General features: G+C 42.6%; 1 protein-coding gene and 3 pseudogenes across 5 annotated transcripts; 3 read left to right on the top strand and 1 right to left on the bottom strand.

Annotated features, from left to right (window-relative positions):
• Positions 1 to 19,036: 19,036 nt before the first annotated feature.
• Pes1-ps5 (pescadillo ribosomal biogenesis factor 1, pseudogene 5) lies at positions 19,037 to 20,513 on the top strand (annotated as a pseudogene).
• A 3,940-nt stretch (positions 20,514 to 24,453) lies between these two features.
• Positions 24,454 to 86,237, bottom strand: Bin2a (beta-galactosidase-like protein). 5 transcript variants are annotated; one of them, NM_001440092.1, is made up of 21 exons: positions 62,953 to 63,063; positions 61,323 to 61,415; positions 60,595 to 60,792; positions 56,060 to 56,128; positions 55,070 to 55,165; positions 54,148 to 54,256; positions 51,276 to 51,368; positions 48,187 to 48,268; positions 47,140 to 47,204; positions 46,351 to 46,435; positions 45,423 to 45,560; positions 42,627 to 42,707; positions 41,922 to 42,028; positions 30,914 to 31,060; positions 28,588 to 28,656; positions 28,044 to 28,131; positions 27,190 to 27,277; positions 26,582 to 26,693; positions 25,789 to 25,905; positions 25,614 to 25,677; positions 24,454 to 24,900 (listed from the first exon to the last, which is right to left on the bottom strand). In NM_001440092.1, exons 2-21 carry the CDS (start codon positions 61,412 to 61,414, stop codon positions 24,893 to 24,895), a joined length of 1,908 nt encoding a protein of 635 aa, NP_001427021.1. In that variant the 5' UTR covers position 61,415; positions 62,953 to 63,063; the 3' UTR covers positions 24,454 to 24,892. The 5 variants fall into 5 exon arrangements, 4 of the variants coding, with proteins under 4 accessions (NP_001427021.1, NP_001009524.2, XP_087419386.1 ...); NM_001009524.2 differs by having other exon boundaries at positions 62,807 to 63,063; XM_087563260.1 differs by lacking the exon at positions 62,953 to 63,063 and adding an exon at positions 86,217 to 86,237 and having other exon boundaries at positions 24,509 to 24,900.
• Positions 83,030 to 83,619, top strand: LOC148004001 (small ribosomal subunit protein eS6 pseudogene; annotated as a pseudogene).
• Positions 86,238 to 99,614: 13,377 nt separating the features above from the next.
• On the top strand, positions 99,615 to 100,204 carry LOC148004002 (small ribosomal subunit protein eS6 pseudogene; annotated as a pseudogene).
• Positions 100,205 to 104,790: the final 4,586 nt, after the last annotated feature.

Here is a 104,790-nt window from a genome sequence, read left to right on the forward strand (position 1 = left end):
GAGAGAGAGGTGTGCCTGCCAGGCAGAATCAGAAGCCATTCCACTGTGTGACTATGGGTGGCATTGGTGGTGCTTGAAGAGGGATCCTCTGAGAGTTTGGGGATCAAGTGGTGGACACCATGGAAAAGGTGGGCACTCACAAAAGGTAAGAAGTGTGGTATCTCCTGGGGGTAACAGACGTAGGAAAACATAGATAAGACAGTTCAGAAAAAATGTGGAAGCTTGGAAAAGCTGAAAGTCAAAAAGAAAGAGAAAAGGGAGAAAAAGAAAAGAGAAAAAATGGAAATAGTATCATGCTTTTTGTACGGATGCTTAAGAGAGTTTTTTTATCTCAGGAGGCTAAAAAAAAAGAGCAAGCAGGTTCGCCTTGCTGCCCGGCTTCATATTCAATGACTGCTCTGAATAACCAACGACTCACACCGTCCAATAAATTATTGGATAGAAAAATAGAAAATTTGAACTTTAAGGTGTAAGAAAAAACTTTTATGGAGAATGTTTGAGATTGATAAATGCAAGTGATGAAGGTTAGATGATGCAAAAGAACTTGGATGATGATAATTTAGAAATAAATGCTTCAAGGGAAAGATGTCTAAAGCTTGGAAATGCACATATTTTAAGTTGGTAAATGCAAGTTATATGTACTGGAGTGTCTAAGAAGATGTTTTATGGTAGGTAAATGCAAGTTATGGGGATGTAAGAAATGATTTAAGGTATAAAAATGGTAAATGTTTCATATGCCCCCCACGTGCTATTGTTATTTCAAAGTTCAGAATTTTAACATTACTGAATGGAGTTCTGATAAGTTAATGGATCATGGGCAGCTTACAATTCAGTCATAAGCTCAAGATTTTAATTTCCCTTTAGTTGGTTCCTAAATATAAACTTAAAGATGCTTCTCATCATGCCAAAACCATCTCTGTTCAATCTGGATCTCTAGCCCTCTGGATTGAGAAAATAATGTTCTGTGCCTTTTAACCCAAACCCAAAAGTATATAGCTTTTACTAGGTCTCAAAGGCATGAGTCTCTCCCTGTTGTCTAATAGACACCTATTAACTATATTTCTAAAATACAAATTTCAATACAATGGTAGATACTAATGCACATTCTCTTGTAAACTAAAGTTCGCATGACATCCAGGGAATCAAGAATACTAAAACTTGGATTTGCCTACCACAGATCAAATGGACTCCAGATAAGTACACCGGCCTGCTTTTGTTGTTGTTTTGTTTTGTTTTTAACACTCCAGATTTTATTCCCCACCCAGCCCACCCTCCAACTGTTCCACATATTCCCTGTCTCCATGAGGATGTCTCCACCCCACCCTCCCTCCAGACCTCTAATCTCCTTGGGGCCTCCAGTCTCTTTAGGGTTAGGTGCGTCTTCTCTGACAGAACCCAGACCTGGGAGTCCTTTGCTGTATATGTGTTGGGGGCCTCATATCAGCTGTTGTATGCTGCCTGGTTGGTGATCCAGTGACTGAGAGATTTCAAGGGTCCAGGTTAACTGAGACTGCTGGTCCTCTTATAGGGTCACCCTCCTCCTCAGCTTCCTCCAGCGTTTCCCTAATTCAACCACAGGGGTCAGCAGCTTCTGTTCATTGGTAGGGTGCAAATATCTGCATCTGACTCAGCTGCTTATTGGGTCTTTTGGAGGGCGGTCATGATAGGTCCCTTTTTGTGAGCACCCCATAGCCTACTGAGGCTATGGTGTCAGGCCTTGGGACCTCCCCTTGAGCTGAATCCCCTTTTGCTGCCTGTTCTTGAAAATGGGATTTTCCTTTGGTCTTGGGACTTCTTTTTGTTGTTGTTATTGTTGTTGTTGTTGTTTGTTTATTTATTCACGTTACATTCTGATTGCTGCCCCCCTCCACCTGTACCCTCTTCACAAATTCCCTCCCCCATCTCCCTTGCCTTCTCATTTGGAAAGCTGTAGGTCCCCTGGGTTTCCGCCTAACCTGGCACATTGTTTCTCTGCAGACCTAGGCATATCCCCTTCTACTGAGGCCAGACAAGAAAGTACACATAGGGGAATGAATTCTACAGACATGCTATAGCTTTAGGGACAGCCTCTGCTCCAGTGTTTGGGAGACCCACATGGATACTGGGCTACACATCTGCAGCATAAGTGGGGGTATCAGGTCCAGCACATATATGCTCTTTGGTTGGTAGTTCAGTCTCTGGGAACCCCCAAGTGTTCAGGTTAGTTGACTCTGTTGTTCTTCCTGTGACCCCTCAATCCTTCCCCAACTCATCCATAAGAGTCTCTAAGGTCTGACAATGTTTAGCTGTGGGTCTCTGCATCTTTTTTCAGTCAGCTGCTGGGTGGAGCTTCTCAGTTAAGAGTGATTCTAGGCTTTTGTCTACCACCATAGCAGAGTATCATTTATAATGTTAAGAATTGGCCTTTGTCCATTTGATAGATCTCAAGTTCTATGAGTTGTTGGCTGAGTGGAGTGATAGAGACACCAACCCTCTCAGAAAACTTTCAACTTAAAATTTTTTCCTGTCTACAAGAAATGCAGGTATTGGGACTTCAAACCTGCCTCAATTGCTAGATAATTTTAATTTCTGTTCTTAGTCTATACTTTTCTCAGCAGATTTTCACCTGGCTGACAGACTCATCCAAGGATCACTTGTGGAGCTGCTGAACTCTGAACTTGATGAAAGTTGATGTTAATCAGTCCAGTCAAGGTGATTGCCCCCTGTCTTTCATCTGGATCAGCTAATCAGATGCCTGTGATAAATGTCCCATTGCCCAGCCTTCCTGGACATCTTTGCAATGCCCTAATGTTAGCAGGAGGCAGACACAAAAGAAAGATATGACATCCATTGTCCCACTCTACAGGCTAAAATTCTGGGTCAAAAAAGAACCCTCCTGGGTACACTCTGAAAACAACCTATGTCTCTTATCAGGTTTTATAATGGCTTGTTTATCCTTGACTCAAGTGTTGATGGTTGGTCAAATGAACGTTTCGATGTCTGGAGAATTGTTTAATATAAACTGTGACAATTGTATTGTTGGTAATTGTATGAGTCCAGATTCAATGTAATATGCTATGGCTATAATTTGACTAATTGTGCATTTGACATTGTACAAGTAATTTCTGTAATGGTATTTTATCAACCTTTATCTGACATGCTTCCAGGTAATGTTTCAGAAGCTTAGTGTGCAGATAGAGGTTTGCAAGTGGTGGACGAAATTCAAAAGGCTCTGATTGGACCTAAAAGAATGATCAGATTGATCGCTGCTGTAATTCTTGCTATAGAATCTATTATAGCCACAGTAGCATTGTCTCAACTTGTTTAAATTGCTAAATTTGTTAATGTTTTGTCTAAAAGATGCCAAACCCTGCAATTCAATGCTGCAAATGCTACCTCTGAATGGTTAGAGCAGTTAGGAAAGAGCTTGCCTTCCTGGTCTGTTTACTCGTTTGGCCTTTTCAGTACTTGCCCTGGGTACTCTAATGGCCATAGGGCTATGCCTGTTACCACTTGTGGTTAAGTGTGCCCTCCATTCCTTTTAGAAAATCCCCAAAGATCTCCACCATCTATGGCTCAAAACCATAACCTAATGGGTTACATCCCCTAATGCAGAGGCTGGTAATCAAAGACTAGGTAAGATTCTCTCATAGGTGGATCAACCTAAGAAAGGGGGTGAATACTAGGATTCATGTACAGATGATGCGTAAGGTTCACACTTTTTGAGGGGGACACCTAAGATGGGCACAATTTTTCTGTGCCAATAGCTGAAACAGCTTTGGCTTGCTTAAAATAAAAAAATGGAGGGGGGGGGGTGTGTCAGGAGGCATTCACCTGTTTCTCTGAAGCAGAGAGAAGAAAATAAAGAAAAGTCTGCTTGCCAAGCAGAGTCAAGGTGACTCAGGTTCTGTTGGTAGATTCTTGCTTTGCAGAGGCATGGAACAATAAAGGAGATGCACTTGAGGCTCAAGGCAAGGGGCTGAAGAGTCTATTGACTTTGGTGGAAGGAACAGGGAGGCCTCTGGGTAAGAACAGAAGTCTTACGTGTATATTTCAGCAAGTGTTTCTGTTAGATTGTGGCTTTGCTTCTCACCAGACTGTGAAGTATAAAAAGGCTAAGAAAAATAAACTCAAGGCTGATGTAGTACTGACCTGTAATCCTCTCTATTCTAAATCTTGACTTTGCATTTCTTTCTGCCCTTCTTTCACTCTTCCCTCAGAAGACTGTCCAGCTCTTTCTGCTGGGCTCCAGTATCTGTTATGGTTAGAGAAAAAGAGGAAACAGGAGGAAAATCAAGTGAGGTACAGAGACATCTGATTGGTTTTAGTTCCAGTGTACTATTTTGAACTTGATATAAACAGTTGTCTCCTTGATTGGTCGAGACTCAGACACTTATTACAAGTGTAGATTATTCTGTCTTTCTATACCTTGGTACATCTTGTTACATACAGAAAAATATATAGGCCACACTTAAAATATGTACAGAAACTGAGATCAGTGTAACAAGATCAGTGTACAAGAAAACTGAAATGATACCCTGCCTCTACTTGGCCACAGTATGAGAAAGCTACATAACAACATCAAAATAAAGCACAGAAAGTAAATGAACTTGCAGAAACCAAGCAGCACACTAGTGAAGGTAGCTGGGTCAAAGAGAAAAAGAAAGGAAATTTAAATTTTCCTAGAAGTAAATGAAACTAAAACATGGCATGTCAAGGCCTATGTCTGTGATACAACGAAGGCAGCCCTAAAAGGAAGGTTTATAACACTAATTGTCTACATAAAAAGTTTTAGAGATCTCATATTAATAAGTTAATTACATACCAGGAAGCTTTGGGAAAGTAAGAATAAATAACACCCAAAAAGAAGTAGATGGGAAAGATAATAATCAAGACTGAAATAGACATTTTTTTAAATTTTTCTCTCATATAATACATCCAAACCACAGTTTTCCCTCCATCTACTCCCCTAGTTCCCCCTTCTCCTATCCCCCAGATCCACTCCTCTGTTTCTCTTCAGAAAAGAGAGGGCCTTCCAGAAATGTCAACCAAACACAACATAATACAATAAGATTAGGAACAAACCCTCATATCAAGGTTGGATGAGGCAACACAGTTAGAGGAATTACAGTTCCAAGAGAAAACAAAAGAGTCAGAGACACCCCAACTTGCACTATTAGGAGTCCCACAAAAACAGCAGGCTAAGGCTGGAGAGATGACTCAGTGGTTAAGAGCACTGGCTGCTCTTCTAGAGGTCCTGAGTCCAATTCCCAGCAACCACATGGTGGCTTGCAACCATCTGTAATGGGATCTGGTGCCCTCTTCTGGTGTGTCTGAAGACAGTAACAGTGTATTCACATACATAAAATAAATAAAATTGTTTTAAAAACAAACAAACAAAAAGCCCACCAAGCTAAAAATCATAGCATATATGCAGAGGACCTAGCCCAGACCAATGCAAGGTCCATGGTTACCATTTCAGCCCCTATGAGCCCTGTTTAGTTGATTCTTGGTGTCCTTGACCCCTCTGTCTCCTACACTCTTCCTCCCCTCTTCTGCAGGGTTTCCTGAGTTCTGAGGAGAGGAATATGACAGAGTTCTCCACTTTGGGTTTTCACTTTTAAAATGCAAATAATCAATGAAATGAAGATTCTATTCTTTGGAAATATTAATAGAGTTAGCAAATCATTAGCCACATTAACCAAAAGAGTGAAGATTCAAATCAACACACACACACACACACACACACACACACACACACACACACACACACACAGTAGTTTCCAGTGTCCCTACAACCAATGAATTTGCAATGGAGGAGTATGCTGTGGAGAGAGGGTGAACCATATTAATGTCTGAGGCCTGAGCTACTGCCAAAAGCCAAGTTGATGTGCATGGCCTGTAGTGCCACCTGAGACCATGTTGATGTCTGTGGCCTGTACTTTCATCAGGGACCGTGTCTGGCTCTTTGGTCCTGCTGCAGTGTCCATGGCTCATATGGCCATGCAGATGTTCCAGCATGTTTGGGTTCTATGGTTCTGCTGCAGATGAAGGCTGAATTCATGTCCATGACTCATGTTATCACCAAAAGCCATGCAGATGTCTGTGGTCTGTACTGTTGCCTGAAGTCATGTTGATGTCCATAAACCATGATGCCATCAGGGGCAACCTGAGGCCAAGTGTTTGTCTTTGGGCTATACTCTTACTAGACACCATGAACCATGCCACTGCTAACTCTAAAGGACAAGGAAACTTCTTCCTCAATCATATTAATTGAAGTCTCATGGTTAGGAAAGAGAAACAGAGAAGAAATCTGTCACAACCCCTACCTACACTCCCAACCCATCTAAACAGTAATACATCAAAGAGAACCCTTTAAAAATGTGATAAGGATGTTGACGTATAGCCCTCAATATAGATGGCACTGGATGGGGTGGGAATGGAAGAATTCAAATTTCTTTAAGGAACTGCACACTGGGTTTGACCAAGCTCGAGAGGACATCACAAACTGGACTTTGGGAAGGAGGCTACAGGATGGGACAGAAGATATGGGAAAAGTGGGAAGTAAGGGTGATTGGGATGCACTGTGTGAAATTCCCAAATAATCAATTGCAATATTATTTTTAAAAAGTATGTATTTCACAAAACTTGAAGATCTAAAAGAAGTGGATGAATTTCTTAGACATATTCAGACTACCAAAGCTAAATCAAGAAAATCCCTCAACCAGAAGCTGGAGAGGTTGCTCAATGGTTAAGATCATATGCTGCTCTTCCAGAGAACCTCTGTTCAGTTACAACACCCACATCAGGTTTATCACAACCACCTCTAACTTCAGCTCCAGAGGCACATGACACCTCTGGCAATCTTGGCACTGGTACTCACAAGCACATACCCACACAGAGACCCACAAATATATAGTTAAAAATAATAAAATAAACTGATTTTTTAAAACGTTCCAACTATCAACAGTCCACGGCCAGATATATTCAATACAGAATTCTAACAGGTCTTCAGAGAAGAACTAAGAGCAATACTCCTCAAACTATTCTATAAAACACAAAATGAAAGAACACCTCAAATTTCTTTTTACAAACGTAGTATTACCTAATACCAAAACCAGAGAAAGACAACAAAAAAAGAATATTGACTAATAGGTCTGATGAATATGAATACAAAAGTTCTCAATAAATGCTTACAAACTGAATTCTAGAACACAGCAAAAACATTAACCACCATGATCAAATCAGCTTCACCCAGAGATGCAGGGATGGTTCAACATGTGTAAATGAATAAACTGTTCTGCCCAGATTTCAAGGTCCCCACAGACTACCAGAAGCTACCGACTCCAATTCACACCCTCCAAACCCTGCAGCACAATGGATGGTATGGAAGGACCTGAGCTGGTACAAGTCTTGACTATTTATCATGGTGGTTGTAGCAGGGTAAGGGACTTTCCAACTTAACAGTTACATCATTGGTTGACATTTGTTTGGCACACTTCTATTAGCTAGTAATGATTTCAGCTTGGTAGGAATAATGGTTGCTAGCTTAATTAATCTACTTTAGGTATTAGATACTTTCCCCTTAAGAACTAATTGGTTGTTGCTAGGGGTAGAGTGGCTATTTGCTTAAGGGAATTGTGATTGTTACCAGGGTGACATGGTTCCTGGAATAAGTTGGAAATTTTTCCAGTAGCTGAGTTCATTCAGAAGGCAAGTTAATCATAAAATGGAGTCTGAAAGCAAAATTGAGTTTGTAATGTTAAGCTGGGCCCTTCAAAATATAATCCAGTACACAACTTACTCAAAGACAGAAGAGATATTAGAGGTAGGAAAGGCCTTTGACAAAATCCTAAATAGTTCATGATAAAAAGTTCTACTAGACCTAGAAATCTCAACATAAGGACAATATGCAGCAAGCCTATTGGCAATATTTGCTAAACTGAGAAAAATTCAAAGCATTTCACTAAAATCAGGAACAAAATAAAGTTATTCACCCACTCACACACTACAGACAGTTCAATAGTGTTGAACACTTAGTTAGAACAAGTGAAAGTAATAAAGGGAGCGTAAATTGGAAAGGAAGAAATTAAAGTATACTCATTTGTTTATTTTATACTTAAAAAAAACTGAAAATTTCACCAGGAAATTCCCACAACAGATGAACACATTCACCAAAGTGGAAGTTACACACATTGACAGACAAAAAGCCAGGAGCCTTTTTATACAGAAATGAAAAACACAAGAAAAAAGGGGATTGACAATATGATCCACTATAGCCTCAAAATGACTTCGAATGAGTCTAATCAAGAAAGTGAAAGATTTATACAATAAAAAATTTAAGACTGAAGAGGGCAATTAACAGGGCACAAGAAGATGGAAAGATCTCCCATGCTCATGAGTTAGTAGGAAATTGCAAAAAGGGCTGAAAGTACTCTACAGATTCAATGCAATCACCATCAAAATTTTAACATAACTCTTCATGGAAATTGAAAATATAATCTTTTAAAAAGCACACAAAAAACCCATGATAGTGCTGGACATGGTAACTCACACCTTTAATCCCAGCACTCAGGAGACAGAGGCAGGAAATCTCTGTGAATTCTTAAACAGACTAGCCTACAAAATGAGAGAGAGAGAGAGAGAGAGAGAGAGAGAGAGAGAGAGAGAGAGAGAGAGAGAACGCAAGTTAACTAAAACTGTCTTGAACAATAAAAATGTTGCTATCTCACTATCTATATTCCAGAACTATATTAATAAAATCATGATACTGACATAAAAGCAGATCCATAGATCAATAGACCTGAATGGAGGATGACTCATAAGCACAGCCCACAATAAGCTGGGACCTACATACTAATCATTCATCAAAAAAGTGTCCCCAACTTTACTGTGCTACCCAAGTAAGGTGAGGATCCTTCTCTTCTGAGTGCTACAGCCAGTGAGGGACACGAAATGCTCACCCACCTGCCACACATGAAGCGGGAGGAGGGGGAGGCCTTCTCTTCCTTAGCAAGTGTGTTTACTGACCTTAAGGGTGTAGAGATGGAACCTGGGAGAACAGAGCTTAAACTGAGATGGACTAAAGTCTCATGCAATAGCCAACTTGATTCACAGAATCAGACAAGTTCTGAAGAATCACATGAGTAAAATATACAATCATGAGGACAAGCCACACATAGCAGAAACTTGTTCTTCCATGGATACATATAAATAACAATAACATGGTGTGATGAATGCTCTATATTAAACTCGCTCCTATCACTACACCCAGAAGGAGTACAATAGCACATTCCAAGAAAAAGGTTGTGTTTGGGAAGAAACTGAAGTCACAGAACTCTGGACTGTTTTCCTGGGAGTTTCCTCACAAGCACTCAGAATTTATCTCCTGCAAATCCATTCTTTAGCCATATCCCTACATCTCATTTACCAGCCAATCACCTTCTTCCTTCCTTCCTTCCTTCCTTCCTTCCTTCCTTCCTTCCTTCCTTCATCCCCTTTGGACTTTCCCTGGAACACTTAGAACTGGTGGTCAACCTCCATTGTAAGATCAACCATCCATTCCAGCATCCTTCAAGGCTTACCATCCCACATACTCAAGAGGGTGGGGATGGGGCTTAGGATGTACTCAGATCCTTGTATGAGAAGGACTTCTTATACAGTTATGGTGGGAAACAGGCGATTGCAGTTGTATGTACGATTCTAAAGGCCTCAGTGATCTCCCTGACCAGCAGCACTCCTGGCACCAGGACTTTTGTTTAATAATCTATGGCTCCTAAGAAATGCTGTCTCTTTAACCTACACTGTGTGTTTAGACCTTGCAAAGTCCGGTCCATTTCCAATTCTGTCTTAGCCTTCTCCTCTTGTCTTTAAATCTGGTTTTACAGAAGGATAGAATCACCAACATCCTTCAGCTGTAGGAGACTTACCTGTGCACTACAGGGAACTCAAGACTCAAAGATTCAGACAGAGACCTCACTGACATTTCATCACAGTTGTGATTCAATTCACACACACACACACACACACACACACACACACACACACACACACACTAATCCAAATGACCACATTGGTTATGAGGATTCCATTTTGGTCCTCCTACTCTTTCTCTTTCTCTGGTTCCTGGAAATGTCCTTTACTCTTACTCTAGCTTGCTCGATCTTTTGCTTTTCCTTCACTTATCTGTTTCTGCTTAAATATTCAGTATCTGTTCTTGATTTCTTTCAATGATGAGACCAAGAACCATCAGGTCGAGGAACAGCCAGATGCAAGAAACCATGTTGCATACTGTGTCCCATTTATTGACATGGCTTCTCCCTTGTAGCGTCTGAAATTCCTTTTGATGGTTCACCTTTAGCAATCTTCCCTAGCACCACTGGAAACCAAATGTCTGGGTTTTTTTCCTTCAGTCATGGAAATAGGTCCCTATGTTTTCTTACTGCTTTTATTATTTCAGTGTTCTCTCTGTCCCTCTTGCAGCAGCTGGAGTCCTTTTAAAAATCGATCTCTTTAATGGCCTAATATACTTGAGGTCCTGGGTTAGATCCTGGCATCAGAAGAATCGGGAAACAGATGTGATCAGACAACACACCTTCCCTTTGAAGCCTGAATGGCGCTTGTCCTAATTTCTTTCACCGTGATAAACACCATGATCGAAAGCAATGAGGAGGAAAGGATTCATTTGGCTTACACTTCCCTGTTGTAATCCAACACTGAGGTACTACAAACTAAAGAAGAACTAAAGAAGAAAACCTGGAGGAAAGCATTGAATCAGACACCATGAAGGAACTCTCTTTACTGACTTGCCCTTGAGACTCACATTTGACTACTTTTCTTATACTTCCCAGAACCGCCTGCCCAAGCATGGTACCAACCACTGTAGAATGGACCTTTCCAAATCAATCATCATTCAAATTGTGCTTGTCTAGAAAAAAAGAGAATCATTCTGTTGGTAATCAGGCATCTCCATCATCTGCCCTAGGGACCCAGCTACAGCAGGATATGTCATCCTCAGCTGGTAAGATGTGACACCTTCCCACTGTCACCATGAGTTGCACATCCTCCCCCCTCCCCCCAATGCATGTGCTACAATCCCTTACAAAAGGCCAGTCTCTCCTCTCCAGCTCCTCTTCCTCCCTCCACCCTCACCTAGAAGCAGCCCCTATATAGCCCCTCCCTAATAAACTTTCCATGTGAGAACTGTCATATGGTGTGACCTTAGAGCACCATTGCATAGATCATACCACATTCCCCTTTAACACCGAAGGCACAGAGATAAGAGACAAGTTACTGTAGCTAAAGTCATTTTCCTGTACCTGGTATCACCTTGAGTCTAGAAACAAGAACCACTTAAAGAATAGGCCATCCCCCAGGTGAGGGCAATTATCTATGATATGTATGCTGTATCCTGGGAAATACCAGTTTGTTTTTCCAAGCAATAGGACTTCTTTGTCAGGATAGAATTGAGAGACAGCAGTTAAAGAGGCCTCACTTATATCAGGACTGCTTGACGTTGCAGCCTTTGCCCTTCTTCCTAATTCTTCCTTTATCTAACAGTAAAACTCATGTCAGTAGCCCTAAAACAGACTTGGGGGTCACTGGATTCCTTTATCTGTTCCTGTTCTTGATGTGAATCTCTTTTCCTGCCATTACTGTCTCTCTGCTAACACTGGAACAGGCAGCTAAGTCTAGCTTTCTGGAGCTTCTAGACCTCAGGCTTTTACCTTTAAACTCTTCTTACAACTTGGTCAAATCAAACAAGAAGAAAACACCTTTTGTGTGTTGGCCTCTTGCAGCTAGTTAACCCTGGACAAGAAAAAGAAAAGAAAAGAGAAAAGAAGGAAGAAAAGAAGGAAGGAAGGAAAGGAGGGAGGGAGGGAGGGAGGGAGGGAGGGAGAAAGGAAGGAAGGAAGGAAGGAAGGAAGGAAGGAAGGAAGGAAGGAAGGAAGGAAGGAAGGGAAGGAAGGAAGGAAGGGAAGGAAGGAAGGAAGAAACCATGTGTTAGGTCCAAAGAAAACTCCAATTCCCCAAACTCCAAAAGACAATCTAAATATCCAGAAATGAGTTCGGCCTGGACCGCAGAAGGACTGCTGGAGGTTAGATAAAAGCCAGCATTCCTCAGGAACTTATGACACCTGTTCCCCTCTACCAAAAAAGGTCTGTCCCTTACCTATGGCAGAAGGGACAAATGGCTACCTATGACTCCTATCGGGAACTCTCTCACTTTCTCTTGCTCTCTCTCACACTCCCTGTCTCTTGCTCTCTTTCCCTCTTCTCTCGCTCTCACTTTCTTGCTCTCTATTGCCCTCTAGCTCTCCTGCTCTTTCTCTCTCTCCTCTCTCACTCACTCTCTTGTTTTCTATTGCTCTCTCTAGCTCTCCTGCTCTTTTACTTTCTCCTCTCTCTTGTTCTCACTCTCTTGTTCCCTATTGCTTTCTCTAGATCTGCTCTCTCCTGCTCTCTCTCTCTCTCTCTCTCTCTCTCTCTCTCTCTCTCTCTCTCTCCTTCCTCTTGCAAACTCTCTTGTTCCCTATTGCTCTCTCTAGATCTGGTCTCTCCTGCTCTCTCTCTCTCTCTCTCTCTCTCTCTCTCTCTCTCTCTCTCTCTCTCTCTCTCTCCTTCCTCTTGCAAACTCTCTTGTTCCCTATTGCTCTCTCTAGATCTGGTCTCTCCTGCTCTCTCTCTCTCTCTCTCTCTCTCTCTCTCTCTCTCTCTCTCTCTCTCTCCTTCCTCTTTCAAACTCTCTTGTTCTCTATTGCTCTCTCAAGCTTTCACACACACTCTCTCTCACTCACCTGCTGCTCTGTTCTGCTCAACTTCTCTCACTATCTTTTCTCTATGTCCAGCTGTTCTTCCCTGTCTAGCAGATAGCCCTGGCTATATTATTCAGTCTACTTTTTTTCTTTGCTCTAGACAGTTCCAGATGCCTCTCACTGTCTCCACCTCCCCCCCTTTATAACTACAATTAAAAAAAACCTTCCCCTTAGTCATACTATGGACAGGACATGTCATCAGCCTGTACACCACACAACCTGGAATCAGCCTTGTTCCAGGATCTATTTTCTTCTCTTTCCACTTTGACCATCACTGGCTTCTTTCTGTCACTCTGGTGAGGCAAAGCAGTGCATACTTTGACATTATAAGCCCTGAAGCTCATGGTGAGGTCTTCCAGACAGTGAAGCTCTTCTTTTCCCTTCTCAATTTGGAAGGCCATTTTCACTTTTAGGTTTCGTTGTGTCTTAGTTAGGGTTTTACTGCTATGAACAGACACCATGACCAAGGCAAGTCAGAACAACATTTAATTGAGGCTGGCTTATAGGTTCAGAGGTTCAGTGCATCATCATCAAGGCAGGAGCATGGCAGCATCCCAGGCAAGCATGGTACAGGCAAAGCTGAGAGTTCTACATCTTCATCTGAAGGCCTCTAGGAGAAGACTGATTTCCAGGCAGCTAGGGTGAGGGTCCTAAGCCCACACCCACAGTAACACACCTACTCCAACAAGGCCACAACACCTCAGAGTGCCACTCCCTGGGCCAAGCATATACAAACTATCACATGTTGTTTGTTTATTTCTTTGTTTTTAATTTTATTTTTCTTGGATATTTTATGTATCAACATTTAAAATGTTATCCCCTCTTCCTTCCCCTCCCCTGTTTCTATGAGGATGCTCCTACTTCCCTGACATTCCCCTACACTGGGGAAATGAACCTTGACAGGACCAAGGGCCTTTCCTCCTGTTAATGCTAAACAATGCCATCCTCTACTACATATGGGGCTGGAGCCATGGGTCCCTCCATGTGTACTCATTGGTTGGTGGTTTAGTCCCTGGGGGTTCTGAGTATGGTCTGGTTGGTTGATATTGTTGTTCTTCCTATGGGGTTGCAAACCCCTTCATCTCTGTCAGTCCGTTCTCTAACTCCTCCATTGGGGTCCTCATGATTAGTCCAATGGTTAGCTGCAAACATCTTCATCTGTATCAGTAAGGCTCTGGTAGAACCTCTCAAGAGACATCCATATTGGGCTCCTGTCAGCAAGCACTTCTTGGCATCAGCAATACTGACTGGGTTTAGTGGCTATATATGGGATGGATCCCCAGGTGGGTCAGTCTCTGGTTGACACTTTCTTCAGTCGACTCTTCGTCCCTGTATTTCCTCCTGTATTTTGATCTCCCTTCTAAGAAGGAATGAAGCATCCACATTTTGGTCTTCTTTCTTCTTGAACTTCGTATGATCTGTGAATTTTTTCTTACGTATTCCAAGCTTTGGGGCTAATAATCCCTTATCAGTGAGTGCATACCATGAATATTCTTTTGTGACTAGTTTATCTCATTCAGGATATTTTCTAGTTCCATCTATTTGCCTAAGAATTTCATGAAGTCATTGTTTTTAATAGCTGAGTAGTACTCCATTGTGAAAATGTAACACATTTTCTGTATCCATCCCTCTGTTGAAGGGCATCTGGGTTCTTTCCAGCTTCTGGCTATTATAAATAATGCTGCTATGAACATAGTGGAGCATGTGTCCTTATTATATGTTGGAGCATCTTTTGGGTATATTCCCAGGAATTGTACAGCTAAGTCCTCAAGTAGTGCTTATGTCCAATTTCTGAACCGCCAGACTGATTTCTAGAGTGGTTTTACCAGCTTGCAAGCCCACCAACAATGGAGGAGTGTTCCTATTTCTCCACATCCTCACCAGCATCTACTGTCACCTAAGTTTTTGATCTTAGCCATTCTGACTGGTATGAGGTGTTATCTCAGAGTTGTTTTGATTTACATTTCCCAGATGACTAAGGGTGTTGAACATTTCTTTAGGTGCTTCTCAGTCATTCAGTATTTCTGTTGAGAAATGAATCCACACACCTACAGTCACTTGATCTTTGACAAAGGAGCTGAAACTATCCAATGGAAAAAAGACAGCATTTTCAACAAATAGTGCTGATTCAACTGGAGGTCAGCATGTAGAAGAATGCAAATTGATCCATTCTTATCTCCTTGTATACCTCAAGTTCAAGTGGATCAAAGACCTCCACATAAAACCAGATACACTCAAACTAATAGAAGAGAAAGTGGGGAAGAGACTCGAACACATAAGCACAAGAGAAATTTTCCTGAACAGAACATGATCAAGAATTGACAAATGGGGGGCTGGAGAGATGGCTCAGTGGTTAAGAGCTCCGACTGCTCTTCCAGAGGTCCTGAGTTCAATTCCCAACAACCACATGGTGGCTCACAACCATCTGTAAAGGAATCCGATGCCCTCTTCTGGTGTATCTGAAGACAGCTACAGTGTACTTATATATAATAAGTGAATAAACCTTTAAAAAAAAAGAATTGACAAGTGGGACCTCATAAAATTGCAAAGTTTCTGTAAGGCAAAGGACATTGTCAATAGGATAAAACAGCAACCAACAGATTGGGAAAAGATCTTTACCAATCATACATCTGATAGAGGGCTGATATCTAAGATATAGAAAGAAGTCAAGAAGTTAGACTCCAGAGAATCAAATAATCCTATTTAAAAATGGGGTACAGAGCTAAACAAAGAATTCTCCTTTGTACTTTTTGAATTAACATAAATCCCTGACATTTTTCTGACAGGAAATTGGGTTCCTTTTCTTTGTGGTTATTTTGAGCTATTTAGTTTTTTTTTTCTCTCCCCAAAAATGTGGGTGCCTGCTGGTTTGATGGGAAAACTTTAACCTTATAACTTCTCTGTTGGTAACTATGTGGGAAGTGATATAAGACAACAATAAAACAAGGGTAGCTGGGAGGTCACCACAGTAGTGTACATCAACCATTGTGAAGTACTAGGTCTGTACTATTTTTGGTATCCCCTTAAGAAAATTTTGTCTGACTCATTTTTTAATAAACATGAAATGATTTATCTAATAATTATCATGTCCAAAGGAAACTCCAGTTTCCCAATTCTGAAATTTAGAAGGAATATATCACTACCTGTGGTGCCCATTAGCATACCAAGGTGCATGCTGGCCTTCCAGACTCCTTCAGTACCTCAAGTACCTGTTACAGATTTCAAAGTCCTTGCCAGTAGCATCCTAGCTCTTCTCATCTCCTCTCCTACCCTAAACTTCAACTCACAGGCTCATTATCCTTATAGCCCTGCTATATTGCATATTCTCTCTCTCTCTCTCTCTCTCTCTCTCTCTCTCTCTCTCTCTCTCTCTCTCTCTCTCTCCCTCTCCCTCCCTCCCTCCCCCCCTCATCTACAATAAAAACCTTCCCCTTAACCATACCATAGAGCCGTCATATCAATCTATACAAGAATACATTCTGACTCAATGTTGCTTTCTGGGTCGTTTTACATATTTGTTGATTAATCTTTGTGTCTGTGTCTAGGCTGAAAAACCTGCTGCCTATAGCCAAAGTTCTATTAGACATTTATCTACCATGAGGTTCACTGGGACAGCAAAGAAAGGAGGCAAATGCTTCCTCTGGCTCATCTTGCATGAGTTTAGGTATCTACTGTAATTGGAGATGTTGGCAGATATCAGTTACTTTTCTCATTGCTAAGGTACCTGGTAAAAACAACTTAAGGGATAAAGTTGATTCTGTTCATGTTTGAGGGTACAGTACATCATTCCAGGGGATTGCAACCATGAGAATTGACTTTCACATCATCAGGAACGTGAGACAATTGCTTACATGTGCAGCATCAGGAAGCAGACAGAGGGGTGAACTCTGGCTCCATTTGCTTTTTTCTCTATTTGCTAATTGTTAAGTTAACAGAATCTAAAATCATCTGGGAGATAGGCCTCTGTACATGCCTGAGGGCAGTTATCTTGTTTATGTTAATTAATATATGAAGAGTTATCTTGAAAATTGGAGAAATCACTCCCTGGGCAAAGAATCCTAAACTTATAAAGCACAGAATGGAAACTGAGTACCATCATGATTACATTCATTTCTCTCTGTTTCTTTTTGCTGTCTTGCTCATTACTTGGGTCTGTTTCTTGGTTTTAGTTTGTTTGGTTGGTTGGGTTTTTTTTCTTTGTTTTGTATATTTTTATTTGTTGTTTAGTCTTTGAGACAGGCTATCTCTAAATTACCCTGACTGGCCTGGAACTCACTATGTAAACCAGGCTAACCTCAAACTCATGGAAATTCACCTTCCTCTGCTTCCTGGGTGTTGGGATTAAGTTTGTGCTATGCCAGCTATGCTCTCGGCATCTTACATACAGATGAGCTGTGGACAGCTGTTTCAAGCTCCTGGTACTTGGACTTCCCTAGCAGGATGGACTGAACCTGTGAGCTGTTCTCCCTAAAGTTGCTTTTGTCAGGCATTTTGTAACAGCATCAGGAAAAGAAACAGACACAGATGTTACTTTGCTGTGAGTGACTCTCCTCCAAGCTAAGTAATTGCCATCTTGGGGAATTGTCAGACCCTCCTGGGTTCCCTCAGTGTTTGCCCCCTGCTGAGCCTTGCTAATGCATGTGGAAACTATTGTTTTTAAGAAAAAAATCTGCTGTCTGGGATCTGGTGTTATGGATGGGCCATAACACCATTGGGTCAGTTCCTGTTTTTATCCCGAGAACAAGAACGTAAAATTGTTTTTGTCATTTCCATGTTTCTGCTTTTTATCTTGAGAATATAAACTTGTTTTTTTCATTGTGCTTCCAGGAGTTTTTCCCACACAGTGGACTTGGTGTATATATACTGTGAACCTCAGTAAAGCTTTGGCATTCTCATAACATGAATGACCCAAGTCTCTGTCTTCTGTTAGATTCTCCAGGCTTATGCCTGGTTCTTGGTACCATGGTGGCGTGGGCACCATCAGGGAGTTAGACTGTACCCTATTGTAAAAGAATGGTCCCATTTGGGCTTGTTGACTTTGATACCTTTCATGGAAGGGTATCAGCAGCTCTCTACCACCTGTTACATGCAATTCTGTAAAACTGCTCATGACCTTGGGGAAAAGCTAGAGTATATAGACTAAGGAAGACCAGGGGAGGGGTGTTCTATCTATGAGTTATAGAAGAGCCTTCATTCTACTTAGCAAAAGCTTTCCAGGAACATCCTACAGGGAGGATATCCATACCCCAAAATAACTCCTCACCAGTGCTCTAGAAGGAAGCCCAATAAACTCTTCCCTTTGGCAGAATCATGCCTCAGTTTGTCACTGGGAACTTAGGAGAAGGGGTAAACATGTCTTTGACTTCTGTCTCCCCCTGGGAAGGAATTTTAGCAGCACATTTACAGTTAGAATGAGTCTTCCTTCTTCCACTAAAGCTTTCTAGAAGTGCCCTCATTAGTGTGCCAAGTGATGTGTCGCCTAGGTCATCCTAAATTCTATCACGTTGATTAGGTTAACCACTATTTGGGTATATGACCATGGTGCATGGTAGTCTCATAGGGAGCAAAATTAAAATACACCAATTTCTGGCTTAAAAGAAACGCAGAGAGTCCATCTAGTTCATGCACATAAGAGTTATTCATCCAGCACACTAAAATACTCTGTGCCAATTGATGTTGGGGTTTTCTAACATATCCAAGAGAAACTAGTCAATCCAAGATGCTTTGGAAAAGGATTCCTACTAAGCAGTATTTGTTACTAACTCAAAACACTCTCATAGCATTGACTCTTGCTTCTGACACACATGAGCCTTTAACCAAAGCAGTCTTAAGACAACATAGAATATAACTTAATCTGCCCAAGAACTCCTGAAAAAAAGTACTGTGGTTACTTCAATTTTGAAAATTTCTAAAAACTTAGTGTAAGCTAAATATTACTATTCTTGGTATTCATAATATAAAGCATATATCTAGGAGAATGTGTGTAAATGTGAATTTGGAGGAGAAACTTCTTCAAGATTCTTTCCATAGCCAAGCCAAGCTAATACATAGGTTCAAGAGCTCACTCTAGAATTTGGGAGTTAGAGAAAGAAATGGGGAAATTGTAAAAACAAGCTGCCATCCACTTAAGAGGCTTCTGATATTCTACTATGTAGACATGTTAATTTAATCAGTTTCCGTCTGTCATAAATGGAACTTAGGACCTTTCCACACTGCCTTCAAGAGTTTCTCAATGTGGAGTTATGGGAGGTCTGGAGAGGAAGTATGAAAGAAGTTCTGCCACCAGTTATATGACCTGAAACAAAGCCCAGAAGAAGCTGCAGCTGAGCCTGCCTGATTTCAGTTGGATGTGTATCCTGAAAGGTATTTATCCTCATGAACCCAAGTGTACAAAGAAAGTTACCAAGGGTTCCACAGCAGCTTGAACATTTTACCTTATCAAAGATATTAAATTCCTCCTCCATGAACCCATCGTGAACAAGTTCTAAGAGTACGAGGTGTTTGTCCAGAAGCTCCACAAAGCCTATGGGAAGAGCAAATGGAATGCTATAGAGTGCCTGAAGGATAATAAACCCAGCTACAAACTTAACCACATTGTCAAGGAGCAGTACCTCACATTTATCAATGCATTGCAGGACCTAGATGATGCTCTGTCAATACGCTTCCTCTTCTCCACCTTCCCTTGGATGGGCAAGTGCCATGTGCAGACCATTCAGCTGTGCCACCACCTCACTGTTCTTGCACTATGTCATTGTTGCCTGAGAGCTATGCAAGGTCTTCATGTCCATTAAAGGTATTTGCTATTAGGCTGAGGTGCTGAATCAGCCCACTGTATGGATTGCCCCCTATGCTGTCCTCCCTTGATCATTCAACAGATGTGGACTACAGGGTCATGGCCACCTTCACTGAGTTTTATACCTTTCTCCTGGACTTCATCAACGTCTGCCTCTACCCGTTACTCAACCTTCACTACCCACCCAGGTTTGAAGGCCAAGGCCAAGCAAAGGTCAGCGAGGACACATATGCATTGGACTGAGAGCTCTTTGGAAAAACTGGCTGCCCTCAGTGCCAGCCCAGCCCAAGTAGTGGTGCCTGCTGTAGAGGAGGCTGGGGCTAATGAGTTTCTGACTGATGGGGAGGTGACAGCACAGGAGGGAGGTCGAAGGAAAGAGCTGGAGGCACAGGAAAAGCACAAGCAGAGTACTTCCCTGGGGTTGACCTTTTGCTTTTCATATCTGAGAAGGAAGGAGATTACGTTCCCCCTGAGAAATTAACGCTCCTGGCTATACAGCGGGGAGAAGATTCAGGAAACTTGGAAGAGGAAATTGATGACAACAAAGGTGATGGTGATGTTGCAGGGAAAAGGAGGAGGAAGATGTGGAAGCTGAATGGGAGGAGGAGGAGGAGGCGCATCTGTCAGCCTTGGAGCAGCAAAGGCTGGAAGAAAAGAAGCCCCAGGTTATGGCCCGCACTGTGAAGCTGGAAGACAAGGAGTGGCTGACCCAGGAGGAAGAAAGTGAGGCCAAGCATCTGGCCATGATGATGATGAAAAGGCAAGAGAAGTCCCTTTACCAAGAGATCATGTTTGGCAAGCAGCACAAAATCCAAGAAGCCAACAAGCTCGCCGAGAAGAAGAAAGCCCATGATAATAATGCTGTGAGGTCTTTATAAAAGGCCAAGAGGACAAGGCCTGTGTGGGCTCCAGTCGTACCTCACTGAGATTTGGACTTGGCAGAGGCAGCTAGTAAAACATACATACACACTAGCCAGCACTCTCATACGTGACTCTCATGACTCTCACACTGGTCATGTGTGGCCAGCCCCAGCCTCCTGTGTGGTTAATACCAGTATCTGGGCAAAGAGGCCTGTACCCAACCCAGTTCTTAATTCAGGAGTCCTTCTGACACCCTCGTTTTTCTTGGCTTTCCACAGCCTCTTACATAGCTGTGCCCATCCTGTGCTCAGGACATTGTCATGGCGTAAGGGTGGGAAACTTTTGTTATTAAATGGTTGGATCTTTGCCAAGAAAAAAAAAAGGAATATGGATCAGAACAAGCTTGTTTTCATTAATTAACAATGCGTATAGAAACAATTTAAGATTTCTTTGTCCTGGTTGTTAATTAGGAATAAATTTACTTAGCATTAAAATTCTAGCCAGCACTTGAAATCTATGTGCAGAAAATACAACGGGACTTAAGAGAAATTTATGAGAAAACAAAGGGCATAAGATTCTATTTTATCAACACTTTTGCAAAGTTAAAGGGCATTTTTGTAAAAGGTATTTTTAAATCTAAATTCATCTAGAGGATTTAACACAACAGTATAAAACTGGAACTGAATTGTCTGTATCAAGGCGACAACTACTGATTAAAACATTGCTCTATTCCTAGTGATATCAGTGAAAAGGATGGATTTAAATGATAAGATTTTATATTTTGTTGAGATAATTTCTTGTATTTCCTGGTAATGTTTTCAGGCTCTTGACTACCAGGGAGCAGAGTCTTAATAAAGCCAAGGTTCTCAAAAATCTCTTTCTGTGTAAATCATTTCAAATAGCCACTCTATAAATGACTAATATTTTAAGGTGATTTTAGTGCATTTCATTTCTAATGTGTCTGTGACTAAAAATGGAGAGAGATGAGTGTCTCAGCTTTACCGAAATATTCTGAAAAATTTGAAGAATACATATTTTTTTTTAATTTGCTATATGGGCAATCCTCCTATATAAAACCTTGTCTATATTTATTATAGCATAGCATTTTGTTGTTTTTAAATTTTGGTTTTGGTCACAAGAAGTGTTCCATAAATTTGCAAAAGGTTTGAAATTTTGATATAGTTTTGAGGTTTATACATATGAGTGTGTGTGTGTGTGTGTGATTTAGTGTGTGTGTGCGTGCGTGTGTATGTGTGTGTGTGTATCCATTCTTTCAGTATCATTAAGAGTCGAACTATATTAGAACAATATTTTAACTATATATAGTTATATCATTATATAGTGCTCTCTAGTCTTATATTAACTTGGCACACAGACTAGAGTTATCTAAAAGAAGGGAACCTCAATTGAGAAAATGCCAGGTTAGCCAACACCCTAACTTAAGAGGGGAGTGGAAGGGTATTGAACCAGACACATAGAAGTTGCTCACGATTAAAACAGTGGAATAAAAAGTCTAAAATTACTTCTGGGTTTTAAAAACCCTCCAATTCCCCAGCTCAAAAACCCACCAATTCCTGAGCTCAAAAATCACACCAATCCCTGAGTTTGCCCTAAGACCAAACCAAAAAATCCCACCAATCCCAGGCCACCCTGGAAATCTCACACCTCCCCCACTCCCCAGAAGCCCTATGTAAAGCCTGCTTCCTTCTTTGCTGCTCCTCTCCAGAGCAGAGGCGGGCACCCTGCTGTATCTTTCTCAATAAAGCTCTTGTGTGAGGTTTGTTGTGCACTGTGACTTTCTGGTGTTCCTTGGCTCCTAACTGCAAGGACACCTTTCCCTTCAGAGCTGTAACACTTACATTCCTCACTTGCTCACACAAGGTAACTATTTAAAAGAATAACAGAAACTTGACATCTCTTTTTCTTTTGAGTCTGTTTTCTTTGCTTTTAGCTAAAGGTACAGAGTCAGTCAGGATATTGCCCTGAAATTGAAGTCACCTTGGATTCCATGAAGACTTAAACATCAGAGGACAAACTACCACCCTAGGTAAGTACAGTTATCCACCACAGCAAGGATGGACAAATGTAATCATTTTGTCAGGAACCAGTTTGGTCTCCTAAAGTGATGGTGTAGATTAACAAATTTAACAGATTAATAATCTGGCCAATTTTTTTTAAGCCTACAGCACTTGGTATTCCCAGGTGGTCTCCCATCACCAGGCCCAACCCTGCTTAGCTTCCAAGATCAGGCACGTTCAGGGTGGTATGGCCATAAACTCTGGCCAATTTTTAAGACTGTAGTTGAGACCTTATTGAGCCAATGGTAGACGAGGCTATAACTTCCTTAGGGCTGTTCAATTGTGGCTTGTTGCCCAAGCACTTAGGAAGCTGAATCACGTGGGCTGCTACAAATTTGATGCAAACCTAAACTAAATAATGGATTGCAAGCCAGCCTGGGCTACAGAATAAGATCTAAAATAAACCAAAGAATAAGAGGGGGAGGAAGAGGAACAATAAAGATAAAGGAAGGAAGAGTGGGGGATTAAAGAAGGCTATAAGTATGTGAGTGATGTCACTTTAAAAAGCAATTTTTGCCATCCTGACAGTATAAGGGTAGAGTTGGTACATAAGCCAAGGCCAAATAGAAGAGCTGTATACAAACGGGGTGATCCAGAAAGAGTAATAAACGCTTTATAATGATATATTAATATTAATATATTAACTTAGAGGTTTGATCATAGATTATCTGGTCCATGAACACATCCAGGTGGACAACGCACCCAGGATGAGCCGCAGTGTTTGCTCCCTCTGCCACATTCCATGATCAACACTGACAGGATGCAGGGTTCCTAGTTCAGAGGAGCTTGAATGGAAACAGAAAGCTGGGGCAAATGGAAGAAACAAGCTTATGATATAAAATAAATAAGGGGGTGGAGAGAAACAGGAAAGATGTCTGGGTAGAGAATGGTGAGGCATCTTAGTAGATAAGAGCACTTGCCTCCTAGCCTGAAGACCTTAGTTTCATCCCTGGAAACCATATGTGCTGCGGCATGTACACGCATGTACAAGCACAAACAATGAAGGGAGGAAGAAAGGAAAGAAGGAAGGAAGGAAAGAAAGAAGGAAAGAAGGAAGGAAGGAAGGAAGGAAGGAAGGAAGGAAGGAAGGAAGGAAGGAAGGAAAAATGTAGATGAGAAATTATTCTAATTTTCAGGTAAAGTATGGGTTTTTTAAAATAAGGATATGACAGTGTAAATTATCATTTGAGAGATCCACCATTGTAGGATGTCATACAGGTGAAAGCAGGTACAAGATAGAATGAGGCCTGTCATTGGACGAGAAGGAAGGATGGGCAGGAGGGAAAAGTTTGAGGGAAGAGGAGACTGGAAGGGAAGGAGTCTAGAGATGAAGCGGCTGGGAGAACATGGAGGCAGACGTTAAGATTCCACTCTGAACCTTTACAGGTTGTTATGAATGTGCTTATGGGATGGATGTGTACAGGACTTTATGTGTCTCGGTGGAAATTATATCTTATTAATTGGATCAGATGTTGTTATGTTGTGTGTTCTTTCATGTGGTGATTTAAATTTAAGAGAGTTTGTGGTGGTGGAGACACTAGGCCACCACAGAATTGAGATGTATATTTCTGGCATAGCCTTGGAAACTAGATAGGTAAAGAGATTGTTGCCAAGTTCAGAGAGAAGCTATCGGTAGTGTTTATGGAATGGAGCAGAGCAGGTTGTAGTAGCTTTAAACACAATGGGTCTTCCCTCTACCAACCTGAGAGGGACCACCAAATTGATTTACCCCAGGGACTTGGGCAAGTCTCTGGGACCTCTGGTATAGCTCAGAAACATTGAATCTTATCCTAGGAAGATCAAGCATAGACAAGGCAATCAACAGGGACTATAAATCAGATGCCAAAGGTGGAAAAGGGAGGCACAGTTGATTGACACAGCCTCCAAGAAGCAAGAATGGAATGACCACTGAGAAGACAAAGGAAAACACCATTGATGTTTTTTACTCTAAATCAAGAAAACATATATGATAACCCCCGCCATTGCCTGCAGTTTCTATTTTATTTGACTTCTTAGAAAACATTTGTTTTCACTTCGGATTTGCACTTGCAATGCCAGTTATTCTGAGCATTTTTCCCAAAATTTTATTTGCTCGTCAAAGAGCTTTGAACAGAAGAAATGTGACAAAGAAAGTGAGTGGGTAAAGCCTATTTCGTTGTGAGCATCAGAAACAGGTAAGCTAATGAGTCAAAAGCTGGGTTTGCTGTCAAGTGAGAAGGTGGATGGTGGAACCCACGCCTGGCATGGGGTAGAGAATGAAGCCAGTGTAGATGGACCTATAGGTCAGGACTGACGGATTGCTCCCAGGACCACTGCAGATGTGGTTCAGCTGGCTGTCTTCTAGCTTACATCACATCTCTTGAGATTCAATGTCCTGAAAAGAGAAAATCTGATTAGCATACTGTGTGTTCCACGTCCATCCCAAAGAGGGTAAAACTTTGATCTATGGGGACTAGAAAGCTTGCTCACTAGGCCCAAAAAGACTCTAATGCAGTGAGGCAAGGGAGTCTCCATAGGGCTCTCTGGGGCTGGGTTGTGGCTCAGTGACAGAACACTTGCATGGCAAGTCTCAGGCTTGGTTGTCAGCCGTAGGGAAGGGAGTGTCAGAGGACAAACGGATATCTGACTCTTGCTACCAAAAAAGGTTCAAAGGAGGCTCAGTGCCTAGAAAGTAGCTGCCCTGGTAAGGACAAATATAAACGCTCTGCATTTTGGGTCCAATGTAACTGTTCCATGCACTCCTTCCTTTGAAAACTGGCTAAATAAAGGATGCTAGAAAGGAATCTGGAAGTTATCTAACCCTGCAACCTGAGAAAGAGCCATAGAGAGGAGGTTCATTTTAGAAAAGGTTAGAAGTAGAAGAGGCGGAGGTTGACCAAACTGGAACTTGGACCCCGAAAATATGGTGGAACCATCAGAAAGGAAGATTGAGGGAGCTGGCATGAGGATGTTAGAGGGGGAGGCTAATTATATCATCTTAAAATGGGAGGGACAAATGGAGCTGTGTAAACATAATAGAAAGTCCATCTACTATACAAGAGCTAAGCGTGCTCCCAGATGCTGAACGAACCCTTGGAAATGGCATACCTAGATGAGCCCTGCTTGTGAAGTGGATCTTTACGCCACCTTTCAACTCCTCAAACATTATGATCTGCACAAAAAAAGAAAGTAAATCAGCCAGAAGATTTGTGCTCTCCCTCTGAGGCCAGAGCAGAGTTCAAAGAAATTGCACTAGGAAGCAGAGGACACTGGGAGAATTCACCGTATTAACTCCAGGGTGAAGCCAGGAGCCAGGGACAAAGATGGTTTCCTGGGGGCCAATATTCCAATATCGTCCTAGGCTCCTTCCATTGATGGCTATGACACCTTTTCCCCAGTCCTGAAAAATATTGTGAGGTTTCAGGATCTAACTTCTAGATGTAAAGATAGAAAGCAGAAAGACCCCATCCCAGTGACCCACCCATCCTTACCATAGACCAAGACAGGATGGATTAACACTGAGAGCCATGGGTGGGACAGTGCTCTTCAGTCTGTGCCACTGCCCTCCCTTGGAGGCCTCTCAGCATCAAGCCTCAAGGAATAATCTAATTCAATCTCATCTCCCCAGGTCTGACCCAAGCCAGCAGAGGAGATGCCCATTTATCATCCAATATTCATCAAAACACACCAGCCTTTACAAGCATAGCCCAAATTGTAGAACATTAGGGATGGCAGCCAAGGTGATCTGGATAGCATGCCTTGGGTGCTGAACTCATAACAGTGGTACAGGTCTCTACAGCCAGGGTTGTGAGTGAGGACTAATGGCTTACATTCACTAAATCCCTGCTGCAGTGTACACACCAGCCAGTCTTACTGGCTCGTGCCTCCGTTGTATCTATTAACATTCCTTGACCTGTCCTAATAGTCCTCAAAGGGAGAAGCCTTCAGGGTGCCATTGTGACTTGGGGTAGCTTGGCTCCCTGCCACAGGACAAGACTCACATACTGTGTGGCTTTTCATATGGTTCTTTGGGGCTGGAGGCTGGGGCCTATGAGCAAAAGAAAAATGGCACTAACCTTTACTTGTATGAAGGTGTCCTGGGGAGGATCTCCAGCTTTCAAGTGACTGAGGAAAAAGGCAGGGCCCATAACAGGGCTTGTCGCTGTTTTCCAGTACTTGGGAAATTCCCTAAGAGAGAATCAAGAGCCAGTGAAAGGCGTACTTTTCTTCCAATGGACCATCTGTGACCTCTGAGGTTGGCCTCTTCTATGAACACTGTCACCCCATCCCTGCTGTGGTAGCAGCTACTCCCTCACCATTTGTGACTCAGCAGGATTAACCAGTGGACAAGGGACAGTCACTACCCTGCCGCTAGACAGCTGTTTGAAGCTTGGTATCATTTCTTTGAGTACTCAGGACATTGGCTTGTTTTTTTGTCTTGTTTTGGTTTTGGTTTGGTTTTTTCCTATCTGAAAACCAAAGGCTGAATTCACCTGGACACCTCTGAGGATGCTTCCTGCTCTGTATGTTCACCCCTTTTTGTTATATTTTATCTTATCTTGTTTTTATGCAAGAGTAGCAAACTGAACTAAGTGCCTCACACATGCTGGGTCAAATGCTCCACCACTGAATTGTAACTCCCCCCTTACCTAGCCTCTAATCACCCTGAAGGTAAGGCACCCACCTTTGTATGAATACGTTTCCCATTTCCAGGCTGTAGATTTTAAATGGTCTTAGTGGAGACTTGTCAAGATAGATGTCTCCAGTTAAACCTATAGGGCAGGAATGAGAGGGACTATGAAGGGGGCAAGAAAGACAGAAGGATACTTGGGCTGCAGTCAGGGATCTCCCTGAGGAAGGTGCTTTCTTGGTATTGTCTGGCAAGAAAGTTTCTATAAATTCCCTTGGAGCCTCTCCTCCCCTTGGTGGTGCTGAGGATTGAACCCCAAGGTTCAATAGGCTTCAGACATGCTAGGCAAGTACTCTACCAGTAAGCTACCTAATCCTATGTCCTACTTATCCTTATTATGAGGTATTATCCTCATAAGTGCACTCTCAGAAAGGGTGCCTTACAACCCACACTAACAGCACAGAATCATGGCAGCTGCTGCAGATCCGGAAAACAAGAGGCTCTGCCTAGCTCAAATGCTCAGGTTTGTCAAAGAACACAGGCAGAAAAATGGTGTGTGGCTCTGCTCAGGAGTACTGTGTCCAAGCAGAAAGACACACATTAGCCCTGGGATCCTGGAAATGAAGAAGTGATATCCCAAGAGAGGACCCCAACCAGGGATATCGCCATAGCTTTCAACTTCTGGCACCACTTTCAAACCCTTTATCAATGTGTGTGTGGCAATATGATGGGACTTGTCTGGCCACCATACAACACAAAAATATCACAGTTTCTATACAGAGATGTCTCATAGCCATGAAAGTGTGCACTTTGCCAAACACATGCCTGTTCCCAGGTGCCATTAGCCTGGGGAAGAGCAATAGCAGTCTGGTGCTACATTATCTCAGTTAATTTCCTCTGCAGCCCACCTTTTCTCTCCTTGTTCATATCCTGCCCAGAAGTGAGTCGGCCTTGGTTCTCCACCAGGATCCTCAGAGTCTGGGTTTTCTTGGTGAGCTATTCAATATAGACCAGAGTAAGCTTCATTTGGCACTTCTCTTAGACCTTCCAGACCTCCCTGGAGCTGGGACAGCACATGAGTAGGTAACTGACAGACTTCAGGCCTCAGACCCTTGTAGGTCTCTAGCTATGGGATAAGCAAGCCCTTGTACACCAGCTTTCCCATCCCTTTCCAGAAACAGGCACCTGAATATTTAAACAACAACGCTCTTGGGACTGGTGACCAAGCCAGAATGCTCTGAGCAGGGAATATTCAAGGGGGAGCATGGTACTCACTCAAAGAACATTCACCAGTACCTCCAAGGTATACATAACCCTCCCTGCAATTGCCAGGCTACTCTGAATGGAGCAAACCAAGGGCAAAAGAGTAGAAATAATCTATAATGAGGCCTCACTAACTCTCAGGCCCAAGCCTCACTGGAACTAGAATGTTATACTTTAAATGTTACATACATCTTTGTAAAGCAGCAGCTCTTTATTGGAGCGGTCCAAAAGTCCTACATAGTCCTTATCCAAAAACACCTGCCAGAGGAAGAAGAGGACATTGTTAGGTCCTCATAAAGAAAAGGAAAACAAATTGAAAATGCAAAAAAGCAAAGCAAGACCAGAAGTTGAATGAACTCCATGTCTCCCAGTACTGCATTGGCTCAGTTCACAAAGAACAACAGATTAAAGTAATACAATGACAAGATTCCTGGCATGGAGCCGTCAATGAAAACTGGACCGCAGATCAACCATAGAGCAAGGAGGAAACAGTGCTTAAAAGACCTGCAGGAAACTAGAGGGGAAGGAAGGTAAGAAGGAAGAAACATTGTCAAGGAAATGGTGGCAAAAGGGAGAAGAAACTGAGGGACAGCAACCGCTCTGTGTGTCTGTGTCTTACCCCAAAGATTTAACTCTTCAAGGGGATGAATTCTTCTAGGTGCTCCCAATTGTATCTGGAGAGCCTACTACCATGTTTGAACTGATTTTAGGGATGATCTGAATGTACCTCCCCTTACCCTTCTTCCTTACGATTACCTACTCTGTTGGACGTTTTTGTCAGCTTGACAAAGTAGGGTCACTTGGGAAGAAGGAATGTCAATTGAGAAAAGATCTCAGATAGATTGGCCCGGAAGGAAGCCTGTGGGGAATCCTATTAATTCATGATTGGTATGTGAGGGCTGAGGGTGTTTCCACACCTTGCCAGGAGGTCCTGAATTGTCTAAGAAAGAAGACTGAGTAAGGCACAGGCAGCAACAGAATTACTCATCTGAGAAGCTTCGAGCAACAATAATGATTAGCATGACAAATGCCCATGCTTGCAGTAATGACGTGAATATTATGGGGGTAAACAATTGCTTTCTGGTTGGATTTAAGTCCTGCACGAGAGGAGGAAATATCTCTGGTACTGTAAATCTGGTTGAGGAGCACACAGGTCCCAGAGGTGAACTATTATTCTGCCAAATGGACACAGGATCAAACTGTCCTCTAAATCTATATCTCACTACTCATAGATTAGGGTAGGTCTCAGTGCTCATCAGAGAAGTTTCTTCACACAGTGGACAGTAGTTAGTTAAGCAGAGCATAAGTGGAATAAACAGCCACAAATGGGGCACCTATCTCATTCTTCACCCAGAGCGCAGGAATTATCTTGGGAGAGTGGATGACAAAATTGTAAGGGACCAGACCAAAACATTGTTTTTCAGATGTGACCCAACTACTGCACTCATGAACTCACAGCAGCTGTCATTGCCTACATAAGACCTAAAGACGATCGAGCCAGTCAATTACTCTACATTGGAAGTGGGAGAAGCTCAGTAGCTCTTAATGGTAACTAAGGAGCTATTAACAGCGGATAGCTTCAAAGAATTGATAACATAGTCTATTTTTAAAAGAAAAAAACCTCTGAAATTGTTGTGTGTGTGTGTGTGTGTGTGTGTGTGTGTGTGTGCAAGCTGTTTCAGCTAGGTTGGCTGCCTAGTCATTGAGCCCCTAGGAGCTTCCTGTCATTACTCCCCTGAGCTGGTGGGACAGGCATGTGGGACCACAGTTGACTTTTTATATAGGTGCTGGTAATCTGAGTTAAGGTCCTCAGATTCCGGCAGCAAACACTTTACCCTCTGGATTATCTCCCCAGTCCCATGTGAAATTTTTTGAGCATTATCGTATTTTCACTGAGCATCTCAGACTTTGGACTAGGAATATGCAACCTGAAGTCTTGGGAAAAGGTGAGAGAAAAGATGAAGGAAAAAAATCTTTCAGAATACTTAGAAGAGCGCGTAAGTTGGGAGTGGGAAGGAACCTTCAAATTCTGCACTGTAACTTCCCAGCTGTACCTTTCCTGAGGGATTCCTATGTGGAACACATATCTCAGCCTGGTCTTTAAGACTTAAATAGGGGTTGGGGATTTGGCTCAGTGGTAGAGTGCTTGCCTAGGAAACGCAAGGCCCTGGGTTCGGTCCCCAGCTCCGAAAAAAAGAACCAAAAAAAAAAAGACTTAAATGACAAAACCAACTTCTCATATGCTAATAATAAATATTAGGGGTTGATACATGATAAATGTAAGTATTCCTGAAGTACCTTCTGGACTTAAGATCACTATCAGTTTCTATAGCATTCAGAAGTATATACCTAGGGATGTCTATGTATAAAATATTTCACTAAAAGGACAGATGAGGAGTAATAGTAATAATTTTCTGGTGGTCAAATGATTTGACAACCACTTAGACATTTACCTCAGTATCACAGGATGATACTAACATAAAAGTTCCACTAAAAACTATATATTGTTCCCTACCTGGGCCCGGTCTTGAATATGACCCCGTGATGTGAGGAGGCCTCCATTGAAGATGGTGGTCTCATAAAGTATGTACCCAAAGGACTGACCACTCCTTCCATTCACTGTCAGCTGCTCCATGGATAGTGGCCTGGAAGACTTGGTTGTCTGTGGCAGAGGTAGGAGTCACAGCCATGTTAAAGGGTCAGGCTAGAGAAAAGAATCTCAGAACCAAGAACCCATGGCTCACTTCTCCAGGGGATGATCCCAACCACCATGCAAACAGGAATACTGAAAAGGACTACACAAGGATACCCATGTTTAACCATAATGTGTAAATTAACTTTTTGGTTTTCCAACCAATCTCATATTACACTGCACATCCAGCCCATGAGTTATTCTCATAATTTAAATGAAAAGCTGAAATCAAGAAAAGCACAAGAATTGTGGTATATCCCTGTAATCAGTAGTTGGGAGGCAAAAACAGGGGATTTCTGAGGCATATAACTAGAGAGATTAGCCAGAATTGATGTCTTTGAAATTCAGTGAAGAGACTCTACCTCAATTTTTTTTTTAAAGTACAGAATGATCAAGACACATTTATGGGACTTTGAGCCTTCACATGTATTCATGCATATGTGCAAATACATTCACATGCACCCACACACATGTGCCCATACACATGCAAGCACACCCCTATACACACTACACATACAACAACCAAAGTCCTTGAGACCCCCTTGGAGAAACAGGTAATTCTAAATCTGAGGAGCCACACAGCCTAGATTCTCCAGGGGAACAAAACAATGAAGATGTTAATAGGTATGGGTGTCCTGTCAGGTAGACACAGAATCAACCAGAAGGGGTCCTGATCGAAAACAATGGATCCATGCAAGTGTCAAAGAGACTGTGATAGCATTCAACAAGCTAGATCTTACATGTTTGCTTACCGTACAAAGAACCGCAGCAGCAGGAAAAAACAAAAAACAAAAACAAACAAACAAAAAATCCCTGCGGCACCTTTGGAAGACACATAAACCCATTTTTTCTTCTTTTCTGTACAAACTGTACTTAAAGGTAAAAAAGTGATGAATCTAATTCTGTAGAACAATTCAAGATAATAAATACAGAGAGAATTACAGAATTAAAATATTTCCAAGGCATTTGTTTCATGAAGTGCTGGCTTATTTCATCAACACATGACTTGTCTTGTTTCATTTCCACTTCAGCCTTCCAACTTTTTACAGAATTATTTTATTTTATTACTTTACATTATGGGTGTTTTGCCTACATGGGTATCTGTGCACCATGAGCATACAGTCCTTACAGAGACCAGAAGAGGGTATTGGATATTCTGGTCCTGAAGTTATAGATGTGGTCTAGTGGATCCTACAGAAAGACAACTATCAGTCTTAACCACGGAGCCATCTCTTGACTTAGATGATTATTTTAAAGCAGATCTCAGATACAACTGAAATTCAACATCTATCTTAAAACTGGGGGTAGGTACTCTTTAAAAGAAGTCATCACGGGGTTGGGGATTTAGCTCAGTGGTAGAGTGTTTGCCTAGCAAGCGCAAGGCCCTGGGTTCGGTCCCCAGCTCCGAGAAAAAAAAAGAAAGAAAGAAAACAAAAGAAGTCATCACGAGTTCCCTGCACCTAAATCCCATGGGGAAGAAAGCTGAACACCCAGGTGTGCAGACATCCTGAGACCGCAAGATAGACTGTCACCTCTACACACCTCTGCCCACATCCTTGGTCCAAGGGGAAACTGCACACAGGAATATAGTGCCTCTGGACACAGGAATATAGGAACAGTCAGCCACTGGTAGCGGCAGTTCTGGCCTGCTCAGAGGACCAAACTGAACCCGCCAAACAGCTCCCTGCACCCAAATCCCATGGGGGAGAGAGCTGGACCCTCAGAAGTGTGGACACTCCTGAGAAGTCAGAGGACACTACCCTCTGCCCACAGTCCAGTCCAGACACAAGAGGGAATCGTCTAGTGCCAACTGTGCCCCCTGGGTGCAAGGACTTAGGAGAAATCAGGGGCAGAATCCTTTGATTCCTGTTCTCAGAAAAGACTGAATAAAAACAAACAGGGAAACAGTTCTGCAGGAGTGCTGACACACAGCCTACAGCAGGGTCAAGTCACTCTCAGAAACAGCAAGACAAGCAAAGACCAGAGACAACCCAATGGCTAGAGACAAGCGCAGGAATCTGAGCAACAGAAACCAAGACTACTTGGCATCATCAGAGCCCAGTTCTCCCACCAAAGAAAATACTGCATATCCAAAAAACCGGAAAAGCAAGATTTAGATTTAAAAATCACATTTTTTGATAATGATGGAGGACTTTAAGAAAGACATAAAAAAGAGAGACACCGTCCAGACCTGAAGGGACCCAGTCAACAGTTCTCTTCACCCAAATCTCATGGGAGGGAGAGCTAAACCTTCAGAGGGGCAGACAGGCCTGGGAGGCCAGAAGAGACTACACTCTGCCCACATTTCTGACTCCAGAGGAAAACACCTAATACCACCTGGAACCCCAGTGCACGGGGGCTCACGAAAAGGCGTCTCAGGCGCTCCTGGTTACCGCCCTCACGGAGAGCTCAAAAGCATCCCCCCACGAGCAACTTCAGCCATGGGACCACAGGTAAGAGCAACTTTTCTGCTCCAAGCAACCTGCCTGGTGGACTCAGGACACAGGCCCACAGGAAGAGCTGAAGACCAGTAGACAGGAAAGACTACACGCCCAAAAGCAGAACACTCTGTTCCCATAACTGGCTAAAAGAAAACAGGAAAACAGGTCTACAGCACTCCTGACACACAGGCCTATAGGACAGTCTGGCCACTGTCAGAAATAGCAGAACAAGGTAACACCAGATACAACCTGATGGCGAGAGGCAAGCTCAGGAACCCAAGCAACAGAAACCAAGACTGCATGGCATCATTGGAGCCCAATTCTCCCACCAGAGCAAACACTGAATATCTAAACACACCAGAAAAGCAAGATCTAAATTTAAAATCACATTTGATCATGATGCTGGGGGACTTCAAGAAAGACATGAAGAACTCCCTTAGAGAAACGCAGAAAAACATAAATAAACAAGTAGAAGCCTTTAGAAAGGAATCACAAAAATCCCTGAAAGAATACCAGGAAAACACAATCAAACAGGTAAAGGAATTATAAATGGAAATAGAAGCAATAAAGAAAGCACAAAGGGAAACAACCGTGGATATAGAAAACCAAAGAAAGAGACAAGGAGCTGTAGATACAAGCATCACCAACAGAATACAAGAGATAGAAGAGAGAATCTCAGGAGCAGAAGATTCCATAGAAATCATCGACACAACGGTCAAAGATAATGGAAAATGGAAAAAGCCACTGGGACAAAACATACAGGAAATCCAGGACTCAATGAGAAGATCAAACCTAAGGAGAATAGGTATAGAAGAGAGTGAAGACTCCCAGCTCAAAGGACCAGTAAATATCTTCAACAAAATCATAGAAGAAAACTTCCCTAACCTAAAGAAAGAGATGCCCATAAACATACAAGAAGCCTACAGAACTCCAAATAGATTGGACCAGAAAAGAAAATCCTCCTGTCACATAATAGTCAAAACACCAAATGCAAAAACAAAGAAAGAATATTAAAAGCAGTAAGGGAAAAAGGTCAAGTAACATATGAAGGCAGACCTACCAGAATCACACCAGACTTCTCACCAGAGACTATGAAAGCCAGAAGATCCTGGACAGATGTCATACATACCCTAAGAGAACACAAATGCCAGCCCAGGTTACTGTATCCAGCAAAACAATAAATTAACATAGATGGAGAAACCAAGATATTCCATGACAAAACCAAATTTACACAATATCTTTCTACAAATCCAGCACTACAAAGGATAATAAATGGTAAAACCCAACATAAGGAGGCAAGCTATACCCTAGAAGAAGCAAGAAACTAATCGTCTTGGCAACAAAACAAAGAGAAGAAAAGCACACAAACATAACCTCACATCCAAATATGAATATAACAGGAAGCAATAATCACTATTCCTTAATATCTCTCAACATCAATGGCCTCAACTCCCCAATAAAAAGACATAGATTAACAAACTGGATACACAATGGGGACCCTGCATTCTGCTGCCTGCAAGAAACACACCTCAGAGACAAAGACAGACACTACCTCAGAGTGAAAGGCTGGAAAACAACTTTCCAAGCAAATTGTCTGAAGAAGCAAGCTGGAGTAGCCATTCTAATATCGAATGAAATCTATAATCAACTAAAAGTCATCAAAAAAGATAAGGAAGGACACTTCATATTCATCAAAGGAAAAATCCACCAAGATGAACTCTCAATCCTAAATATCTATGCCCCAAATACAAGGGCACCTACATATGTAAAAGAAACCTTACTAAAGCTCAAAACACACATTGTACCTCACACAATAATAGTAGGAGATTTCAACACCCCACTCTCATCAATGGACAGATCATGGAAACAGAAATTAAACAGAGACATAGACAGACTAAAAGAAGTCACAAGCCAAATGGATTTAACAGATATTTATAGAACATTCTATCCTAAAGCAAAAGGATATACCTTCTTCTCAGCTCCTCATGGTACTTTCTCCAAAATTGACCATATAATTGGTCAAAAAACAGGCCTCAACAGGTACAGAAAGATAGAAATAATCCCATGCGTGCTATCGGACCACCACGGCCTAAAGCTGGCCTTCAATAACAATAAGGGAAGAATGCCCACATATACGTGGAAATTGAACAATGCTCTACTCAATGATAACCTGGTAAAGGAAGAAATAAAGAAAGAAATTAAAGACTTTTTAGAATTTAATGAAAATTAAGGTACAACATACCCAAACTTATGGGACACAATGAAAGCTGTGCTAAGAGGAAAACTCATAGCTTTGAGTGCCTGCAGAAAGAAACAGGAAAGAGCATATGTCACCTACTTGACAACACACCTAAAAGCTCTAGAACAAAAAGAAGCAAATGCACCCAGGAGGAGTAGAAGGCAGGAAATAATCGAACTCAGAGCTGAAATCAACCAAGTAGAAACAAAAAGGACCATAAAAAGAATCAACAGAACCAAAAGTTGGTTTTCTGAGAAAATCAACAAAATAGATAAATCCTTAGCCTGACTAATGAGAAGACACAGAGAGTGTGTTCAAACGAACAAAATCAGAAATGAAAAGGGAGACATAACTACAGAATCAGAGGAAATTCAAAAAATCATGAGATCCTACTACAAAAGCCTATATTCAACAAAACTTGAAAATCTGCAGGAAATGGACAATTTCCTAGACAGATACCAGGTACCGAAGTTAAATCAGGAACAGATAAACCAGTTAAACAACTTCATAACTCCTAAAGAAATAGAAGCAGTTATTAAAGGTCTCCCAACCAAAAAAGAGCCCAGGTCCAGACAGGTTCAGTGCAGAATTCTATCAGACCTTCATAGAAGACCTCATACCAATACTATCCAAAAACTATTCCACAAAATTGAAACAGACAGAGTGCTACCGAATTCCTTCTCTTAAGCCATAATTACTCTTATACTTAAACCACACAAAGACCCAACAAAGAAAGAGAACTTCAGACCAATTTCCCTTATGAATATCAACACAAAAGTACTCAATAAAATTCTGGCAAACCGAATCCAAGAGCACATCAAAACAATAATCCACCATGATCAAGTAGGCTTCATCCCAGGCATGCAGGGATGGTTTAATATATGAAAACCATCAACATAATCCATTATATAAACAAACTGAAAGAACAAATCCACATGATCATTTCATTAGATGCTGAGAAAGCATTTGACAAAATTCAACACCCCTTCATGATAAAAGTCCTGGAAAGAATAGGAATTCAAGGCTCATACCTAAACATAGTAAAAGCCAGTAGCTAACATCAAACTAAATGGAGAGAAATTTGAAGCAATCCCACTAAAATTAGGGACTAGACAAGGCTGCCCACTCTCTCCCTACTTATTCAGTATAGTTCTTGAAGTTCTAGCCAGAGCAATCAGACAACAAAAAAAGATCAAAGGGATACAGATGGGAAAAGAAGTCAAAATATCACTCTTTGCAGATGATATGATAGTATATTTAAGTGATCCCAAAAGTTCCACCAGAGAACTACTAAAGCTGATAAACAACTTCGGCAAAGTGGCTGGGTATAAAATTACCTCAAATAGAGGTTGGGGATTTGGCTCAGTGGTAGAGCGCTTGCCTAGGAAGCGCAAGGTCATGGGTTCGATCCCCAGCCCCGAAAAAAAAAATTAACTCAAATAAATCAGTAGCCTTCCTCTACACAAAAGAGAAACAAGCCGAGAAAGAAATTAGGGAAACGAAACCCTTCATAATAGTCCCAAATAATATAAAATACCTCGGTGTGACTTTAACCAAGCAAGTGAATGCTCTGTATGATAAGAACTTCAAGCCTCTGAAGAAAGAAATTGAAGAAGACCTCAGAAGATGGAAAGATCTCCCACGCTCATGGATTAGTATTTTAATATAGTAAAAATGGCCATTTTACCAAAAGCGATCTACAGATTCAATGCAATCCCCATCACAATACCAATCCAATTCTTCAGAGAGTTAGACAGAACAATTTGCAAATTCTTCTGGAATAACAAAAAACCCAGGATAGCTAAAACTATCCTCAACAATAAAAGGACTTCTGGGGGAATCACTATCCCTGAACTCATGCAATATTACAGAGCAATAGTGATAAAAACTGCATGGTATTGGTACAGAGACAGACAGATAGACCAGTGGAATAGAATTGAAGACCCAGAAATGAACCCACACACCTATGGTCACTTGATTTTTGACAAAGGAGCCAAAACCATCCAATGGAAAAAAGATATCATTTTCAGCAAATGGTGCTGGTTCAACTGGAGGTCAACATGTAGAAGAATGCAGATCGATCCACCCTGTACAAAGCTTAAGTCCAAGTGGATCAAGGACTGCCACATCAAACCAGATACACTCAGACTAATAGAAGAGAAAGTGGGGAAGCATCTCGAACACATGGGCACTGGAGAAAATTTCTTGAACAAAACACCAATGGCTTATGCTCTAAGATCAAGAATCAACAAATGGGATCTCATAAAACTGCAAAGCTTCTGTAAGGCAAAGGACACTGTGGTTAGGACAACACAACAACCAACAGATTGGGAAAAGATCTTTACCAATCCTACAACTGATAGAGGGCTTATATCCAAAATATACAAAGAACTCAAGAAGTTAGACTGTAGGGAGACAAATAACCCTATTAAAAAAATGGGGTTTAGAGCTAAACAAAGAATTCACAGCTGAGGAATGCCGAATGGCTGAGAAACACCTAAAGAAATGTTCAACATCTTTAGTCATAAGGGAAATGCAAATCAAAACAACCCTGAGATTTCACCTCACACCAGTGATAATGGCTAAGATCAAAAACTCAGGTGACAGCAAATGCTGGTGAGGATGTGGAGAAAGAGGAACACTCCTCCATTGTTGATGGGACTGCAAACTGCTACAACCACTCTGGAAATCAGTCTGGAGATTCCTCAGAAAATTAGACCTTCCACTACCTGAGGACACAGCTATACCTCTCCTAGGCATATATCCAAAAGATGCTCCAACATACAACAAAGACACATGCTCCACTATGTTCATAGCAGCCTTATTTATAATAGCCAGAAGCTGGAAAGAACCCACATGCCCTTCAACAGAGGAATGGATACAAAAAATGTGGTACATCTACACAATGGAATATTATTCAGCTATCAAAAACGACTTTATGAAATTCATAGGCAAATGGAATGAACTAGAAAATATCATCCTGAGTGAGGTAACCCAATCACAGAAAAACACACTTGGTATGTACTCATTGATAAGTGGATATTAGCCCAAAAGCTCCAATTACCCAAGATGCAATCCACAGACCTCGGGAAGTTCAAGAAGAAGAATAACTAAGTGTGGATAGTCCCACTCCTTCTTGAAAGGAGAAAATATATCCATAGGAGGAAATATGGAAGCAAAGTTTAGAGCAGCGACTGAAGGAATGGACATTCAGAGCCTGCCACCCATGTGGCCCATATATATACAGTCACCAAAACTAGATAAGATTGATGAAGCTAAAAAAAAAAAATGCATGCTGAAAGGGACTGTATATAGATCTCTCCTGAGAGATACAGCCAGATCATGTCCAATACAGAGGTCAACGCTAGCAGCAAACCACTGAACTGAGAACAGGCCCGCATCTGGGGGAATTAGAGGAAGGATTAAAAGCTTGCAACCCCATAAGAACAACAATGCCAACCAATCAGAGCTTCCAGGGACTAAATCCCTATGGAAAGACTATACATGGACTGACCCAGGGCTCCAGCTGCATATGTACCAGAGAATAGCCTTGTTGGGACATCAGCAGAAGGGGAAGCCCTTGATCCTGACAAGGTTGGACCTCCAGTCCAGGGGAATGTGAGAGGGGCAGTAAGGGGGATGTATAGGGGGAATACCTGTATGGGGGAGGGGGACAGGAGGGGGGCTTCTGGACAGGAAACCAGGAAAGGGAATAACATTTGAAATGTAAGTAAAGAAATATACTTAATAAAAAAATTAAAAAATAAAAGTCATCACTACAATAATAAAATCACAATAAAAACAGTGCTAATAATAATTCCCTAAAATATGAGATTTCCTACAAAATTCTTGGCAACTGACTTTCTATTTCTGTACTGTAAATATTCCCAGCATGGTTAGTTTCAATGCAATAAGGTCAACTGCTGCTGAAACCCACTGGGTAAGCGGCCAGTGGGAAACTTATATTCACTGAGAAGCAGGGAAAACGGAAGCAGTTTCTCCAGTGCTGGGGATATGATACACAAAAGCACCACAGTGAACTCACAAGCAGAGACGCACAAGAGAAAAACAGTGGCATTGTGGTGCATACATGTCATCCCAGCTCAAAGGAGGTCAAGGGAGCATTATGAAGTTGAGGCCGGCCTGACCTACAAAGCAAGAATTTGTCCCAAAAACATAAGTAAATAATAGCAGAACTAGAAAATATGAGGCTTAGCTGAGAGAGTGTACTGAGTCTGATTCCCACCACAACATAAACCCAAAATGCTCTTGCAAGTCTGTAAGCCGCTCCTTCTGTGTTGCCTGGCTTTTTGGTGACACTGTCCTAACTCCAGTTCACAAACACATACCCTTTCCTGGCTTTATAAACGGAACTGGGAGTGCCTCAGTTTCTCTACCTCTGTTGTCATGTCATTTGCTTCTGTTCAGCCTTTCGGTCTTAATACCACCTTGACCAAGGTCTCCCTGAACTACTATGACTGTACAGCACATAGACAGTATTTCTATGACAATGGTAAAAAAAAAATCTCACTTCCTCCACCTATGTATGGCCCATGGCCCATGGCCTTCCAATTATTATTCTTACTCATTAGACTTAAAGTTGTCTAGAATAACATTGTCATCAGTTCAAAACACTGATATGTGGTGGGTTCTAGAAGAATGAGTGTACAATGTTTCCTTAGACCAGTTTTCCATCTGTGTTCCTGGGAACCCTAGAGGTAAATTAAGAGTAGAAACATCCTAGAGAAGGGATGACTGACCCTTCCAGGAGAGAAAAGTTCAGTGCTGTAGAAGTAACACCCTGACTAACCTAGTTTATGTTTTATATATTGAACTTAATCATGGGTTTAAATAATGCATCTCTATATGGAAAAAAGATTAAAAATCATTGCCCTGGGTGAGGGAGAGATGCTCTCCCCATCCTTACCCCTTGCAGGAAGGAGAACTGTCCCTGCCCCTCACCGGCTGCATCACTCAAGAGCATGGGCCCTACACCTCGCCCAGGCAACAGGTAGAGCTGGCCCTGGTTGTAGGTGGTTGTTGGTGGGCTGGCACCAAGGGCGTGAGAGCAGGAAACAGGTGGACTGACTAAATAGCTCCCAGGCCCAAATCTAAGGCTTCAAATTGGCCTGCCTCAACATCTATCCAATCGATGAACTGCTGGAATGCATGAGGGGCCAATCCTTCAGATCTGAAGGACATTAGGACAACAATCAGATATCTGAGAGGAATCCCAGTGAGGTTCCAGCATTGATAGAGTAGCAGAAGCCAAGAGCCTTGTACCAGACCAACAAGTCATTGCAATGAACATTTGCAAGCAAAGAAGTATGAACAAAGGGGTATACTGTGGGACACACTGTAACACACTACAGATTCAACAACAAGATTTTTTCACTGTTGGTGGGGAGATTGGAAGGGTAGAGGACAAGTATGAAGAGACAGAAAGATGAGTGGGACTGGGGTGCATGATATGAAATTTGCAACCAATAAAAGGATTTTAAAAATCATTACTATAGGTCTAGTCAATGTACTTCTATTCTAACACCTAAGAAAGCAGGGAGAGTGCTGCAGAGATAGCTCAGTGGTAATATCAGTGCCTTATCCTTGCAAAGGACTCGAATTCAGTTCCTACCAGTTTCAGTTGATCTGACACCCTCCTCTGACTCCACAGACAGACACGTGGTTCATTTATAAACATGCAGTCAAGACACTCATACACATTAAAAGAATCTTTAAAAAAAAAAAAAGCAAAAGCAGAAAGCAAGAAAGGAGGGAGGGAGGGAGGGATGGAGGGAGGAAGGGAGGGAGGGAGGAAGAGAGGAAGGAAAGGAGGAAGGGAGGGAGGGAGGGAGGGAGGGAGGGAGGGAGGGAGGGAGGGAGGGAGGGAGGGAAATGAATCATTAAGCTGAATCATGAAAGGGACTGTTTTCCAGTATTACACAAGTTTAGACAATTTCTTCAAATTTAGTCTAATCTGAGTTCATACAATTGGTTTTCTATTCTTAGCTGTAAAACTTGGAAAGGAACTAAAACTTTCAAGGATTACTTTTGTTCCCTAATCTTCTACTCCTTGCTTGGTCTTTGAGCTCTTCATTTCCCATCCCTTTTTGCCTAGAGTGATAGCATGTGTCTATACCCAAGAAACACGCACCTTGACCAGATAGGGCAGGACTTCCCACAGGGTCATGTAATATAATAATGTTAGTGGTTGATAGGCAAACGTCAGTGTAGCTTTTGGTCGAGTGAGCGGGCTAAAATCTGCAATGGAAAGCACATAGCTGCCAATCCTGGGACCTGCCACAACCCCATTGGAAGACACCAAGTTCCCTGCTATCCCATAGCCTCCACAAATGAAAGACCCAGTCATGTAGTCTTTCCTAATTCCAGGAAGAATTAAGACAGGTGCTAACGGAATAAAGATCCTCTCATCCTTAAACGTCCTAGGAAGTACCCCTTATTGTCTGAGAAAGAGGAGCACATTGACCTTGGCTGTTAGATCTAGAGATCTCAGCCTAACTCTTCATTAGAATCTCCTAAAGCCCAGGTTTTCACAGTCTACCCTTACTTCTCCACCTCAACCAAGTCATGCTTACTGAATAGTGCAGACGGGGGATGGAGATTCTAGCTTTTAGAAGTTTTAGAGGATTGCAGGCACAACCAAGACCAAGCAACATGGTCCTGTGCTGAGCACACAAGTGCAGAACCTGTATCTCGTGCATTTCCAATACCCATGACAACATGGAGCAAATTGGGTTTCTCCCCAAAATGTCTCCTCCACTCCTTCCCTCCCTTCAGCCCAGAGCAGATCCCCCTGGAGGTCTCCATCACCACTCAGACTGGAATTGCTGCTGAGTACCTGTAACAGAATGGAAAAAACGTTGAAATTCCTGGTACTCGGGTGTGTAGTCTCCATTTTCTGTTATCAGTGCACAGTAGTCTAAAGAAAACAGAGAAATGTGTCATCTCCCCCAAGAACACCTACGGTTGACTCCTTTCTCCTGAAGAAGAAAAAAAACATTAGCAATCTGGGGGTGGTGCTTTTTGGGTATGTGATAATAGAATTTCATATGTCTGTTGGTCCAAACTAAGAGGCATTTGCTGAGTTTTAATAAGGGTGGGGATTGTTAACAGGAGGCAAACCTCACCAATCTGTGCAGCCACAGTAGGTCCCAGCAGCAATCCATGGCCCTCCAACGCAGTAGCCTATCCTTCCTATCCAATTTCTTTTACTTTTTTTAATTACAAAAAGATTTATAGTATTCAAAAATATTTTACTGACATTTACCTATGCTTTGCAGAATTTTTCACTTTTAGGGAAAATGGTATAGCAGTGACGGGAATAACATATTTTTATTTTATTATATTTATTTATTATTCTGTTTATTTACATTTCAAATGTTATCCCTCTTCCTGGTTTCCCCTTCAAACCCCCCAATTCCACACCCTTCCCCCTGCCTCCACAAGAATGGTTCTCAATTCACCCACCCCCTCCTGCCCCACCAACCTAGCATTCCCTTATGCTGGGGCATCAAGCTGTCACAGGACCAATGAACTCTATTCCCATTGATGCCAGACAAGGTTATCCTCTGCTACATATGTAACTGAAGCCATGGGTCCCTCCATATGTGTACTTTTTAGTTGATACTTTAGTCCCTGGGAGCTCTGGGATATCTAGTTGGTTGTTATTGTTTTTCTTCCTATGGGATTGCAAACCGGTACAGCTCCTTCAGCCCTTTCTCTAACCCCTCCATTATTGTCCCTGTACTCAGTCTGATGGTTGGCTGTAAGTATCCTCATCTGTATCATTAGGGCTCTGACAGAGCCTCTCAGGGCATCCATACCAGACTCCTGCCAGCAAGTACTTCTTGGCTTCAGCAAGTGTCTGGGTTTGGTGGCTGCATATGGGATGGATCCCAAGGTGGGGCAGTCTCTGGATGGCCTTTTCTTCAGCCAAGGACTCCTTCATAGATGACTTCTAGATATTGGATTACCAATTACAATGTCCCCTGAGATCTAGGCACAGGAGTTCTGTTGTGAATGCATCCATTGAGGGCTAAACATTCCCCCAATTTTGGTCAAGTGTGGATTTCTGTAACAGTCTTAGTCTGCTTTGATCCTGATCTTGAGGCTGGGAGATACAAGTTTCTGACCCTAGATCTTGGTATGGAGATCTTGAAGCAAAGTAGCTATGAATCCCAGGAGCATAAGGCAAGGAGATCTCCAAATTCAAGGTCACCGCTATGGCATTCCCCTACACTGGGGAATCAAGCCTTCATAGGCCCAAGAGCTTCTCCTCCTATTGATAGCAGACAAGGCCATCCTCTGTTACATACACAGCTGGAGCCATGGGTCCCTCCATGTGTACTCTTTGGTTGGTGGTTTAGAGAGCTCTGGGGTGTTTTGTTGGTTGATAATTTTGTTCTTCCTATAAGGTTGCAAAGCCCTTCGGCTCCTTCAGACCTTTTTATAACTCCTTCATTTTGCGTCCCTGTGCTCAGACCAATGATTGGCTATGAGCATCTGTCTCTGTATTTGTCAGCCTCTGGCCGAGTCTCTCAGGAGACAGCTAAATAGTCTCTGTCAGCAAGCACTTCTTGGCCTCAGCAATAGTGTTTAGGTTTGGTGTCTGCATATGGGATGGATCCCCAGGTGGGGCAGTCTCTGGATGACCTTTCCTTCAGTCTCTGCTCCACACTTTGTCCCTGTTTTCCTTTAGAGAGAAGCTATTCTGGGTTGAAAATTTGTAGATGAGTGGGTGGACCCATCTCCCAACTTAGGGCCTTCCCTAACCATTTCAGCTAATCTCATCCCTGTTGGCACCTGGGAGTCTCTTGCCTTCCTGGAATCCCCCATTGCTACATACCTCAATTTCTTTTGTTTTTTTAATAACTTAAAACTTTTATTAAAGTGTTAAATTTCTGATCTTCAAAACACACTATGGAGGCAATAAAAAGATAAGCTACATACTGCGAGAAAACATTTGCAAAGCATATACTTGACAAAGGCCTTCTATCCAGAGCTCATGTTTTTAAAATTTTCAAAATTACAAAAAACAAAAAGTTGCCATTTAAAAAAAATGGGACAAAGGTATGTAGTTACTTTACCAAAACAAAAACAAAACAAAACAAAAAAATGGTGAATCAGCAAATGGAAAGATCCTCAAAATCTTTACTCATTATTAGAAAGACACAAATTAAAACCATGACACCAAGACACACCTGTCTGAAAATTACACTAAAAAGAATCGAGGATGGTAATGATGTAAAGGAAAATGAGACCTCATCTTTCTAGATGAACGTTAGCTTTATTTCACCCTTAACTTCCCCCTTGGTCTCTGAGGAGATTTGGAGGCTACATTTTGTGGTTCTCTTAGAAAATCCAAAGCAACAGACTTTACACAGAGCTGTTTAAAGGAAGGTTCCGTGAAGCACATAAGCAAGACAAAGGTTACTAACCTGTCTGCTCACAAAGTCCCAGAAAGCCAAGACCCCAATATTTAGTGAGGTCATGACAAATACCAAATCCTCAGTTCCCAACACATGTTAAAGTTAAGACAGTTAAACAGTTCCAGAGATTTCCCTAATCTACTATGTTCTAGACTCCACAATGGGGGCAGACTAGGTTGGAGGTAATTCTGAGGACCAATACTCACCATAGCTGGTTACCACAGGTGTGTAACCCTCTGCAGACTGAGCACCACCGATTAAGCCAAAGTTGGTGCCACCTTGGAACATGTAGAAGTTGAGGGAGAACCCAAGGTTGAAGATCTCACGCACATCCTTCATCAACACTGCAGAGAGCAAGACAGGGAGAAAGCAGAGCCAGAACCAAGATTTAAGGGTTCCCAGCTCAGAGGTTATCAAACTATCTCAACCTGAAATCTTCAAGATCTGCTTAGAACGCATCCCCAGAAAAACATGTTAGATGGACCAGGACTGACTGAAGTAGCTGGTGGTGTTTGTTTTCAAAATCCAAAGTCACTTATTACTTCTTTCTCTAGGTTTCATATTTGGGTGAATTTTTCTTTCTAGCACATAAACTGTGTATCAAACACAGCTCATGACTTTTTCGGGGGCAGACCTATTTCCAGCTTACTATCTCTAAGGCACTCACCAGCTTCTCATAGCGACTTACCTGAAAAGGTGGCAACAGTCACATTTACCTTCAACTCCATTTAAGTGGCCATTATCAATTCCCCAGGGAGAGCAAAAGAATTAAAATCAGATAAGCTGGAGCTGTACAACTACCTACTTCTATACCCAGCATGCCTTCATTGTGTTACTCTGTCTCGTGGAATGGTTCAATCCCATTACTTTTCTAGCCTTGGAGAAGTGTATTTAAAATGAAAACCACAGAAACTTAAGTTCCTATTGCAATGGCCCCCAGAAGTGTTCCTACTCTATGACCTCTTCATCTGAGCAGATGTCTAGGAGCCATCTACTTATCCAGACTGATACTTATATGATACAACACCTGGTAACCTTGTCCCCTAAACCTCAAGGTCACTAATGAGCAAGAAGAGAACAGCCCAGTGCCACTGTTGTCGAGTTTCCCTGAAAAGGTCAGGAAGAAGGACTCACTCTGTGGATCCCCAAGCTGGCGGAGAGCTCCCCATGTGTCAAAAGAGTTGGTTGTATATACCGTCATCAGAATAGGGCTTCTACCCTGAGGGAAAACAAAACAAGTGGCAATTTAGGATGTTCTTCTGTAATTCTGAAACCCTGAACTGCCTACAAGGGAGCTCTGAAGCCCAGTGCTCGCGTGTGCACTTTAACTGAAAACACCCTAAACTTCTCAGAGCTCTGAGTCCCATGCTCCCACTCTCAGATGATCTTCCCAGCCCCATGGTCTCTTCATGTGGTCATCTTTTCCAAGCTTTTTGTTAGGTGGGGGGGGGGGGGGGAACCTGCCATTTCAATATTTCTCTTTCAAGATATCCTAAAAGTAAAAGCTGGAAATTTATTTAAAAAAAAGAAAGAAAGAAGGAAAGAAAATAAAAGAATCTTTCATTCTCTTGATGACCAGAGAGCTAGTAAGAAATGCCTGACACAGAGGTAGAATTTAAAAATGTTTAATGCTACAGGGACTGCATCAATGGAAGGATTATGACAAATGCTAGCCTTGAGCAAAGTTGTACAAATCAGAGTGAACAAAAGTTAGGATTATAATACTCAACACTATGGCCTGTGAAGCAAGTGTTCTGGATTTATACAATTTGAACCTAAAAACCACCTAAAATAGACACTGAAGGACAGTGAAGATTCCAATTTTAACTAAACTAATTAGTCCTAAGAATCTTCTGAACAAGGAAGACAAAAAATCAAGCATGGGGCAAGAACTAGCATCTGTCATGTCTGAAAGGCCCTTACCTGAATGAATTTGAAATCTTCATATGTTTCTTTATTTATATTCTTCATGCGAACAGTGGCCAGTACTGTGGGACGGAAGAACATACATGAGAACCTGCCATGACCACACAGGGGCAGAGGCAGAATACTCCCCCACAGCCAGGTTGAGGAGTCCAGTCCACACCTCTTAGACTTATGCCTCCCAGATTCTCACTTCAATACTTCCATAGCCAGAGCTAGCAATAAAGATATGTGGCTATACTTATAGCCATGTAAGCACATACAAAGGAATTTCACACATGGTCCTTCACTTAGAACTTGTAATGATGATCTGGAAAGTTAAAACATGCCACGTGGCACAAACCCATGCATGAAGAGCAAATGAAGATATCGAGACTCCAAAACTTGACATTTTTGGTTGTGGGGTTCAAACCTCAGACCTCTCTCATGCTTGACTTCTAATTCAGAATGCTAACACTAATTTCCTACTACAACAGAAAGGACCACCAATAAGACCAGGAGAAAGGACATTGGAAGAGAATGGAGCTGACCAAATTGCTTAGAGGAAAGGATTTAGAAATTACGTTTCTCCTTCTTGGTCTATGCATTCATTGTTTTCTTCTTTTGCTCCTGAGGTTGAATCCATGGGCACATGCCAAGCAATTGCTCTACTACTAGTGAGAAGTTTGCCTTCTGACACACTAATCCCAGCCCTACTTTCATTCTCTGGATTCATTTGTTTGGAGAACTGCCAGGGCTGGACCCATCACAAGACTACTCTGAAATGAAACACCTCCATTCTTTGTCCAATCAGGGTCACTTGTCAGTGCTAGAGACAATATTCACTTTGGCCATAGTTGAACCGAGGGCCAGGCCACTAAAAGGCTGAAAGAATTGAGTAACTCCCTGGTCATCATTACAGCTTCTATGCAGCGAGATTGGGTCCTACTTCCTAACTCAGTTTTGCACACAAGTCCTCACTAGCAGGAAATAGAAAGACAAAGCATCAGACAGACCTGTGCCTTTTTAACTTGGTCAGTGTAGAAATATATGCAACCAAAACCATACCGTTTTGCAAGTGGCCCTTTCTGAGACTCACACCATCATCTGCCGTCATGAGCAGCTCATCGATCCCTCTTGACACTAAAGCCTAAGGAGAAATTCAGCAAGGGAAATAGATTGCTTCTAGTCCCACGAGATTTCTTCTTCCTGGCAGTAGAATAAAACAAGCTATGGCCCTGGAAAATACCACAGTGAAGTTGAAAGCTGGAGAAGAAGGCTGAATTCCCTAGACTGGCTGGTTTTGACACAAGCTAGAGTCAGCAGAGAGGAAGGAGCATCCGTTGAGGAAATGCTTTCATGAGATCCAACTGTAGGCATTTTCTCAATTAGCGATCAATGGGGGAGCGCCCAGCCCATTGTATGTGCTGCTGTCCCTGGGTTAGTAGTTCTGGATTCTATAAGAGAGCAGTCTGAGCAAGTCAGGGTAAGCAAACCAGTAAGCAGCACCCCTCCATGGCTTCTGCATCAGGTCCTGCCTCTGTTTGAGTTCCTGACTTCCTCCAATGATGGACTGTGATCTGGAAGTATAAGCCAGATAAAAAAAAACGCTTTCTTCTCCAACATTTTTTGGTCATGGTGTTTTGTGGCACCAATAGAAACCCTAACTATGACATTCCCCATGCAACTACTTTTAAGTTAAAAAGTTCAAAACAAAAATACAACTCCAGCCTCAGTCAAACTCAACAGCAGTTCAAATTCCAAACCTCAAGGAAGGGGTTGAAGGGCAGCTGAATCGCTCATTACAATGCTTTCCCCAAAGCACCTTCTGGGGTTTCTCTAAGCCAGAGAGCAGAAATGAATGTTTTGTTCACAATGTCTCTGAATTATCCCACATGAGACACATTTTTCAATCGTTTCTTAGGTCAGTGAAAAAGGCAGGGAAGCTGTGGCTTAATCCACCTATGGTGGCACTGTCACTTGCAGGAACCATAAATGTTCCTACTTGAGCCTTGACAGTGGCAGCGCATGCCTTTAATCCCAGCACTCGGGAGGCAGAGGCAGGAGGATGTCTGTGTTCAGGAAAAGCCTAATCTGCAGAGCCAGTTCCAGGACAGCCAGAGCTGCATGAAGAAACTCTGTCTCTAACACCCCCAGAACCAAAAATAAAATCCCCACTTCAACTACAAACACTCTAGGGATACCCTGAATCAAGATGGATAAAAGACGAAGAGACATTTAATTCAGAAACAAAATGCTGAGATTATGGCTGTAGGTTCTAAGACAAGTCAACTGTGTGGTCTGGTGTGTCTTCTGGACCAAGATTCTTAGAATTCACCCTCGAGTCTTCTGTTGGTATCAGGAAATGGTTTTTCTATAAGACTATTTCAAAAAAATAAAGGAGCCAAAAGTCGCTCAAGTAAGAATGTCCAGAATGTCCTTTGTCACTCTGTGCCACTATACTCTGGTTCCCATGGGTCTGATGAGGATTCGGTGTCTCATCCGAGTCCAGTGAACCATGTGGCTTGTCACTAGGTGACCATATAACACAGACAATCTGGAAGGCTTGAGAATGAGGAGTGATCAGACAAAAATAAATTCTACTTCCGTAGACAACTGGCTGCTTTTATTCCCACTGACAGTTCTAACGGAGACAAAATATTTCCTAAAGACTTATTTGGAGAACCTAGACAGAGACTGAGTTTAACAAGCTGAAGTCCAAGCAAGGAAGGGAGACTGGCATTCAGCATTGTTTTCTACTGAGACAACAGGTGATTCTGGGAAATGGGATGGTAAAAATATCCAGCAAACGGCATACTGTTGCCAAGAGATAGTTGGGTGAGTGACACTTGTTGACCAGCCTGGTCACTTCAATTCAATTCCTGAGACCTATACAGTGGAAGAAGAGAAGTGACTCCCCTGAAGTGTCCTCTGATCACCACATGTAAATGGTGGAACATGCATCCTGACATACAGACACACGAATATAAATAAAGGCTAATTTTTCAAATGTAAAACCTTTTATAATTCGTACTTTTATGAGTAAATGGCTCTGTTGGTTGAGTGCCTGTGTATTATGAGCGAAGACTTAGGTTGAAGCCTCAACAACACATAAAGTGATACCTTTTATCCTAATCCTATCACTTGGGAGGAGGAGGCAGGAGGATCAAGGTCACTCTGAGAGCAGGAGGCAAAGGGACCATGGAACAGGAAATGGGACAAATAAACAACAACAGTGTAACAGGTCCAGTGCAACTGTAACAGCAATGAGGGTGAACAACCCAAATTCTCACTTACAAGTCCTTGGCAGTGGTGGTTGCAATGGTGAAGGTTAACTATCAACCTGACAGGATTTAAAACCACCAGTAGGCCTATGGGAAATTATCTCCATTTCATCTGAATTGTGAACAAGACCATTCCCTGGGCTGGGGATCCTGGGCTACATAAAATGCAGAAGACAAGCTAAGCACTGACATGCAAACATTTATCTTCTGCTGCTTCCTAGGGATAGATGGGATGTGAGTCGCTGTTTCAAGTTCCTGCTGGTATGACTTCCTCAACGTGATGGACTGTGTCTTGAATTTCAAGCTAGTAAAATAAGCCCTTTCTCCCTTGAATTACTATCATCAGAATATTTTATCACAGTGACAGAAAAAGAAACTAAGAGAGTGGTATTTTGAGACAGGGTCTCATGTCATGCAAGCTGACCTCAAATTTACTATATAGCTGAGGGTGATCTTGAACTGTAGACCCCTCTAACTTCACCGCTCCCAACTCAACAACAGATCTGATTGTGTGCATCCTATGCCACTTGTAAGTATCCTATATGGATGGATATATCTGAAAGTAGAAGATAAATGTATTACCATGTGTTCTTCAAGTAATGAAAAATGTAAAAAAGTAAAAGAAGTAAAAGTTCTTCAACAAAAGAAAGCTGGGATGGTCTAGAAAATAGAGCTGTTCTAGGGTGTGTCTCTGCCTCATATTAGAGCAAACTGATATTTCCAGGCCACTGTCTAGACCATACCAAAAATCAATGATAAAAGTGGACCCTATGAATCTTCATACCTCACAGTTGCAGGCAAGTACACACAGGACACGTTTGTTCCACAGCGTAATGGAGTACAAGAAGCAGCTAGAACTGAAGGAGCACTTACCGTTTTCACATACTCCATGTATTTCTTATCCATATAGTAGGAGCCATATTCATTCTCAACCTGCACAGCAATGATGGGGCCTCCTTTGTTATACTGAGGGTCAAGGAGATGAGAACGTGAGAGTGAGATACTGGTGGAGAAGGAGAGTATTTTTCTAAATGCTGGGCACACAGGTAAAACTCAACACACTCAGGCTGAAGAGATGGTTCAGTGGTTAAGAGCACTGGCTGGTCTTCCAGAGGACCCAAGTTCAATTCCCAGCACCCACATGGCAGTAACTCCATTTCTGTAACTCCATTTCCAAAAGATCTGACACCCTACCACAGACAGGTAGGCAGAACACCAATGCACATAAAAGTAAATAAGTCTCTTTTTTAAAAAATATAACAAAATAAACAACAAAAGAGACACATTCAACCCAGAATGAACCGTGGTCCTGGCTATTTCTCTTGCTCAATGTCAGTGGCTCTATGGGAGATTTCAAATGCTTCGAAAATAGTTCTTTTAAAAACACCCCTAGTTAACTTTCATCTCATTTTTTTGTAGATTTAGTGTGTTGATCATGAGGTCTCAAACTCCTGGAGTCACCCTTCCCATAGCTCAGATCTTTCCACTCAGAAGCATCCCCGCCTTCAGCATCTCCCTCCTTCTCGTCATTTGAATGGCTTAAGGAGCTATGTTAACATTAACTTGCTGGACCACCAGCCCCTCTAGTTAAGACCATCTTGCCCTCTTCACCCGCATAGCCAAACTTATGAAACATGTCTTCAAACTTCCTTCAGGAACATGTGAACAACCCCAGGTGCCTGTCCTAGCATAAAGGGGAAATAGACTCTAATGAATCCAACTCCATGTCCATGAATGCAGGTTGCAAGGTGGGAGCATCCAGGACTGTGCAAACCTGTGTCACAAGTACTTGCATACCCAAACCTGACCATAGTGACTGAGGGAAAACTTTAGACAGAGTTGAAACAGGAAGATACTGAGCAAGCAACCAGCATTAGATCCCTAAGCTATGTGTCAGAGGAGTATAAAGGACACAGACTAAAGGTTTGTTTTAACTTTTTAAACTGAATGGCCATAGCTGATGAACACTGGAAGACGTTCAAATCCAGCTTCTTCTCTTCTTTTCTTATCTTTCCAATGAAGAATACAGCAGAAGCAAATGAAGATCCAGAAGCTAGCAGGACCAGAGATGATCTAAGGCAAAAGGGCTTGAATACCACACTGGGTTATGAGATACTGAGGATTGAATCCTGGGCTTATGTGGTAGACAAACATTCTGCCAACTGAGCTACCTTCCTAACCTGAGGTTCTATTCCTGTGCTGTCAACAGAATGCCCACATGTTTGCTGGTATGTGTTGTTTGGTCACTTATGAGTTTTAATAGCTTCCCCAAGTAATTACAGTCTGTTCCCAAAAAGTTCAACCATGTGAAACATTCATCTAGCATCTGCATAGACATATGCACATTTTGGCATTGTCTCTCTCTCTCTCTCTCTCTCTCTCTCTCTCTCTATATATATATATATATATATATATATATATATATATATATATACTGTGAAGATGAAAATTCTGATTTCCTAGTGCAATACCTAATAGATGTCATTAAATATTTGTTTCTCTGTACTCATTTTCTACATACTATAGATGTTTATTAATCTAACATGAAGTTCTATCCCAACTAAAGCCAACCTAAGTTGAAAATATTGTTCAGGGAGATAGAGGTAGCTCGGGGGTTAAGAGTACTGGCTGCTCTTCCTGAGGGCCTGGGTTCAGTTCTAGAAACCTGTGGTAGCTCGTAACTCTTTGTAACTCCCATTCTAGGGAACCTAACACCCTTTTTTGGTTGCTTGGTCACAAAGCATGTGTGTGTGTGTGTGTGTGTGTGTGTGTGTGTGTGTGTGTGTGTGTAAAACATGAATATACATAAGATAAAAATAAATACTAAAAATATCGAACTGGACCTGCCAAGATGACTCTTCAGGGAAAAGAATTTACCACAAAGCCCGATGACCTGAGTTCCATCTCACACAATATATATATATATATATATATATATGCATACATACGTGATAGATGATGATAGATTGATGATAGATACATACATACATACATGATAGATGATGATAGATTGATGATAGATAGATAGATAGATAGATAGATAGATAGATAGATAGATAGATAGATACACGGATACATAGATACATGGATGATAAATAATGAGAGATTGATGATACATACATACATAGAGAGATAGGTAGATAGATGTAATTTTATAAATTCAAACTCTGTTTCTACTAAAATCATAAGCTTTCACACACTATTATGAGGTCAAAAGCCATCACCTGAACCACTGTAATTCTAACAAATTCATTTTAAGCTCCTGAATTGAGAGACCATGACCTCTCCATAGGGGCTCTCTTAAAGCAGTATTTGTGGTGCACTGGCATATAGCTGCCTGTGAGAGCTTGGAGAATGATCTTTAATTCCAATTTCTGGTAATCTTGAGCAGAAGCTAATAACCAGCAAATCAAAGGAAAGATACACAGAACACCCTTCCAAGTGTTTTGAGAGTGGGAGGGTGTAGCAGATTCTAGTGGAGCAGTTGTTGTAAAAGACAAAAAGAGAGTAACTGAATTCAAGATCTCAAAATGTAGCCCAGGCTGGATCCTCTCACTTCTACAGCATTCACCATCATGACAAGTAATGCCTAATGCCAGAAGCTTTCTTCAATAAGAAACTGGAATTCCTGGGTGCTAACACACGATAGCCAACATATGCTCCCTGCAGAAAGCCACAAGAACTATCCAGGAAACATATCTGTCAATCAATTCCCTTACCTGTGGAGAGAAAGACTAGGTTTTACCTGGAGTTGTGCTATCCTGGGAATCAGATTGTTGAAATACCGATTCATTGCTTTAGTAAATCCCTTGTAAGTTGTCCGCAGCTTCATTTTTGGATCCTTGAGCAACCAGCTATGATTTACAAAGATGATTCAGACACAGGGTGAGAAGCAGTGATAATAAATGTTCCAAAAGGGAATGTACAACACAGCCCACATTTACACACAGAACAGTGAGATGTGAGGGTGTGTAGTCCAGCTTCAAGAAGAAACAGTCCACGCCAATTAAAAACACCTCAGCACCCCAAGATGGGGGAGAGGGTTGGGAGAGTTTGGTAACCAAGATCCAGGACAGAGTTCAGCAAACTAAAAGCCAAGTCAGACTGTCTGTTTAACTAAATAGTTCGGTTGGCACGATTGTACCCAGTCACTCACATATTTTTCACTGTGGTTTTCAGACTAAATTACAGAGGCTCAGAAAGCCTAGAATATTTGTTATCTGGACTTTATATCAGTATCTTGCTATGTAGCATTGACTAATTTAGTACTCATCATGTAGCCTAAGAAAGCCCCAAACTTGTGACAATCCTCCTACCTCATCTGGGATTTCTAGCTGGCCTTTTACAGGAAAGGTGTATCAAGCCCTAGTCTGGAAGGAGATGGTTATAACGCTGTTTAGATCACTTTTGTTTGCATGCACAAGAGATGAAGAGACTGTCTCTACTGGAAAAATACTCAGCTAGGAAAAGGAAAACCATGCTGACCGATGGTCCTGCTACCACATTCATAAATTTTGAAAGTCTTAACTAAGAGAAAACAGCCAGACTCAAAAACCATCACCTGCTGCCAATGAACACAATAGTGTAGACCTTTTTAAATGGGTTCAGAAAGAAAGAAAGTCCCGTGAATGTGCTTCCCAGCCAGAGGCCCACAGACCACAACTTACCTGGGCAAACCTCCAAGGTCTATGTCACCACCAATGTAGGGGCCTGGACACAGAATGACCCAGAGTCCTGTCTCTGAAGCCATAGTGATAAAAGCTCTGGAATGAAAGCAGTCACAGTGACATCACTCCCAAAGCAGGACTCTGCTTGGCAGCTCTCATGCTCTGTCTCCTGTTCTATATTACTCTAGGAGCTCAGTACCCCAAAGGGACAATGACTAGCAAGATAGTATTGAAGGTTTAAGACAGACACTACAAATCACAGCTCAGAATCTGCTATTATAACCAAGAAAGCAGGGTTTTTTTTTGCTGGACTCACAGTACGGAATGCTAGCTAAAGCAAGGTCTAGACCGTATTACAAGAGCAGGCTATGCCAGCTATAGACCAATGGCTCAAGGAGGCTTCAAGCCAGGCAAAATCTTATTAAAGCTCTGTTTGGCTTACTAAAGCAGAATTAGAGGCTGGGGCTTAGTAGCGCACACCTTTAATTCCAGCACTCAGGAAGCAAAGGCAAGGAGACCCCTTGTGTCTTGACCTACAGCTTGACCTACATAGAGAATCTCAGACCAGCTAGAGTTATATGGTGAGACCCTGCCTCAAAACAAGAACAACATGTTCTAGTATACAACTCCAAATGACAGAGACAAAATCAGCCATGATCAGGCAGTATGGCAAGAATGAGAGTGAATTACAGTCTGCTGAAGCACATTGGTGGGTTGAGGTACCTACTGCCAGTCTTGATGACTTGAGTCCAACTTTCCATATGCACATATGCACACATAAAGATGCTTGCACACTCAAAAATGTGTAAAAGTGTAATGGAAAGTATTTAGTATGGATTAAAATGCTTAAGGCTAAAAACAACCAACGAACCAAACAAACAAAAAACAATGACCAAAAAGTAGAGCTATACACCCCATTCCTTCATCCAACCAACCAGGCACATCCCTATCTGAATCTCAGAATCAAGAAATTAAAGTACAAATACCTACACGAGGTCCATGTTTTCAATGAATTGAAACCGGCCCATAGTTGGCTCATGGAGGTTCCAAGGAATATGCCTATCATGGGGAAAAGGAGAAACGTAAGAACCTCTGCCCCATCATGCACTTCATCTATCCTGATTCTGCCATCTTTTTTTTCTTTTTTTTTTTTCTTTTTCTTTTTTTTTCCGGGGCTGGGGACCGAACCCAGGACCTTGCTCTTCCTAGACAAGCGCTCTACCACTGAGCCAAATCCCCAACCCCCCATCTTTTTTTCTTTATTTTTGTTTTGTTTTGTTTTATTGGATTTATTTTATTTACATTTCAAATGCTATCCCCTTTCCTGGTTTTCCATCCATAAACCCCTTATCCTATCCCTCCTTCCTCTTCTTCTATGAAGGTGTCCCCCCACCCATCCCCCAACCCTTCCCATCTCCCCACCCTGACATTCCCCTACCCTGGGGGATTGAGCCTGGGCAGGACCAAGGGTTTCTCCTCCCATTGGTGCCCAACAAGGCCATCCTCTGCTACTTATGCAGCTGGAGCCATGGGTTCCTCCATGTTTAACAGAAAAGCAAGCTTCTCTCCTGAGAGAAAATTTCATGCTTCAACAATGAAGCCTCTACTGTATGCATATGCATTTCCAACACTGAGGAGGCTGAAGCTGGAGGATCACAAGTTTTAGGCCAGTTGACCAGACAGCAAGATCTGTGTTGGAAAACAAAACAAAACAAACAAACAAAAAAAAACCCTAACAAACAAAAGTGGTTGGATGTGGTGGTACATGCCTGTAATACCATCACTTTTGAGGCTGAAGGAGAAGACTCACAAGTTTTAGGACAGCCTAACCTGAGGGGTGAGAGCCTGTTAATAATAATAATAATAAAAACTATTATTATTATTATTATAACAACAATAACAGTAATAATACAGGTTCTGGTGACACATGTCTTTAATTCTACCTAAGGGTAATGAGGCAGGAGGGTGGAAATTTCTGACTGATTCTGGTGGAGTGTGTGTGTGTGTGTGTGTGTGTGTGTGTGTGTGTGTATGTATGTATGTGTGCATGTATGTGAAATGAAAAATGTTCTGGATATAATTAGAAAAAGGAATGAAAAAGTTGGAACAAACAGAAGAGTAGACACCTAGAGTAAAAGACCAGTGGTAAGGAGCAGGAGGAGAAGGAAACAGAACAGGGAGGTTGGGAGAGATCTGAGCAGGACTATTTGATCTTGAAGTTGGTATGTGAGGGTAATTATGTCTTGTTTAAGTTGGTCCCCTGGACTGATTATTAGTACCTTAACTACAATGTTACTGATACTGACGAGCCAGGGGGGCTGGGAGGCATATCTGGCCTGTAGTTTGCTTGCCTAACATTCACAGATGGCGTGTGATTTCCATCGTGGCATCGTCAATGAGCAGAGAGATTCCTGGGCCAAGGGAGCAGATTATAAAGCTGTAGGATTTGATCACTGACAGAGCTCAGTCAGAGTGAGGGAAGGGGGTAGATACGAGCACCCTGGCTGGCCTGGTGAGAACAGACATCAGGTTTCTTGTATGAAAAACGAAGGCACTAGACCTAGCCTCCCCTGCTTGGTTTCCATGGTCACCTGGTAACCTGCTAAAAGCTGAGTGTCTGTGGCAGCTCCTTGAAGAAGTCTACATGGTCAAAGCTCTGTGTCTTACTACAAAACAATAAAATGGATAGTTCCTGGGGGTGGGGTGGGGGGGGGACAAAAAGACCAGTGACCTTTGAGGTATAATAAAAGAATTGGGTTGAACCTTGAAGGCATGGTGCTAAGTGAAAGAAGACAGACAGGAAAGGATAGAGGTTGCCTGGTAACACTGATCTGAGCATCCTGAATAACCCAGCCTCTGGAGGCAGAGACTAGATCACAGGTCACCAGAAGCTAGAAGAGAATGGAGAGTCAGGATGTAGCGGGAACACAGTATGTCAAGATGAACATACTCCAGGTGTGAGTGAGGGAAGAGCTTGCTCAACTGTACGAATTTACTTAATTCACTGAACTTTGGAAAATTTGCAGAACGGACCGACATTCGGGAGTGAAATGTGCCACTTTGTTGAGGCCATTCCTAGATACACTCTATAGAAATGGTGCATAGGTCACTCATGGCTGCACTATTGATAACAGCTATGAACTGCAAATACCTCACATCCAAACACTGTAGTGTGATTGTCCGTGGAATTCCATATGGACTTGTCAACCAAATAAACAGTGTGTGGCGTCTGGGTGGTTTGTGTCTCCAAAACAATGTTTTGGTTTTCTTCTTGAGTTTGGTTTTGTTTTGAGACAGGGTTTCAATATGTATCCCAGACTGGCCGCCCTCAAACTTGTAATCCTCCTGACTCAGCCTCCTAAGTGTGAGACTCACGGGTGTGCATCCCTGCTCTCAGCTTCCCTACCTGGGCTTTAACTGTACCTGCTTGGGAACTGAAACTTTTACCATCAGCCATCTTGTTTCTAAGCCTCGAGATGCCAATGCAGGTTCGCTCCCTGCCATTCAGAGTTTCCAGCTTTCAAACTACAGCACCGGGGACTTCTCAACCCCATAGCTCCATGAGCAGTTCATAATCACTCTTTCTGCCTGCTAAGGTGCTTTCCCAGAGAAACTTGACAGTGGATACAGAGAACCACAGCCTCTCAGGAGCCAGTTGCTTAAGAATGCTCGAGTTGCAGCTCATGAGCTGTGAGGTGTGGCCCAGATTATCTTGGTAGTTTGGAAACTCTGCAATAGGGAAAGGCTCGTGGGGCGGTGTCCCCACATTTTCATGGCATTTACAAACTCCAGAAGCCTAAGTTCTCTGAGAAGAGCTGAAGAACATTCCCTTCTGCTTCCTACTGGGCAGGGAGACACTGACATTTGATATGTACTCAGAGCATTCTGTTCTCAATCAAAGCTCAGGGAGACTGTTTCACTTAATTCTAGGCAGATTTTTTTAAAAAAAGTCCCACCTCCAGCCTACCCTCTAAAAGGCTCCCAGACCTCAGCACAACTGACTCCATGATGATAGCAACACATAAGCACCACCTGCCAGAAGTAAAGCTAAGGTGCCCAACTCATCAGAGTCCATATAGTTCTTGGAAAGTCTCAAAAGGTATTAAGCTTGCTTTGTGGCTTCTGTAGTTTTGCTTCTGGCTAACTGTTCTTGGTCACCAAAGGCTGTCAACCCAGAACATAGTTTTTATGCTTAAAAGCTTACATTGAGAAAAGCTTGGGAATACATTTGGATCCCAGTCTCCCAGAGTCAGCTAATACAGATGTCTGTTGGCTTCTACTCATGTCTGAGCAGTTTCCTCTTGTGAACTCCCCAACAACACTCTCTACTTTCACATGGAGGAGAGACTCCTTCAAATCTATTTCACACTCTCAAACACTCAAGACAAAATAAACATAATACACAACTTTTTGTTATTATTAGTTGTTATTTTGGTGGTGGTAGTTGGCAGTGTTTTTGTAGTTGTTGTTTGATTGGCTATTTGGAGGAATTGTTTGTTTGTTTGTGTTTTAAACAAAGCTTATAAAGATTCAGCTAGCTTCAACTTTTTTTACGTAAGCGGTGCTGGCCTTGAACAATCCTACTGTTTCTACCTCCTAAATACTGAGATGGCAGGCCTAGGCTACAAGCCTGATGTGATGACTAATCTTGGATGTCAATTTGATTACATCTGGAATTAACAAACACTCCTGGACATGCCTACTAAGGAACTTCTTTTTTCCTTTTTTTTTTAAGATTTATTTATTTAAGTACACTGTAGCTGTCTTCAGATACACCAGAAGAGGGCATCGGATACCATTACAGATGGTTGTGAGCCACCGTGTGGTTGCTGGGATTTGAACTCGGGACCTCTGGAAGAGCAGTCGGTGCTCTTAACCACTGAGCCATCTCTCCAGCCCCCAGGACTTCTTAAGTGGATCATCTGAGGTGGGAAGACCCACCTCAGACGTGGATGATCTGAAGACAGAGACTTGCCCTAAATCTGGATCATTTGGGAGCAAAAGATCCACTGGGAAATCTGGGTCACAGTTTCTGGTAGCATCCCACAAAAAAATGACATGGAACAGGGAAGCTTTTGATTTTTGCCTGCTTGCCTTCACTCTCACTGGCAAGTTTATCTTGGCTTGTGTTAGAACCTGTTTCTTCCAGGATTCCAATGTACGCTGAAGACAGGTAGCTCTCGCGTACTTCCCTGGAACTCCATCACCACATCCGGGCTGCTGAGACATCCAGTCTCATGAACTAACTGATTACCAGATCCTTGGGTTTTCTATCAGAATTCAGCCATTGTTGGACTACTCAGACTACAGTAAGTCACTCTAATAAGTCCTATAAATAAACATATGTGAATATATATATCTGTTCCCTTAGAGAACCCTGACTAATAAGTTGGCCAACAAATATCTTTAATAATAATAATTAATAATAATAATAATAATAATAATAATAATAATATAAAGACTGTTCAAATAAAGTCTCAGTAGGATTCGGTTGAAAAGAAGAACCAGAAGAAGCTAAGACTCACGTGGTAAGAGTGTTGAAGCCACAGGCCTGCATCTTCCTCAAACTTTGTCTCCAGTTCTGTCTAGGTACCCGGAAGTAGTCTATAGCGCCAGATATGATCCGGAATGGAAAACCTTCCAGTGTGAATTGTGAGTCCTTGACTTTCAGACCTACCCTTCGGGTCAGCAGCCACAAAGGGGTCAAGTGAGATTGATTAAGCCTGCAAGGACAAGAAGGCATATGATTTCTAGAGCACAAGATGGCAGCAAGGCTTAGGAAAACTGAAGAGTTCAAGGTCAGCCTGGGATACAAAGCCCACCCTGTTTCTAACGAAAAGAGAAGAAAGGGGGAGGGGAAGTGAGGGAAAGGAAGGGAACGGAAGAGAAAGGAGCTAGGGACATGGCTTGATGTGTAAAGTACTTGCAGATTCCCAGACTCCAGGTAAAGAACAAATACGTCAAATGCAATAATGCATGTATCTAATCCTGGCCACCTTAGAGCAAAACCGGAAGCAGAGAGGAGAATCCACGGAAGCTGCAGTGAACAAGAGAGACCCTGTCTCAAACAAGGTGGAAGTCAAGGGCTAACATCTGAAATTGTTCTCTGACCTCCACACATGCACCATGGCACATGCATACAAACATACACATACAAATCCTGTACATGTGTGCGCATGCACACACAGGAACTGTTTTGAGCCTTTCCTTTGGAGGGCCCCAGGTTTACTTCTTCACTGGTCTGAAAACAAACCTGGGTAACTGGTTATTGCTGAGAAAAGCCATCACGCCTAAGGTTGAAGACAGACACAGGATGCATTCAGGTCTCCCCAGGAAGGTCCACATGCTAAATGGAACAGAACAGAGAGAGATCAGAAAAAGGGGCAGGGGGGGAATAGCTAAGAGCTGAAACAGGCCTCCCCCTAGAGAAGGGTGGGAAGGGAGAGGGTGCCTATTGGGAAGGCAGAATTCGTTCCTAGGCTTTGAACCAGCTGCAATCATGGTGAAACCATTGCTGCTGAATGGAGATGGGATAGCGCCACAGAAATAGCTTGGTACATTGCTGGATTTTCAGGCACCATATACATTTTGGTGTGGCTCTGGATCCAGTCAAACAATGGCTTTAATCTCAGAGCATAACCTCTGAGAAGCTTCCACACTGGTTCCACTACTGAGAAACGGATCCTAGTGGTATCCTGCTTTAGCAGAGGGGAAATGTCTTCACAGAGGGGAACAATTCTTTGTCTCCAACTAAGTTTTTCATTAGTCCACTACTGTTAGTGATCAACCCATACATCGCCAGAATACGTCTTATCATCCTTATGGCCTGTTGATGTCTTTACGGCACTCATTCAAGAACTAGTGAGTCCAGGGTGGATTGAACTTTTCTTTAGTCTGAATGCTGCTCTTTCCAGCACCAGCAGCAGTGAGTGCCTGGGCTCCACAAAGTTTTCTAATTAAAATACTTGATGTTCCACTTTTAAAAAAGTTTAAACATAATTTAATTAGCATGAGTTTGTTATATACCTATTACTAAATCAAAGCAGAATAATGTTTCAAATCCAACCTTCTTATATTCACTCGCACACGTGCACGCACAAACACACACACACACACACACACACACACACACACACACAGAGTCTACTCCGCCTGTAGTAATCACTCTTCTAAATTCAGATCACCACCACCATCACCACCCCCACCACAAGTATTTTTGAGCAAATGCTAAGTCGTTACCATTAGTAAAGAAATCTACATCTAGGCAGAACTGAGAATGGGTAAATCACAGGAAGTTTTTAAAAAAAAAATTAAACAAACAAGAAAAAAGACTGGGAAGAGGTTTTGGCAGTACACAGGGCACGGTTTGGTATGGTAAGAAAGAATAGAGGACTCTCTGACAAGCTTTGCAGGGAGAAGAGGATACACACACACACACACACACACACACACACACACACACACACAACTTCAAGAGACTCTGAAGGAGAGCCCGGAGCAGAATCCTCAGTCTGAGCCAATTTCACCGGAAACCCCCAGCAGAGGCAGGCATGCAGCCAGTAGAGACCCAGGGACTGCAGAGGGGCCCACACACAGCTGAGCCTAGCGCAGCCCAGAGGACACTCATCTGATGTCAACTGGGCAGCTCATCATGCTGACCTAGGCAGGGAGCCTTGGCTCTTCCAGAGGCCACTGGCACCAAGTGGTGTTCCCAGAGCCTGGCCCCTAAAGCATCACCTCATCCTGGTCCAGCATGCACTGCCACGGTGGCTCTGCCGGTGGGAGAAATCACAAGCCAGCACCCAGCCTCCTGTCCTTCACACAAGATGTGCTTGGCACACAGGCCCTCCAAAGACCTCAAGGAGGAGATGCTGATGTCTTACTGGGCTGATCTCTTCTCGAAGCTAGTCACTGTCAGCCAGCAGCAGCCACAGCACTGCGGACTTTTCCCGACCGCTGCAGTCTGCAGCCGCCTAGTGTCCCCACCGGGGCAGGCTGAACTCAGGTGCCCAGACACCTGTGGTTGACGCCCTTCTTTCGGCCTGTGGGCACAGGACCTTGTGGGTGGAGGGGAAGCTCTGTTTCAAATTCTGCCAACATTATTTATACTTTGTCCAGTTGCCAAAGAAAGCGAAACGCCTCTGTATTACAGATTTACCTAGAAAACAGTAGTGTAGCCTGTGACCGTAGGCTAACTTCCCACAGAGACGGGCAGTGCCCTCATGATTGACCTCTCCAGGGTCAGATTGAAAGTTCCAGGCAACCTCCTTCTTAACTGTGGTTCTTACTAGACTTTTCTTTGATTTTTGCTACTAAACAGTTGAATGTTTGATGTTGGGTGAAGCACCATGATTAATGAGTGTCCCCCAAATCGCCCTCCATAACTGAAGACTTCTTGCATAGTTTTTTTAAAAAGCTCTCTTTTCTAGGCTTGCTTTTCAGACCACTCTCTCTGTTCTAGTGCTTCTCCTGAAGTGTACAGGATAAAACCTCCTTGGGAAACCCACTCAGCTAAAGCAGTTTTACCTAATCTGTCATTTTCTTAATTTACAACTCTGATTTCTTTACAGCGATCGCAAGCTAGACTTTCTTTGGCCCTGGCTGTCCTAGAACTAGCTCTGGCCTCAAAGTCAGAGAGATCCTCCTGTCCCTGCCTCCTGAGCCCTGGGATTAAAGGGATATAGGTCAGTACCACCAGGTTACAGCTGTGATTTTAACTTATTATTTTCCCCACCAATTCTTTCCTTCTCGCCTTCCCCCATAACCCTTATGTTCTGTACTTCCGATTTTACTGGTCATCTCACCTTTGTTCACACAGACAAGGGTACTGCCTCTGACTCTCACAGCAGATTGTTCACCTCTGTTACCTGATGCTACTCAAGGTGACAGCTCCACCCCTTTTAAATCGGGCACCTTCTTACACTTCATCGTGGACTTTCTGCCTCACTAGCATCAGACATCCCATAGCCAGGATCCTAAACCCTAAACAACACTTTCCTGATACAGTCAGGCTTCTCCTCCAAACCTGTTTTTTCAGCATCCTGTGAACGCCCAGTTTTCCCTCCTTTGCTTCCTTTACAACACTCATTTTATGATAGTCAATAACCCCACATCACTTTTTGTTGTTGTTCTATCGTATGCCGTTGCCTGAGCTCTGAAGTGTAGCCCTGGCTAGCCTCTGAGGGTGGCAGGCACATGCACAGCTTCACCTCACTCTTGCACTTGAATATTTGCAGACCTCGAGACACATGTGATAAGTCACATGACTGTTTACATTGGCAAACTGATTGACAGACACTGTTGGAATTACAAATCCCCTGAGTTAAAATTAGTGATGAGCCATGTTCTATATAAGCGAGTCTATAACCCAGCCCTTGGGAGGCTGACGCAGGAGGTACCTGTGAGTTAGAGACCATGCTGAGCTACTTAGTGAGTTCAAGGACAGCCTGTGGTAAGGAGTGAGATCGAGTCTCAAGAGTAGCAAAATAAAGAAATAATACAAGTATTGCTGACAAGGTAGGTCAATATCCACAGGAAGCCTCCCCTTCTCCAAGGAGAAAAGAAGGTGGGTTGAGGGGAGACGAGGTAAGAGGGAGGGACTTGGAGGAGAGGAAGGAGGGGAAGCTGTGATCAGGATATACGGTAAACAAATACATTTAGTAAAAAAGACCTATTACAAAAGAAACCATTTACAGAGCCAAAAATATTGCTGAAACTTTAATAACTATTCAAAGCTGAAGTGCGAGCTGTATCAAAGTGATTTACATAGTTATTAGTCACCATTTGTGTTTTCTGTTTAGTTTTTAAAAGGTATTTTCAGTATCCCCATTTCCCCCTTGACTTTCTCTCCTCCCTCCGGTTAGTCATTTCTGTACTGTTCCATTGACCTGTTGCTGCTTTCTGGCAATTTTTAATATTTACATAGTAATATTGGCTGTAGGTCCTGTTATAGTTTAGGAATTTATTATGTTGGAAATTCCATAGATGTCCCCTAAGGCTTGTTATCTTCTAATATTTTTAGAGCTTTTCATTTGAATCTTTGACTTGTAAAGAATGTATTTTGATACAAGTTAGCAATGTGCATGAGTCCTGTTTTTTTTATTTATTTATCTACAAATGACTAGCAGATTACTCTAAAGTCTCATTCCTCGTTTTGAAATGAGTACTTATCACCTACTAATATGCTAAATTGCCAACTTTCTTTGTTTTTGGATTATTTTATTCCACTGTTCTTTATATCTTCTATGTATCTGTATATCTTCTCCATACGTAGCTGGATCAACTACATAATGAGAGCCTAGTGCTTGCCAGACACAGTTTCAAGCTCACGTGTCCATTCATCTGTCTTCAAAATAGCATTGCTTCCCAGTGCTCTTAATAAAGTTTATGAAGAGCCTGCTCCGCTAAGCACTCTTCCAGTGTCATGCAGTGTCCCCACGGTGTTGACAAAAACGCTGGGCCTATGGAGTTTCCATTCCAGTGCAGAAAAAAAAAAAAAGTAACAGAGAGGACAACATTAGAATAGATACTGTGTTACCAGGTAATAGGCACTTTAGGGAGATACAAAACAGGAAGAGTGGGGAGAAGAGAGAGATGGGAAGGTGGGAAGGGAAGAGAAGAATGATGTCAAAATTCCAGAAAGGTCTCTCAAAAGAGAAACAAAGACCTGAGTCATTCTAATGCAGGACAGCCACCTCAGACAGGGCTACAGGAAGAGGAGCAAAGGCCCAAGGCAGGGACACCGTGATGACTTGGAGAAAGCCACAGAGGCATGAGGAGAACTTAGGAAACTGTGGGCAGGCAGATCAGAGAGGTTAATGAGGAGGCTAAATCATGTAAAACATGGAGGATCAAAAGAAGGGCTTTAAGTTTGCTCTGGGATGGGACAACCTTGCAGCATTTGGTCGCAAAGATGACAAGCTCTGATTTGCATATTAACATAGTCTAAAATGCCAGGGGCCAAGTTAGAAAGAAACAAGATTTTCAGGCAATGAGATGTGACTTCATGAGGAGTTGGACAAGTCAGTGTGGGAGTAGCATAAATGTCACAGGGGTAGAGCCACCACAGACTTACTAATTGGTTAGATGTGATTGTGAAGTTAAAGAATGACTCCAAGGTGCTTTTCTCCTTTGGGAGAAGTGAGAAAATTGAACTGTCAGTGGTTAAATAGGGATGGCTGCAGAAACTTAGTTTTGCTTGTTTGTTTGTTTGTTTTTTTATGTGAGGGTGAACAGGCCTATGAGACTTACAAAAAGAGCTGTGTGCAATGGGGGCGGGGCTGAGACTTGAACGTGTAAGTCAGGAGCGGAAGGGTATTATTGATAAATGTAAAACTGTATTCAAAGATTTCCTAAGGGTAAATGAAGATGGAGGGGTCCCAGTTTCCCAGGCCTGAGACCTGGGATACTAAATTAATAATAATGGTGATGATCATGATCATGATGATAAAGCGAGGACTGTGTGTGCTTGGTAATGTTCTTGTGAGGCTGAGACGGAAGAACCATTAAAGTATAAAATTAATCCCCCAAAGAAAAACTCAAGAGACAGACAGACAGACAGACAGACCAAAACAGCAATGAACCCTGAGAATCAAGACCCTAAAAGGGAAGATAATCAGGAAAGGATTAGGAAGGAAATGAAGGAAAACATTTAACATTTGCTCCGTGGTAGAGAGCATAGCTAGAGACTAGCGCGCACTGGGTTCTGGAGTCCATTCCTGCTTGCCAGAGTGGGTTGGTGGGGGTATGGAGGTAGCTAGATATTAAGTACTTTCTTATCCGTGAGTCAGCTAAGACTGGAGCATTGAATTTAGCTACCTGGACACTTTAAAGGCAGTTTAATCACAGTGAGGGAGAAGCCCCTGAATTAGGTTCCTGGGAGAACAGGAATGGGGGAGGGAGCAGGTCAATTAAGATAGTGTGTTCTTTAAAGGGATGGAAAATGGGCTGCACTTTCCACAGCGACTGGTGCTATCGTGCTAAATAACCTGCCGGGACCGAAGCGGGAGCGAGAGTGAGAAGGAAAAAAGACATAGCATTACACAACCAACAGTAGCACACAGGCACCCTTTGTATCCGTGCTGGCCGAGTGACCGAGAATGAAAGTAACCTAGTAAGGATGAAAGATAATATTTGCCCTGGTTGGGATTGCGATCCAGGAAAAGAGGTGCAAGCAACCATGCAAATAGTCAGTTTCTCAAAGCAGCAGTTACACCCGAGTCTCGAGTCTCGGGAGAAGGGCACCGCTCAGCACAGCTCTCTAGCCCAGAACGAGGGAAGTCCCTGGGAAACACTGCAAAAGCCCATCCCAAACAAAGGTAAACAAACAAAACAGAACATTTCCGCCAAATATAACTTAGTAGTCAGGACTGGTACTGGCAAAAATTAAACTGTTCCATTAAAGGGTGGAAAGGAATTAGGTGCTGCCTCCGTGTGGAGAACGGGATTCGACTATGGATCAAAATCTCAGTCTCCGATCTGGCTAATAGTCTCCCAACTGTTCACATAAATATTGGTATGTGGATACTGCCATTTAATCCTGAATACTTTTTTCTTCGGTTCACTTGTGTGTATCATTTACTATAAATATCTCCATGTTAAGGCTGGGGCTCAAGGGTAGAGCACTCGCTTACATTCACAATGCCCCAGCTGCGACGCTCAGCACACAAAAACTAGGCATTGAGTGGTACGTGGAACTCTATCCAAAAGACAAAGGAGCAGGGGGGAGGAAATCTGATTTTGTGTGTGTGTGTGTGAGAGAGATTTTCGAGAATTAGTAACCTCACCTACAAAGGAAATATACATACAGTCCTTTCTGAGAAGCATCACAAACAAGATAGTTCAAGATAGCAAAATGGCTATCTAGTCTCAATGCGAGCTAAACATCAGTGTAGTCATAAGGCCAAAGATGAAGGCAGGCACCCCAGTGCTTTAACAATCAGATTCTAAATGCTTGGAGCCTAACTCCAGTGCCTTGTGACATCTTATACGAACAGTCAGAGCCTAATGTCTAATGACCTATGACAGTCCTTAATTCTAAGAAGCTGGCCCCGAGAAAGGCATTCGGTACTCTAAAGGCTATTATTTAACAAGACACTGAGATACCTACTCATAGAATCACACATGGCACTTGCATAAAAGTTAAGAATAAGCAACCTCAGAAAAAAGTGGCACAGGCCCTCCTGGTTACCGCCCTCACAGAGAGCTCAAAAGCAGCCCCCCATGAGCAACTTGAGCCGAGGGATCACAGGTTAAGACCAACTTTTCTGCTCCAAGCAAACTGCCTCGTGGACTCAGGACACACAGAGGCAAAATTCCTCTGGGACCGGACACTTCCGGTTTTTAGCTGGAGGCTCAATCTCCCTGATTCCGGCCCACAGCTCACTGCTCCCGAACCCTGTGGGAGAGAGAGCTCACTGCCCAGACAGGTGGGTACTCCTGAGACTACAGGCAGGAGAGACCACCAACACTGCCCACCCCTGCCCACATCCCTGGCCCAAGAGGAAACTTTATAGGGTCTCTGGGAACCAGAAAATAGGGGCACTCCAGCGGCAGGTCCCCTTGATCCAGACACCACCCGGACCTGAAGGGACCAGGTCAACAGTTCTCTGCACCCAAATCGCGTGGGACTGAGAACTAAACCTTCAGAGGGGCAGACACGCATGGAAAGCCAGAAGAGACTACACTCTGCCCACATTTCTGACTCCAGATGAAAACACCTAACACCATCTGGGACCCCTGTGCACGGGGGTTCAGGGAAAAGGCAGCACAGGCCCTCCTGGTTGCCGCCCTCAGGGAGAGCTCAAAAGCAGCCCCCCACGAGCAACTTCAGCCTCAGGACTACAGGTAAGACCAACGTTTCTGCGCCAAGCAAACTGCCTGGTGGACTCAGGACGCAGACCCACAGGAACAGCTGAAGACCAGTAGACAGGAAAGACTACACGCCCAAAAGCAGAACACTCTGTTCCCATAACTGGCTGAAAGAAAACAGGAAAACAGGTCTGCAGCACTCCTGACACACATGCCTATAGGACCGTCTAGTCATTGTCAGAAATAGCAGAACAAGGTAACACCAGAGACAACCTGATGGCAAGAGGCAAGAGCAGGAACCAAGCAACAGAAACCAAGATTGCATGGCATCATTGGAGCCCAATTCTCCCACCAAAGCAAACACTGAATATCCAAACACACCAGAAAAGCAAGATCTAGATTTAAAATCACATTTGATCATGATTCTGGAGGACTTCAAGAAAGACATGAAGAACTCCCTTAGAGAAACACAGGAAAACATAAATAAACAAGTAGAAGCCTATAGAGAAGAATCACAAATATCCCTGAAAGAATTCCAGGAAAACACAATCAAACAGGTGAAGGAATTAAAAATGGAAATAGAAGCAATAAAGAAAGCACAAAGAGAAACAACCATGGATATAGAAAACCAAAGGAAGAGACAAAGAGCTGTAGATACAAGCATCAGAATACAAGAGATAGAAGAGAGAATCTCAGGAGCAGAAGATTCTATAGAAATCATTGACACAACAGTCAAAGATAATGTAAAATGGAAAAAGCTACTGGTACAAAACAAACAGGAAATCCAGGACTCAATGAGAAGATCAAACCTAAGGATAATAGGTATAGGAGAGAGTGAAGACTCCCAGCTCAAAAGGACCAGTAAATATCTTCAACAAAATCATAGAAGAAAACTTCCCTAACCTAAAGAAAGAGATGCCCATAAACATACAAAAAACCTGCAGAATTCCAAATAGATTGGACTAGAAAAGAAACTCCTCCCATCACATAATAGTCAAAACACCAAATGCACAAAACAAAGAAAGAATATTAAAAGCAGTAAGGGAAAAAGGTCAAGTAATATATAAAGGCACACCTATCAGAATCACACATGACTTCTCACCAGATTATGAAAGTCAGAAGATCCTGGACAGATGTCATACGGACCCTAAGAGACCACAAATGCCAGCCCAGTTTACTGTACCCAGCAAAACTCTCAATTAACATAGATGGAGAAACCAAGATATTCCATGACAAAACCAAATTTACACAATATCTTTCTACAAATCCAGCGCTAAAAAGGATAATAAATGCTAAAGCCCAACATAAGGAGACAAGCTACACCCTAGAAAAAGCAAGAAACTAATAATCTTGGCAACAAAACAAAGAGCAGAAAAACACACAAACCTAATCTCACATCCAAATATGAATATAACAGGAAGCAATAATAACTATTCCTTCATATCCCTCAACATCAATGGTCTCAACTCCCCAATAAAAAGACATAGATTAACAAACTGGATACACAATGAGGACCCTGCATTCTGCTGCCTACAGGAAACACACCTCAGAGACAAGGACAGACATTACCTCAGAATGAAAGGCTGGAAAACAACTTTCCAAGCGAATGGTCTGAAGAAGCAAGCTGGAGTAGCCATTCTAATATCAAATAAAATTAATTTCCAACTAAAAGTCATCAAAAAAGATAAGGAAGGACACTTCATATTCATCAAAGGAAAAATCAACCAAGATGAACTCTCAATCCTAAATATCTATGCCCCAAATACAAGGGCACCTACATACGTAAAAGAAACCTTACTAAAGCTCAAAACACACATTGCACCTCACACAATAATAGTGGGAGATTTCAACACCCACTCTCATCAATGGACAGATCATGGAAACAGAAATTAAACAGTGATGTAGACAGACTAAGAGAAGTCATGAGCCAAATGGACTTAACGGATATTTATAGAACATTCTATCCTAAAGCAAAAGGATATACCTTCTTCTCAGCTCCTCATGGTACTTTCTCCAAAATTGACCATATAATTGGTCAAAAAACGGGCCTCAACAGGTACAGAAAGATAGAAATAATCCCATGCGTGCTATCGGACCACCACGGCCTAAAACTGGTCTTCAATAACAATAAGGGAAGAATGCCCACATATACGTGGAAATTGAACAATGCTCTACTCAACGATAACCTGGTCAAGGAAGAAATAAAGAAAGAAATTAAAAACTTTTTAGAATTTAATGAAAATGAAGATACAACATACTCAAACTTATGGGACACAATGAAAGCTGTGCTAAGAGGAAAACTCATAGCGCTGAGTGCCTGCAGAAAGAAACAGGAAAGAGCATATGTCAGCAGCTTGACAGCACACCTAAAAGCTCTAGAACAAAAAGAAGCAAATACACCCAGGAGGAGTAGAAGGCAGGAAATAATCAAACTCAGAGCTGAAATCAACCAAGTAGAAACAAAAAGGACCATAGAAAGAATCAACAGAACCAAAAGTTGGTTCTTTGAGAAAATCAACAAGATAGATAAACCCTTAGCCAGACTAACGAGAGGACACAGAGAGTGCGTCCAAATTAACAAAATCAGAAATGAAAAGGGAGACATAACTACAGATTCAGAGGAAATTCAAAAAATCATCAGATCTTACTATAAAAACCTATATTCAACAAAATTTGAAAATCTTCAGGAAATGGACAATTTCCTAGACAGATACCAGGTATCGAAGTTAAATCAGGAACAGATAAACCAGTTAAACAACCCCATAACTCCTAAGGAAATAGAAGCAGTCATTAAAGGTCTCCCAACCAAAAAGAGCCCAGGTCCAGACGGGTTTAGTGCAGAATTCTATCAAACCTTCATAGAAGACCTCATACCAATATTATCCAAACTATTCCACAAAATTGAAACAGATGGAGCCCTACTGAATTCCTTCTACGAAGCCACAATTACTCTTATACCTAAACCACACAAAGACACAACAAAGAAAGAGAACTTCAGACCAATTTCCCTTATGAATATCGACGCAAAAATACTCAATAAAATTCTGGCAAACCGAATTCAAGAGCACATCAAAACAATCATCCACCATGATCAAGTAGGCTTCATCCCAGGCATGCAGGGATGGTTTAATATACGGAAAACCATCAACGTGATCCATTATATAAACAAACTGAAAGAACAGAACCACATGATCATTTCATTAGATGCTGAGAAAGCATTTGACAAAATTCAACACCCCTTCATGATAAAAGTCCTGGAAAGAATAGGAATTCAAGGCCCATACCTAAACATAGTAAAAGCCATATACAGCAAACCAGTTGCTAACATTAAACTAAATGGAGAGAAACTTGAAGCAATCCCACTAAAATCAGGGACTAGACAAGGCTGCCCACTCTCTCCCTACTTATTCAATATAGTTCTTGAAGTTCTAGCCAGAGCAATCAGACAACAAAAGGAGATCAAAGGGATACAGATTGGAAAAGAAGAGGTCAAAATATCACTATTTGCAGATGACATGATAGTATATTTAAGTGATCCCAAAAGCTCCACCAGAGAACTACTAAAGCTGATAAACAACTTCAGCAAAGTGGCTGGGTATAAAATTAACTCAAATAAATCAGTTGCCTTCCTCTATACAAAAGAGAAACAAGCCGAGAAAGAAATTAGGGAAACGACACCCTTCATAATAGACCCAAATAATATAAAGTACCTCGGTGTGACTCTAACCAAGCAAGTAAAAGATCTGTACAATAAGAACTTCAAGACACTGAGGAAAGAAATTGAAGAAGACCTCAGAAGATGGAAAGATCTCCCATGCTCATGGATTGGCAGGATTAATATGGTAAAAATGGCCATTTTACCAAAAGCAATCTACAGATTCAATGCAATCCCCATCAAAATACCAATCCAATTCTTCAAAGAGTTAGACAGAACAATTTGCAAATTCATCTGGAATAACAAAAAACCCAGGATAGCTAAAGCTATCCTCAACAATAAAAGGACTTCAGGGGGAGTCACTATCCCTGAACTCAAGCAGTATTACAGAGCAATAGTGATAAAAACTGCATGGTATTGGTACAGAGACAGACAGATAGACCAATGGAATAGAATTGAAGACCCAGAAATGAACCCACACACCTATGGTCACTTGATTTTTGACAAAGGAGCCAAAACTATCCAATGGAAAAAAGATAATATTTTCAGCAAATGGTGCTGGTTCAACTGGAGGGCAACATGTAGAAGAATGCAGATCGATCCATCCTTATCACCCTGTACAAAGCTTAAGTCCAAGTGGATCAAGGACCTCCACATCAAACCAGACACACTCAAACTAATAGAAGAAAAACTAGGGAAGCATCTGGAACACATGGGCACTGGAAAAAATTTCCTGAACAAAACACCAATGGCTTATGCTCTAAGATCAAGAATCGACAAATGGGATCTCATAAAACTGCAAAGCTTCTGTAAGGCAAAGGACACTGTGGTTAGGACAAAACGGCAACCAACAGATTGGGAAAAGATCTTTACCAATCCTACAACAGATAGAGGCCTTATTTCCAAAATATACAAAGAACTCAAGAAGTTAGACCGCAGGGAAACAAATAACCCTATTAAAAAATGGGGTTCAGAGCTAAACAAAGAATTCACAGCTGAGGAATGCCGAATGGCTGAGAAACACCTAAAGAAATGTTCAACATCTTTAGTCATAAGGGAAATGCAAATCAAAACAACCCTGAGATTTCACCTCACACCAGTGCGATTGGCTAAGATCAAAAACTCAGGTGACAGCAGATGCTGGCGAGGATGTGGAGAAAGAGGAACACTCCTCCATTGTTGGTGGGATTGCAGACTGGTAAAACCATTCTGGAAATCAGTCTGGAGGTTCCTCAGAAAATTGGACATTGAACTGCCTGAGGATCCAGCTATACCTCTCTTGGGCATATACCCAAAAGATGCCTCAACATATAAAAGAGACACGTGCTCCACTATGTTCATCGCAGCCTTATTTATAATAGCCAGAAGCTGGAAAGAACCCAGATGCCCTTCAACAGAGGAATGGATACAGAAAATGTGGTACATCTACACAATGGAATATTACTCAGCTATCAAAAACAACGAGTTTATGAAATTCGTAGGCAAATGGTTGGAACTGGAAAATATCATCCTGAGTGAGCTAACCCAATCACAGAAAGACATACATGGTATGCACTCATTGATAAGTGGCTATTAGCCCAAATGCTTGAATTACCCTAGATCCCTAGAACAAACGAAACTCAAGACTGATGATCAAAATGTGAATGCTTCACTCCTTCTTTAAATGAGGAAAAAGAATACCCTTGGCAGGGAAGGGAGAGGCAAAGATTAAAACAGAGACTGAAGGAACATCCATTCAGAGCCTGCCCCACATGTGGCCCATACATATACAGCCACCCAATTAGACAAGATGGATGAAGCAAAGAAGTGCAGACCGACAGGAGCCGGATCTAGATCGCTCCTGAGAGACACAGCCAGAATACAGCAAATATAGAGGCGAATGCCAGCAGCAAACCACTGAACTGAGAATAGGTCCCCTATTGAAGGAATCAGAGAAAGAACTGGAAGAGCTTGAAGGGGCTCGAGACCCCAAAAGTACAACAATGCCAAGCAACCAGAGCTTCCAGGGACTAAGCCACTACCTAAAGACTATACATGGACTGACCCTGGACTCTGACCCCATAGGTAGCAATGAATATCCTAGTAAGAGCACCAGTGGAAGGGGAAGCCCTGGGTCCTGCTAAGACTGAACCCACAGTGAACTAGTCTATGGGGGGAGGGCGGCAATGGGGGGAGGGTTGGGAGGGGAACACCCATAAGGAAGGGGAGGTGGGAGGGGGATGTTTGCCCGGAAACCGGGAAAGGGAATAACACTCGAAATGTATATAAGAAATACTCAAGTTAATAAAAAAAAAAAAAAAAAAAAGAAAGCATTTGACAAAATTCAACACCCCTTCATGATAAAAGTCCTGGAAAGAATAGGAATTCAAGGCTCATACCTAAACATAGTAAAAGCCAGTAGCTAACATCAAACTAAATGGAGAGAAATTTGAAGCAATCCCACTAAAATTAGGGACTAGACAAGGCTGCCCACTCTCTCCCTACTTATTCAGTATAGTTCTTGAAGTTCTAGCCAGAGCAATCAGACAACAAAAAAAGATCAAAGGGATACAGATGGGAAAAGAAGTCAAAATATCACTCTTTGCAGATGATATGATAGTATATTTAAGTGATCCCAAAAGTTCCACCAGAGAACTACTAAAGCTGATAAACAACTTCGGCAAAGTGGCTGGGTATAAAATTACCTCAAATAGAGGTTGGGGATTTGGCTCAGTGGTAGAGCGCTTGCCTAGGAAGCGCAAGGTCATGGGTTCGATCCCCAGCCCCGAAAAAAAAAATTAACTCAAATCAATCAGTAGGCTTCCTCTACACAAAAGAGAAACAAGCCGAGAAAGAAATTAGGGAAATGACACCCTTCATAATAGTCCCAAATAATATAAAATACATTGGTGTGACTTTAACCAAGCAAGTGAAAGGTCTGTAGGATAAGAACTTCAAGCCTCTGAAGAAAGGAACTGAAGAAGACCTCAGAAGATGGAAAGATCTCCCACGCTCATGGATTGGCATTTTAATATAGTAAAAATGGCCATTTTACCAAAAGTGATCTACAAATTCAATGCAATCCCCATCAAAATACCAATCCAATTCTTCAGAGAGTTAGACAGAACAATTTGCAAATTCATCTGGAATAAAAAAAACCCAGGATAGCTAAAACTATCCTCAACAATAAAAGGACTTCAGGGGGAATCACTATCCCTGAATTCAAGCAGTATAACAGAGCAATAGTGATAAAAACTGCATGGTATTGGTACAGAGACAGTCAGATAGACCAGTGGAATAGAATTGAAGACCCAGAAATGAACCCACACACCTATGGTCACTTGATTTTTGACAAAGGAGCATTCAATGGAAAAAAGATAGCATTTTCAGCAAATGGTGCTGGTTCAACTGGAGGTCAGCATGTAGAAGAATGCAGATCGATCCATGCTTATTGCCCTGTACAATTCTTAAGTCCAAGTGGATCAAGGACCTCCACATCAAACCAGATACACTCAGACTAATAGAAGAAAAAGTGGGGAAGCATCTCGAACACATGGGCACTGGAGAAAATTTCCTGAACAAAACACCAATGACTTATGTTCTAAGATCAAGAATCGACAAATGGGATCTCATAAAACTACAAAGCTTCTGTAAGGCAAAGGACACTGTTGTTAGGACAAAACGACAACCAACAGATTGGAAAAAGATCTTTATCAATCCTACAACTGATAGAGGGCTTATATCCAAAATATACAAAAAACTCAAGAAGTTAGGCTGCAGGGAGACAAATAACCCTATTAAAAAATGGGGTTCAGGTCCTGCTAAGACTGAACCCCCAGTGAACTAGACTGTTGGGGGGAGGGCGGCAATGGGGGGAGAGTTGGGAGGGGAATACCCATAAGGAAGGGGAGGGGGGAGGGGGGAGGGGGATTTTTGCCTGGAAACCGGGAAAGGGAATAACACTCGAAATGTATATAAGAAATACTCAAGTTAATTTAAAAAAATGGGGTTCAGAGCTAAACAAAGAATTCACAGCTGAAGAATGCCGAAAGGCTGAGAAACACCTAAAGAAATGTTCAATATCTTTAGTCATAAGGGAAATGCAAATCAAAACAACCCTGAGATTTCACCTCACACCAGTGAGAATGGCTAAGATCAAAAACTTAGGTGATAGCAAATGCTGGCGAGGATGTGGAGAAAGAGGAACACGTCTCCATTGTTGGTGGGATTGTTGACTGTTACAACTATTCTGGAAATCAGTCTGGAGGTTCCTCAGAAAATTGGACATTGAACTACCTGAGGACCCAGCTATATCTCTCTTGGGCATATACCTAAAAGATGCCCCAACATATAACAAAGACACATGCTCCACTATGTTCATAGCAGCCTTATTTATAATAGCCAGAAGCTGGAAAAAATCCAGATGCCCTTCAACAGAGGAATGGATACAAAAAATGTGGTACATCTACACAATGGAATATTACTCAGCTATCAAAAACAATGACTTTATGAAATTCATAGGCAAATGGATGGAACTGGAAAATATCATCCTGAGTGAGGTAACCCAATCACAGAAAAACACACATGGTATGCACTCATTGATAAGTGGCTATTAGCCCAAATGCTTGAATTACCCTAGATGCCCAGAACACATGAAACTCAAGACGGATGATCAAAATGTGAATGCTTCACTCCTTCTTTAAAAGGGGAACAAGAATACCCTTGGCAGGGAATAGGGAGGCAAAGTTTAGAACAGAGGCAGAAGGAACACCCATTCAGAGCCTGTCCCACATGTGGCCCATACACATACAGCCACCCAATTAGGTAAGATGGATGAAGCAAAGAAGTGCAGGCTGACAGGAACCAGATGTAGATCTCTCCTGAGAGACACAGGCAGAATACAGCAAATACATAGGCGAATTCCAGCAGCAAACCACTGAACTGAGAACGGGACCCCCGTCAAAGGAATCTCAGAAAGGACTGACAGAGCTTGAAGGGGCTTGAGACCCCATATGAACAACAATGCCAAGCAACCAGAGCTTCCAGGGACTAAGCCACTACCCAAAGACTATACATGGACTGACCGTAGGCTCCAACCTCATAGGTAGCAATGAATAGCCTAGTAAGAGCACCAGTGGAAGGGGAAGCCCTTGGTTCTGCCAAGACTGAACCCCAGTGAACGTGATTGTTGGGGGGAGGGTGGTAATAGGGGGAGGATGAGGAGGAGAACACCCATACAGAAGGGGAGCGAGAGGGGTTAGGGGGATGTTGGCCCTGAAACCAGGAAGGGAAATAACAATTGAAATGTAAATAAGAAATACTCAAGTTAATAAAGATGGAAAAAATTAAAAATAAAAAAAATTTTAAAAAGCAAACCTAAGAAAATTAAAAAAAAAATGATGTCCAGGGGCTGGAGAAGGTGGTTCTGAATGTTAAGACCACTTGCTACTCTTGCAGAAGACCTGGATTCAGTTCCCAGAACACACATAGAGGCTTGTAATTCCCATATGAATGAAGTATAAATCAATTTCAAACTTTAATTTTGGTTGTTAGTCTAGTCACTAAACGTTGAACCATCTCTTTACTACCAATTTGAAATTTGAAGAGAAGGAATGTTGATTTTATCTTAAATTATTAAGTTTATAGGTTTAGAGTTGCTTGTAATAAATCTGCCTTTAAATATCTGAAATGATTTTCCTAGTAAATTTTGTTTTTTCTCTTTGTTTAAAAAAAGAAAAAGAATAAGCAACGTCCTTTCCTGGAGTCTGGGTGAGCGGTTGAGAGAACCTGACCATGCCACCCATCTCTGCTAGCAGCATATTTTCCTTAAAACTTTCTTTACTCAATATTTTCCAGTGACTAGAGAGATGGGTAGCAACTAAGAGTTCTGGCTGCTCTTCTAGAGGACTGCGGTTCAACACTCAGCATCCACATGGCAGCTCATAACCATCTAGAACTCCAGTTCCAGGGGAGTGACACCATATCCTGGCCTCTGTGAGCACCAGGCACAAAAGTAGTGCACAGAAGTGCAGTCCAGCAAAACACTCATATGCATACAGGAAAAGAAAAACAAAACACAACCACGACAAAAATGCCAGACTTGCAGGCACATAGGATTAAACCCAGTACTTAGGAGACAAAGGCAGGAGTATCTCTGTGAGTTCAAAGCCAACCAAGTCTACATAGTGAGTTCCAGGACAGCCAGGGCTACATAGAGGACCTTGTCTCAAAACTATATTTGTTCTGTTCTGGTGAATAGATTTCTCACCCTACCTTGGTTTGGCACTATAATCTTGAGCAGGTCAGTAAGAATCTTTTTTTTTTAATGTCTTATCCCCACTAGCATTAGCAAGCCTGTAAAAAAAGAAAATTCTATCTTAAAAGACAGAATTCTGTGGCTAAGCAAAGAATATACTGTCCCTAATATCTAAATTCAGATTCAGATTAAATAGCTTCTCATCCCTCGAGTGCTGAAGCATGTAGATGCGTTGCTCCTAATGCCTACACCTGCCTCACGGTGCATCTTGTCTTTCTGTTTAATTAATAAACTCACTAAGTTTGCTTTTCTTTTCCTTATCCTGAAATTCTTTTCTACAGGGAGCATCAAGTTAAGGTGCTAACAACACTGAGTCGTAGTTCCTGCTGTCAACATCTCCAGCATAAAACTTTAATTTACACACACACACACACACACACACACACACACACACACACACATATTCACTACTTATTTATTTAGTGTGCATGTGTGTGAGAGAGAGCATGCATGGACGTCTAAGCATAGCTTCAAGAGTCAATGATCTTTTTCCACCCTATGGATCCCGGAGTTTAAACTCAGCTTGTCACTTTTGATGACAAGCATTCTTACCCACTGAGTCAGGGGAGAACGGGGATGGGGTTGGGGAGTGTAGAGACACAAAGACAGGCAGAGACAGAGACACTGGGTCTCAACGTGTGGCCCAGACTGATCCAGCGCTCACTTTGTACACAGAGTTCTTCCTCTGCCTCCAGTGTGCTGGGATTAAAGGCATGGGTCATCACTCCTATGATGCTGTCCAGTGTGCTGTCCAGTGTGTACTGTCTAGTGTGTGCTGTCCAGTGTGTGCTGTCCTGTGTGTGCTCCCCTGTGTGTGCTGTCCAGTGTGTGCTGTCCAGTGTGTGCTGTCCAGTGTGTGCTGTCCAGTGTGTGCTGGACACGTATGTACACACACACACACACACACACACACACACACACACACACAGGAGTCATGTGGAATAGTTTAGACAGATCGATACTCCATGAGTGTTCAAAGTACCTGTTCGGGATCAACCAAGGATTTAACCCAAAGCAAAGGTCAACAAATAGCACAGAGGTCTTAGGCTTTATCTTGATTTTAATCACCTGAGAACCCAAGGAGAGAATTAATTTTTAAAAAGAACATTACCCAAAGCCATTTCTAAATGCCTGTTATGAGATACAAATCACAGAACTTCTCATACCTATTACCTAGTGTTTCCCCAAGTGATAATTAACATCTTGCAAAACCAGAGGGGAATATTGCAGCCAGAAAACTTGACATTAACAAAACGAAGGTACAGAGCACACACTGTGACAAGCACTCCTCAGGGTGCAGTTTTATAATTAGACGGTGTCTCACCCCCTTCCCAAGATTGGGCAACCACTGATTTGTTTCCAGTCATATAATGCACTTTTGTCACTTGTAGAGCATTCTATGTGTATACCAAGGTAAGAAGAAAAAGAAGTTGTAACCCTGGTTTGAGATCATTGAAAATGCAGAGTACGGTGGTATACTCTTCTGATACCAGTACTTGAGAGGTAGAGGCAAAAGGATCGAAGTTCAAAGCCAGCCTTGGTGACTAGGATACCATCTCAAAACAAAAACAGAAACAAAACCAGAAGCAAACGAATAAATGAAAAGACCCAAGGTGAAATGAGGTGAAATGGACGTATCAACACTCTGAACGGATATGCCTGAACACTTTCTGGACGGGGCAAACTGCAATTTTGCTAGCTTCCTTGAACCATTTGTGAGGCCTCCCTGCTTTGCTTCAATCACTGACACCTTGTGATAACACTTACCCCTTTCTTAAGAAAAATAATTTAACTCAAATCGCTCATAAGTTCTGACCCACGAATTACACAACTGTCTTACCCTTTGTGATTGCAAGCTTTAAATATGTCCATCATCATAAAAGAAAAAAGAAAGCATGCTTGCAAGGTGGTTTTAAACTGTGTTTTTCCTAGATCCTAATCCTGGTTAATACAAATAGCCGTAATTCTTATTTGGACCTGGCTTGACTTTTATTCTCAGTGAGCACATAGAGCAATGCGCTATGACAAATTCCATTTGCTCTACTTTTTTATTATTTATTTTTCTGGTTTTAAAAACTTTTTACTGATTCTTTGTGAGTTTTACACAATGCACCCCAGTTCCACCCACCTCCCCACCCCCTCACATCTGCCCTCTACCCTTACAACCTCCCCCAAATAAAAGCAAACAAATAAGCAAACAAAACAAGACAAATCATAGAAAGCATCCTGTCGTGGAAGCTGTCGCATGTTACAGTGTGGGTCCCACAATATACCTCCCTGTCCACACAGCTTCACTTGCAAATGTTCATTGCAATGAGCCATTGGTCTGGTTTGAGGTCTCTGGCCTCTGTGACACCACCAATATTAGATCCTCACCAGGACTTCTCCTGGTTATCCTGCTGTTGCCCTGTGATGTGGAAATCCTACAGCTTTGGATGAGCAGGACCAGCCCTTTCACCTACACTTACAGTTCATAGATGATGTAGATGTTGGAGTGAGTCAACTCAGAGCCCTGGATCTGGGTCTAGGCGGTAGCTGAGCTGGTCAGCCCACCCCTCTCTTTTATCTGCACCAACAGGGCAAGCTCTCTACACTGTTCAGTCTAGGCCACCCAATGCCATCACAGGTAGAAAGCAGGGTCAGCTTCTGCTCTCATGCCCTTAGGGCTGGCTCATGGGCACCGACACCTCCAGAGCCCAGTTGAGGTGTAGGGCCCACTCTTCCAAGTGCTGCAGTCTATAAGGGGCTGGGCCAGCTCTCCCAACCTCACACCCTCAGAGCTGACTCACTTGTGCCTTTAGCTTTGGGCCATCTCTACTGTGTGGCCCAGGTCGGGTGCAGGACCTGTTTTCCTGACAGTGAGGGGCAGGACCAGCTCTCCTGACTACAGGTAGAAAGGGGCAAGTCGGGGTTATGGGGAGGGAGCGCATCATCCCCATGCCCACTCCACCTCACAGCAGACAAGTGGCAGGGCCAGCTCTCCTGCACTCACCCCCAGTGGACAAGCTCACCCCTGCCCCCTCCACCAGGGCCAGCTCTACCTACTATGCTGCCCAAACAAGATGGAGGGCCATCTCTTCCAGTAATACAGCCAGTGAGGGGCAAGGCCAGCTCTTCTGTTCTCACGCTTTTCATGACCCTGAGGCCAGCTCTCCCAACTTTCTCAGGTAGCAAGGTGGAAGCTCATCACCTCATGACAGAGGAGTGGTGGGGCCAGCTCCCTTGCTCTCACCCTTGGGTCTGGCTCACCTGTGCCCCTTTCACCAGGCCCAGCTCCACTATGCTGCCTGGGCAAGGTATAAATGCATAGCCAGTGAGGAACGGGGCTAGCCCCACACAGCCCCTGGACATCCACATGGTCTCTAGTGGTAATATGAAACACAGACAACAGCCCTCTCAGCAGCAACATGAGCAAGACTTGCCTATGGCCTCACAACAGTCTACTCCTCTCCTTTTTTATGTCTCCAGGTCCACCGCTCTTTACAAGACTCAAACTATTCTGCTTCTTTTCTCTTCCCTCTGTCTACTACCCGCTTGCACAAGGCTCTTGATACAGTCAGACCACTCGGCTGGTGGACCTCTGGGTGACCTCCTCTGTCCTCACCATGTGGCATAGAGGCCAGTGGGCCTCTGTGTGTCTACAGCCCACCATGCAATTGGTTAACTAGATCTCTGGTTGTCTCCTGGCATTACTTTTAACCTCCACGGCCATCAACACAGCCATGGGAGCCTGTGATGACCTCCTTGTTACTGACCTCGGTACGGCAGCCAGAAGTCCCACCCCAAGGCAAGTCAGATATTATTCTGTCTTAGGTGTTTGGGGGAAGTGCTAAGAGAGCCTTAGTAAACCCAATGGGTCACACCTGCTAGGTATGTGTTCTACCTTTGATTAAAATTCCAAGCCTTGTAAATTGTTTTACATTTAAATGTATGATCCATATTGTGTCCCGGCTCCTCTGCCTAAAGCCTACCCCAAACTATTATAGTCTTCTTCCTGTTTTCTTGTTAGGTAGCCCAGTGAGATGTTAGCAGGCTTACCGGTCACTAAGAATGGTTTCACCCATTCTGATAGTTAACTGTTTTCCAAAGGCAATAAGTAAAACTGGAGAAGCTGAATACTGGTACAAAATGTGGGATCTAAGCATATCTATGACCCTGGGTAGGGTCATGACTTTTTAAACTGTCCAAAATCATATATATCAAAATCAGTGGTGGGAATGACAAATAAGGTTTTCCCATGAAGCAAGGCATGTTGAGCCATGGCAGAGTGTGCCTCCTGCTAAGTAAGTGGCATCCTTGTTATAGACCAGGGAGAACTGGGGAGGGGAAGCACAAATCTGTTCATGGAAGCATTGTGGATGCCAATCTGAGTGTTCTAAACTTGGTTATTATAAAAAAGAGAACAGGAAAAAGGAAAGGATAATCCTGGCCTGGCAGATACTACTGTACCTTGTTGGTTGGGACCTAAAAGAGCTAGTAGAATCTGAAGGCTTCTTAATCTCTCTAAAGAAGATGATGTCTGCCAGTATGTTGCGAGAAAGCCCTTAAACAAAGAAGTAAGAAGCCCGGGACCAAAGCACCCAGCATTTACTGTCTTGTTACTCTGCGTGTCCTACACACAAATGCAGATGTGTTGCTCTGAAGAAACAATGCACTAAGAAGAACAAGGAGGCTGCAGATTATACTAAACTGTTGGTCAAGAGAATGAAGGAATCCAAAGAAAAGCTCCAGGAACAGATTGCCAAGAGATGAAAGCTGTCCTCGCTGACAGCTTCTACATCTAAGTCTGAGTCTATCTAGTCAAAAATAAGTCTCTAAGAGTAACAAATTATCATGTTTTGAAAATAAATAATTAAATAAATAAATAAACAAACAGGCTTTTGAACAATGTTTGGACATCTGTGGATAGTTACTAGAACTCATAATTGGGAATGAGGCCTACAGCCTTATTAAGAACTGAATGAAATGTGTGAAAGGTGGTAATGTGAGCTGAGTCCCACACATAGTGAGACCGTCTCAAAAGCAACACAAAACAAAACAACAGTAGAAATCAACAATGACCTTCCGAAAGTATTTATATACAGAATCTGAAATAAAACTTAATTTAATAATAGGTTTTGGGTTTTTATTGTTATGGGGTTCTTTTTGTTTGTTTTTTGTTTTTCTTTTTGTTTTTGTTTTTGTTTTTTTTTGAGACAAGTTTTCCCTGTGTAACCCTGGGAGTTCTGGAACTTGCTCAATAGAGCAGGCAGGCCTTGAACTCAAGTGCTGAGGTTAAAGGCATGTAGGCCAGCTAATTTTTTTTTTAAATAAAATGAAACAAGTTGTCAAAAGCATTTCTGTGATAGGTCAAACTGTACTTCCTCATTGGAACAAGAGTGAGAGAACAATTTGTACCCAGGTTTTCTCTCAGAAGTGAATTTGAGAATTGAAGGTGGGCATCAGGTCAAGAGAGACTAGAGTTCCCATGCTCTCCCACGCTCTGTAGTGCCCTAGGGGCACATGGCACAGAGAAAGCCACAACCTTTCTCTAGCATGTCTGAAAATCAGGCTTGCTGGTTTAACCTACAAATTTAATGTCTGGCCTGACATCTATAACCCTCACTCAGTGGAGCTAAGTCAGGTGTATATGTAGTTCAGAGATGCACCAAAAAAATGGTGGCACTGAGCTGGGTGTAGGGTCATGAGTTCCAGGATAAGTTTGGTTATATAATGAGGTATGTGACCAGCCTAGCATATCTAGCATATATGACAATGTCTTTTTAAAAAAGAGCTGGAAAGATGACTCATAGATTAAGAGCAATGGTTGTTCTTCCAGAGGCCCCAGGATCAATACCCAGGACCCATACGGCAGCTCACAACCATCTGTAACTTCAGTTCCAACACCACACTCCCCACCATGATGAGAATGACTAAACTTCTGAAACTGTACGTGAGCCCTAATTAAATGTTTTCCTTTGTAACAGTTGTTATAGTCACAGTATTTCTTCATAACAATAAGACCCTGACTAAAACAGCTGCCATGCTCCTCTGACTGGCTCCTTCCTTCAGGTTGGATCTGATCTTTGTCTTGAAGCAGAGCGGCTGGGCTGACTTGCATCAGATCTTCAAGAACAGAGGCTTATGAATATTCCCTCTTCTAAGATAGAAGGTCTTAAGACTCCTGCGATCTCATGAGGTCCCTCCCTCCTGGAAATTCTCACACCACCAAGTAGGAGGTTAAACAATTATGTGGCTTTGGTACCAGGATAATAGTGGCTTAATAAAAAGAATTTGAAGATATATCCACTCTTGAAATGAAGGCCTACTCCATGAATTGGAACCCCATACCTGATACTGCTAAAGTGACTAAGAAACAGAGACTAGCTAGGTCATGGACCTAAGGGAATATCCACTACGATCATTCTACTAAGTGAACATAAAAAGTGACTTCTGGTAGACCCAAAAGTCGGTGTTTCACTCAGTCCTCATCAAAGGAGCTTTTCCACAGCTGTACAGTGTGCAGAGAGTGAGAGACTTTGGAGTGATTATCCTTGAGAAGGAAACCCTCATCAAACCCCTCCCTTCATGGCTCAGGAATCTATGCAGAAGAGGAGGCACAAATATTTGAAGAGTCAGAGATGGTGGATAGCACTAAGAAAAAGCCTTTTCCTGATACAGCAGGGTTAAGACACGTCGTGTCAACTCAGAGGGTATATAAATCAAGCAAGATAAAAATTCAAGCACGGAGGAGGAAGAAGAGGAAAAGGAAGAAGAGGAAGAAGAGGAGGAGGAAAAGGAATAAGAGGAGAAAGTTGCACAAACTCCTACCCCTAATCAAGAAACCTTCAAGCTGCTAGGAGAGGGAAAAATAAGTTTTCTTCAATGGAGTTACACACTCCAGAGCAGGCGTCATTCTGGAGAGTAGGTGACCAACACAAAGCAGACTCCATGTTTTTGCTTGTTTGCCTAATCTTTAGTGATAAAAACTGGAAGGGATTTGTTCTTCAATGAAAGGAACCACATTTTAAGTTTCTTTGTGTTCTCAACCAGCTCCCTTCCCACATCAGAAGAGTGGAACACATTTCTTTCATATGCACAGTTCAACAAATGGTTATATATATATAACATAAAACATTGCTATACAACCCCACATTTCCACAGTCTAAGAGAAAAACAAGTGGTCTCCATGAAGGAATTCTTAAATCTAGTGACTAGCCCCTTCCCATCCTGAATCCAGCCCAGGGTCTCTTATCTAAAAATTCTCTTTTCAACCTCATCCTCACCACACCCATTTCTTTTCAGCCTCATCCTCACCACACCCATTTTTTCTTTCCCATCTCCGTGGCTTGTTATTTATTTTTGTTTTGTTCTGAGATAGAGCTTCTCGTAGCTAAGGATAACCTTACCTTGTGCTCCTGATCCTCCAGTCTCTAACTCCCAAGTCTTGAGATGATAGGTGTTTGAACCGCTCCAAGGTCTGCGCTTGCTGCTTTCATCAAAAAGGTTACCAAGATTCCAGAGAGTCTTACCTATTTGCTTTTAACAGCTTCTCTGACAAAGAGATGATATTTAGAGCAGTGTCCAGCAACTGGTACACCACAGGCTCTCTCATTTCATAGAGATGGAGCCCTCTTGAAGGAGGAGGAAAAAATAGCAAGCAGAACACACTTGGGACATGGAAAAGTACAGCTTTCAGGTCCCTGCACATAGCCACCAATGGCTCACTTTGGCAACAAAGGTGTCATTTAGAAAACTAAACTTTGAACCAATTCATCTTCCCTTAACCTGAAGCTATGCCTTACGTCTTAATAATACTGTTTAATAAGAAATATTAAAATTTAATATTTAATATAAAATTAAGAAGGTGGCCGAGACCCCCACCTTCGTCAAGAAACAGGAGGCCAAGTAGGTGGTGAATCCTTTGTTTGAGAAAAGACCCAAAAGAGATCTCATACGCTTCACCAAATGGCCCCGCTACATCAGGCTGCAGCGGCAAAGCGCCATCCTCTATAAGCATCTCAGTGTACCCCCTGCCATTAACCAGTTCCCACAGACCCTGGCCAGGCAAATAGCTCCTCAGCTGCTTAAGCTTGCCCACAAGTACAGGCCAGAGACAAAGCAAGAGAATAGGCAAAGGCTGCTGGCCCATGCTGAGAAGAAAGCTGCAGGCCAAGGGGACGTCCCAACTAAGGGACTGCCTGTCCTCCGAGCAGGGGTCAATGCAGTCACCACCTTGGTGATTGGTGGTGACTGCCGATGACGTAGACCCCATTGAGCTGATGGGTTTCCTACCTGCCCTATGTCGAAAGATGGGGGTGCCCTACTGCATCATCAAGGGAAAGGCCAGGTTGGGGTGCCTGGTCCACAGGAAGACATGCACCACTGATGCCTTCACACAGGTTAACTCAGAAGACAAGGGTGCTCTGGCTAAGTTGTTGGAAGCTATTAGGACCAATTATAATGACAGACGTGACGAGATCCACCGCAGCATACCATTGACACATACTCAGGGTTTCAATGGGCAACTGCTTTAAGTTCTGAAAAGTTTGATTATGTAATGACACACTTATTGGAAATAAGGGCAATTATGGGGATGCCTGCACCAATTAAAACTGACAAGGTTCTCCCTTATGTTATCTAACAAGATGAAGAAATTCTTTGTATATTGTAATATGAAGCACACGGTCTCACAGGACAGGCAGATATAGTAAGAGTCTTAAAAAAAAAAAAAGATGCTTACCCGCGGATCCCGGCCCGCAGCGACCCGCGGATCCCGGCCCACAGCAGCTCTCTGCTCCCAGACCCGGTGAGAGAGAGACCCAACCGCCTGGTCAGGTGGGCACTCCTGAGGCTGCAGAGCGGAAGAGACCACCAACACTGCTCACCCCTGCCCACATCCCTGGCCCAAGAGGAAACTGTATAAGGCCTCTGGGCTCCCGTGGGGGAGGGCCCAGGAGCGGCAGGACCCCTGCGCCTGAGACACCGCCGGAACCTGAAAGAAACAGACCGGATAAACAGTTCTCTGCACCCAAATCCCGTGGGAGGGAGAGCTAAACCTTCAGAGAGGCAGACAAGCCTGGGAAACCAGAAGAGACTGCTCCCTGCACACACATCTCGGACGCCAGAGGAAAAAGCCAAAGACCATCTGGAACCCTGGTGCACTGAAGCTCCCGGAAGGGGCGGCACAGGTCTTCCTGGTTGCTGCCGCTGCAGAGAGCCCCTGGGCAGCACCCCACGAGCGAACCTGAGCCTCGGGACCACAGGTAAGACCAAATTTTCTGCTGCAAGAAAGCTGCCTGGTGAACTCAAGACACAGGCCCACAGGAACAGCTGAAGACCTGTAGAGAGGAAAAACTACACGCCCGAAAGCAGAACACACTGTCCCCATAACTGACTGAAAGAGAGGAAAACAGGTCTACAGCACTCCTGACACACAGGCTTATAGGACAGTCTAGCCACTGTCAGAAATAGCAGAACAAAGTAACACTAGAGATAATCTGATGGAGAGAGGCAAGCGCAGGAACCCAAGCAACAGAAACCAAGACTACATGCCATCATCGGAGCCCAATTCTCCCACCAAAACAAACATGGAATATCCAAACACACCAGAAAAGCAAGATCTAGTTTCAAAATCATATTTGATCATGATGCTGGAGGACTTCAAGAAAGACATGAACACACTTAGGGAAACACAGGAAAACATTAATAAACAAGTAGAAGCCTACAGAGAGGAATCGCAAAAATCCCTGAAAGAATTCCAGGAAAACACAATCAAACAGTTGAAGGAATTAAAAATGGATATAGAAGCAATCAAGAAAGAACACATGGAAACGACCCTGGATATAGAAAACCAAAAGAAGAGACAAGCTTCACCAACAGAATACAAGAGATGGAAGAGAGAATCTCAGGAGCAGAAGTTTCCATAGAAATCATTGACTCAACTGTCAAAGATAATGTAAAGCGGAAAAAGTACTGGTCCAAAACATACAGGAAATCCAGGACTCAATGAGAAGATCAAACCTAAGGATAATAGGTATAGAAGAGAGTGAAGACTCCCAGCTCAAAGGACCAGTAAATATCTTCAACAAAATCATAGAAGAAAACTTCCCTAACCTAAAAAAAGAGATACCCATAGACATACAAGAAGCCTACAGAACTCCAAATAGATTGGACCAGAAAAGAAACACCTCCCGTCACATAATTGTCAAAACACCAAACGCACAAAATAAAGAAAGAATATTAAAAGCAGTAAGGGAAAAAGGTCAAGTAACATATAAAGGGAGACCTATCAGAATCACACCAGACTTCTCGCCAGAAACTATGAAGGCCAGAAGATCCTGGACTGATGTCATACAGACCCTAAGAGAACACAAATGCCAGCCCAGGTTACTGTATCCAGCAAAACTCTCAATTAACATTGATGGAGAAACCAAGATATTCCATGACAAAACCAAATTTACACAATATCTTTCTACAAATCCAGCACTACAAAGGATAATAAATGGTAAAGCCCAACATAAGGAGGCAAGCTATACCCTAGAAGAAGCAAGAAACTAATCGTCTTGGCAACAAAACAAAGAGAATGAAAGCACACAAACATAACCTCACTTCCAAATATGAATATAAAGGGAAACAATAATCACTATTCCTTAATATCTCTCAATATCAATGGCCTCAACTCCCCAATAAAAAGACATAGATTAACAAACTGGATACGCAACGAGGACCCTGCATTCTGCTGCCTACAGGAAACACACCTCAGAGACAAAGACAGACACTACCTCAGAGTGAAAGGCTGGAAAACAACTTTCCAAGCAAATGGTCAGAAGAAGCAAGCTGGAGTAGCCATTCTAATATCAAATAAAATCAATTTCCAACTAAAAGTCATCAAAAAAGATAAGGAAGGGGGCTGGAGAGATGGCTCAGCGGTTAAGAGCACCCGACTGCTCTTCCAGAGGTCATGAGTTCAATTCCCAGCAACCACATGGTGGCTCACAACCATCTGTAAAGAGATCTGATGCCCTCTTCTGGTGTATCTGAAGACAGCTACAGTGTACTTATATATAATAAATAAATAAATCTTAAAAAAAAAAGATAAGGAAGGACACTTCATATTCATCAAAGGAAAAATCCACCAAGATGAACTCTCAATCCTAAATATCTATGCCCCAAATACAAGGGCACCTACATACGTAAAAGAAACCTTACTAAAGCTCAAAACACACATTGCACCTCACACAATAATAGTGGGAGATTTCAACACCCCACTCTCATCAATGGACAGATCATGGAAACAGAAATTAAAGTGATGTCGACAGACTAAGAGAAGTCATGAGCCAAATGGACTTAACGGATATTTATAGAACATTCTATCCTAAAGCAAAAGGATATACCTTCTTCTCAGCTCCTCATGGTACTTTCTCCAAAATTGACCATATAATTGGTCAAAAACGGGCCTCAACAGGTACAGAAAGATAGAAATAATCCCATGCGTGCTATTGGACCACCACGGCCTAAAACTGGTCTTCAATAACAATAAGGGAAGAATGCCCACATATACGTGGAAATTGAACAATGCTCTACTCAACGATAACCTGGTCAAGGAAGAAATAAAGAAAGAAATTAAAAACTTTTTAGAATTTAATGAAAATGAAGATACAACATACTCAAACTTATGGGACACAATGAAAGCTGTGCTAAGAGGAAAACTCATAGCGCTGAGTGCCTGCAGAAAGAAACAGGAAAGAGCATATGTCAGCAGCTTGACAGCACACCTAAAAGCTCTAGAACAAAAAGAAGCAAATACACCCAGGAGGAGTAGAAGGCAGGAAATAATCAAACTCAGAGCTGAAATCAACCAAGTAGAAACAAAAAGGACCATAGAAAGAATCAACAGAACCAAAAGTTGGTTCTTTGAGAAAATCAACAAGATAGATAAACCCTTAGCCAGACTAACGAGAGGACACAGAGAGTGCGTCCAAATTAACAAAATCAGAAATGAAAAGGGAGACATAACTACAGATTCAGAGGAAATTCAAAAAATCATCAGATCTTACTATAAAAACCTATATTCAACAAAATTTGAAAATCTTCAGGAAATGGACAATTTCCTAGACAGATACCAGGTATTGAAGTTAAATCAGGAACAGATAAACCAGTTAAACAACCCCATAACTCCTAAGGAAATAGAAGCAGTCATTAAAGGTCTCCCAACCAAAAAGAGCCCAGGTCCAGACGGGTTTAGTGCAGAATTCTATCAAACCTTCATAGAAGACCTCATACCAATATTATCCAAACTATTCCACAAAATTGAAACAGATGGAGCCCTACTGAATTCCTTCTACGAAGCCACAATTACTCTTATACCTAAACCACACAAAGACACAACAAAGAAAGAGAACTTCAGACCAATTTCCCTTATGAATATCGACGCAAAAATACTCAATAAAATTCTGGCAAACCGAATTCAAGAGCACATCAAAACAATCATCCACCATGATCAAGTAGGCTTCATCCCAGGCATGCAGGGATGGTTTAATATACGGAAAACCATCAACGTGATCCATTATATAAACAAACTGAAAGAACAGAACCACATGATCATTTCATTAGATGCTGAGAAAGCATTTGACAAAATTCAACACCCCTTCATGATAAAAGTCCTGGAAAGAATAGGAATTCAAGGCTCATACCTAAACATAGTAAAAGCCAGTAGCTAACATCAAACTAAATGGAGAGAAATTTGAAGCAATCCCACTAAAATTAGGGACTAGACAAGGCTGCCCACTCTCTCCCTACTTATTCAGTATAGTTCTTGAAGTTCTAGCCAGAGCAATCAGACAACAAAAAAAGATCAAAGGGATACAGATGGGAAAAGAAGTCAAAATATCACTCTTTGCAGATGATATGATAGTATATTTAAGTGATCCCAAAAGTTCCACCAGAGAACTACTAAAGCTGATAAACAACTTCGGCAAAGTGGCTGGGTATAAAATTACCTCAAATAGAGGTTGGGGATTTGGCTCAGTGGTAGAGCGCTTGCCTAGGAAGCGCAAGGTCATGGGTTCGATCCCCAGCCCCGAAAAAAAAAATTAACTCAAATCAATCAGTAGGCTTCCTCTACACAAAAGAGAAACAAGCCGAGAAAGAAATTAGGGAAATGACACCCTTCATAATAGTCCCAAATAATATAAAATACATTGGTGTGACTTTAACCAAGCAAGTGAAAGGTCTGTAGGATAAGAACTTCAAGCCTCTGAAGAAAGGAACTGAAGAAGACCTCAGAAGATGGAAAGATCTCCCACGCTCATGGATTGGCATTTTAATATAGTAAAAATGGCCATTTTACCAAAAGTGATCTACAAATTCAATGCAATCCCCATCAAAATACCAATCCAATTCTTCAGAGAGTTAGACAGAACAATTTGCAAATTCATCTGGAATAAAAAAAACCCAGGATAGCTAAAACTATCCTCAACAATAAAAGGACTTCAGGGGGAATCACTATCCCTGAATTCAAGCAGTATAACAGAGCAATAGTGATAAAAACTGCATGGTATTGGTACAGAGACAGTCAGATAGACCAGTGGAATAGAATTGAAGACCCAGAAATGAACCCACACACCTATGGTCACTTGATTTTTGACAAAGGAGCATTCAATGGAAAAAAGATAGCATTTTCAGCAAATGGTGCTGGTTCAACTGGAGGTCAGCATGTAGAAGAATGCAGATCGATCCATGCTTATTGCCCTGTACAATTCTTAAGTCCAAGTGGATCAAGGACCTCCACATCAAACCAGATACACTCAGACTAATAGAAGAAAAAGTGGGGAAGCATCTCGAACACATGGGCACTGGAGAAAATTTCCTGAACAAAACACCAATGACTTATGTTCTAAGATCAAGAATCGACAAATGGGATCTCATAAAACTACAAAGCTTCTGTAAGGCAAAGGACACTGTTGTTAGGACAAAACGACAACCAACAGATTGGAAAAAGATCTTTATCAATCCTACAACTGATAGAGGGCTTATATCCAAAATATACAAAAAACTCAAGAAGTTAGGCTGCAGGGAGACAAATAACCCTATTAAAAAATGGGGTTCAGGTCCTGCTAAGACTGAACCCCCAGTGAACTAGACTGTTGGGGGGAGGGCGGCAATGGGGGGAGAGTTGGGAGGGGAATACCCATAAGGAAGGGGAGGGGGGAGGGGGGAGGGGGATTTTTGCCTGGAAACCGGGAAAGGGAATAACACTCGAAATGTATATAAGAAATACTCAAGTTAATTTAAAAAAATGGGGTTCAGAGCTAAACAAAGAATTCACAGCTGAAGAATGCCGAAAGGCTGAGAAACACCTAAAGAAATGTTCAATATCTTTAGTCATAAGGGAAATGCAAATCAAAACAACCCTGAGATTTCACCTCACACCAGTGAGAATGGCTAAGATCAAAAACTTAGGTGATAGCAAATGCTGGCGAGGATGTGGAGAAAGAGGAACACGTCTCCATTGTTGGTGGGATTGTTGACTGTTACAACTATTCTGGAAATCAGTCTGGAGGTTCCTCAGAAAATTGGACATTGAACTACCTGAGGACCCAGCTATATCTCTCTTGGGCATATACCTAAAAGATGCCCCAACATATAACAAAGACACATGCTCCACTATGTTCATAGCAGCCTTATTTATAATAGCCAGAAGCTGGAAAAAATCCAGATGCCCTTCAACAGAGGAATGGATACAAAAAATGTGGTACATCTACACTATGGAATATTACTCAGCTATCAAAAACAATGACTTTATGAAATTCATAGGCAAATGGATGGAACTGGAAAATATCATCCTGAGTGAGGTAACCCAATCACAGAAAAACACACATGGTATGCACTCATTGATAAGTGGCTATTAGCCCAAATGCTTGAATTACCCTAGATGCCCAGAACACATGAAACTCAAGACGGATGATCAAAATGTGAATGCTTCACTCCTTCTTTAAAAGGGGAACAAGAATACCCTTGGCAGGGAATAGGGAGGCAAAGTTTAGAACAGAGGCAGAAGGAACACCCATTCAGAGCCTGTCCCACATGTGGCCCATACACATACAGCCACCCAATTAGGTAAGATGGATGAAGCAAAGAAGTGCAGGCTGACAGGAACCAGATGTAGATCTCTCCTGAGAGACACAGGCAGAATACAGCAAATACATAGGCGAATTCCAGCAGCAAACCACTGAACTGAGAACGGGACCCCCGTCAAAGGAATCTCAGAAAGGACTGACAGAGCTTGAAGGGGCTTGAGACCCCATATGAACAACAATGCCAAGCAACCAGAGCTTCCAGGGACTAAGCCACTACCCAAAGACTATACATGGACTGACCGTAGGCTCCAACCTCATAGGTAGCAATGAATAGCCTAGTAAGAGCACCAGTGGAAGGGGAAGCCCTTGGTTCTGCCAAGACTGAACCCCAGTGAACGTGATTGTTGGGGGGAGGGTGGTAATAGGGGGAGGATGAGGAGGAGAACACCCATACAGAAGGGGAGCGAGAGGGGTTAGGGGGATGTTGGCCCTGAAACCAGGAAGGGAAATAACAATTGAAATGTAAATAAGAAATACTCAAGTTAATAAAGATGGAAAAAATTAAAAATAAAAAAAATTTTAAAAAGCAAACCTAAGAAAATTAAAAAAAAAATGATGTCCAGGGGCTGGAGAAGGTGGTTCTGAATGTTAAGACCACTTGCTACTCTTGCAGAAGACCTGGATTCAGTTCCCAGAACACACATAGAGGCTTGTAATTCCCATATGAATGAAGTATAAATCAATTTCAAACTTTAATTTTGGTTGTTAGTCTAGTCACTAAACGTTGAACCATCTCTTTACTACCAATTTGAAATTTGAAGAGAAGGAATGTTGATTTTATCTTAAATTATTAAGTTTATAGGTTTAGAGTTGCTTGTAATAAATCTGCCTTTAAATATCTGAAATGATTTTCCTAGTAAATTTTGTTTTTTCTCTTTGTTTAAAAAAAGAAAAAGAATAAGCAACGTCCTTTCCTGGAGTCTGGGTGAGCGGTTGAGAGAACCTGACCATGCCACCCATCTCTGCTAGCAGCATATTTTCCTTAAAACTTTCTTTACTCAATATTTTCCAGTGACTAGAGAGATGGGTAGCAACTAAGAGTTCTGGCTGCTCTTCTAGAGGACTGCGGTTCAACACTCAGCATCCACATGGCAGCTCATAACCATCTAGAACTCCAGTTCCAGGGGAGTGACACCATATCCTGGCCTCTGTGAGCACCAGGCACAAAAGTAGTGCACAGAAGTGCAGTCCAGCAAAACACTCATATGCATACAGGAAAAGAAAAACAAAACACAACCACGACAAAAATGCCAGACTTGCAGGCACATAGGATTAAACCCAGTACTTAGGAGACAAAGGCAGGAGTATCTCTGTGAGTTCAAAGCCAACCAAGTCTACATAGTGAGTTCCAGGACAGCCAGGGCTACATAGAGGACCTTGTCTCAAAACTATATTTGTTCTGTTCTGGTGAATAGATTTCTCACCCTACCTTGGTTTGGCACTATAATCTTGAGCAGGTCAGTAAGAATCTTTTTTTTTTAATGTCTTATCCCCACTAGCATTAGCAAGCCTGTAAAAAAAGAAAATTCTATCTTAAAAGACAGAATTCTGTGGCTAAGCAAAGAATATACTGTCCCTAATATCTAAATTCAGATTCAGATTAAATAGCTTCTCATCCCTCGAGTGCTGAAGCATGTAGATGCGTTGCTCCTAATGCCTACACCTGCCTCACGGTGCATCTTGTCTTTCTGTTTAATTAATAAACTCACTAAGTTTGCTTTTCTTTTCCTTATCCTGAAATTCTTTTCTACAGGGAGCATCAAGTTAAGGTGCTAACAACACTGAGTCGTAGTTCCTGCTGTCAACATCTCCAGCATAAAACTTTAATTTACACACACACACACACACACACACACACACACACACACACATATTCACTACTTATTTATTTAGTGTGCATGTGTGTGAGAGAGAGCATGCATGGACGTCTAAGCATAGCTTCAAGAGTCAATGATCTTTTTCCACCCTATGGATCCCGGAGTTTAAACTCAGCTTGTCACTTTTGATGACAAGCATTCTTACCCACTGAGTCAGGGGAGAACGGGGATGGGGTTGGGGAGTGTAGAGACACAAAGACAGGCAGAGACAGAGACACTGGGTCTCAACGTGTGGCCCAGACTGATCCAGCGCTCACTTTGTACACAGAGTTCTTCCTCTGCCTCCAGTGTGCTGGGATTAAAGGCATGGGTCATCACTCCTATGATGCTGTCCAGTGTGCTGTCCAGTGTGTACTGTCTAGTGTGTGCTGTCCAGTGTGTGCTGTCCTGTGTGTGCTCCCCTGTGTGTGCTGTCCAGTGTGTGCTGTCCAGTGTGTGCTGTCCAGTGTGTGCTGTCCAGTGTGTGCTGGACACGTATGTACACACACACACACACACACACACACACACACACACAGGAGTCATGTGGAATAGTTTAGACAGATCGATACTCCATGAGTGTTCAAAGTACCTGTTCGGGATCAACCAAGGATTTAACCCAAAGCAAAGGTCAACAAATAGCACAGAGGTCTTAGGCTTTATCTTGATTTTAATCACCTGAGAACCCAAGGAGAGAATTAATTTTTAAAAAGAACATTACCCAAAGCCATTTCTAAATGCCTGTTATGAGATACAAATCACAGAACTTCTCATACCTATTACCTAGTGTTTCCCCAAGTGATAATTAACATCTTGCAAAACCAGAGGGGAATATTGCAGCCAGAAAACTTGACATTAACAAAACGAAGGTACAGAGCACACACTGTGACAAGCACTCCTCAGGGTGCAGTTTTATAATTAGACGGTGTCTCACCCCCTTCCCAAGATTGGGCAACCACTGATTTGTTTCCAGTCATATAATGCACTTTTGTCACTTGTAGAGCATTCTATGTGTATACCAAGGTAAGAAGAAAAAGAAGTTGTAACCCTGGTTTGAGATCATTGAAAATGCAGAGTACGGTGGTATACTCTTCTGATACCAGTACTTGAGAGGTAGAGGCAAAAGGATCGAAGTTCAAAGCCAGCCTTGGTGACTAGGATACCATCTCAAAACAAAAACAGAAACAAAACCAGAAGCAAACGAATAAATGAAAAGACCCAAGGTGAAATGAGGTGAAATGGACGTATCAACACTCTGAACGGATATGCCTGAACACTTTCTGGACGGGGCAAACTGCAATTTTGCTAGCTTCCTTGAACCATTTGTGAGGCCTCCCTGCTTTGCTTCAATCACTGACACCTTGTGATAACACTTACCCCTTTCTTAAGAAAAATAATTTAACTCAAATCGCTCATAAGTTCTGACCCACGAATTACACAACTGTCTTACCCTTTGTGATTGCAAGCTTTAAATATGTCCATCATCATAAAAGAAAAAAGAAAGCATGCTTGCAAGGTGGTTTTAAACTGTGTTTTTCCTAGATCCTAATCCTGGTTAATACAAATAGCCGTAATTCTTATTTGGACCTGGCTTGACTTTTATTCTCAGTGAGCACATAGAGCAATGCGCTATGACAAATTCCATTTGCTCTACTTTTTTATTATTTATTTTTCTGGTTTTAAAAACTTTTTACTGATTCTTTGTGAGTTTTACACAATGCACCCCAGTTCCACCCACCTCCCCACCCCCTCACATCTGCCCTCTACCCTTACAACCTCCCCCAAATAAAAGCAAACAAATAAGCAAACAAAACAAGACAAATCATAGAAAGCATCCTGTCGTGGAAGCTGTCGCATGTTACAGTGTGGGTCCCACAATATACCTCCCTGTCCACACAGCTTCACTTGCAAATGTTCATTGCAATGAGCCATTGGTCTGGTTTGAGGTCTCTGGCCTCTGTGACACCACCAATATTAGATCCTCACCAGGACTTCTCCTGGTTATCCTGCTGTTGCCCTGTGATGTGGAAATCCTACAGCTTTGGATGAGCAGGACCAGCCCTTTCACCTACACTTACAGTTCATAGATGATGTAGATGTTGGAGTGAGTCAACTCAGAGCCCTGGATCTGGGTCTAGGCGGTAGCTGAGCTGGTCAGCCCACCCCTCTCTTTTATCTGCACCAACAGGGCAAGCTCTCTACACTGTTCAGTCTAGGCCACCCAATGCCATCACAGGTAGAAAGCAGGGTCAGCTTCTGCTCTCATGCCCTTAGGGCTGGCTCATGGGCACCGACACCTCCAGAGCCCAGTTGAGGTGTAGGGCCCACTCTTCCAAGTGCTGCAGTCTATAAGGGGCTGGGCCAGCTCTCCCAACCTCACACCCTCAGAGCTGACTCACTTGTGCCTTTAGCTTTGGGCCATCTCTACTGTGTGGCCCAGGTCGGGTGCAGGACCTGTTTTCCTGACAGTGAGGGGCAGGACCAGCTCTCCTGACTACAGGTAGAAAGGGGCAAGTCGGGGTTATGGGGAGGGAGCGCATCATCCCCATGCCCACTCCACCTCACAGCAGACAAGTGGCAGGGCCAGCTCTCCTGCACTCACCCCCAGTGGACAAGCTCACCCCTGCCCCCTCCACCAGGGCCAGCTCTACCTACTATGCTGCCCAAACAAGATGCAGGGCCATCTCTTCCAGTAATACAGCCAGTGAGGGGCAAGGCCAGCTCTTCTGTTCTCACGCTTTTCATGACCCTGAGGCCAGCTCTCCCAACTTTCTCAGGTAGCAAGGTGGAAGCTCATCACCTCATGACAGAGGAGTGGTGGGGCCAGCTCCCTTGCTCTCACCCTTGGGTCTGGCTCACCTGTGCCCCTTTCACCAGGCCCAGCTCCACTATGCTGCCTGGGCAAGGTATAAATGCATAGCCAGTGAGGAACGGGGCTAGCCCCACACAGCCCCTGGACATCCACATGGTCTCTAGTGGTAATATGAAACACAGACAACAGCCCTCTCAGCAGCAACATGAGCAAGACTTGCCTATGGCCTCACAACAGTCTACTCCTCTCCTTTTTTATGTCTCCAGGTCCACCGCTCTTTACAAGACTCAAACTATTCTGCTTCTTTTCTCTTCCCTCTGTCTACTACCCGCTTGCACAAGGCTCTTGATACAGTCAGACCACTCGGCTGGTGGACCTCTGGGTGACCTCCTCTGTCCTCACCATGTGGCATAGAGGCCAGTGGGCCTCTGTGTGTCTACAGCCCACCATGCAATTGGTTAACTAGATCTCTGGTTGTCTCCTGGCATTACTTTTAACCTCCACGGCCATCAACACAGCCATGGGAGCCTGTGATGACCTCCTTGTTACTGACCTCGGTACGGCAGCCAGAAGTCCCACCCCAAGGCAAGTCAGATATTATTCTGTCTTAGGTGTTTGGGGGAAGTGCTAAGAGAGCCTTAGTAAACCCAATGGGTCACACCTGCTAGGTATGTGTTCTACCTTTGATTAAAATTCCAAGCCTTGTAAATTGTTTTACATTTAAATGTATGATCCATATTGTGTCCCGGCTCCTCTGCCTAAAGCCTACCCCAAACTATTATAGTCTTCTTCCTGTTTTCTTGTTAGGTAGCCCAGTGAGATGTTAGCAGGCTTACCGGTCACTAAGAATGGTTTCACCCATTCTGATAGTTAACTGTTTTCCAAAGGCAATAAGTAAAACTGGAGAAGCTGAATACTGGTACAAAATGTGGGATCTAAGCATATCTATGACCCTGGGTAGGGTCATGACTTTTTAAACTGTCCAAAATCATATATATCAAAATCAGTGGTGGGAATGACAAATAAGGTTTTCCCATGAAGCAAGGCATGTTGAGCCATGGCAGAGTGTGCCTCCTGCTAAGTAAGTGGCATCCTTGTTATAGACCAGGGAGAACTGGGGAGGGGAAGCACAAATCTGTTCATGGAAGCATTGTGGATGCCAATCTGAGTGTTCTAAACTTGGTTATTATAAAAAAGAGAACAGGAAAAAGGAAAGGATAATCCTGGCCTGGCAGATACTACTGTACCTTGTTGGTTGGGACCTAAAAGAGCTAGTAGAATCTGAAGGCTTCTTAATCTCTCTAAAGAAGATGATGTCTGCCAGTATGTTGCGAGAAAGCCCTTAAACAAAGAAGTAAGAAGCCCGGGACCAAAGCACCCAGCATTTACTGTCTTGTTACTCTGCGTGTCCTACACACAAATGCAGATGTGTTGCTCTGAAGAAACAATGCACTAAGAAGAACAAGGAGGCTGCAGATTATACTAAACTGTTGGTCAAGAGAATGAAGGAATCCAAAGAAAAGCTCCAGGAACAGATTGCCAAGAGATGAAAGCTGTCCTCGCTGACAGCTTCTACATCTAAGTCTGAGTCTATCTAGTCAAAAATAAGTCTCTAAGAGTAACAAATTATCATGTTTTGAAAATAAATAATTAAATAAATAAATAAACAAACAGGCTTTTGAACAATGTTTGGACATCTGTGGATAGTTACTAGAACTCATAATTGGGAATGAGGCCTACAGCCTTATTAAGAACTGAATGAAATGTGTGAAAGGTGGTAATGTGAGCTGAGTCCCACACATAGTGAGACCGTCTCAAAAGCAACACAAAACAAAACAACAGTAGAAATCAACAATGACCTTCCGAAAGTATTTATATACAGAATCTGAAATAAAACTTAATTTAATAATAGGTTTTGGGTTTTTATTGTTATGGGGTTCTTTTTGTTTGTTTTTTGTTTTTCTTTTTGTTTTTGTTTTTGTTTTTTTTTGAGACAAGTTTTCCCTGTGTAACCCTGGGAGTTCTGGAACTTGCTCAATAGAGCAGGCAGGCCTTGAACTCAAGTGCTGAGGTTAAAGGCATGTAGGCCAGCTAATTTTTTTTTTAAATAAAATGAAACAAGTTGTCAAAAGCATTTCTGTGATAGGTCAAACTGTACTTCCTCATTGGAACAAGAGTGAGAGAACAATTTGTACCCAGGTTTTCTCTCAGAAGTGAATTTGAGAATTGAAGGTGGGCATCAGGTCAAGAGAGACTAGAGTTCCCATGCTCTCCCACGCTCTGTAGTGCCCTAGGGGCACATGGCACAGAGAAAGCCACAACCTTTCTCTAGCATGTCTGAAAATCAGGCTTGCTGGTTTAACCTACAAATTTAATGTCTGGCCTGACATCTATAACCCTCACTCAGTGGAGCTAAGTCAGGTGTATATGTAGTTCAGAGATGCACCAAAAAAATGGTGGCACTAAGCTGGGTGTAGGGTCATGAGTTCCAGGATAAGTTTGGTTATATAATGAGGTATGTGACCAGCCTAGCATATCTAGCATATATGACAATGTCTTTTTAAAAAAGAGCTGGAAAGATGACTCATAGATTAAGAGCAATGGTTGTTCTTCCAGAGGCCCCAGGATCAATACCCAGGACCCATACGGCAGCTCACAACCATCTGTAACTTCAGTTCCAACACCACACTCCCCACCATGATGAGAATGACTAAACTTCTGAAACTGTACGTGAGCCCTAATTAAATGTTTTCCTTTGTAACAGTTGTTATAGTCACAGTATTTCTTCATAACAATAAGACCCTGACTAAAACAGCTGCCATGCTCCTCTGACTGGCTCCTTCCTTCAGGTTGGATCTGATCTTTGTCTTGAAGCAGAGCGGCTGGGCTGACTTGCATCAGATCTTCAAGAACAGAGGCTTATGAATATTCCCTCTTCTAAGATAGAAGGTCTTAAGACTCCTGCGATCTCATGAGGTCCCTCCCTCCTGGAAATTCTCACACCACCAAGTAGGAGGTTAAACAATTATGTGGCTTTGGTACCAGGATAATAGTGGCTTAATAAAAAGAATTTGAAGATATATCCACTCTTGAAATGAAGGCCTACTCCATGAATTGGAACCCCATACCTGATACTGCTAAAGTGACTAAGAAACAGAGACTAGCTAGGTCATGGACCTAAGGGAATATCCACTACGATCATTCTACTAAGTGAACATAAAAAGTGACTTCTGGTAGACCCAAAAGTCGGTGTTTCACTCAGTCCTCATCAAAGGAGCTTTTCCACAGCTGTACAGTGTGCAGAGAGTGAGAGACTTTGGAGTGATTATCCTTGAGAAGGAAACCCTCATCAAACCCCTCCCTTCATGGCTCAGGAATCTATGCAGAAGAGGAGGCACAAATATTTGAAGAGTCAGAGATGGTGGATAGCACTAAGAAAAAGCCTTTTCCTGATACAGCAGGGTTAAGACACGTCGTGTCAACTCAGAGGGTATATAAATCAAGCAAGATAAAAATTCAAGCACGGAGGAGGAAGAAGAGGAAAAGGAAGAAGAGGAAGAAGAGGAGGAGGAAAAGGAATAAGAGGAGAAAGTTGCACAAACTCCTACCCCTAATCAAGAAACCTTCAAGCTGCTAGGAGAGGGAAAAATAAGTTTTCTTCAATGGAGTTACACACTCCAGAGCAGGCGTCATTCTGGAGAGTAGGTGACCAACACAAAGCAGACTCCATGTTTTTGCTTGTTTGCCTAATCTTTAGTGATAAAAACTGGAAGGGATTTGTTCTTCAATGAAAGGAACCACATTTTAAGTTTCTTTGTGTTCTCAACCAGCTCCCTTCCCACATCAGAAGAGTGGAACACATTTCTTTCATATGCACAGTTCAACAAATGGTTATATATATATAACATAAAACATTGCTATACAACCCCACATTTCCACAGTCTAAGAGAAAAACAAGTGGTCTCCATGAAGGAATTCTTAAATCTAGTGACTAGCCCCTTCCCATCCTGAATCCAGCCCAGGGTCTCTTATCTAAAAATTCTCTTTTCAACCTCATCCTCACCACACCCATTTCTTTTCAGCCTCATCCTCACCACACCCATTTTTTCTTTCCCATCTCCGTGGCTTGTTATTTATTTTTGTTTTGTTCTGAGATAGAGCTTCTCGTAGCTAAGGATAACCTTACCTTGTGCTCCTGATCCTCCAGTCTCTAACTCCCAAGTCTTGAGATGATAGGTGTTTGAACCGCTCCAAGGTCTGCGCTTGCTGCTTTCATCAAAAAGGTTACCAAGATTCCAGAGAGTCTTACCTATTTGCTTTTAACAGCTTCTCTGACAAAGAGATGATATTTAGAGCAGTGTCCAGCAACTGGTACACCACAGGCTCTCTCATTTCATAGAGATGGAGCCCTCTTGAAGGAGGAGGAAAAAATAGCAAGCAGAACACACTTGGGACATGGAAAAGTACAGCTTTCAGGTCCCTGCACATAGCCACCAATGGCTCACTTTGGCAACAAAGGTGTCATTTAGAAAACTAAACTTTGAACCAATTCATCTTCCCTTAACCTGAAGCTATGCCTTACGTCTTAATAATACTGTTTAATAAGAAATATTAAAATTTAATATTTAATATAAAATTAAGAAGGTGGCCGAGACCCCCACCTTCGTCAAGAAACAGGAGGCCAAGTAGGTGGTGAATCCTTTGTTTGAGAAAAGACCCAAAAGAGATCTCATACGCTTCACCAAATGGCCCCGCTACATCAGGCTGCAGCGGCAAAGCGCCATCCTCTATAAGCATCTCAGTGTACCCCCTGCCATTAACCAGTTCCCACAGACCCTGGCCAGGCAAATAGCTCCTCAGCTGCTTAAGCTTGCCCACAAGTACAGGCCAGAGACAAAGCAAGAGAATAGGCAAAGGCTGCTGGCCCATGCTGAGAAGAAAGCTGCAGGCCAAGGGGACGTCCCAACTAAGGGACTGCCTGTCCTCCGAGCAGGGGTCAATGCAGTCACCACCTTGGTGATTGGTGGTGACTGCCGATGACGTAGACCCCATTGAGCTGATGGGTTTCCTACCTGCCCTATGTCGAAAGATGGGGGTGCCCTACTGCATCATCAAGGGAAAGGCCAGGTTGGGGTGCCTGGTCCACAGGAAGACATGCACCACTGATGCCTTCACACAGGTTAACTCAGAAGACAAGGGTGCTCTGGCTAAGTTGTTGGAAGCTATTAGGACCAATTATAATGACAGACGTGACGAGATCCACCGCAGCATACCATTGACACATACTCAGGGTTTCAATGGGCAACTGCTTTAAGTTCTGAAAAGTTTGATTATGTAATGACACACTTATTGGAAATAAGGGCAATTATGGGGATGCCTGCACCAATTAAAACTGACAAGGTTCTCCCTTATGTTATCTAACAAGATGAAGAAATTCTTTGTATATTGTAATATGAAGCACACGGTCTCACAGGACAGGCAGATATAGTAAGAGTCTTAAAAAAAAAAAAAGATGCTTACCCGCGGATCCCGGCCCGCAGCGACCCGCGGATCCCGGCCCACAGCAGCTCTCTGCTCCCAGACCCGGTGAGAGAGAGACCCAACCGCCTGGTCAGGTGGGCACTCCTGAGGCTGCAGAGCGGAAGAGACCACCAACACTGCTCACCCCTGCCCACATCCCTGGCCCAAGAGGAAACTGTATAAGGCCTCTGGGCTCCCGTGGGGGAGGGCCCAGGAGCGGCAGGACCCCTGCGCCTGAGACACCGCCGGAACCTGAAAGAAACAGACCGGATAAACAGTTCTCTGCACCCAAATCCCGTGGGAGGGAGAGCTAAACCTTCAGAGAGGCAGACAAGCCTGGGAAACCAGAAGAGACTGCTCCCTGCACACACATCTCGGACGCCAGAGGAAAAAGCCAAAGACCATCTGGAACCCTGGTGCACTGAAGCTCCCGGAAGGGGCGGCACAGGTCTTCCTGGTTGCTGCCGCTGCAGAGAGCCCCTGGGCAGCACCCCACGAGCGAACCTGAGCCTCGGGACCACAGGTAAGACCAAATTTTCTGCTGCAAGAAAGCTGCCTGGTGAACTCAAGACACAGGCCCACAGGAACAGCTGAAGACCTGTAGAGAGGAAAAACTACACGCCCGAAAGCAGAACACACTGTCCCCATAACTGAC

This window comes from Rattus norvegicus, chromosome 8 (genome assembly GCF_021556685.1).
Source record: "Rattus norvegicus strain SHRSP/BbbUtx chromosome 8, alternate assembly SHRSP_T2T, whole genome shotgun sequence".
Classification (NCBI taxonomy): domain Eukaryota; kingdom Metazoa; phylum Chordata; class Mammalia; order Rodentia; family Muridae; genus Rattus; species Rattus norvegicus.

Bases quoted from the DNA above. Each gene is read 5' to 3' on its own strand.
- Bin2a (NM_001009524.2), bottom strand. The intron at 55,166-56,059 runs GTAGGTATTTGT...CTTTCATTCCAG, and splicing joins ATTGAAAACATGGACCTCGT to AGCTTTTATCACTATGGCTT. The intron at 47,205-48,186 runs GTATGGTTTTGG...TCCGTCCCACAG, and splicing joins AAAGGGCCACTTGCAAAACG to TACTGGCCACTGTTCGCATG.